At 39.8% G+C, this 144,179-nt stretch overlaps 2 protein-coding genes and 1 long non-coding RNA gene across 7 annotated transcripts; 2 read left to right on the plus strand and 1 right to left on the minus strand.

Annotated features, from left to right (window-relative positions):
- Positions 1-18,490: 18,490 nt before the first annotated feature.
- Positions 18,491-98,711, minus strand: LOC103698482 (ALBINO3-like protein 2, chloroplastic). Of its 4 annotated transcripts, none has more exons than XR_005508941.1 (14): positions 98,013-98,711; positions 96,760-96,866; positions 92,456-92,583; positions 91,187-91,258; positions 69,915-70,016; positions 65,130-65,189; positions 64,934-64,999; positions 44,258-44,305; positions 19,941-20,105; positions 19,792-19,847; positions 19,562-19,679; positions 19,354-19,415; positions 19,168-19,277; positions 18,491-19,039 (listed from the first exon to the last, which is right to left on the minus strand). XR_005508941.1 is itself a non-coding variant. In XM_039120089.1 (14 exons), the coding sequence occupies exons 1-14, from the start codon at positions 98,477-98,479 to the stop codon at positions 18,931-18,933; spliced, it is 1,677 nt and encodes a 558-aa protein (XP_038976017.1). In that variant the 5' UTR covers positions 98,480-98,711; the 3' UTR covers positions 18,491-18,930. The 4 variants fall into 4 exon arrangements, 3 of the variants coding, with proteins under 3 accessions (XP_038976017.1, XP_038976019.1, XP_038976018.1); XM_039120089.1 differs by having other exon boundaries at positions 19,354-19,422; XM_039120091.1 differs by lacking the exon at positions 69,915-70,016 and having other exon boundaries at positions 19,354-19,422.
- A 3,835-nt stretch (positions 98,712-102,546) lies between these two features.
- Positions 102,547-103,673, plus strand: LOC120106961. Its single transcript, XR_005508942.1, has 2 exons — positions 102,547-102,706; positions 103,266-103,673. It is a non-coding gene; the product is annotated as an uncharacterized LOC120106961 (long non-coding RNA).
- Positions 103,674-115,881: 12,208 nt separating this feature from the next.
- On the plus strand, positions 115,882-117,765 carry LOC103703543. Of its 2 annotated transcripts, XM_039120092.1 has the most exons (4): positions 115,882-115,965; positions 116,127-116,422; positions 116,513-116,651; positions 117,440-117,765. In XM_039120092.1, exons 2-4 carry the CDS (start codon positions 116,301-116,303, stop codon positions 117,593-117,595), a joined length of 417 nt encoding a protein of 138 aa, XP_038976020.1. In that variant the 5' UTR covers positions 115,882-115,965; positions 116,127-116,300; the 3' UTR covers positions 117,596-117,765. The 2 variants fall into 2 exon arrangements, with proteins under 2 accessions (XP_038976020.1, XP_008778998.2); XM_008780776.3 differs by lacking the exon at positions 115,882-115,965 and having other exon boundaries at positions 116,091-116,422.
- Positions 117,766-144,179: the final 26,414 nt, after the last annotated feature.

Raw genomic sequence — 144,179 nt, forward strand, 5'->3', positions numbered from 1 at the left:
CATTTAATAATTCATCATAAGAGAATTCTTCTTGAAAATCATTTGAGGTAAGAGTAGATTCAGATTTTACCTTGTCTTCTTGTGCCATAAAGCACGAGTTAGTTACCTCTTGTAGTTCCTTGGAGCTAATATCATTATTGTTGCTCCTAACTTTTAATTTCTTGCTTGACTCTTTCTTGGTCAAGGCTTTCTTTCTTTTTATCTCTTTCTTCCTTTCTTCTACCTTCCTCTTCTTCTTTGTCTTTAGGAAGCTTTTGAATCTTTCTTCCTGATTTAGAGTGTTTTCTGCATGCTCAATGTTAGTCTTGCAATTATCCTCAAGTAAACTAACATGGGGTTCTTCGGAAATATCATAAGTTGCTTCAAGAGTATCCCATATTTGTTTGGCAGATGAACATATACAAATTTGGTTGAAAATATTTTTATTAAAAGCACAGTAGAGAAGGTTCATAGCCTTAGCATTTAGTTCAGCCAAATTTTTATCGAACATACTTTCAATTAATTTCGTGGGTGTGTGTAGGCCATTTGTTATGACATTCCATAACTCATAGTTTTGTGATTGAGTAAAAATTTTCATTCTAGCTTTCCATTGAATATAGTTAGATCCATCAAACAGTGGAGGTCTGTTTGTGGAAAGTCCCTCAGCAAGTAATACGTTATGTGGGGTTGTCATGATCTTTGGCTCTAGTCGGTTAAGACTACAAATAATATTTGAGCACCTGCTCTGATACCACTTGCTGCCCAGTAGATACAAGCCAAGAGGGGGGGTGAATTGGGTCTTTTTAAACTTTTAGACTACTTCTAAAACTTTTCAATTAATTATGCTAAGTTATATAGATGCACAGTGAAATTTAAACTTAGCAACAGTTTGATGTATAGAATGTGACTAGATTGAATATGCTTGCAACTAAAGGATGCGCGGATAAAAGTTAAGCAAGCAATTTATCTAAGTAAGTAAGTGAGTAAGTTAGACAATGACAAGAATCATTACAAACACAACAAACATATAGTGGTTCGGTGCACCCCAGCACCTACATCCACTCCCCAAGACCTCTTGGGAATTTCACTATAATCCTATAAATTACAGCCGGTTGTTTTACAAGCTCACAACCCAACTTGTTGTTTTGCGAGATAACAACGAACTCGGTCGGTTTTCACAGGCTCACCGACTAGAACCAACCGATTGTTTTCCCGGGTTCACAATCAAACCCAGTTGGTTTTCCCCACAGGCTCACCAACCACAACCTTACAACGATTGTTTTTCGGGTTCATAATCAACCCAGTTGGTTTTCCCAAAGGCTCACCAACCACAACCTAACACCGTTGGTTTTCCCTTTGGCTCACCAACTAACCTTAACCCCTTGATTCAATCCCTTGATTGAATCAAGTTACAAGATATTAAAACTAAGGTTTAAAGACTAATACAAGCTTCTCACTTAAGCAGATATAGCAAATATAAATAAGTAAGGTAAAGAGAAGAAGCCCTCAAACTAATTCGTAGATGGAGGAACTCGGCTTCTTCTTCACTTGACCCTCTTCTGATTTTGCACGAAGTAGAGGATCACCGAGGCAGCACACAGTTGAAGAGAAAGCTTTGGGATTCACTTGGATGCTCTTCTTTTCTCTATTTTGCTTTGAATGGCCCTTTTGTGCTTTAGGGAGATTTTCCTTGTAATCTCTTCTAAATCTCTTTCCTAAATGTTCTCTCCCACTTCCATACTGTCTCCCCTAGCTCTCCTCTTGATTTTATAGCTTTACATGTCGTGGAACCAGAAATCTAGCCGTTAGAGACAAAAATAGAGCCGTTGTCCACAGTCTGCAACTCCTGACAAAGTTTCTGTTGGGATCGGAGTCGACTCGCGCGATCTGGAGTCGACTCGACTGTAGCAGGAGTCGACTCATGCTTTTCTGGAGTCGGCTCGGCAACTGTTCCAGATTTGAATTAAAGTGGTCTTCTCGACTGGGAGTCGACTCAACTTAACCCGGAGTCGACTCGCCAAAATCTGGAGCTGACCTTGCACTTTTGGAGTCGGCTCATCCCAAGGAATCCATGGATGCATTTTTCAACTTTGCTTACTCGAGTCGACTCGGAAATTCTGGGAGTCGACTCGGTGCTCAGAGTCCGAACTCCCGAGCTTCTGTCTTTTGGCTCGTGCTGTCTCGGAGTCGACTCGAACTGTCTCGGAGTCGACTCGGCCCTCAGTATCCAAAAAACAGTCTTCTGTCTTTTGGGGTCGCGCTGCCTTGGAGTCGACTCGAACTGTCTTGGAGTCGACTCGCCTCTCAGGGACGAAAATGCCGTCTTCTGTCTTTGGGGTTGCGCTGCCTCGGAGTCGACTCGGATTTTGCGGGAGTCGACTCGGCTCTCAGTGTCTGAAATTGGCTCTCTGACTTTTTGCTTGTTTTCCTCTGGGAGTCGACTCTAGCTTCCTTTGGAGTCGACCTGCCAACCATCGGAGTCGACTCGAGTTCCTCAGGAGTCGACTCGGCTCTCAGGGTCCAAAATAGCTTCTCTGTGTTTCTGCCTTGTTACTCCCTGGAGTCGACTCGTACTATCCAGGAGTCGACTCGAGGACTATTCTTTTGGATTTTTCTTTGAATTTGCTCTTCCAACTTGAGTCCTTTGAACTTGAAACTTGGGTCAATAAATTGTAGCTTTCTTCCAACTTTTCTTGAGAGCTTTGGAGGCCTTCTTGTGTTCTTCCAACTTGCTATATTCCTTGCAAAATAACTATCTTTCTCCTTGCAACACAAACGTTAGTATTTATACTTCAAGATTTTGTGATCATCAAAATCAATCTTTAAATCAATCTTTGGGTCATCAGTTCGTTGGTGAGCCCGTAAAACCAACATAGATTTTTGGTGATCCCGGAAAATCAAAGTGTAAAGGTTTGTTGGTGAGCCCGCAAAACCAACGGAGTAGGTTTATTGGTGAACCCGTAAAACTAATTGTAAAGGTTCATTGGTGAGCCCGTAAAACCAACATAGGTTCGTTGGTGAGCCCGTAAAACCAACATAGGTTTTTGCTGATCCCGAAAAACCAAAGTGTAAAGGTTTTTGGATTGTGAGCCTGAAAAACAATCCAACTGTAATCCGCGGGATTATAGTGAATTCGTAAGGGATCGCTTGGGGAGTGGACGTAGGTGCTTGGGAGAGCACCGAACCACTATACTTCTTGTGTGTTTGTATTGTGCTTTGTTATATTTCACTAACTCATCAATTGACATAAGTAAGATAGTAAAAATTAAGAGAAACCAATTCACCCCCCCCCTCTTGGCTTGTCACCTTGGGCAACATAGTCACTGACGAGTGGATAGACATCCATGTGAATACTTTCTTTGGTCACACTCAATACCTTGTTCCCTAACAAATACTCGCGCAATCACTCCAGTGTCTTTACACCGTCGACTCGAGACTCGTCCATCTGACTAAGTGAACTATGCACTAATCTCATCGGATCGATCATCATCCCTCGTGATGGATCCATCAATTAGGAGCATTTAGAAATTAATCCCTAATGACACATACCTCAAATTCTCAACTTCTTGAGAATATGTGCCATCATCTATTAATTTCTTGGATGATTCATGGACACATAAAAACATGAATGAAAAATAAATTATCTAATCTTAATTATTGATAAGAGTCAAATTACAAATTTATGCCCCAGATTACAAATATACGTCAGCCACATTGGCTTCTAGGGCATACTTCTAACAATCTCCCACTTGCACTAAAGCTAATCAAACATGTATTTAAGTCCTATTTTCTCAAGATGGACTTCTAATTTTATCTGACTCAGCTGCTTAGTGAATGGGTCCGCCACATTGTCAGTGGAGTCTACTCTCTGCACCTCTATATACCTTTTTTCGAGGTAGTCGTGAATTAGATGAAATCGCCGCTCTATGTGCTTGGACTTCTAGGAAAACCTCGGCTCCTTAGCGTTGTTGTCATAGAAAAGGATTATGACATCTGATGATATGACTCCTAGTTTTTTGACAAACTTTTCTATGGTAGAATCTGCAATAATCGGTTGCTTGGAACTCTTCCAATTTACCGATCCTCCATTGCATAAGAATACATATCCTGATGTAGACTTTCTATCATCAGGATCAGTCATGAAGTCTGAATTAGTATATCCTTCTATCTTTAACTCTATGCCTCCCCCAAAGATCAAACACTTATCCTTAGTCCTTCTTAAGTACTTAAGGATATTTTTCATAGCTATCTAGTGCTCCTCAGCTGGATTCGACTGATATTTGCTCGTGATACTCACAGCTTGTGCTATATCAGGTCGAGTACATAGCAAGGCATACATGATGCTCCCTATTGCCGATGCATAAGGGATTCTGCTCATGCGCTGAATCTCTTCAGATGTTTTGGGGCACATCTTGTTGGAGAGATTTATCCCATGCCTTAGGAGTAACAATCCCCTCTTAGAATTTTCCATTCTAAACCTCTTTAGCACTTTCTCTAAGTACAATTTTTGTGACAGGCCTATCATCCTCTTAGATCTATCTCTATAGGCCTTAATCCTCAAAATATAAGATGCTTCACCTAGGTCTTGTTGGGAATTGTATCCTAAGAGTCAATCATCACTATGTTGATGATTGAATTTTGTAAATGAATTGATAAATTAATAAAGTGTTATTTGGCATTATTCATCATTTCATTGTACATCTTCAAATGAACTTTTATATGATGAAGTCCTTAGGACTTATTTTATGATAAAGGAGGATTTATCTTCAAGTCCTCAAAACTGTTCGCGATCAAATGATATGCTGTTACTAGGACTACAGCATTATCGAGATTAGGTCATTGTGTAACATATACATTGGTTGTCCTCTTAACCAAGGAGTGTGGGGACACTGATATGTCACACAGATGAAGTGTAGGAGTACATTTCACAGAACATAACCAATTCCGGAATACTCTTTTGACAAATTATCTTAAATAAAATTTGCATTAAAATAATTATTGAATTATTGGAGGATTAATTAGCAATTAGATTGCTAATGAACTCAATTTGATTGAGTAATTGGGCTTAGGTTGAGCCAAATTGAATAGGATTCAATTTGGGCTGCATCAGGGTTTGACCTAATTGGATTGGGTTCAACCCAAGTAGATTGAGCTTGACCCAATTGATGGGACATGACCCAATTGGATTGAGCTTGATCCAAATCAATTAGAAGACCTTATTTGATGAGGATTATGAGCCCAAATAATCAGAATTGGATAATGAGAAGAATTCCTAAATTTTAGAAACCCATCCTTATCCTTCTTGGGGAAGAATGACACCTTGATTTATTTCCAAGATTTTTCATGCCTATCCTATTTATTTTTGGCCAAAAATTAGCGTAAGAAGAGAAGAGGCGTTGGGCTATATTTTCTTTAAATTGGTGCCTCAAATCTTCCTAAAAAGATTTATATGAATTTCCTAATTTATAGGGATTGCATGGCGCATGAAATACGGTGGTTTGCAGTTGAACTTTGGATGCATGAATTCCTATCCTTTTGAGATCTAAAATGTACGAAATTTGGATATGTTTATCTCCTCTTAGCTGCCAAATCACCATAATTTTTTGGATATTTTATCAGCCAAATTAATTGGTTAAATTAGGTGTGAGGCGTGGGGGGGTCTTTTGGCTATAAAAGGCCCCCATGCCTAGGGTTCAATATACAATATTTAGAGATTTCAAAAAATTCTGAAAAAATTCTCTGAGGGACTCCATCCCTTCTTCTCCTTCTTCCTCACATCCATCCTCCATCTACTTGAAGAACAATCAAAGGTTGAGTGTTTAGAAGAAGAAAGCTTCAGCCATTGCAGCGTTCCTGAGCGAGTTAGCACTACCGCGAAAAACGATCTACCTAAGGCTTCGCATGGACAATCTATAGAGGCCGGGCATATGTGCGGCTGCAAAGAATGATTAAGGAGTCATCCAAGACCTTCGAAAAATTAGGTATGAGATTTGATCTCATTAAAGTTAAGATTATATCTTAAACATGGTTGCTGAAATTTCAGGATTGCTGAAATTTCAGAATTGTATGTTAGACATACAATCATTGTTTCATACTTTACATAAATATTTAAATCATAGTTCTTATTTTTATTGTAGAGATCTGATCTCTAGTATGCATTTTCCCGCAAGGGTTCCTTTCAATGGTATCAGGGCCAAGGTTTGTTGAATGTTTAAACTGTTTATGCTTAAAACAATTGCATTAATCTGAGCAGTTTAGTAATCTAATTAGATTAATCACCAGGCCATCCGATCATAAGAGAAAGAAGGGTTCGTTATCCTCTTTTTCCATTCGAAGGGATCTCCTATGGCGTGGCGTGTAAGGGTGCCACTGTGATTCATCCTTGAAGATGAATAAATCTGAAATCATTAACTTGTTTAGATTAGATCTAAATGAAATTTATGATTCATTTATTTTCTGATTTTGTATAACAAATCAAATCCGAAAACAAATGAATATGATGTATGTTGTTTAAGCTAATTCATATTAGTTTGTATATGTGATATATGAACATAAATCATCTAAGATTTAAACGTGAATTAAATCTGAAATAAACATGATTAATTGCAAATCTCAGATCTGAAAATAAGTTTTAAGAACTGAAACTTTGTAATTAATATGTAATTAAAAGAATATGCAATGATCTGAAATTTTCATAAGCTTACACTTAATTAAGAATTAAGTGATATGAAAACTTAGATCTAGAATTGTGAACTCAATTCAATGACATTACATAATTCTTGGGACATTTGGGTTAGCTCAAATCAAGTTCTTAAGATTGGGTTCGACCTAGGGTTAGAATCAAGCATGGTCTACTTAGAGTTAATTGATCAAATCTAATTAAGTAGTAACTAGATTAGGTCAAAGAAACTTTAGATCAAATACAATAGTTGTAGTTGATCAAATTCCATATCTTTGATTAGACCAAGATGTAACTTGATTGAGGCTCAAAGGTTGAGCCCGAGTCTTTTTTTGGATAAAGGTAAGTGTGTATATATCCAAATTGAAGAAATGACGTACAAATGCACAGGGGCATACCCTAGATATCAAAGGCTAGGAGGGCATATCCCTCTAGCCACAACAACTAACTACAAAGCTTGTAAGAACAAAATGACGAGAGTGTCAAAAGATATCATCAGAGAATCTCCACCAACTGTGAAGCCATCTATTAGCAGGAGATGAAATCACACCCCATGTGAGATTAATCCGAGTCACAATGCAAAAAGTAATCTCTCTCAGAAGAACACACTCATGTGTAGGGCCATCGCCATGCAAACGAGCATTACGTTTTCTTCAAATGTAGTAGACCGCAGCTGCCACCATAAGCTTTGTAGTTCGACCCTAGAGTGAACGACCATCCATGTGAGAAAGCCAAGAGATCGTATCCATCCATCTATGCGAGGCCCATGGAATATTACACTTGGCACAAAGAACGGACCAGATGCACTGAGAGAACGGGCACTCAAAAAAATAAATGATCCACATCCTCATGCCCACCCCCACACAAAACACATTGGGCGATCTGAATAATGCCAAAGTGTATAAGCTTAGCTTGAGTATACAAGGCATCCCGGATGGCTAACCAAAGAATAAAGGACATCCTTGGAATAGCTTGGCTATGCCAAACAAGCTTCCACCAGTCCACTCTACTATGACACGGGCGCAACGACTCCCAAACACCACAAATAGAGAAGGAACCTTTCGGAGCATCAATATACTGCAAGACATCCGGCCTTCTGCTATCTGGTCGAAATGAAGTAGGAGTACTACTAATGAGCTCAAGCCATGTAGGGGAGCGAGAGATAGGCCAGTGCCACTCCTGGCCGTCAATAATAGCCTCCACCTTAGCATTCTGCCCAAGGCCAGAATCATAGATAAACCTTTCCCCAAACACCTCAATAAGAGGACCAAAGGGATGCCAATGGTCAAACCAAAGTGAAATACTACTCTCATTGCCCACTCGATATCTCATCTTCTATCAGACAAGGATGCGAAGAATAAGAATCTTCTGCCAACTCTAAGAGCAATCCCTGGGGCATTTAAATGTGTGTTCATCATGTTCAATCTTCAGATTTAACCTCTTTGCCGTAGCTAGGTCCGCAAAGAAGTCAGTGGCACCCGTATCAATGAGTGCCTGGAAGGTGTGACCACCAATGCAGATAGGTGCATAGAGCAAACCTCGTGGCCCCTTGGCCTTCAGGGCATTGAGACTGAGTAAGCCCATCCTTTGGTCGGTCTCTTGCTTCTCCTCCACCGCCATAGATGCTATCTTGCCCCTCAATGGACAGTCCTTCACCTTGTGCGGTCCATTGCAAATATAGCATGAGATGGTGCCGGTACCTTGCGCCACCCCTTTGCCCTTCGCTTGGAAAGCCCCTCCACTCGAGGAGCCCGGATTCGAGCCTTTTGTACCTCCCTTGTGACCTGATTTCGCTCCTCAACGTTTGCCCTGTTTCGATGCTTGGGCTTTGGGAGCTATGGGTTGAGTCTTGAACTCGATGAGAGCCTCCACTTGATCTATCGCCTCATTCAAACTCTGGACTCCTCTTCGCTGCAATTCCATCTTGGCCCACGGTTTGAGTCCGTCAAGGAAAGTGAAGAGAGAGTCCTCGTTGCTGAGGCCTAGTACCTCCAACAATAATTCGCTGAACTCTTGCACATACTCACGCACATCGCCCTTTTGTGTGAGTCGCCGTAGTCGTGCTCGAGCATCATCCTTTGCAAATGCGGGGAAGAATTGCTTCCGAAGTTCAGTTTGGAACTGTGCCCAAGTAGTGATTGGAACAGCCCCTCGCTTCACATCGTCAGCCCGATGTTGCCACCAAAGCATCGCCACATCCCTCAGGAACATGGCCATCGTGCTCACCTTCATGGCTTCCACCCTTACGCCAGTGACCTGCAGGTATTGTTCCATGGCAAAAAGAAAGTTATCCACCTCCTTCGTGGACCGCCGTCCGCAAAACTCCTGTGGCTTGGGAACATCAAGCTTGTGCAGGGGGCGCGTAGCCTCTCTGTGACCTCCATTGTTAATGGGGAAGAGGATACGCCTGTGGTGGTACTCTCCTTTAAAAGGTCAACCACCTGATTTTGGAGAGCCTTCACCATGGTCTCCAACTCCTCGTTACGCCGCAGCACTTCCTTATAGCGCCGCTCCATGTCGAAGGAAATCTGGTTCAGCTGAGCGGCGATCTCATCTCGGAGGGTTGCGTCCCTACCCTCAAGGTCCTCCATCCGCCCTTCAACCTCAGCTATTTGGGCCTCACACCTCCATAATCCATGCAGGGGAGTAGTATTTCACTTTGGTTTGACCATTGGCATCCCCTTGGTCCTCTTATTGAGGTGTTTGGGGAAAGGTTTATCTATGATTCTGGCCTTGGGCAGAATGCCAAGGTGGAGGCTATTATTGATGGCCAGGAGTGGCACTGGCCTATCTCTCGCTCCCCTGCATGGCTTGAGCTCATTAGTAGTACTCCTACTTCATTCCAACCAGATAGCAGAAGGTCGGATGTCTTGCAGTGGATTGATGCTCCGAAGGGTTCCTTCTCTGTTCGTGGTGTTTGGGAGTCGTTGCGCTCGCATCATAGTAGAGTGGACTAGTGGAAGCTTGTTTGGCATAGCCAGGCTATTCCAAGGATGTCCTTTATTCTTTGGTTAGCCATCCGAGATGCCTTGTATACTCAAGCTAAGCTTATACACTTTGGCATTATTCAGATCGCCCAATGTGTTTTGTGTGGGGGTGGGCATGAGGATGTAGATCATTTATTTTTTGAGTGCCCGTTCTCTCAGTGCATCTGGTCCGTTCTTTGTGCCAAGTGTAATATTATGTGGGCCTCGCATAGATGGACGGATACGATCTCTTGGCTTTCTCACATGGATGGTCGTTCACTCTAGGGTCGAACTATACAAAGCTTATGGTGGCAGCTGCGGTCTACTACATTTGAAGAAAACGTAATGCTCGTTTGCATGGCGATGGCCCTACACATGAGTGTGTTCTTCTGAGAGAGATTACTTTTTGCATTGTGACTCGGATTAATCACACATAGGGTGTGATTTCATCTCCTGCTAATAGATGGCTTCACAGTTGGTGGAGATTCTCTGATGATATCTTTTGACACTCTCGTCATTTTGTTCTTACAAGCTTTGTAGTTAGTTGTTGTGGCTAGAGGGATATGCCCTCCTAGCCTTTGATATCTAGGGTATGCCCCTGTGCATTTGTACGTCATTTCTTCAATTTGGATATATACACACTTACCTTTATCCAAAAAAAGACTCGGGCTCAACCTCTGAGCCTCAATCAAGTTACATCTTGGTCTAATCAAAGATATGGAATTTGATCAACTACAACTATTGTATTTGATCTAAAGTTTCTTTGACCTAATCTAGTTACTACTTAATTAGATTTGATCAATTAACTCTAAGTAGACCATGCTTGATTCTAACCCTAGGTCGAACCCAATCTTAAGAACTTGATTTGAGCTAACCCAAATGTCCCAAGAATTATGTAATGTCATTGAATTGAGTTCACAATTCTAGATCTAAGTTTTCATATCACTTAATTCTTAATTAAGTGTAAGCTTATGAAAATTTCAGATCATTGCATATTCTTTTAATTACATATTAATTACAAAGTTTCAGTTCTTAAAACTTATTTTCGGATCTGAGATTTGCAATTAATCATGTTTATTTCAGATTTAATTCACGTTCTCTCAGTGCATCATAGTAGAGTGGACTAGTGGAAGCTTGTTTGGCATAGCCAGGCTATTCCAAGGATGTCCTTTATTCTTTGGTTAGCCATCCGAGATGCCTTGTATACTCAAGCTAAGCTTATACACTTTGGCATTATTCAGATCGCCCAATGTGTTTTGTGTGGGGGTGGGCATGAGGAGGTGGATCATTTATTTTTTGAGTGCCCGTTCTCTCAGCGCATTTGGTTCGTTCTTTGTGCCAAGTGTAATATTCCGTGGGCCTCGCGTAGATGGATGGATACGATCTCTTAGCTTTCTCACATGGATGGTCGTTCACTCTTGGGTCGAACTGTAAAGCTTATGGTGGCAGCTGCGGTCTGCTACATTTGGAGGGAACATAATGCTCGTTTGCTTGGCGATGGCCCTACATATGAGTGTATTCTTCTGAGAAAGATTACTTTTTTGTATTGTGACTCGGATTAATCTCACACAGGGTGTGATTCCATCTCCTGCTAATAGATGGCTTCACAGTTCGTGGGGATTCTCTGATAATATCTTTTGACGCTCTCGTCATTTTGTTCTTACAAGCTTTGTAGTTAGTTGTTGTGGCTAGAGGGGTATGCCCTCCTAGCTTTTGATTTTTGGGGTATGCCCCTATGCATTTGTACGTCATTTCTTCAATTTGGATATATATATACTTACCTTTATCAAAAAAAAAAACAACTCAAGAGGAGGGGTGGTACACATGCACCCAATAATTCGAGTTTTTCCCCATGGAAACCGAGTCATGTGAAGAAAGAGGAGAAACCAGCTGCAAAACCCAAATTCGAGCCAAAACAAGAGACAACCAACCATGGCACTCAAGGTAAATCTGACCCTTCCACTTCTCGAAACCGTGACATTAAGTGTTTTAAATGTCAAGGTGAATTCGAGCCCAAACAAAAGAGTCATGGCGATAAGGGGTAATGGAGAGATCGAAACCGACGATGAGTCCGATACCGACTCTATGCCACCATTGGAGGACGTGGATGATGAAGAATATGCGGATCAAGGTGAATTGTTGACGTCAAGAAGACTCCTAAGCTTGCAAGCAAAAGAAGTTGAAGAAGTGTAGCGGGAGAACATCTTTCATACTAGATGCTATGTCAAAGACAAGGTATATAGTATGATTGTTGATGGAGGAAGTTGTACTAATGTTGCAAGCACAACCTTGGTGGAGAAATTAGGACTGCCCATACTGAAACATCCTAGGCCGTACAAGTTACAATGGCAGAATGATAGTGGCGAGGTAAAGGTGAATAAGCATGTTTTGGTTTCATTCCGTATCGAAAAATATGAAGATGAAATTTTGTGTGATGTAGTTTCGATGCAAGCTGGACATTTACTATTAGGCCGACCGTGGCAATTCGATCGGAGAGTTAAGCATGATGGCTTCACCAACAAATACTCGTTCGTGCTCAACCAAAAACCCATCACTCTTGTACCGATGACACTGAAATAGGCTTATGACGATCAAGTGATGTTGCAAAAAGAGAGTGATCAAAAGAAAGAGAGTGAGCAAAAGAAAAAGAGTGAAAATCGGAGAGTGGCCGAGCAAAATGAGAGAGAAAAAGAAAATCAAAATTCAGCCATTGAGAGAAATTCAAAGAAAAAACAAAAGAATTTCTATGCAAAAGTGAGTGAGATTAAGCGAGCAATGTTTTCAAATCAGCCGATGATTGTACTTTTGTACAAAGAGGCATTTTTAAACACTAATGAACTTGACCCTGCTTTGCCCAGTTTTGTTGTTTCTCTTTTGCAGGAATTTGAGGATGTCTTTCTCGAGGAAACACCACATGGATTACCACCAATTCGAGGGATTGAACATCAAATTGACTTTGTTCCCGGTGCGACAATTCCAAACCGACCAGCCTATAGGAGCAATCTCGAGGAGACAAAGGAGCTTCAACGGCAGGTAAGTGAGTTGTTGGAGAAGGGGTACGTGAGGGAGAGCATGAGTCCGTGCGCCGTTCCAGTTTTACTTGTACCTAAGAAGGATGGGACATGGAGAATGTGCGTTGATTGCCGAGCCATCAACAACATAACGGTACAGTATCGTCATCCTATTCCTCGCTTAGATGACATGTTAGATGAGTTGCATGGTTCTTGTGTGCTCTCTAAGATTGATTTAAAGAGTGGTTATCATCAGATTAGAATGAAAGAAGGAGATGAATGGAAAACTGCTTTTAAAACAAAATATGGTTTGTATGAATGGTTACTTATGCCTTTTGGTTTGACTAATGCACCAGCACTTTTATGAGACTTATGAATCATGTTTTCCATATATTTATAGGCAGGTTTGTTGTTGTCTATTTTGATGATATACTCATTTATAGCAAAAACTTGGATGATCATGTCGTACATTTGAAATCGGTTTTAGATGTGCTTAGGAAAGAAAAGTTATTTGCTAACATGAAGAAGTGTACTTTTTGCACTGATAAGCTTGTATTTCTGGGATTTGTTGTTAGTGCACAAGGCTTACAGGTTGATGAAGAGAAGGTATGAGCAATCCAAGAGTGGCCGTGTCCCACAAGTGTAGGCAATGTTCGTAGTTTTCATGAACTTGCTAGTTTTTACCGGCGGTTTGTGAAGGACTTTGGTAGCATAGCTGCACCACTTACCGAAGTGATCAAGAAGAACGTTGGATTTAGATGGGGAGAAGAACAAGAGAAGGCATTTCAGCTAATCAAAGAGAAGCTAACCAACGCCCCCTTATTGTCTTTACCTAACTTTTCTAAAATGTTTGAGATTGAATGTGATGCTTCAGGTATTGGGATAGGCACAGTTCTTATGCAAGAGGGACGACCAATTGCTTACTTCAGCGAGAAATTAAGCGGGGCAGCTTTAAACTACCCGACTTATGACAAGGAGTTGTATGTATTGGTTCGAGCTTTGGAGACATGGCAGCACTACCTATAGCCTAAGGAGTTCGTGATTCACACCGATCATGAGTCCTTAAAACACTTGAAGGGCCAACAAAAGCTAAATAAAAGGCATGCTCGTTGGGTAGAGTTCATTGAGACGTTTCCATATGTCATCCGGTATAAGCAAGGTAAGGAGAATGTGGTCATCGATGCACTTTCTCGCAGGTATGCATTCTACACTTGATGCAAAATTGCTTGGATTTGAACACATTAAAAGTTTATACATTGATGACCATGAATTTTGTGAAGACTACCATGCTTGTGAGAAAAACGCTTGTGGTAAGTTCTTTAGACATGATGGGTTCTTGTTTCGAGAAAATAAATTATGTGTGCCTAACAACACTTTGAGGGATTTGTTAGTGCAGGAATCCCATGGAGGGGGATTAATGGGATATTTTGGAGTAGTTAAGACCTTAGCTGTTTTGCAGGAACACTTCTATTGGCCACACATGAAACGAGATGTTAAGCGGATTTGTGGTATATGTGTTACATGTAGGCAAGCTAAATCCAGAGTGCAGCCCAATGGTTTGTATACTCCTTTGCCCATTCCTAGTGAGCCTTGGATCGATATGTCAATGGACTTTGTGTTAGGATTACCTAGGACTAAACGTGGAAGAGATTCGATTTTTGTGGTTGTGGATAGCTTTCTAAGATGGCACACTTTATTCCATGCCACAAAACGGATGATGCTTCGCATGTTGCTGATTTGCTCTTTAGAAAGATTGTGAGATTACATGGCATGCCTAGAACCATTGTTTTGGATAGAGATGCTAAGTTCTTGAGCTACTTTTGGAAGACTTTGTGGTGTAAGCTAGGTACCAAGCTTTTGTTTTCTACTAATTGTCACCCACAAACTGATGGTCAAACCGAAGTAGTGAATAGGACTTTGTCTACTTTGTTGAGGGCTATGATTAAAAAGAACATCAAAACATGGGAGGATTGTTTGCCACACGTTGGGTTTGCTTATAATCGTGCTATTCATTCTGCTACTAAGTTTTCACCGTTTGAAATTGTTTATGGTTTTAATCCTTTGACTCCATTGGATTTATCTCCATTACCTGTTTTTGAGCGTGTTAATTTGGATAGAAAGAAAAAAAGCTGAATTTGTGAAGCAAATACATGAGAAGGCAAGGCTCAATATAGAGAGGAGAACAGAGCAATATGCAAAAAAAGCCAACAAAGGGCGACATAAGCTGATTTTTGAACCTGGAGATTGGGTTTGGTTGCATATGAGAAAAGAGAGATTTCTGGCGCAAAGACGTTCCAAACTGCTTCCAAGAGGGGATGGTCCTTTCCAAGTTCTAGAGCGCATCAATGACAACGCTTACAAGCTAGATTTGCCCGGTGAATACAATGTTAGTGCTACTTTCACTATTACTGATTTGAGTCCTTTTGATGTAGGTGATGATTTGAGGGCAAATCCTTTTCAAGAGGAGGGGAATGATGCAAATAATGGCATGACTACAAAGGAACCCGTTCAAGTTCCAACTGGGCCGGTTACAAGAGCACGAGCTAAAGTGTTCAAGGAGGCATTAAATGGGCTGGTTAAAGAAGTTTGGGCTCAAGCAAATTTATGGAGGTCCATTGAAGGTGATGAACATGTTCCACAAGGCTGGAATTCCATAATTTAAGCTGTGGAATAATCCGGAAGAAATCCTTATAGATTGCAGCACAATTAGCGTGTTATTGGGGCTTAGTTTCCATCCTTGGTTGCTTTCCCGTTTTGACTCATCAAGGAGAATAAGTGGCTGCAATTTTAAGCAACCTTTTCAAGACAGCTCATTTACTTTCCTTATTTGATATTTTAGGTTCATAATTTCGGTTTTGTAAGAAGAAAGGAATCAGAAAATTCCTTGTTTTCTTTTTAGTTGTTTAGGTGAATTTAAGGCAGCCTATTTTGGGGTTTTCTTTTTTTGCAGCTGCAAATTCGTGGACCTTTTGTATTTAAAAAGCCTTTGGCTTATTCGAAGGAGGCAGATCATATTTTTTCAAAAAATTGGTGAGTTTTTTTACTCTCTTTGGTTCTTTGAAGGACTGTTCAAACTTATCGAAATTTTCCGTGGCTCATCGACTTATCAAGCGGATTCCCACTACCGTTCGTGGCGTCTTTCTTTTACAAAGGTTCTTGTTTCGCATTAAACAACGGGTTGAGGTCAAATATACCAAGGTTCTTGTTTTTGTTGAAACAACGGGTCGAGGTCTCCCAACCAAACCGTGGGCGTTCTTGGGTTTCCCTATTGTTTGACAGGTCTCGTTATTCTTGACGGAGTTCGCATCAGCTCTTCTAGCGGAAGTGTGTTGAGGTCTTTAGCTTCTTGGATGGCTGTCACTTTAGCTTTCCATGTGTAAGGCAGAGAACAAAGAACTTTCCTGGCAATATCACTGTTAGAATAAGTTTTTTCAAGGCTTTTCAAGCCATTAATGATGCATGTGATGGTTTCAGATGGTTCCATTTTAAACAATTCATATTTATATACAAGTATGTTGATTTTAGATTCCTTCACTTGGTTGGTACTCTCATGGGTAACCTTAAGTCTATCCCATATTTTCTTAGCAGAAGTACAGGTGGAAACCCTATTGAATTCATTTGCATCTAAGGCACAATAAAGTACATTCATTGCCTTAACATTTAGTTGGGCCCTTTTTCTATCATTATCATCCCAATCTTTTTCAAGCTTGAGAATTGCAATATTATCTATAATGTGTGCGGAAATATGTGGTCCATTGAACAACGGTGGCCTATTGGTAGACTGCCCTTCACTTAGGGTAGATCTAAATTGAGTTGCCATTTAATCTTTTGCTCAAATAGATTGGATCAATAATCATTATTAAAGCACCTGCTCTGATACCACTTGTTGCCCAGAAGACAACCCAAGAGGGAGGGTGAATTGGGTTCTGTTTAAAATTAGATTCTTTAAATTTATCTATTGAGGATTATGAAAGCTTTCTTGATTTTAAACAAATGTTATTAAGTAATCTATAAGAAAGTAGTAAAGAAGTAAAGCTGGATAAACCACAACACAAATACAAGATTTTTAAAGTGGTTTGGAGCCAACCCTACTCCTACACCCACTCCTCAAGCTTTCCTTGGGAGTTCACTATAATCTTAAGATTACAGCTCGATTATTTTACAAGCTCACAACCCAAATTGTTGTTTTCATAGGATCACAATGAACCTGGTTGGCTTTGTTAGCATCACTCATATGCCATGAAAATTTCGAAATAATTTTCAGATTGCAGCGGAAAAACATATGCGGGATCCGTTCATCGCATGAACGTATTTTAAAACCTTTCATTTGTAGATAGATTAGAATTAAATTATTTTAAACCATTTTAAAATCATTAAGAAGATCAGATCTTCACCTTGTGCGGGTAGATGGTCTCCGCAAATCTAATTTACGTGGTATTTGATCAAAGCTCAGTGGAAGCCGCACACGCGTTCGGCCTCTACGGGTATCCACACGAAGTAATGAGTCGATCAAAGCCTTTGGATCTTCCCAGGGTGCTAGCTCCCTTGCAGAGAAGGCTATGGATGGCTGATATCCTCCCTTTCAATCAACTCTTGAATGCCTAAGGGAGGAGGAAGAAGAAGGATGGATCAAAGGAACAAGAACAAAGCCCTGCAGCCTTTTTCTTTTTCTTCCTTTTGGAACCAAGATGAAAAAGGAAGAGGGCGTCTTAGGCTTTTCTTTTTCTTCTCTTGATTGTGGCTCAAAGGAGGAAGATGGATGAGGGTGCTCACGGCTGGAATGAGGAGAAAAACATGAATAGTGGCCGAAATCCCACGCTCCTTTTGAAGTATTAAGGGATAAAGATGAGTTCTTATTTTTTAGGAACTCATTCTTATCCCTTTAGATGGCAACCAAGGAGGGGCGTAGCCCCCTCCTTTTCTTCTCATGCAAGTCCCAATTCTAGTAAACTTTGCCCAATTTATTTAACTTCCAATGTATAATTTAGAATTATAAAGATCATGAGGTTATAACATTTTCACCTGTGTTTGTTATAGAATTGTATCGGCCCACACAATAACTACCTTAACATCTAAAATCCTGCGGCGATTGAGCTCCTCAAGCTACTCCAGATCCACAAGCAACGCCCGGATCTTTGTGTTCCTGCTTTTGTTATTTCCTTCCCTTTAAATTGTTTCTAGAAAAATTAAGGTTTATGTTTCCTTTTCCCTTTCTTTGCTTGTCATAAGGCCAATTCTCAGAAGGCTACCAATTGGATTCACCAGATCACTGTGAACTTTTCATTCCATTGTTTGTATTCTGAAAATTACCTATTCCACAGAAGGTTATGTTATCACAACAAAGTCCTTGCGGCAGAAAACTTGGCAAAGAAGGTGATAAGAGGGGGGCGGGGCAAAGCCTTGGCCCCTGAGCTGTAGCAACAGAGAGAACTGATCACTTGATGCTTAGGTGTGAGTATGCAAAGAGATTATGGCACCTTCTACTATAGAAGCTCAATGTATCACAACCCCCTTCTCAATACCAAGAGCTCTGGAACAGATGGAGGGCAAAGAACATTGGGAAAACCCTGACACCAGCGCTTGAAAGTCTAGCTGCTGGAGCATCTGGAAAGAAAAGAATAGCAGGATTTTTAAGTTCCCAGTGAATTCGGCAAACGAGACTGCAAAACAAGCAGCGTCTTTTGTTCCAAAACTAGACTTCCATTGCCGATGGTGAAGAGCTCAGGTTGGTGGCCTCAACGCTGGACTACCTCCGCATATCCAATATCAACTAGCATTTGACCATGAAAAGACTCAACCACGCATTGTCTCCTCTAAGAAGGGTGGAAAAACGTTGGGCAAAAGCGAATATGGTATTTACGTTGGGGAAGTGCCTCTCTTCTTTCATATTATCTCCACAAAAAAAAAGTTATCTGTTGCAACATTCTGTTTGTAATCATGACAATGCATGTTAGGACATAATTGCAGTTAGCATCACTTGAAACAATACAGGATAGCCATCCAATGAGGACAGGCCCAACACATGAAACCATGTTGTATATACAGAAAGCAATCAAAAGAATAAATAAAACTTTCACACAATGGTTCATGAACAGCGATAGCTCAAATCTGCCGAGCAGCACCTTGATAGTTTGAACAGCTCCTTAACACCATCAATAATAATGATGCAGATACGCATGTTTGGCTCCTTTTCATGCCTTGTATGCAATAGCAAAATTGATCATAAATAGTCCCAATCCCCTTAGTATTGATACAAACCTCGAACAAGTATCTGTCAATGACTTCTGCAGATCACTCATGCCTCTTCACATTCTTTCACGTAACGATCAACTGCAGGATCATAGGCTGCAGCAACTCGCAGGTACTTAGAAGCTTCGGACTTCTCGCCTTCTTGAAATAGAGTGCTGCATGACAATATTTAGTAAGATAACCAGGCAACGATGGTCAATCAGATGAAACTAATTTAAGAGTCCAAAACATGAAATGCTAGCAGAAAGTACAAATACTATGTGAAAACTCTTCAGGTATCTACCTTCCTAACATCACCAATCCTCTATAGTAGCAGGCTTTGTCCATAGGGCCATCTGGCTCCTTCAACTCTGCTAGTCTTTTCAAGTGCTCGATCCCCATTGATTTATCTCCCTGCAAACACATGGCATCTCGTTGATCGGTAATGCATGTAGAGTGCATGAAACTCAAATGACACTGCTTGATTTACCTGCCATATATGTGAAACACCTGCCCCGAAATATGCAAGAACTCGAAGAGCATCCTCCTCCTCTTGAATCTATCAGCAAACAAGTTAGAGATTAGATGCCATGAGATGTTTTGTTTAAGATCCATGAACGGTAAGTACAGATTTTTATCAGCATTTTACATGAAAACTTAAGGGTATATTATGCAACAGCAACAGCAAATGAAGAGACCTTTGAGATTGCACGTTCAAAATGTTCAGCTGCTTCCAAAAATAATCCTTTAGAGCACAGAATTTGCCCCATTGCTATCCAAGCTCTCACCAGTTCAGGATTCTTGTCAGTTGCCATTCTGTCTACAAAGGCTCTATTAACTAGATATAATTCGGTAAAATCAGCACAAGAAAAATATTCACTCATTGCCCTGGGTAAAAAATTTAAATAAATTGATAAAGTTCTGTTACCGTAGCAATGGAAGAGCCTTATCTTGCTGGCCTGCTGCCAAGTTATCAAGAGCAAGCTATAAAAATCCAGAAAAATAATTATTATGTGGCAGAAACAGTAACAGCCCAACACCCAGAAGAAATATCTTTATTATATATTCTCTACTCACATCAAGCAATTTCTCAGGAGATGAAGTTTCTGCAGAGATTGCATGCTCCAATAGACCACTCTTCTCATGCAAAACATTCTCGCTAGAAATTTTATCCCTCATCTGAACCTTTTGTTCTGGCAATCCCAACTTCATCCGGATGTACGGATTTCTGAAGGATAATTGCTGCAACATTTAATGCTCAAAAAATGATAAGAGGGTCAACATAAAAAATCTAGATTGCATGGATTTTAGAATTCAAAACAAATACTCAATGAAAGGCTCAAAAACTATAAAAAGAGATTTTAACAAGGCCAAGATGAGAAGCAGAGATTAATATGCAAAGGAATCTGTTAATCAAAAGTTTTGTCCTGCCATGAGAATATAAATAACAAGACTAAATTACAAAATATAACAATGAACAATTGTTAATTTTTGGGAATTCCAATAATGCTTTATAGCATCTGCAGAGCTGAGATATGTCTCATTAACCAGGAATACTGGAATAGCTTCTCACATGGTCAGACAGCAAGCTTTTAAGAAAGCTTTGAAGATAATGCTAGTAGCTGAGGGGGCAATCATAAACTAGCTGAAGTCTTCCAGTACAATTACTTGAAAGGAAGATTTAGAGTAGCTTTAATAGCTACTTAATAAGTGAAGATCTGTTTCAAACCATAATGTAGCAGTTGATGAAACCAAATATAATATTTTATAGCCTGAACAAATGTTATCTAGATGTCAATTGTCCAAATTATCCACCCAGCATTGTCATGGGAATTAGCTGTTTTCTGAAATCTCTTACATCAATTATATCTACTATGAAGAAGAATGGTGTTGCCCAAGGTGACAAGCCAAGAGGGGGGGGGGGGGATGAATTGGTTTCTCTAAATTCTTTGCACTTTTAATTTAGTTAATCGATGAATGAGTGAAATTTAGAAACAATACACAATGCAAACACACAAGAAGTATAGTGGTTCGGTGCTCTCCTAAGCACCTACGTCCACTCCCCAAGCGACCCCTTAGGAATTCACTATAATCCCGCGGATTACAGTTGGATTGTTTTCCGGGCTCACAATCCAAAAACCTTTACACTTTGGTTTTCCGGGATCACCAAAAACCTATGTTGGTTTTACGGGCTCACCAACGAACCTTTACAATTGGTTTTACGGGCTCACCAACAAACCTAGACCGTTGGTTTTACGGGCTCACCAACAAACCTTTACAATGTGATTAAAAGGAAAAGAAAGTTGAAACTCCTATATGAGCAAATATAACAATTATAAGCTACAAAGAAGAGTTTAGAATATAGTTATCGCTTGATGAGACTTCTCTCTTCTTTGTCAAGAATGCTTCACTCTTCAAGGATGGATGGAGCCCTTAATGTCTCTTGGAATCTACTCAACCACTTTCTTTTGACTCTTTGAATGAAGCACTTGGATGAAGAAGATTAGGGCACTTGTCTCTCTAGTGTAAACTTTGATATTTTGCAAAAGGATATTTTCTCTGATGAATAGTGTTCCTTTAAATAGTTTTCCTCATCCATTGGACAACCCCCATTGGTCAGATTTCAAAAACTAGCCGTTACTTGCTGTTGGAAGGACAAAAAGTACTTCTGCAGAACTAGCCGTTATGCTTCTGCCCGTACTTGGGTCGACCCAATCTTTCCTAGGGTCGACTCAAACCACTGTTCATCAGACTTGGGGTCGACTCAACTTTCACTAGGGTCGACCCAACTTTCACTTGGGTCGACTCATGCAACATTGGGGTCGACCCTCTCAGGAAACACAGAACCTTGTATTTCAGCCTTCCTTCACTTGGGTCGACTCAAGGTTCAGTTGGGTCGACCCTCTCAGGGATTCCAGAGAACTGTTTTCTTGAGGCTTGAAGATGGGGTCGACTCAGCCTTTACTTGGTCGACCCAAGTACTGTTCATCCGTGCCATTTTTGCAGAAGTGTGCCAGATGGTTCCTTGATGTGCCGGAGTCGACTCATTCCATACTTTGCTGCAACTTAGGATTAGATTCATCCATATAATCAATGAAATATTCTTCAAGCAATTTTGAATATATGTCATGGTGGTGCTACATACTCTTAACAATGAAAATTACTATTATCCACTTAAGAGTACGTTTTACTTGAACCTTTGCCGAATTAGAATTTAGAATTCACTATCCCTTTTCTATCGCAAATTTTATCTCAATATTAATCATTGAAATACATCTTGATCTCATTCTACTAATGTACCGAGAGTGACGGACTTAGTAATGACATATCATATTACCTTGTAATATTCAATTAGATATTCCTTCAATGGTTGTGTTAATCATCAAAATACCACTATCATCCTCAATCTCCCCCTTTTTGATGATTACAAAATATTGAGTATGAGCAGATTGTTACTTAAGTTAAAATCCGTTTTTAGAAGAGCTCAAATTGCTGAATTTCAGCTTTTCAAGTTTGAGAGTGAAGTCTCCCCCTTTTTCATCCAAATATTGCCAATTTGAACTTTTTGATTTACTCCCCTTTCTTTTATATTTGGTTAAAGATGAAACTTCAAAAATTTGAGATAAAACAAGAGTTTCAGATTATGTATCGAGGTATGAGAAGTGCGTGCCAAATTCTGAAATTCGATTTCAATTTGAGACTTTAACCTTTTCATTGTTACATATTACTCCCCCTTAAGTGTATAATCTTTCCTATTATCATTTTCAATCTTGTTTATCAACTTATTTCTTTCCTTCTCCCCCTTTTTGTTATCATCAAATAGGTGCATGGCAATAGATAAGTAGACACAGTAAATAATAAACATTCAGATTTTACTGATCAAACATGGAACATTGTAGTATATTAACACCAAAAATACAATGTTTTTCAATCAAAGTGCAAAGTACATGATCAACACAAAATACATATGAGAACTAGATAAATCCTAGGCACTAATCAAGATGCTAACATCAGCCTAGGGGGTATCTAATGGCTGTGATCTAGTCCTCATCCTCCTAGCATAAGTAGCGAGGGGAGGTCGAGCCTGATAGGACTGAGTCTGGCATGGACCTCGCTGAGCTGGATGACTCTGTGCTGATACCTCTGACTCAGCTGCTTGGGGCACAGATTGACCATGAGCCTCTCTCTCTCTTCGTAATGCTCCTACCTGCTCTCTGAGATCGCTAATCTCAGCAGTCATGCTATCCATCCTGCTCCATATCCCATCAGAGAGAGTCCTCACTTGAGCTGATACAAGCTCAGTCATCCTACTCCAAAACTCCTCTATACATCCCGTAGGTGTGGATGACGAAGGTCCAGCCTCTGAAGGTGCTGTAGGATGATCCGCAGGCTCCACATCCTAAGGGATGGGGTCTCCAATCTCTGGTGCATCACCCTCTGGTGCATGTATCCCAGCTCCTGCACGCACCCACTGCCCGTTCACCTTCTCATAACCCATGCGAATAAGGGATCGTGCAGTGTACGTGTCAGTAAATAGTAGATGCCTGGAGATCTCTCCCTCTACTGATATGTCATGCTGTCGGAAGACCAGGATGAGTATCATACCATAGGGCAAGGAGACTCTCGAATTGCATATTGCCTTTCTCATTTGTCTGATCATCATAGCTGGGAGGTTCAGGGGAATGCCCTGAATAACATGCTCCATAACAACCAGATCTCGCTCAGATATGAGATCAAATCTCCCACTCTTCGGAAACAGTATCCGACCTATGAAGTTATGTAATAACCTCATCTCAGCTGATAGAGAGCTAGCTACTAGATTTTCTGAATAATCAAAATCCTCTCTCTCAAAAATCAACTGTAGAGCTCTCAACTTACTCTCTGATTTTTCCGGTGTAGCTCCTTCGCAGAGGGGAGATGAAGCAACTCACTCAAGCTTTCTTCTGAAACCCTAACCCTTACTCCTCGGACTTCAGATATAAGCCCTCCCATTCCAACTTTCAGGAAGGCATAGAACTCACGAACCAACCCAGGATAGATCACCACATCTAGGGAGCAAAGATACTCCCATACTTGCCTTCGGATCCAATCACCCAACCGGAATGCTTCTTGATCCAAGAACTCGGAGTGGATCCTTCTTCCCGTGGTAACCGGTCTCCCCGCATATTTTGCAAGTTGGACTGAAGGAGAGGGAGGAGGAGGCTCTACACGTGTCTCACCTTGTGGAGGCACTGTAGAAGACTCTAGCATTTCTTTCAACACGGGTTGTCCGTGAAACTCTCCCGGATCGCTTGGCTACGGCTCGCTTGGGTCCCATTCCTTCAAGATCTTGATCTAACGACTTGGGGAAACTTCCTTCTACTGTTTGGAGATGATTGGAAGAGATTGAAGAGTGGGAAATGGGTTTTAGGAAGAGGACAAGATGAAACAGTGCCCTAATGTCGCTCACGGATCCCCCTTTTAAAAGTGAGGTCCCGTCGTTGGGTCGACCCCAGATTTTTCTTGGGTCGACTCAACGTTGGGTCGACCCCATTCTGGTTTGGGTCGACCCTAGCTCAGAAAATTTTCTTTCTCCTTTTCTTTTTAAAATTCTTCCTTTCCTCCAATCCTTACAAATTCTTACTGGGACAATGATACATGAGTAAGAAATCTATAGATGACTAGTTTGACTAATGTTTCATAGGTTTTTCGAAATGGGAGGAGAGTATCATGAGACTACTTGCTCCTTCTTATATCTCCTCAATCAAAGGGATCACATATACCTAATTCCCTTCTAAGCATGCAAAACTTGTCTTCACTTAAAGGTTTTGTGAATATGTCAGCCAATTGTTTCTCGGTACACACATGCTCAATACATATATTTCCATTTTGAACATGATCTCTAATAAAATGATACATTATTTCAATATGTTTGGCTTTAGAGTGCTGAACTGGATTCTTGGTAAGGTTAATGGCACTAGTGTTATCACACTTTATAGGAATGTTATCTAGTTTAATTCCATAGTCCTCTAGTTGTTGCTTGAGCCAAAGTACTTGAGCACAGCAACTGCCGGCAGCTATATATTCGGCTTCAGCTGTTGACAATGCTACTGAATTCTGTTTTTTGCTAAACCAAGATACTAAGTTATTTCCTAAAAAATGACATGTTCCACTAGTGCTCTTCCTATCTAATTTGCAACCAGCAAAATCTGCATCAGAGTATGCAAGCAAATCTAGACAGGAGTCTCTTGAGTACCATAATCCTATGTTTGTAGTTCCTCTCAAATATCTAAGGAATCTTTTAACAGCACTTAGATGTGACTCCTTAGGATCTGATTGGTATCTGGCACAAATTCCCACACTAAACACTATGTCTGGCCTACTAGCAGTAAGGTAAAGCAAGGATCCAATTAAGCCTCTATAAAGCTTCATATCTATACTTTTCCCTTTTTCATCTTTGTCTAGTTTATCAGTGGGATTCATTGGGGTGCCTATTCCCTTGTGATTTTCATTCCCAAACTTCTTTAATATATCCTTTGTGTATTTAGTTTGATGAATGAAGATACCTTCCTTAGTTTGCTTGATTTGTAATCCGAGAAAGAAGTTTAGTTCTCCCATCATACTCATCTCGAATTCTCCTTGCATTAGATTAGCAAACTCTTTGCAAAGATTATCATTTGTGGCACCAAAGAATATGTCATCAACATATATTTGTACCACTAGCAGATTTTTATCTTTCATTTTGAGAAAAAGTATTTTATCTACATTTCTCTACTGAAATCATTATTCAGTAGAAATTTGCTTAGTCGATCATACCAAGCCCTAGGTGCTTGTTTTAATCCATATAATGCCTTATGTAATCTAAACACATGATTTGCAATTCATGATTCTCAAAACCAGGAGGTTGCTCTACATATACTTCTTCCTCTATAAAACCATTTAAGAAGGCACTTTTTACATCCATTTGATACAATTTGAAATCCATGAAACATGCAAAAGCTAGAAGTAATCTAATTGCTTCTAATCTAGCCACGGGAGCAAATGTTTCCTCAAAATCTATCCCTTCTTCTTGATTGTATCCCTTAGCTACAAGTCTAGCTTTATTTCTTATGACTACCCCATTTTCATCTAATTTATTTCTGAAGATCCATTTTGTTCCAATTACAGAGTTATGCTTTGGTCTTTCAGTTAATGTCCATACATTACTTCTTTTGAATTTATTTAATTCTTCTTGCATAGCATTTATCCAATTGGTATCTTTTTCTGCTTCTTCATAAGTCTTAGGTTCCAATTGTGAAACAAAAGCAAGATAATCATTTAAATTTCTAAGAGAGGATCGAGTTCTTACCCCTTGAGATGGATCACCAATGATTGTCTTTAGGGTGTCCATAAGCATACCTCCATTCCTTTGGCAAGTCTTGAGATTGTGGTGGCACGCAATCATTTTCCATCTCTTGATTTGGCACGTCATCAAGATTCAATTTTTCAAAGTCAATAATTCCTGCATCATCATCAAGAATATTTTCTCTCCTAGGAGACTCACTATCAGACTCATCAAAAATGATATTGACTCTTCAACTACAAGAGTTCTTTTGTTGAATACTCTGTATGCCCTGCTAGATGTAGAGTATCCTAAGATACTTTCATCTGACTTGGCATCAAATTTACTTAGATCCTCCTTGCCATTATTTAAAATGAAACAACTACATCCAAATACTTTAAGATATTTAGCAGTTGGCTTCTTATTCTTCCAAAGTTCATAAGGAGTTTTCTTGGTTATAGGTCGTATTAAAATCCGATTTAGAATATGGCAAGCAATACTTATAGCTTCAGCCCAAAAGTACTTTGGAAGACTTGACTCGCACAACATTGTGCGTGCCATTTCTGCCAAGGTCCTATTTTTCTTTTCAACAACCCCATTTTGTTGAGGCGTTCTAGGTGCTGAAAATTGATGTGAGATACCATTTTCATTACAAAATTCTTCAAAGTGTTGATTTTCAAATTTAGTTCCATGATCACTTCGAATTGCTATTAAGGTGAGCCTCTTTTCAGTTATGATATTCTTATAGTATTTCAAGAATGCTGAAAATACTTCATTCTTATGTGCAAGAAATGAAACCCATGTATATCTTGAAAAATCATCTACTATAACTAGTCCATACTTCTTCCCTTCTAGACTTACGGTTCTAGTGGGTCCAAATAGATCCATGTGTATGAGTTCAAAAGGCCTAATAGTTGATACCACATTCTTTGATTTGAAGGATGATTTTGTTTGCTTACCTAATGAGCATGGTCCACAGATTTTGTCCTTTTCAAAGATCAATTTTGGCACATCTTTTATTAATTCCTTCTTGACTAGTTTTGATATTAAGTCCATACTAGCATGTCCTAGTCTACGATGCCAAAGCCAACTTGTTTCATTTTTCTTTTCTTCATTAGTAATTAAACATAATCCATTTTTCTTGCCTAATTCATGAAGATCTACCATGTAAATATTTCTTTGCTTTTGCCCTACAAGTACGATGCTGTTATCTTTAGGATTTGTGATTATGCATACTGAGGCTTCAAATGTGACTTTAAAACCTTTATCACAAAATTGACTTATGCTAAGTAGGTTATGTTTCAAACCATTAACTAATAAGACATTTTCTATAAAGGTAGATGGAGTAATAAAAATTTTACCCTTTCCAATGATAAATCCTTTTCCATTGTCTCCATAGGTTATTACTCCACCCTTCTTAGATTCCAAGGTGACAAATTGTTCTACGTCACCTATCATGTGTCTTGAACAGCCGCTATCTAGATACCATCGTTTATCCACCTTGTTAGCTGCAAGACACCCCTACAATCAAGATCAAGAATAAGCTTTAGATACCCAAACTATGTTGGGTCCTTTAGGATTAGTACTTAATGTTCCTTTTGGAACCCAAACTTTCTTGGATTTAAGCTTATGGTTATTACTCAATTTGTTGTTGCTAGACTTTCTATAGTTACATTCATATGCTTTATGTCCTAATTTATTGCAGCAATGACAAGTTATATTTTCATTTTTGGCTTTCACAAATATGATCTTTAAGTATTTTTGTTTCCTATTTGTTTTATATCCTAATCCAGCTTTATCATATACGGCTTTTTGACTATCAAGAATCATATTTAATTTGGTTGAGCTAAGTGTAAACTTTGTTGGGGTATGTGGAGACCTTTGGTGATGAAGAGAATTGAAGGAAAATCAATTCTGCATAGTTTTCTGTCTGGCGAACTGTCGGAGTCGACTCGAGCTTCAGTCGAGTCGACTCGGGAACAGTCGAGTCGACTCGAGGTCTGTCGAGTCGACCCGAGAGGAGAAAGCCGCAAAAATCATGTTTCTGTCTGGACTGTCAGAGTCGACTCGAACTACAGTCGAGTCGACTCGGAGCATCGTCGAGTCGACTCGAGATACAGTGGAGTCGACTCGAGATCGTGCCAGTTAAACTGAAAGTTGTTCAGACGTGCCAGAGTCGACTCGGACTTCAGCCGAGTCGACTCGGGCTGGCGAAAAATCGTACGGACGATTTTCTTTTGGTGTTTTTGGTGGCGTTTCGACGGCTATGATCATCTGAAGGTCTTGAGACTATATATAGGACTTATGAGAGCCCTAGGGTAAGGTGATTGGCCGTATATTTGAGAGAGACTCTTGTTTGTGAGGCTAGGGTTCTAGAGAAGAAGAGGATTGGGATCCTACTTCTTGTGCAAAGGGAATTCTGTGTGAATCTCTTGTAGATCGATCGCTTGTGATCGTTCGGGTGTGTGCTATCTCTGTAATCAGTTCATCCTTATTGAGATTTGGAGCGGTGGAGGACGTAGGCTATTTGTAGCCGAACCTCGTTACATTTTTGTGTTTGCTTTGCTATTTTCTTCCTTCTTCTTCCTTTGATCTTTGATAATCCGTTGCGGTGCTCAAGTGTTTTACCCTACTGATACCACGGGGTAATCTTTTGCCCTTCGTAGGCGGAGCGAAGAGGTGATCCTTGAGTCCGGAGTCGAGGGAGCGAGAGAGTGCTTATCCGTTTGTATCTCTCTTGCTTGTCCGACGTCGGTGGCGGCGCTGGTGTGAGTGGGTTCCGGTGCGGGGCGCCGACAACAATTGGTATCAGAGCTATTGGTTATTCTGCAATGGCGGATGAAGGGAAGTTGCGAATTGAGAAGTTCAATGGCACGAACTTCGGGTTTTGGAAGATGCAAATAGAAGATTACCTTTACCAGAAGGATCTCTATTTACCTCTTGGAGGTAGAGCAAAGAAACCAGAGAAGATGTCCGATGAAGACTGGGAGGTCCTCGATCGGAAGACGCTCGGCACCATCAGATTGTCACTTGCATCCCAAGTGGCATTCAATATCAAAAACGAGAAGACGACGATGGAGTTGATGGCAACATTGTCGCGGATGTACGAGAAACCCTCAGCATCAAACAAGGTATTTCTCATGAAGAGGTTGTTTAATCTTCGTATGAAAAATGGCGGCAGCGTAGCAGAATACCTCAACGAGTTCAATGGACTCACGGCCCAGTTGGAGTCAGTGGAGATTAGTTTTGACGACGAGATTCGGGCATTGCTAATCCTCTCCGGATTGCCTGATAGCTGGGAGGGCCTGGTGATGGCGGTGAGCAACTCTTCGGCAACGGGGAAGTTGATTTTTGATGACGTTGTGGGAGTGCTTCTGAGTGAAGAAGCAAGAAGGAAATCTTCTGGAGCTACGGAGTCGTCTGGAAGTGCACTAAACACCTCTGACCGGGGAAGACAAAAGAAGGACGGTCGATTTCGAAGCGACTCGAAGTCGAGATCCAGCAGGTCTCGAGCACCTCAGAACAAGAGAGCGAAGTGCTGGAACTGCGGAAAGACGGGGCACTTTAGGAGGGATTGCAAATCTCCTAAAGGGAAGCAAGGCGACCACACCGAAGGAGTCAGCAAGGATCTGGCAAATCTTGCTGAAGACGGTGATATGGATGCCCTCGTTCTATCTTTGTCTACCTGTGACGAGTCTTGGGTGATAGACTCGGGCGCGTCTTTCCATGCTACATCCCAACGGAAGCTTCTTGGAGGATATGAGAAGGGAGACTTTGGCAAAGTCTACCTAGGGGATGGAGAGCCTTGCACCATACAAGGAAGGGGAAGTGCGGAAGTGAAGTTGGTTTCTGGATCTTCACTTGAGCTTGAGGACGTACGGCACGTACCTCAACTGCAGAGGAATCTGATTTCTGTTGGACAGTTGGCGAGCCAGGGGTACAAGGCTACTTTCACAGCTGATCAGTGGAAGATATCCAGAGGTTCGTTGACGGTGGCTAGTGGCAAGAAGGTTGGGACACTTTATGTCACCAACGGCACGGAGAACTCTATTGGAGTTGTTGCAGCAGATGTGGACACCAAGTTATGGCATTGTAGACTTGGGCACATGAGTTATCAGGGACTGGAGGTGATGCACCAGCTGGGAAAGCTGCAGGGTCTCAGGAGTGTTGAGATGGACTTCTGTGAGGATTGTGTTCTCGGAAAGCAGAAGCGTGTTTCATTCAACAAAGAAGGTAAACCTCGGAAGCAAGAAAAGCTAGATCTCGTGCACATGGACGTGTGGGGGCCTGCACCAGTTTCTTCCATTGGTGGATCTCAGTACTATGTTACTTTTATTGATGATGCTACCAGGAAGCTTTGGGTGTTCTTCTTGAAGCACAAGTCAGAGGTATTTGGGGTCTTCAGGAGATGGCAGGCAATGGTAGAACTCGAGACAGGAAAGAGGTTGAAATGCCTGAGATCGGACAACGGTGGTGAGTATTGTAGCAGGGAGTTTGAGGACTACTGTGCAGATGCTGGGATCGTCAGGCAAAGGACAGTTCCAGGAACACCACAACAAAATGGAGTTGCTGAAAGGATGAACAGAACAATTAATGAGCGTGCCAGGAGTATGAGGATACATGCTGGATTGCCACAGCAGTTTTGGGCGGAAGCAGTTAACACTGCTGCCTACTTGATCAACAGAGGGCCATCAAAGAAACTTGAATTTGGGATTCCTGAGGAAGCATGGACAGCGAAGAAGATTGATTTGGCGCACTTACGAGTATTCGGTTGTACCAGTTATGTCCATGTTGATTCCAGTCAAAGAAGCAAACTAGACGCCAAATCAAAGAAGTGTATTTTCGTTGGATACGGAGGTCAACAGTTTGGGTACCGGCTTTGGGATCCCGAACACAAGAAGATCATTCGTAGTAATGATGTGGTATTCAATGAGAAAATGCAGCAGAGCACTGAATCAGAAACAAAACCTGTTGAGCCGTGTTTTGTGGATCCTGAAGAGGAGTCTACAAATTCTGGTCAGAAGACTCAGTCAGAGCAAGAACCTGAAGCATTGGCACCCCCTCCACAACTAAGAAGGTCCACTCGTAGTACTCATGGGAAGCCTCCTCAAAGGTATGATGGGACTCTTAGTTATTTGCTGCTCACAGATAATGGCGAACCTGAATGCTTCACGGAGGCATTGGAGGTTGATACCAGGAAGGAGTGGGAGTTGGCCATGGATGATGAGATGAAGTCATTGGAGCAGAATCAAACGTGGGATTTGGTGGATCTGCCCAAGGGGAAGAAAGCACTGTCAAACAAATGGGTTTACAGGCTGAAGGAAGAGTAAGGCGGGAAGAAGCGATACAAGGCCAGGCTGGTTGTAAAAGGATTTCAGCAGAGAGCAGGTATCGACTTCACAGAGATCTTTTCTCCTGTAGTTAAGATGAGTACTATTCGAGCGGTGCTGAGCATGGTGGCAGTAGAGGATCTTCACTTAGAGCAGCTTGATGTGAAGACGGCCTTTCTCCACGGAGATCTCGATGAGGAGATATATATGCAGCAGCCGGAGGGATACATTGCAGCTGGCACGGATGACTTAGTCTGCAAACTAAAGAAAAGCCTCTATGGTTTCAAACAGGCACCCAGACAATGGTATCTCAAGTTCGATAGTTACATGCTTGAGATAGGATACAGGAGATGTCAGGAGGATCACTGTTGCTACTTCCGGGACTTCGGTACATCTTACATTATCTTGCTATTGTATGTTGATGACACGTTAGTTGCAGGAGCTAGCATGCATGAGATTGCAAAATTGAAGCTGAAGCTGTCAAGAAAATTTGCAATGAAGGATCTAGGAGCAGCAAAACAGATCCTTGGGATGCGGATCAGTAGAGATAGGTCTAAACATATCCTCAGACTATCTCAGGCGGAGTACATCAGCCGAGTACTCAGGAGATTCTGCATGGAGGGTGCCAAACCTGTTGGCACACCGCTGGGTGCCCATTTTAAGCTCTCAAAAGGGCAAAGTCCGAAGACGCGGGTGGAGGAGCTCAATATGTCAAAAATCCCGTATGCATCGGCAGTGGGGAGCTTGATGTACGCTATGGTGTGTACGAGACCAGACATTGCTCAAGCAGTGGGAGTTGTGAGTCGCTTCATGAGCTGCCCAGGTTTGGAGCATTGGCGCGCAGTCAAATGGATACTGAGGTATCTGAAAGGCACTGAGCACATGTCATTGTGCTATGGAGGTTCTGAGATCCGGTTACAGGGCTATGTGGACTCAGACATGGCAGGGGACTTGGACGGCAGGAGAAGCACGACAGGGTACTTGTTCACCTTGGGCAGTGGAGCCGTCAGTTGGATTTCCAGGTTGCAACCAGTTGTTGCATTGTCGACTACGGAGGCGGAGTATGTGGCAGCCACAGAGGCGTGCAAGGAACTAATATGGCTTCAAGGCTTGATGGAGTTTGGGAAGGAACAGAAAGATTGCATGTTATATTCAGATAGTCAAAGTGCAATTCATCTGGCAAAGAATTCAGCTTTCCATTCAAGGACGAAGCATATTGACATACGGTACCACTTCGTGAGGTCATTGCTCGAGCAGGGACTCGTCAAGTTGGAGAAGATTCATACAAGTCAGAATCCTGCAGATATGTTGACGAAGGTCGTCACGGTGGAGAAGCTGAGGAGTTGTTCAGCTTCTGCTGGTCTTCATGCTTGAAGACGTTGAGGCGGCATCGTACCTATTTCACTAGGATGATTTAGTTTCAGTGGGAGCACAGAGGAGAGCCAAGTAACATGAGGATATACCCAAGGTCTCCAAGTGGGAGATTGTTGGGGTATGTGGAGACCTTTGGTGATGAAGAGAATTGAAGGAAAATCAATTCTGCATAGTTTTCTGTCTGGCGGACTGTCGGAGTCGACTCGAGCTTCAGTCGAGTCGACTCGGGAACAGTCGAGTCGACTCGGGAACAGTCGAGTCGACTCGAGGTCTGTCGAGTCGACCCGAGAGGAGAAAGCCGCAAAAACCATATTTCTGTCTGGACTGTCAGAGTCGACTCGAACTACAGTCGAGTCGACTCGGAGCATCGTCGAGTCGACTCGAGATACAGTGGAGTCGACTCGAGATCGTGCCAGTTAAACTGGAAGTTGTTCAGACGTGCCAGAGTCGACTCGGACTTCAGCCGAGTCGACTCGGTCTCGCGAAAAATCGTACGGACGATTTTCTTTTGGTGTTTTTGGTGGCGTTTCGACGGCTATGATCATCTGAAGGTCTTGAGACTATATATAGGACTCATGAGAGCCCTAGGGTAAGGTGATTGGCCGTATATTTGAGAGAGACTCTTGTTTGTGAGGCTAGGGTTCTAGAGAAGAAGAGGATTGGGATCCTACTTCTTGTGCAAAGGGAATTCTGTGTGAATCTCTTGTAGATCGATCGCTTGTGATCGTTCGGGTGTGTACTATCTCTGTAATCAGTTCATCCTTATTGAGATTTGGAGCGGTGGAGGACGTAGGCTATTTGTAGCCGAACCTCGTTACATTTTTGTGTTTGCTTTGCTATTTTCTTCCTTCTTCTTCCTTTGATCTTTGATAATCCGTTGCGGTGCTCAAGTGTTTTACCCTACTGATACCACGGGGTAATCTTTTGCCCTTCGTAGGCGGAGCGAAGAGGTGATCCTTGAGTCCAGAGTCGAGGGAGCGAGAGAGTGCTTATCCGTTTGTATCTCTCTTGCTTGTCCGACGTCGGTGGCGGCGCTGGTGTGAGTGGGTTCCGGTGCGGGGCGCCGACAACAAACTTGTCTACTAAGGATTTGTATTTTTCAGCATCTTCTTTTAACTTGACATTTTCAGCAATTAGATTCTCGATTTCATTTGTGAATCTCCTACTTAATGTTTCATAGTTATTAGATAGTTTCAGCTTATCTTTGATAAGAGACTGATTTTCATCTTTTAGAACTTTATTTTTATTGATTACTTTTTTGTGTTCCTCCATGAGTTCTAAAAATGCATCATGTAATTCTTCAACAGTAAAATCACATTCAAGTTCAGAATCTACCTCATCGTCATTAGCCATATGGCAGATTTGGGCCGTCTCTTGTTGATCTTCCTCTTTCGAACTTGACGCCTCACTTTCACTCCATTCAGCCATGAAGTTCTTCTTCTTAAGTTTTCTTGCCATCCACTTCAATTCCGGACAATCTATCTTGAAATGCCCGGGCTTGTTACACTCATAATAAATTGATGTTTCCTTTTCCTTTTCTTTGTCCTTACCCTTTTTTTTGCTTGAGCTACCTTTGAAGAAGGGCTTCTTTTTATGAAATTTCTTCTTTCCTCTCATAAATTTTCTGAATTTTCTTCCAAGCATAGCCATTCCTTCTTCATCAAATTCCTCCTCATCATCAGATTCCTCCGATTCAGTTTCGTGTTTTGGAGTGGTAGTCTTTAATGCAATGGTCTTTCTTCTCTTGACCTCATCTTCTGAATTTTGCCTCATGGTCAACTCATGGATCATGAGTGATCCTAGAAGTTCCTTTAATTACAGTGTATTGAGGTCCTTTGCTTCCTGAATTGCTGTTACCTTGGCCTTCCAAACTCTTGGTAGAGATCTGAGAATTTTTTGCACCAGTTCGGAGTTAGTATAAGACTTTCCTAAACTCTTTAGCCCATTTATGATTTCCGTGAAACGAGTAAACATTTCAGTTATGGACTCAGTGGATTCCATTTTAAACAATTCATACTTATGTACTAATATGTTTATTTTTGACTCCTTAACTTGCTTAGTTCCTTCATGTGTGACCTCCAGTTTATCCCAAATTTCTTTCGCGGAGATGCATGTAGATATTCTATTGAATTCACTTACATCTAGTGAACAGTAAAGTACATTAATTGCTTTAGTGGTTCGGTGCTCTCCTAAGCCAAGAGGGGGGGTGAATTGGTTTCTCTAAATTCTTTACACTTTTAATTTAGTTAATCGATGAATGAGTGAAATTTAGAAACAATACACAATGCAAACACACAAGAAGTATAGTGGTTCGGTGCTCTCCTAAGCACCTACGTCCACTCCCCAAGCGACCCCTTGGGAATTCACTATAATCCCGCGGATTACAGTTGGATTGTTTTCCGGGCTCACAATCCAAAAACCTTTACACTTTGATTTTTCGGGATCACCAAGAACCTATGTTGGTTTTACGGGCTCACCAACGAACCTTTACAATTGGTTTTACGGGCACACCAACAAACCTAGACCGTTGGTTTTACGGGCTCACCAACAAACCTTTACAATGTGATTAAAAGGAAAAGAAAGTTGAAACTCCTAGATGAGCAAATATAACAATTATAAGCTACAAAGAAGAGTTTAGAATATAGTTATCGCTTGATGAGATTTCTCTCTTCTTTGTCAAGAATGCTTCACTCTTCAAGGGTGGATGGAGCTCTTAATGTCTCTTGGAATCTGCTCAACCACTTCCTTTTGACTCTTTGAATGAAGCACTTGGATGAAGAAGATTAGGGCACTTGTCTCTCTAGTGTAAACTTTGATATTTTGCAAAAGGATATTTTCTCTGATGAATAGTGTCCCTTTAAATAGTTTTCCTCATCCATTGGACAACCCCCATTGGTCAGATTTCAAAAACTAGCCGTTACTTGCTGTTGGAAGGACAAAAAGTACTTCTGCAGAACTAGCCGTTATGCTTCTGCCCGTGCTTGGGTCGACCCAATCTTTTCTGGAGTCGACTCAAACCACTGTTCATCAGACTTGGGGTCGACTCAACTTTCACTTGGGTCGACTCATGCAACATTGGGGTCGACCCTCTCAGGAAACACAGAACCTTGTATTTCAGCCTTCGTTCACTTGGGTCGACTCAACTCTTTTTGGGTCGACTCAAGGTTCAGTTGGGTCGACTCAAATTCCAATTGGGTCGACCCTCTCAGGGATTCCAGAGAACCGATTTTTGAATAACATAGCCTTTGGGTCGGCTCATGTTCAGTTGGAGTCGACTCAAGTTCCATTTGGGTCGACCCTCTTAGGGATTCGAAAGAACTATTTTCTTGAGGCTTGAAGATGGGGTCGACTCAGCCTTTACTTGGGTCGACCCAAGTACTGTTCATCCGTGCCATTTTTGCAGAAGTGTGCCAGATGGTTCCTTGATGTGCCGGGGTCGACTCATTCCACACTTTGCTGCAACTTAGGGTTAGATTCATCCATATAATCAATGAAATTTTCTTCAAGCAATTTTGAATATATGTCATGGTGGTGCTACATACTCTTAACAATGAAAATTACTATTGTCCACTTAAGAGTACGTTTTACTTGAACCTTTGCCGAATTAGAATTTAGAATTCACTATCCCTTTTCTATCGCAAATTTTATCTCAATATTAATCATTGAAATACATCTTGATCTCATTCTACTAATGTACCGAGAGTGACGGACTTAGTAATGATGTATCATATTACCTTGTAATATTCAATTAGATATTCCTTCAATGGTTGTGTTAATCTTCAAAATACCACTATCATCCTCAAATGGAGATATGGAATGATTAACAGACACATATTTAATAGAATTGAGTATGTTCTATCAAGTGCAAGCTGGTGCTGTAACTACCACATGTAGATCACTTGAAAGGTATACATCTACCATGAGTTCAACAATGTTGCATGCTGTAGAATCATGAATACCAAAAACGGCTGATATAGATGGAATGTTCCATTGCATTAAAAAGATTAAATAAAATGGGTAAACCAAATAACGTTGCTACAGAGATCAAAATATTATTACAGAAAAGGCTTCAGAGTTCTTTTGGAACAAACAATAAAATGAAGAAAAAAAAGAACATATAGGTATATGCCGACATGATACTTATATAGGAGAATTTATATTTGTGTAGAACGAAGCATGTAGAGACAGAAGAATATTAACATTTTTGGTGCAAATCGTAGAAATAGATTTGAAAAAAAAAAAAGCTCTCAATCGACAGAAATTATAGTCTGTCCCCCTATAAGGAATAGTGGTTATGAAGGATCATAAATCCTGAACAATGTAGTGCCAAAATAAACAATAAGAGCCCCTTTTTAAGAATTCATTCAACTGCTAGGATAACTATTGGATTATATCAGATCATTGGATGCAATTAACAGTCAAGATTTACTCCAATGAAATACTTTACTTGCTCTCCAAGTCTTTGAAAGATCCTAGAAATTCAACTTGCACTGAGGGTTTGTAGGAGCATCAACTTGTATTTCCTTTCTTTCTTTGATCGTTATTTGAAAAGGTTTTGAGAGTAGCAATAATATGTTGACTAGGAGTCCTTTTTGGAGTCAAACTATGTTGAATGAGTGAAGGGCAATAATACGTAAACAAGAGCATTTCTTGAAGCAGGAAAGCATTTTTCCTAATTGTTGTCATTTCTATAAATGAAAGTCTATGTAAAATGATGAATTTTGAAACATTATTTAAGTTATTTAGTTTGAAAGAAAACTTTTGGTCAGGCCTGCCCCTTTCTTCCTACTATCCTATCCCTTTTTGCTCTTATTGTTAGAAGTATGCCTTATAAGCCAATGTGGCTAACACATATTTATAATCTGGGGCATAAATTTGTAATTTGACTCTTATTGATTAATAAGATTGGGCAATTTGTTATTCATTCATGTTTGTATGTATCCATGAATCGTCCAAAAAATTAATAAGATGATGACACATATTCTCAAGAAGTTGAAAATTTGAGGCATGTGTCATTAGGGATTAATTTCTAAATGCTCCTGATCGATGGATCCATCACGAGGGCGGTGATCGATCCGCTGAGATTAGTGCATAGATCACTTACTCAAATGGATGAATCTCGAGTTCACAGTGTAGAGACACTAAAGTGATTGTGCAAGTACTTGTTAGAGAACAAGGTACTGAGCATGACCAAAGAAAGTAGTCACATGGATGTCTATTCACTCTTCAGTGACTACTTATGCTGCAGTTATATGACTGTTCCTTTGACCTGCGATGCCTCAACTATTCACTGTGAGGTTGCTGTAGTTTGACGAACATGTAAACTTGGGCCCTAGCTATTTGGGTCCTTTTGGTGCAGATTAGCAGCAGTAGGTTTATTTTGGAATAGGGTTGCATCTAGATGGGATCTATCGACCTTGATAGATTAGGAGTGATCTTATGTGATTTATGAGACTGAGCTCGATAAATTTCTGGCCAGGTATTTTTTAAAAAGAGTTTTTCATATCTCGAACTGGAAGTCGAATAAATTTAACATATAACGGACGATGGGGTTTGACGAGATATCCATAACCTCCGTCACGTCGGGATCCATGATAGAGGAACTATATCATATGTTAACTGCACCGAGAGGTTCAGATATTCTATTCTACTAGGTTGCCACCACATACTGCTAGGTGTCACTAGGAGATTGTGAGATTCGAAGGCATTCACTTGATGATCAGTGAACCTTAAGAGTAGAACTGAAATTGTTTCAGTCCACTAAAAGAAGTTTCGGTGATATTGAGATGGAATATGTCTCACTACCAACAGAAAAGAACCTACGGAATCACACGCATAGAGAATTTGATTAGTCAAACTATCGTAATTGTGATTTAGAATCACAATTGATGTAAATTATCAATATGTTGGTGATTGAATTAACCCACTAAGTGTTAGTGAGTTAATGGAAGAAGAATTAAGTGGAATTGATTGCAATTGGATTGCAATTGGGCTAATTTGATGAGCCAAATCAAATTGGGTTCGATCCAAATTGAGTTGAGCTCATAATTGGCTTAACCCTGATTAGATCAGGGTATATTCTTGAAATACGCCTTAAGTCATGTTCGCACCATGCAGATTTTAAAGTCCATATGGCATCGTAGGATGAAAATGCATTAAGTCGTGTTCACACCATGCGGACTCTAAAGTCCGCATGGCGTTGTAGGATGCATGGCGCCCCATCTAATTCTCCTAATGTGATTAGGAGTTAGCCTAATTAAGGGACAACTCCTAATGTGATTAGGACCCATCCAAGGCGCCATGAAAGAGGTTCAAGCCCAATGTGATTAGGCTCTAATCTCTTGATCCAAGGACACATGTCGTGCATTGATTTGAGGCGCCACCTAAGTGGATTCTAATCTACTTGATCATGGCGCCATGGACACTTGGCATTGATCCAAGGGTGGGCGGCAAGGGAGAGTTTATCTCTTGGTTTTGATAAGCCTTGAAAAACCCTAAGCCACCTATGATAAAAGGGGATTCATTGGAGGCGTGTGAGAGCAATTGATTGGAGTTTCTTCCTCCTCCATGCCTCCTCTCTCTCCCTCTCTTCTCCCACGGCAGCAAGGTGCCCTCCTTCCTCTTCCAAAGTTGCGCTGGAAGCGTGAGAAGAGAACCTAAGGGGAGAGCCCACACGCCCAAGGAAAGAAGGGTTCTTTCCTTTCCACGCCCAAACCTACTTCCTTCTCCATGGCAGCAAGAGGCCCTCTTCATCCTCTTCCTCCACAGCGGCAAGGAAGATCCACAGTGCAAAGCTTCCTCCTTCCTCCTCCATCGCGAGCAAGGTTGAAGAAGAAAGAGTTCTTCAAGAAGGTATGTTGTTGATCTTCTTCTAATCATTATTGATAGTCATTAGAGGTCTCTGTAAGGAGCTAGCACTCCGATGAGATCTGATCTCAGGTAGTCGAGTCCTCATGTGAATACCTATAGAAGCCGGACACTTGTGCGGCTCCAACAGGAACCTCCAAAGATCATCAAGCTGCGGTTTTTTTCCACCCGCACAAAGTTTGAAGATCGGATCTTCAAATCTTTGTTTCTGATTTTTATTTCAGTTTGTGATATTTAATCAACCTCCTACAGATCCTAATCTCTCCTCCCTCATGAGTTCAAAAATTTTCTGGATTTGAATCTAGAAAAATTTTTGAACTCTACGATCCGTGGCGCGTTTATAAGATGAACGATGTCCCGTGCAAAATTCCACTGTGATCATCGCATCGCACAGGGCGTATCTCAATACTTATACCCTCTCATATTATATCCTTCTTTAAATCCTTCCCTCACTACAGTTTATGATCATATTGTTATGATATGTTACGTCGCTGCTGCTTCCTTTACTCTGATTTTATTATAGAGAACATATTTATTGATTCAATGACTAACTTCTCTTTCCCATTCTCCTACATTCTTTTCCATAAATATTTGTTCTTCCTCAATAAATAATTTCAGATTTGCAAAATCAACCCAAGACACTTGAGATTCGTACAAGTTGACCAACAACCATGGCTTATCATTCAATCAACTCCTTTTCCTTAAATTCATTAAATACCTCACATATACCTGATATGGAATTTGTTTTAACCTTAAAATACAATTCCCAAAGTCACCTCTTTATCTTGTTTTTTGTAGTAGGATAGCAAGGTGTTTTGTCGACCCAAACCCTAGTTTCCTAACCGTTTAAGCTCATTTATTGAGATGCAAGCCTTCCCCAACTGGTCCTACATTTAGTAAAGCCGTTGGCTGGAAGCTGGAAGGTGACATAACGGGCATTATAGATGTAAGAAGCAGCTCAATCAGTGGAAGAAGTGAGGTCATATGCATTTCCATGATGCAATTCCTAACATGAGTTACAATTCCATAATTGGATACTTCATAATAATAGAAAATGGTTTAAATTAACACATGACTGACTTCATAAACTATTTCAGAAATAGACATGTTTGCATCTAAGTTTCTTTTTTCAAGAATAATGTTTTAGTTGATTCTTGCAACTAAATAAAAATTTGACATTATGGAACAATCAGGTGACTTTGTTAGCTGAACATGGAACGTTTGGAAGTTAGCTAAGACAATTTTGATTTTCAATTATGATAGCAGCCTTGTGAATGACTTGGTAATTCAATCGGGAATAAGTGGAGTAAAACCTTTATGGAAGGACATTAATATGGCCACCTAACCCTATGGAGGTTCTACTTGCCTTTGGTGTTGTGAATGATGTCCAGATTAGACTTTTGATGAGTTTACTCCAAGACAAATTTGATCGCCTTGCTAGCAATCTACCAACTTTGTGATACATGCATCGTTTTCCTGTCTTTCAGTCCTTTTTCTTTCATTTGTAACAAGGACATGTGTCATGCTGCATAATAGTCCACTTGTCCCAACTTATCTCTTAACCTGTCTATCCAGATAAAAGTATGCCATACCAGCCCGAACCGGATGGTACGGGGGTACTATACCATACCGATTTGGTACCAAGATCCAATATGGATGACGTACCGACACTCGGTATGTCAAAAAAATTCTGTACCATACCATACCGATACTATGCTAGTATGGCACCGGTATTGAGTCCGGTACCGAGACAGCAAATCTTGATCCAGATATATAAATTTCCAATGGCATCCCATGCATGCCCAACTTCTCCTTAAGCAAAATACCCAGGCGTGATTTATTTTTGAAATCACAACCTATCCCAGTTCTTTCCTAAAGTACAATGCTTAGAGATATGGCATGTCGGTGAAGTTGCCATGCATCCCATTTCTTAAACAAACTTCTCCAAACTTTCTAATGCATGTCCTATTTCCTTTATAACTAAAATCGTGAGGTGACTTTGAAGCAATGTGTCACACCTTACACATAACAAAAGCTCCCATCAGTTAAAGATGGCCAAGTCACATGCATCTTTGGCCCCCACTTTGATGGAGGATCAATTAGAGATGGCCTACAATGTGTTGGTAGACCTAGGGAAGAGATTAAACTAAGGTCTGAGATAAGAAATCTCCCGGCTGTCTTGTCACAGAAAACAGGATAGAAAAGGTGCTTTGAACATTGTATAACCGAAGGCCAAAGATTTTCTATTTTAGTTTTTCAGAGGTAGAGGCCATTGTATAACCTTGAGACATGTCAATTGGTGGTGGTCCATAGTAGTCCTAAAGCAGAAGTGCAGATCCAAGATTTCATATTTAAGTAAAAACAATAGTAAAGTGAGGTTCAGAAGAGCATGAAAGAGATTGAAGATTATAAAGAGAGATTAAAAAGAAAAAGGAGAGATAGAAAGAGAGAAAAGATGAGAAAGATGGAGGCGATAAAAGGGCCCAAACCTAGCCAATCAGAAATCACTCATTTATTCAACAATTTCATGTCCATCCACTACTGGCCAACCATAAGGCCTTCTTTATAGATTTTACATGACTTTCGAGTAAATTAGAACTCTTAATAGCCAAGTAACTAATTCTTAAAATATTTCCACAAAAAGAACAATTGGCATTGCATGACACTATATACAAATATATCTAAAATATTCAAAAATCAAAATCAAAATGATTTCACGACTTGTCCAACATATATCTAAGATAGGACTTCTTTACACCACTTAAAAATAACTCCAAAAACCATTCTAAAACGTATTTAAATAAAAGCACCAAAAATTTTTTAAAAAACCTGAATCAATTTTTTTAGTCCACACCATCCACTTCCACTGCGGGGATCTCATCCCCAAGGATTTCTTCACAATTTGCATCCACAAGCTCAATTATTGGATCTTCACAATTTGATGATGGAGACCAATCTGAAACTTTTTTGTAATCACTTCATAAATCAATTCTTTTTGCAACATTTGATCAATGACCATGAATCTAATAATCATCCAATTGATAGTTACCACTAATGAATCTACACAATCAGCAAAGAATGGATCTTCAAAGTGCTCTGATAAAATTATAGTACTGATAGGCGACCCATGCTTTCATGTATCAGAAATTTTTCCAAAATTGCATCTTTAAAAGCCAACACTTTCTTAACAGGTCCTCTAGGCACGGTTCATCTTCAATTGTAGCCTCTCGATATGAAAATTATCTGCTTATAGGACTTCCTTTGCACCAATCTTTGATCACAGGATCTTTATCCTTTGCAGCACTTTGGATTTGTGGTTGTTTACATAAATGGATTTGTCGGTTGCTTTGGAAGAATTTCTTCAGAAGCTTGCTGCTGATTGAGGGTTGGAGTTGATGAAACTACATTGATGCGCTGTCCAATAACTCCAATGACTTGAGTATAGCACTTACTTGCAACAAAGCTTTAATTGATGCAAGATCACCTTTGATAGATGTCATATCATCATGCATCTTCCCAGACACCTTATATTTGATATGCTAATTGAAAGCATCAGTCTTGAGACCTAACTCCTTACTTGATAACATGGTGATGAGGGGAAAGTAATGAAGATAGGAAGAAAAACAAGGAAAAGGAAGGAAGCAAAAAGTAGATATTACATACCTTTAGCTCTGAAACCAAATTGATGCACGGTCGCTTAGAGATGGCCTACAATATGTTGGTGGACCTAAGGAAGAAATAAAACTAGGATCTAAGCCAAGAAATCTCCTAGCTGTCCAAAGGTGCTTTGAATATTGTATAATTGAAGAAGGACAAAAAATTTCTGTTTCAGTTTTTTAGATAAGGTAGAGGTCCAAACAACAAGTTTCTAAGGAAAACTTCTAAATTGGCGGTGGTCCATAGTAAAGTGAGGTTTAGAAGAACAAGAGAGAGAATGGAGATAATAAAAGAGAGATTTAGAAAAAAAAAAGAAAAAAAAAAGAAAGAGAGGACGAAGATGTAGGGGACAAAAAGCCCCAAACCTGGCCAACTAGAAATTCTCATTCATTCAATAATTTCATGTACCATCCACTAGTGACCAGCCACAAACCCTTTTGCAGATTTTACATAACTTAATCAAGTAAACTAGGACTCTTAGGACTTCTTTGGTTCGTGGGAAAAGAAGGGGGGAAAGTGTGGTCAACAGAAAAAAGAAAAAAAAGCTCATATTTGGTTGGATATTTCAAATGAGAGAGATGGAAATGTAACTGACAACTGAAACAGAAAACAAATAACTTGATCCAAGATAACCTTTGGTCAAATAAATCAGTTAATGGATATTAACTAATATAATTTAAGATGAACTCCTACAAATGGCATAGCACTTACAGGCATCAATAAATGGAATAAAATTAAAAATGCAGAAAAAGAGAATGCCCCTCTGGCAATTTTTATTCAGCGTACTGTTATTCATACAATAAATTACTTGAAGAATGTGAACACCTATACCATCGCCAGCAGCAAAATAAAAATCTGTGACAAACCTGAACTAAAGTAAATGAGCTGTTAGTTACCCAATATACCAAACTCCCCTGAAAACAAAGAAAAGCATGTAAGAAATAGTACATATGAAATATGTGTTGATATATTCACACCCATATGCAAGTATATATTTCAAAGTAATTTTTATGGCTAATTTTGAATCAAGCAATGGAGTGAAAATTGTCTATTGATAACTAAAGTTAAATTTGAAAGGCTTTTTCTATTTTACAAAGTATTTAGATGGCTTATGACGATTCAAGAGATGGTTACAATTAGTTAAGATATTTATGTAAAGGAAGAGTTCCTTCTCACGAGAATAGAGAAGTACTAAAAGAAATCTTTTACAAAAATCTTTTAACCATGAATTTGGTCATGTGTGGAGATTTTGCTCCATAGGCATAATAAAATCCAGACTTGCTTTAACTCTCAACTTCTCTTAATCAAGTCAAAATCAATTCTCAGATTTAAAAAGTCAAAGTAGATATAATCTCCATTTACTATGACATTCTTTGGTGATTTCTCATCATTCATGAAGTACATTCTATCAAGCACAGTTACACCCAGCTTGAGCACTAAAATTTGCCCTGTTTATTGGATAATGCTAAAGAATGATTTTCACTGACAACTTTCTTGTTTTCTTGAATGGTTAGTGGATCTTGATTTGCATGTGTATTGAAAATTTGGCATCATTATACAGCTAAGATCATTATCATGGTTTGGAGTTTTGTCCAGAACAACGAATCAAAAGTGACATGTTTCAATTTTGATTATAATAGACTTGAGACTAGTTTCAGTTTAGAAGTTTCAAAAGACACCAAGTTATGGAGCACTATTAACTGCATGTGTGGGTATTTGAATTTTTTCTGTTGCATATCTCTAATTCCTTAAATCTTTGGAAGCAGTTTCTCTAGATTAAACTTGGTTTTTTGAGTTTTCAACAGACTTGAAAGCACAGCCATGTTGTTTGTCAAAGACTTTTAGATGAAAGGTCTCTCTTTTTGACATAGATCTAACTATCCTAGAGCTCAAACATCATAGGCATTCAGATTGTCACATGTTAAACTGACACGTAGCAAAGAAAATCTTATCTCACACAATAAACATAATTCTTTTAAGATTTTATTTAAAAAGTAGCATTTTGATTTTTGACAGTTTTAGTGCAAATTCATCGAAGCACAAAGGGAAATAGTTCTAATTTCTAAACAATACCCTAAAATGATGTCTATTTTATTTTCTTGAATTATTTCATACTTGCATTTTTTAATTTTCCTAATCTTTTTTAACAATTTTTGAACTTTTTAAGGTTAACTCATCTAGTTTGGCCAAAATAAAAAACAAAACCAATTTTTCAAATATTAATCACATTTAAGGTTCTGTATCTTTAGATTCTTTTCTGTACTTATTTCTACATCTAGGCCCCCATACTGCAACACAAGTTTTATCAACGTTGCTAGAATACCAATGCTCGATGACTGGATCAAAATACACTTTCTCATGTTCCCCCTCTCCCCCAAACTCCATACCAGATCCAAGCCTATAACTAGTAGATATCATGTTGTCACCATTGTGTAATTGTTCAACAAGGCCAACTGATTCATTATTTAGTTTCATTAGATGTATCCATGAAAATTTAGTAAAGCCATCCACAAAAAGTGTTCAAAACCTGCTGAACTCAATCAGATTGCCAGCTAGATCACAGGAGCATGGTACAACCGTGGGTTGATCAGTGGCTAGGGATATAACAATATTGCTTCACCTGCCCAGCGTGCATCGAGCCTTGCAAATCCTCTTCTTGCAGCTACTGTCGAGCCATAGTAACGACCTCTTCTCACCCTCGTCATCGCTTTCAAGCCATGGCAATGGATATCTCATCATCGCCATCAAGACCTCACGACCATATCTCTCCTATGACATCAACTTGAAAGCCCATGACCAGTGGGGTGGCAAAAGTCTGATCCACACTCCAAACAGAGCAGAAAAGAGGAGTTTCGATGTAGCGAGTGGCGAAACACGGTGGCTGCTAAGTGCAGATTGGCAGTGCACAGTAAATATAGGGCTCGAGCAAACCGCATCCCTAATAACTTTCCCTTCTCATATTTTTTATTAGTTTTTCTTTTTGTCCATATTGATTCAGCTTAGCCAGGTGCAAGCCAACTCATTTGAGTTGAATGGTTTAACTGTTTAACCCGGCGAGTCGAATAGATTATTTAAAATCGTGGGTCTTTAGGGAACCCAACAGGGTTTGGGTAATGGGTTACGCCGGTCAACCCACTACAGTCTCTAAACATTGTCCACAATAGTTATGCAAAAGCACTAGCCAAATGATTAAATCACAAGCATTTCCCATATAAGTCAATAAAAACAAATTAAAGTGGTGCAGTAGGTATACTTTTCAAACTAAAAGAACAAGAATCATTATGATGTTTTAAAACAATATGACTCGTTATTATGACTCTGACTACTAAACAAGTAATCTAGAATTGCTGGTAACTCTTATTAGATGATCAAGAGTAGTATGCCTGCAATATGCTAAAAGGTTTGATGGCAAAATTGATTATCAGCATCCTGCAGCCAACCTTCCAAGTTACTAAGCCCTCTAAGATTAGTAAATAAATTGCCTCCCAGTTCAACTCTTTGACAATAAAATGTATAAGAAAGAAGGTTATATTGCTTATGTGTCTTGAGTCTTGACGAAAGGAGTTCAGTATTCAGACTAGGTACACGCAAAACAAAGGATAAAGACATATGGAACCACATCTAATTTACTTGCCCTTAAGATTATTACATAGAACATTCTACAAGTCTAGTCCACCTTGTCTTGTGACAATACTTATGTCTGACCTTCCAGGACATATTAGTTATATGATAGCATCAGAATGGATGAACATTGAAGGAGGTGAAGATGATCTACCAAGTAGATAGCGTGATAAGAGGGATAAAAAAACACTAGATTATTCATCATGAAATCAAAAGAAGTAACCCTTTGAATGACTTGCCCATTAGTGATGATTATCCAATTTTGGTAAGGAAATAGTTGGCACACCTTTCCATATTTAACTTGAAGAGAGGCTCCAGAACTACCATCCTATCCATGTATAAAACCAACTCATCCATGATAAGTAATAGCTAATTCTAAAGCTTGAAGCTTGTATAATCCTCACTTGGAGCTGCATGTGCCAAGATAGCCTTCTCAACAAGAGAATACAAGTGGTCGTGACCACATCTTTCTGGTAGTTAATAAAAGGAAGTCAAAATCTAGCATGTTGTAGATCCAGACATGCATATATACTCATATCATGGGGAAAAAAACTAGCTAAAGGTCATAGAAACTTATGATCTCCATGTCCTTCTGAGTATCTTTCTGATTCTTTTTGCAAATAACTTGAAATTGGTTGGAAAACTTATGCTCCTCCCACATGCCTTTAAGAATAGTGGAATCATCAAACCAAGATTTGGTGAACCATGCCGAACCAGTTGGTTGGGGGCATACCGAACCGGACTAATTAATTACCTGCAAGGTTCAAGGCTCGAATCGAGACAATAACCTCCTCCCCCTCACGACACTTCAAAGTTCAAATCCTTGCCTCCCCTCTCTTCCCCTCCTCCCTCCTCCCCTGGCCCCTCTTTCTCTCTGTCAGTGTTTGCTTGAAGCCCTCATCACCGAATTCGGCCTCTCTCTCTTCTCGCTTAGCCCTTGAAGCCCATCAAAGCCCTCCTCTAGATCTGACCTCTCTCTCTCGTGCGAAAAAGCCTGTCGAAGCCCTCAAAGCACTCCTCCGGATCCAACCTCTCTCCCACATTGCAAAGCCAAACTCGTTGAAGCCCAACCAAATGAGTCCGCCCTCTCCCTCTCTCTCTTCCTTCCTCGCCTTCTCCCTCTCCCCCTCCCTCTCTCTATTTATGTATGTTCTGATATAGTATGATACAAACCCGTACTGTATCGGGTTCTAGCATGTCTTAATGGGCAGCGGAAGCTAGGAATTTTAAAAATTTCTTAATAAAGTCCCTATGCATGAAACCCTTTTAAGCCTAGATCATCTTAATTATTACAATCAAATGACATAATATAAATGCAGAATTAGTAGAGTACCTCAAACGCTAATCCAAAGCGTACAATCTCTACAAGGCGTCCAAGTGTCCGCCCTCCAATGGTGATCCACACGAAAACTTGATCAAGACTTTAGCTCCAAAGACTTTTGATCCTTAATGCAGAATTCTTCTAAAGAACTCAATTGGCTTGCTTTCTTTCCTCTCTAATTTTCTTTCACTTTTCTAAAATTACTACTAATATTTTTGTCCTAAAGAAGACCTTGTCTTGGCTTAAGACACCTTAGAAGCAATGCTAGAAAGAGACACTCTTGTAAGAAAGAAGAGATGAGGGAGAGAGTTGGATGAAAAATACAGTGGAATGATTTTCTTTTTATAGATGGTGTACGGATGCATGTCAAAAGGACACATCTCATCCACATGTCCCTTGATGAAGGGGTGTGATCATTCATGAAGAGCGCTTATCAAAAAAGGAAGGCGTATTTATGAAGAGGCGTGATTAAGATGAAGCGCTAGATAAGGCGCTTCATTCTTATCCAAACACCATGTGGTCCCCTCCCTTCTCACGCATGAAAAATAGGTGCCAACCTTGTCCATTGATCAAAATCCAATGATGATCCAATGGCTAGAAAAAATGGCACCATAAGAAGGGAGGAGAGAAGATGATGCAGTGGAGTGTAGTTTGGATAAGGCGTTTCATCCTTATCCAATTCAAGGGGCTCCACTTCATTTCCACCGTATTCCCTTCATGCTATGTGATGTTGACCAAGTCAACATCACAAGTCCATCACGCCTCAGCCATGAATCCCTCTTTTTAAAGCATTATCACATGATCTAAGGGCTAAGGATCAAGGCGCCATCATGAAGGGAATTAAGTGATCATCCAACGGCTCTAGGATGATCCAATGGTTCTCCTTCATGGTGCCATCCAATCATCCCATTATATCTTCATCCAATGGCTGATGAAGATCCAATGGTCATGATTAAAAGCCACATCTAACCCAATTCAATTGGGTTCAAACCAAATCACCATTATATCTTCAACCAACGGTAGATCAAGATCTACGGTCTAAATTGAATGATTTATCAAATCTAATCCAATTAGACTCAAAACAAGCCAATTAGGTCCCAACTCTTGGCTAACCTATATTAGAATACGATCTAATCAAATTAGATCAATTAAGAATCAGATTCGAATCCAATTCGAATCAGGAGCTAAGGGTTTGCAACACCTGCTAGGATGTTTATCTTGCAAACATGATCTAATCCAATTAGACCCTTGATAAGTTTTCTTGTGTGTGACCCATTGGGTTCCATACTTAGCCAGCAATAGGTGTGAGTGCGAGTTGACCCAACTTGATTAGAACTCTTCTAATCGATTTAGGTCCAAACTACGCGATCCCGAACTTAACAATTAGAATCCTTTCTAATTGGTGATCGAAAACTCTTTAATTCGATCAAACCTATAAGACAAGATTGACGTCTAGCAATGTATCATGTCTATCCGAAAAATATGGAATTTGGTGGAAATACTAAAAATACCCTTCAGTGGCAAGTTACCGTGCAATTCAATCCTTCAATCAAACTACATCCCGAATATGTATATGAGTATGAATGTATGTCAAACTCAATTTCATATTCATATTTCTCTGAATCTTCTAATGATAATTCGAATCATGAAATATTAGAAACTCTTTCTAATTTTCATCTTGCTTTGATCAAAGACTCCCTGAATTATCATATGATTAGAATAAATAGGATGCTATCTTCTCTTACTAGAAGTAATTGATTACTTGTTGATCTACTCATAATCTTCGTACACAATTCACCATATCCAGAAGACCCCGTACACAACTTAAAGTTATGAATGAGTGTGAACCAAAACATGGGTTCATGTGCACAAGATACCATGGTGATCTCAGGTCAAAGGATCAGTTGCACAACTCCCACTAAGAGAATCATCTTTTGACATGTAAGACTTCATAAGATTTCTCTTCGTAGGTCAATTCAGTGAACTCATTCTTCTAATGAGCACCCATATCCTTGTATTAGTGTCTCCACACAAGTGATTGTGAGATCAATCACCCTCTGCATCGAGCATACATAAAACGTGCCAGTCTTTTTGGTAGCATTGATCCCCGACTCAATGTACCAACGACTGGAAATATTTAAGATTAGGGTTTTAGGATTTTAGGTCTCACTAGTATGATCTCATCATAGCCCTAAAACCATTTTCCTAATCTAAGGTGTTCATCACAAATATAATAAACAGCGTATGATGAAACATAATGCCTTTATTCATAATTAAATGTCATGTATATGATTTAGACAAATCAAAAGAAAAATCCTTCGCAATACATATTGCGATTGGCTTGTAGGGCATCTATTCTTTCAATCTTCCACTTGCACTAAAGCCAATCGCCTTTATATTTTATCCCCATGCAATTGAGATGACGATCGAACTGCTGCTGGGAATATTTAAGATTAGGATTTTAGGATTTTAGGACTCACTAGTATGATCTCATCATAGCCCTAAAACCATTTTCCTAATCTAAGGGGTTCATCACAAATATAATAAACAGCGTATGATGAAACACAATGCCTTTATTCATAATTAAATGTCATGTACATGATTTGGACAAATCAAAAGAAAAATCCTTCGCAATACATATTGCGATTGGCTTGTAGGGCATCTATTCTTTTAATCTCCCACTTGCACTAAAGCCAATCGCCTTTATATTTTAGCCCCATACAATTGAGATGACGATCGAACTGCTGTTGTGGTAGAGCAGTTAGTGAACGGATCTGCTAAGTTGTTCTTTGTGTCTACTCGTTCAATGCTGTGGTGGAAGCATCTTAGAATGTGCTTGGATTTGTAATGAGACCTTGGTTCCTTTGCTTGAGCAACAGCTCCAGTGTTGTCACAATAAACTGGAACTGGTCCAGCAATCTCAAGAACTACTCCCAACTCAGAGATGAACTTCTTCATCCAGACAACTTCCTTAGCGGCTTCACTTACAGCGATGTATTCTGTCTCAGTAGTTGAGTTAGCTACAGTTTGCTGCTTGGAACTCTTTCAGCTCACTACACCACCATTTAGGGTAAAGACATATCCTGAAGTGGACTTGCTATCATCTGGGTCTGACTGAAAACTAGAATCAGAAAATTCTTCTAGTTTTAACACAGAACCTCCATAAACTAGAAAAATATCTTTAGTCCTTCTCAAATACTTAAGAATATTTTTCACAGCTATCCAATGATCCTCCCCTGGATCAGTCTGGAATCTGCTTGTTATGCCTAAGGCATAAGCAACATCAGACCTGGTACATAACATAGCATACATTATTGATCCTACTGCCTAAGCATAGGGAATAGAATTCATTCTATTCCTCTCTTCAGATGTCTTAGGAGACATCTTCTTAAAGAGACGTATGCCATGACTCATAGGCAAGTAACCTCTTTTACTTTCTTCCATGCTGAATCTTTTCAGCACATGATCTATGTACCTAGACTTGGACAAGCCTAGCATCTTTTTAGATCTATCCCTATAGATCTTTATACCAAGTATATAGGATGCTTCTCCCAAGTCTTTCATGGAAAAGCTTTTTGATAGCCAAGTTTTGACCGATTGTAACATTGGAATATCATTTCCAATGATTAGTATGTCATCTACATATAATATTAAGAAGACAATGACACTCCCACTAGTCTTCTTGTACACACATGGTTCATCCATATTTTTGATAAAACCAAACTCTTTGACTGTTGTATCAAAACGGATGTTCCAACTCCTTGATGCTTGTTTTAATCCATAAATGGATCTCTTAAGCTTGCATACTTGATTTGCTCTCCCTCTTGAGACAAATCCTTTTGGCTGTGTCATGTAAACCTCTTCCTCAAGATGACCATTAAGGAAGACGGTTTTGACATCCATCTGCCAGATTTTATAATCATAGTATGCAGCTATTGCAAGCAAAATCCGAATAGATTTGAACATAGCTACTAGTGAAAAAGTTTCATCATAATCAATTCCTTGTTTTTGCCTGAAACCTTTTGCCACCAATCTAGCCTTGTAGGTTTCTACTTGGCCATCTGCTCCAATCTTTTTCTTATATACCTATTTGCAACCTATGGATTTTACACCCTCTGGTGCATCAACCAAAGTCCATACTTGGTTGGTATACATAGAGTCTTTCGGATTTCATGGCTTCCAGCCATTTGTTAGAGTCGCTACTCATGACAGCTTCCGAATAGGTCAAAGGATCATCATTTCAATGATGTGGGCTTCATTATTCTCAATAATAAACCCATACCTCTTAGGTGTATTTCGCACTCTATCTGAACTTTGGAAAGGAGATGTGTGTTGTGGTTGTACCTTATCAATGGGTACATCTGGTTGAGGAATATCTTATGTATCTATTTGTAAGTCTTGAACTTCTTCAAGTTCAATTCTTCTATCCTTGCACTTTTCAAAGAAAAACTCTTTCTCCATGAAAGTGGCATGCCTTCCTAAAAAAACTTTTGTTCGGTAGGATGATGGAAGATGTATCATATACTACCTTTAGGATAACCTACAAAAATACATTTATCTGATCTAGCACTTAGCTTGTATCGAAAATTTCTTTTGACATAAGCTTGACAGCCCCATATCTTAAGATACTTAAGATTTGGCTTCTTACCTCTCCATATCTCATATGGAGTGCTAGGTACAGACTTAGAAGGTACCCTGTTTAATATTAGTGCAGCAGTCTCTAGGGCAAAATCCCAGAATGAAATAGGAATGTAAAGCACATCATGGACCGTACTATATCTAATAAAGTATGATTCCTCCGTTCGGCTACACCATTTAATTGTGGCGTATAAGGAGGTATCCATTCAGAGAGAATACCCTTTTCCTTAAGATGATTTAAAAACTCACTAGAAAGGTATTCATCTCCTCGATCAGATCGAAGGATTTTAATACACTTTTCAGTTTGTTTTTCAACCATACTTTGATACTCTTTAAATTTATCAAAGGCTTCGGATTTATGTTTCATAAAATACACATATCCGAACCTTGATAAATCATCCGTGAATGTGATAAAGAGTATCCACCTCTAGCTGGAGTTGTCATAGGACCACATACATCTGTATGTATAAGTCCTAATAACTCACTTGCCCTTTCTCCATGTCCAGTGAATGGAGACTTGGTCATTTTTTCCATAAGATAAGATTCACAAGTTCCTAATGATTCAAAATCATAAGGATCAAAGAACTTTTCTTTGTATAATTTGTTAATCCTTGATTCACTTATGTGACCAAGTCGGCAATGCCAAAGGAGGGTATTATTCACTTTCTCTCTTTCTTTTATTGCTTTTATCAATATGAAAGACATTGTCATTAAGTAATAAAATTAGAAGACCATTTTCCATAATGCCATTGCAAAGATGTTTATTAGAAAAATAAATAGAGCAACCATTGCCCTTTCCATTAATTTCAAAACCTTTCTTTAATAACAAAGGAATGAAAATTACATTTCTAATAATTTTGGGCATATAATAACAATTTTCTAATTGCAGGAGCTCTCCCGAAGGTAACTCCAAGTTGTAGGTTCCAACAACTTCAGCCTGGATGGACTCTCCTCCAGCGCCATAAAGCTCGAAGTCACCTTTCTTCAAAATTTTAATTTTCTGTAGTTCATGCAAAGATTTGCAAATGTGAAAACCACAGCCAGTATCCAATACCCATGAATTTGAATTTGAAGAACTTAATGACAAGTTGGCATGTAACATAAACATACCTTTCGATGCAACTCTTGCATCGGTCTTCATACTTGCAAGAAAACTCTTGCAATTTCTCTTCCAGTGGCCTTCCTTGCCGCAGTGGAAACAAGTACTTGTTCCGGAGATTTTCTTTCCTTCTTCTTGATCTTGCTACTTTTAGGGTTCAACCTTTTCTTAAAACCCTCATTGTCTGATTTCTTCCTTAAACCCTTATCACCAAGAAGGATCGGACCCTTTTCCTTCTTGATATGGATCTCAGCTGTCTTTAATATATTTAACAGCTCAGGCAGGGAGGCGTTCGGCTTATTCATGTGAAAATTCACTACAAACTGAGAGAATGAATCAGGTAGTGATTGCAGGATCAAATCCTGATTGAGCTCACTGTCCATAGCAAAACCTAATTAACTTAATCTGGTGATTAAGTCTATAACCAGTAGACAATGGTTTTGCACGGATGTCCCTTCATTCATCCTTGCACAGAATAACTGCTTAGATATCTCATATCTAGCAGTTCTACTCTGCTCTCCATATAGCTCCTTTAAATTAAGAAGTATAGAGAGAGTATCCATGCTATCATACTGCCTTTGTAATTCATTTGACATAGAGGCCAGCATGATACATTTGACAGTCAAACTATCATTCTTCCACATCTTATGTGTGGCAACCTCCTCTTCAGTAGCATTATCCACTATATCTCTAAGATGAGGGGTTTCAAGTATATAGAAAATTTTCTCCTGAGCGAGTACAATTTTCAGATTCCTCAACCAGTCCACATAGTTAGGACCGATCAACTTATTGACATCTAAGATGCCTCTTAGTGATAGTGAAGATGTCATTTAATATAGAATTAATTGTACATAAGCAAAGAACAAAACTAACATAAGCAAACCAATAATGATGGCATATATACAATTAGACAATGACTTTATCTAATTGTTACTCCCACTATTTTTATCGAATATCATAGCCCTCTCCTATGATAAACGAGAAAACCTAATTTTTCTTAGTAGGGTTGAGATCCTAATTCTTCATAAAAGCCTTGTGGTTATACAACAAACCCTTATGAGTTCAAAAGTAGGAAACTCTTTTCAATTGCATCTCATGCAATTCCCAACTTTATCCTATCCTCTTAAAATACTTATTGCTTTATGTTAGCACAACAAATAATAATGTTTTAGTTAAGTCAAACCCTTCATTTCCATATAGTCATATTCGAATAATATTGCCCTTGTGGTTGCACAACAAAGCAATATATTAAAATATACCATAAGCATTTTAATGCACCAAGACAATATAAAATCAGTCCCCATAGTAAGCCTCGTGTTAGCACAACAAACTAGTATGGATCTTAACATAATAATGTCCAGGCATGAAGGAAGGCTATCAATAGTGTTATATCAACATTAAGCTTATCCATAATAGGCAATCAAACAATTGGCCAGGTAAGCAGGTGGGAGGCTCCCCTTACTCAGAAAGTAAGGTCCTAATTAAAGAACCACCTTTAGTGCTTTCCTTAGACACTAATTAGATCAATTGTTCTAAAATGGGTTAGCCCAAAGTTTTTCAACACTATGACTTAATATAATTTTTATTGAGGGCTTACTAGTCTCTAGCACATTCTTTAATTGTAACATATGTTTAACATGTCTAAAATAAACTATCATGCATCATGGCTATCTCATAGCATGTACAAATCATAAGTAAATGATTGAATCAATTAATATGCTTCAACATATCTTTATATGGAAAATTTCATATCATGACATTTTATTACATATCACATCATATATCAATCATACATTTCAGCATTTCACTAAGCATATGACATTACTATCTCATAGTAAATTAATAATCATACATCATGCATAATTATTTGATTGAACCAATTAAGGACGGCTCTGATACCACTGTAGGGTTCTAGCATGTCTTAATAGGCAGTGGAAGCTAGGAATTCTAAAAATTTCTTAATAAAGTCCCTATGCATGAAACCCTTTTAAGCCTAGATCACCTTAATGATTACAATCAAATGACATAATATAAATGCAGAATTAGTAGAGTACCTCAAACGCTAATCCAAAGTGTACAATCTCCACGAGGCGTCCAAGTGTCCGCCCTCCAATGGTGATCCACACGAAAAGTTGATCAAGACTTTAGCTCTAAAGACTTTTGATCCTTAATGCAGAATTCTTCTAAAGAACTCAATTGGCTTGCTTTCTTTCCTCTCTAATTTTCTTTCACTTTCTAAAATTACTTCTGATATTTTTGTCCTAAAGAAGACCTCCTTGTCTTAGCTTAGGACACCTTAGAAGCAATGCTAGAAAGAGACACTCTTGTAAGAAAGAAGAGATGAGGGAGAGAGAGAGTTGGATGAAAAATACGGTGGAATGATTTTCTTTTTATAGATGGCTTACGGATGCATGTCAAAAGGACACATCTCATCCACATGTCCCTTGATGAAGGGGTGTGATCATTCATGAAGAGCGCTTATCAAAAAAAGGAAGGCGTATTCATGAAGAGGCGTGATTAAGATGAAGCGCTAGATAAGGCGCTTCATTCTTATCCAAACGCCATGTGGTCCCCTCCCTTCTCACGCATGAAAAATAGGTGCCAACCTTGTCCATTGATCAAAATCCAATGATCATCCAATGGCTAAAAAAAATGGCGTCATAAGAAAGGAGGAGAGAAGGTGATGCGGTGGAGTGTAGTTTGGATAAGGCGTTTCATCCTTATCCAATTCAAGGGGCGCCACTTCATTTCCACCGTATTCCCTTCACGCAATGTGATGTTGACCAAGTCAACATCACAAGTCCATCATGCCTCAGCCATGATCCCTCTTTTTAAAGCATTATCACATGATCTAAGGGCTAAGGATCAAGGCGCCATCATGAAGGGAATTAAGTGATCATCCAACGGCTCTAGGATGATCCAATGGTTCTCCTTCATGGCGCCATCCAATCATCCCATTATATCTTCATCCAATGGTTGATGAAGATCCAATGGTCATGATTAAAAGCCACATCTAACCTAATCCAATTGGGTTCAAACCAAATCACCATTATGTCTTCATCCAACGGTAGATCAAGATCTAACGGTCTAAATTGAATGATTTATCAAATCTAATCCAATTAGACTCAAAACAAGCCAATTAGATCCCAACTCTTAGCTAACCTATATTATAACATGATCTAATCAAATTAGATCAATTAAGAATCAGATTCGAAATCAGATTCGAATCAGGAGCTAAGAGTTTGCAACACCTGCTAGGATATCTATTTTGCAAACATGATCTAATCCAATTAAACCTTGATAAACATGATCTAATCCAATTAAACCTTGATAAACATGATCTAATCGAATTAAACTCTTTAATTCGATCAAACCTATAAGACAAGATTGACATCTAGCAACGTGTCATGTCTAACCGAAAATATGGAATTTGGTGGAAATACCAAAAATACCCTTCAATGGCAAGTTACCGTGCAATTCAATCCTTCAATCAAACTACATCTTGAATATGTATATGAGTGAATGTATGTCAAACTCAATTTCATATTCATATTTCTCTTAATCTTCTAATGATAATTTGAATCATGAAATATTAGAAACTCTTTCTAATTTTCATCTTGCTTTGATCAAAGACTCCCTGAATTATCATATGATTAGAATAAATGGGATGCTATCTTCTCTTACTAGAAGTAATTGATTCCTTGTTGATCTACTCATAATCTTCGTACACAATTCACCATATCCAGAAGATCCCGTACACAACTTAAAGTTATGAATGAGTGTGAACCAAAACATGGGTTCATGTGCACAAGATACCAATGGTGATCTCAGGTCAAAGGATCAGTTGCACAACTCCCACTAAGAGAATCATCTTTTGACATGTAAGACTTCATAAGATTTCTCTTCATAGGTCAATTCAATGAACTCATTCTTCTAATGAGCACCCAAATCTTTGTATTAGTGTCTCCACACAAGTGATTGTGAGATCAATCATCCTCTGCATCGAGCATACATAAGACGTGCCAGTCTTTCTGGTAGCATTGATCCCCGACTCAATGTACCAACGACTGGGAATATTTAAGATTAGGATTTTAGGATTTTAGGTAGCCTTAAAACCATTTTCCTAATCTAAGGGGTTCATCACAAATATAATAAGCAGCGTATGATGAAACACAATGCCTTTATTCATAATTAAATATCATGTACATGATTTGGACAAATCAAAAGAAAAATCCTTCGCAATACATATTGCGATTGGCTTGTAGGGCATCTATTCTTTCATACTGTACCGAACCGATAGCTGGCTGGTACAGGCCCCAATACTGGTCGAGCAGACCTTGCATTGAAGTGTCCCCACATAATGATTTGCTCTTTCTTGATAGACTAGCTTCCTTTATAACAACCAAGAATCCATGCTAATATCAAAGAAATCAACCTGCTATAATCCTTGAATCCATTGAGAAGGGAAAACATGACACAACACAAGTGTCATTAGCTTCACGCTGATCATATCTTGGATCCCTTCCATCTAATTCAACTAAACCACTATCAATATACCTCACTTTCATCTTGCCTGAGAAGGACAGATGCCAACTTATGACCATGTCTTTGCAGTAATTAATATATGGTAGCCAAAATCTAGCATGCCATAGATCTTGACACACATATACCAATATCCTAGATAAAACATTGGCTAGATTTTAGAAAAGCTTATGATCTCTGCATGCTTCTGAGCATCTTTCAGATTCCTTTTGCAAAATAAGTTGAAATTGGTAGGAAAAAGCTAAGCTGCTCCCACATGCCTCTGAGAACAGTGTAATTATCAGACTATCTGCACACAATGATTTATTATCTCTTGATAGAGAAACTACCTCTATAACAGCCAAGAACTAGTTGTTCATTTCAAAGAAAGTAACCTGCTACTAACCATGAAATCCATTGAGAAGGGAAACCATGAGAAGAGACAGGTGTCGTCAGATTCAAATTGATCATATCTTGGGTCCCTTTGATATAGTTCAACTAGACTTATCAACATACCTCATTTTCATCTTGCCTGAGATCCATGTCAAGTAGGTTAGCATGTTCAACAGTTCATCCGCAATTTAATGCCTAGATATTCACTTTGATTTTGAGGTTCCAGAGATGAAACCTTCATGTCCTCAAATGACATTAAAGAATAGAACATAACTCCAGATAGTTTGTTGGAGAAGTTGAAAAAAAAATGAAGGACAATAATAGTCACCAAAACCAACATATGCAACAACGGATCCTATAATAGTCACAAAATACACATCCACAAGGAAATGTGTAGCCAAGGGATGTTTTAAGGGTTGTCCCAACAAAAAAAAGAAAAAGTATAACATATCATCTGAAATTATATTAAGATTTTGTAAACTGTCCCCCATTATTAGTGAATCCAAATTATGGCAGTAATGGAAGGCCTTTGTGATGTGCATCTAGGTCTTTAGTTAAACCTGAAACTCCAGAAAAATGTGAGTATCCAAGGTTTGATATAAACATGCCATGGGCAAAAGAATTTTTTCATGATATACATCCTAAAGGCAATCAACCAACAAGCACCATAGTTCTCTTCATAAGACCAAAAAGTGAAAAACTGTTCTCTTTTTCATCAAGAGTTATAAGATTACAATAAAAAGGACAGAAAAGGATTATCAAAGGGATACAAAGGGATACAGAGGGGTGACAGTAACAGCATGGCTCCTTGCAAAAAGATCGTGATATGAGAATTTTCTCTTTTCATATGAAAACCTGAAGGAGGCTCCACCATGATAGCTCAAGACCACCATGGAGGCACAATAAGAAGGAAGTTGTCAAGGGAGTTCACTTCTTCTGTACCAGTCAGATGCCACAAGCATGGAAGACAACATTTGCAACTCTCATCGCTAAGATCTCAAACCCTACTGAACGTGGTCATTATAGACCAATCAGTCTCTCTAATACAGTCTATAAGTGGTGCCAAGTTGTTGGCATGAGGTTAAGCAATGTCCTAGGAGCTCTGATCTGTGAAAACCAAGTAGGCTTCATGATGGTCAGCAGATAGCTGCTCATTTTATCATGAAATTGATAGACACTAGAAGAGTTGTGGCCTTGAAATTGGATATGGAGAGTATAGAGTGTATTGGATATTTTATCTCAATGCTGTCAGCGAAAAATTCCTAAATCCTTATCAATGAAAGAATGGGTAGCAGGGTATATCAAATATCCATTATTTTCTATTCTTATGAACAGAACACCCTCACCTTCATTCCAGTCAATGGATGGCCTGCATAGGGTGCCCATTGTCCCCTTATTTTTTCTTAGCTGTTGACTTCCTCTCAACTATGTTAAATTGAGCTCTGGGGGGAGGCTCTTTGCATGGGTTCCGTATAGGGAGACTTGAGCACCATATCTCTCATCTTCTTTTTGTAGATTATTGCTTAACTCTGTCAAGAGCAACAATCAGGGAATGTCGGAAGCTGAATAGAGTTTTGGCTGTTTACTGCAAGGTGTCCAGCTGGAGAATCAACCTGTCAAAGTTGAAAGTTTTGTTTAGTCCTAGAATGAAGAACAACAGTGCTGATTGCTGATAGGTTGGCCATGGAACTTGGTGTGCAAAAGACAGCTACTTTGGGGCACTACTTGGGAGTCATTATAACTGGGAAGAAACCAAGTCACTAAGATTTCAACCAATTCCAATCAGCTCTTATGGGAAATTGGATGCCTGGAAGTGGAGGTGTCTATTCTTTGCTGGTCAGGCATGCTTGCGAAAATCTGTGATTGTGCGTGCCGCAACCCATCTCCTATCCAACAGTGTCATACCTATGGGTATAATCCAATGGCTAGGCAAGTTTTGCAAATCTTTTCTTTGGGGGCATACAATTGATAAGCATGCTAGCATTTAGTTTCATAGGAAGTTGTATGCAGGCCAAAGAATGTTGAGGATTAGGAATTTCTAGCTTACACCTACTGTCTACAGCTCTTATGACAAGACCAACAATGAAATTGATTCTTGATCCTCAGAATATTTGGAATCAAGTTGTGAGAAGTAAATACTCTTTCAGTGAGTCTTGGTTACAAGGTCCACCATCTCGGTACCGGACCCTATACCGGTACCACACTAGCACAGAGTCGGTATAGTATGAAACGGAGTTTTTGTTGGCATACCAAGTATCGGTATGCCATCCGTACCGGATATTGATACCGAACTAGTACGGTACGGTACACTTCGTACTGTCTAGTTCAGGTCGGTACGGCGTACCATACGTCGCTGTCTTGTAATCCCTCTTGCTAACTCATCAGGTTTGCAAAAAGATATTTTGGCATTGCAGTTCTATAATCGTTGATAAATTACCATTAGGTGGTTGGTTGAGGGGACTAGACCAACATTTTTGGATTGATGTTTCATCCAATGGTAGCCAAACCAACTACTTTCAACATTCATAGCCCTCTTGTTCTGAAGCTGGTCGGTTAAAGTCAAGTCCTTAAGAGAAATAGAAAATGAATAATGAAATGTCTTATATCAATTTTTTACTGCTGACTATATATTAACTAGATAGAAATTTCCCAACTCACATTGTGTCAGGCGGAGGGTTTCAAGAAGACTATTGCCACTGCAAGGTCCTATAAAGTCTCGCCCCATAAAACAGGCCTCCATAATACTCATTAGAATTGTCATTGGATTTGGAAACTTTATGGTTCATCATAGAATCTAGGGTTTCCTATAGAAGGTTTCCCGGTATGGCATTCTTTCGGTGGATGATCCGGAAATTAGAGGACTTGGGCAAGGAACATGTATCAGATGTAGCCTCAACAGAGAAACCCTTCAATGTGCTCCGCTCTCCTGTCCTCATGCTATGGCAGGGCGGAATATTTGCTTATGGAATATCTGTTTTGCATATCGCCAATGAATAGAGACAATATTCATTGGGGTACTTATTGGATTTCCTTGTTCATCAGAGGTCAACTGCTATTAAAATTTGGGAATAGTAACGTGTTGTGATTTCCTACACCATGTGGTGACTATGGAATCAGAGAAATAGCACCATATGTCAAGGATTACAGCAAGGTCCTATCTCTATTTTCTGGACTATCTTGAGGCTTGCTGAGTATCAATCTCAATTCCAACCTCTATAAAATGACCTGAGCCATCTAGCCACCTAGGGCACCAACCATTGTCCTCAAAACCAAATTATCCAATGGCTACCTCCACAACCTGGATAAAAGTTATTTTTGATGGGTGATAAGGAAAGATACTATCAGGGTGGCTTTGTCGTTAGAGATTATCATTATCAGGGTCAAGCAGTAGCAGCCGGTGCAATACCTCTACAGTCTAGATCTATTCCCACGGTCGAACAATTGTCTACTTGGGTATGCGGTATGCCTGACTCTAGCTTGAAGGAGACTCCTCCATGGTCATCTCCTTGACTCATACTAGGCTAGCAAATTGTGCGCATCCTTACATCCATAACCTGTTCACTCTGGGTGCAAATCTGAGTGGCTGGAAGGCAGCTCATATACGTCAAGAATGTAACCGAGTTGCAAACTTGCTGCTTATGCTTGTTCCATTACCAAGATAGCATGTGGTTTGATTATGCCCCTAGATTCATTGTTGATGCAGTGCGGCTAATACTTGTGGTGTCTCATTTCCTAGGCATCGAGTTTTTCTTGATGGGCTTGGCCACAGTTATTACACCTGGACCACAGACCAACTTAGTCAAGGAGCTGGGTCACCATGCCGCTGGTCCGATCACCGAGTCAATTGGTCAAACAGGGTTTATATTAAAATATATTAAGAATTTCTAAAAAATAGATATAATGTGAGAAACATATACATATATAATTATTGATAAATATTTTAAATACTATACTTTAGATCATAAGGATCTATATGCAACACTACTCTCTAATTGCAGCATAATAAAATAATTATGAATCATTTAGTTTAGTTATAACAAAAAAGCACATAAAGTAGGAAAATATGTAGAACTATTTGATATCTTTCAATTATTTTAAATAGTAATATTTTGAACTGATATAAAGATTAGAATAAATATATATATTTTTCTTTTTCTACAAACAAGAGAACAATTTGACTATTAAAATGCTACACTCAAGGTATGTTGTACTGGCCCGAACTAGGCGGTATGGGGCGTATCGTACCATACTAGTTCAATTTCGGTATGCAGTATAGGTAGCGTACCGACACTCGATACGCTAAAAAAATTCTGTACTATACCGTACCAACATTATGCTAGCATAGCACCAGTACAGGGTCCAGTACTGAGACGGCAAACTTTGGCTACACCTTCTTGAAGAAACTTCATTCAGTAATGACCTAATAAATCATCACTATAAAACAATTATGAAATGTTTGTTAGTGGGTGGAAAGGTGGTTGCATAAGGTGGTTAGGGGTTCAATTCACTGAATAATACAAACCGGCTGGTTTGTCGGTCTCCTGGAAACCTAGCAGGTTTGATCCAATTGTAACCGGGTTAGATGCAGAACCTATGCCACTACAAACCTGGACTGAATAGGGTGCTAGATCATTGGCTTTTCAGTCCCACGAAACGGTCCGATCTAGGTCAAATACTACGACTTGGCCCATCTTTGTCAACAGAAGAAAAGGGAGCACACCATTTGTAGCTGCCAATCATAGTTCCCAGGGAAACCATATCTATTATTATTTCTATGAAATTAGATACAGATGGAAAACACCCTGGAAGAACATAAAAGACAATGGGATGTTGTCTAGCACACAGTCGAACTGCTGTAAATGAATTAAATTGTAAAAATAATTCTTAGACCTATATATTGATCTGATTTTACTCTTTATAGTAAAATGGGCAAAAAAGAGCAACTGGAGGATGAGAAGAAGAAAAAGGAGAGCATGAGAGAAAGAAGACTAGAGATTAGAGAGAAATCACGGCAAAAAGAAGAGAAGATAGAAATTTTAAAATGTAATGGAGCGGGGTGGGGGAAGAACTTCAATCTATTCAATATTCATCATGAAATCTGATTGTAGCTAGACACCTTATGAGTGTATTATATATGACTCCTTTATTAACCAGGATGATTCTGCAGACTTCCTTGACACTTCCCTCAAAAAAAAAAATAATGGCTTTCCTAAAATAGCAAAATTCATAACTGCAAAGGATCCCAATACCAAAAAATTCCTTTCAGATCACAATCCTAATGAATTTAAAACTCTCCCAATCCAAGCTAAACCCAAAGTAGGACCTTTGAATGATATTCCCACTAGAAATAGGCCCACAATTGAGTATGAAAATCCCAAAAACATAAACAATCCTAGATTTCTTCCAAGAAACTTAAGTACAAAACTTATAATACTCAATAAAAAGCAAAGTTAACTGAAAGTAAAAATAAAAAATCAAATAAACCTACTTACACCATGACCTAAGTGATTTCTCGAGTATTACAATTTACATGCATGTTTTTTGAAGATTTGTGTGCTGTTGCATAATGGATATTTTTCACCAGTTATGCCTTGCTGTGTTCACAACTTCACATACTACTTCCCACATCCGCACCTTGACGGCAACTATCTTCCACAATGTATTGAGTCTATTGACTTCTTTTTGTTATGTTAAAACTCAAAAGACAAACAGCTAATTATATAAAAAGGCATCCTGCATTAATGATTTAACATTATAATAATGCAAGCTCCCCATCTAGATGAAATGAAGCTGGCATCACACATCAAAGGTACATAACTGAAAAAATATTCACTAGTTTTGTCATGAATTTCAGAAATCCACATCTTGACCATTTAATAACAAAACATTTTTGAAAGGAATACTATATAGAGATTAAAAAAAAAGCATCTCACCAATAGAGTAACTAACCTGAGGAATGTGAAATCCAATAAGAAGTAAAGGGATGGCGAGAATATCCAGATATAATTTGTAGTACTGCCAGAGAAGTTACACCTTCTTTATAACTTAAAACACAATAAAAGGATACAGAAAATAAAGACAAAATATCTGGATCAATACAATCACAATGATACATAATTAAGAAGGTCATATTTTGCCAACTCACTTTTACCAGTAGGCCTAAAATTCCACGATAGTTCTCAAACTTAAATGTCTGGAAAGAAATCTGAGAAAAACAACAAATCAAGATCAGTTATACCCTATGTAATGCTTGTCAAAAGCTCAGCAAAGTATAAAGCTATAATCCATTATATATACACCACATTACTGGAGAAGAAGGGCACATGCAAATACAAAAAATGTCATGATTGAAGATATACATCACAAGTGTGTCCATCAGTATCTAACATACAAATGATATAAAGGTGTACAATCTAGCAGCTGGTATACATGCATCAGATGAGAAGGCAGAGATATTATAATGAAATGAAGCCAGGAAAACACATGAAGATAGCTAGGCATCAGATTCTGATTATATCAGAAACTTAAAGTTACATCTGAAATCAGCAGCTAAGCAATCATCTATTATGGCAGAAGATGAAGCACTAACTTATACATTACATGCATGCTAGTGGATGGATGGCTGTGAGCCTGTCATCCAATCGAGTTAAAGAAAATTTTTATTATTTTTTTGAAACAATAAATGCATTGTCACTTTTCTTGGTGCACTCCTCTTGTTTCTCTTTGCTACAGGAAGAAATACACGAATCAAGAGGGCTGTCTATATCAGAACAGAAGGGAAATAAAATGGACACATCAAGGTGGATGTAGGCATAGAAAATAAGGGTGTTGATCAGCCATCCTCAAAGCCATGCAATGACACAAGCCTTACGCATTACATTATAGAAAGACTGATTACACATCTAGATCTAGTTATAAAGAAGACTATTTATTTATGCTAAGAAGAGCATCAATCAGATAAATATATCAAAAACTGTTTGCAACAAGAAAGCTAACAAAGATTTGTGAATAACACAAAAACAAGCCATGCACCAAACTTCAAGATAAAACATTTTATTAGGTAGATTATGCACTAAATTGAAACTTCTCAACCTTTCAAGGGCTTTAAAAAGGAATGAGGCATGCAAAAGCAATGGTTTTGATTTGCATATCTGAAAAAATGGCACTTAGATGCCTCATCTAAAGCCTCTATTATGTAGACAAAATAGATAAAGCAAGGGATACAAAAGAAGTTAATAATATATTAGTGAGACAAATCATTAAGTTTCAACCACCCTATGCAAGGGAAAAGTCGTTTAAACCTCAGTAGCCACTAACCAGGGTCTTCTAATGTGGCTGGTGCACAAACTCCAGTATTTTGCTCTGGTTCCTGGACCTGCTTCTAAGATCATCTAATGTTACAATCAAAGTTTGTCATCTTGGTACTAAACCCCGTATCGGTACAATCTTATTACAATGTCCGTATGGTACGAGACTGTGTACCAGTACAGTACATCCAATATGGTACGGTATGCCAAGTACGATATGGTACACCCAATATGGCAAACTTTGGATGCAACAACTATATGCTGAGTTTAAACTTCATTATTTTATATGTTGCTTTGTCATCTAAGTCAATGTAACACACTTTTCTAAAATCACACACCTAAATGATTTATAAGAAAGAAAATACTAACCTCAAACAAGAGGATCTTGAGCATTTAATTAAACGACACCAGGGCATGCTTCCTAGGTACTCTTACATCTAATTTTGCAAAGAACAACCTATGCCACTTCTATAACCACTCCTAATCCAGCCGACCAAGATTAACTATATAGAGCATATAATAATAAATATTTAATTCTAATTATTATGAAATGGGGTAGTCAAATTTTCCACAGATGGATCAAAGATGTTTTGGTATATATTTACACACAGATCACATTCACTATCATTACCCATTATGATGTTACAGACACCATAACATCAAAAAGTAGCCTTGATTTATAAAAATATGATATTACTATTTGATAACCGTAAACCCCTACCCAGCAAGTCTGACCCTGACCAATCTACATCAATTTTCTGCCTCCTTTGCAACTTGTTCCTATGTTAGTTAAATTTTGGAATTCGTCTCCAAGGTTGGTCTTCTTTGGTAACCGCTAGCCAACTTAATGCCAAGGTTCCACCCTTTCATCTGAGCTAAGGTGGTTTTTGCCATCAATATAAGACAAAAGCATAGATTTAAGCGTCATTGGCTAGTGCCATAGCATTTCCTGCTGTGTTGAAATAAAAAGTTATCCAAGAAATGTGTTTAAAATTCTTTTTATTAAAAAAGCTGGAAAAGGATTTAATGCATGTTGTGCCGACCCATGTTGTGCTGACCCATGCTGATGCTGGCATGGGCTGGCACATGAAACCTCGGACAACAATCTTATTTCCCTGTTACAACATTCAGAAAAACAAATGTTTTAAACTCCCAATGAAGTCGCGCATAGGCCTTGATGCATAAGGTGGAAGCCTCATGGATTTCCCAGAAACATAGTCACAGGTTCACAATCAAGGAATACTTCAGCTAAAAAGAGCAATATAAGATTATTTATATATTTATAAATTTATTCATGCAAAGCACCAGCAGTAATGCAAGGCCATTAAATTGTGATAAGTGATTGTTGAATGATAGATAATCTGCAAATAAATAGTAAGAATTGCATAAACTGAATAATTCTTAATTAATTTGATTGCTTGGCAGTAATGAGTTATAGGAGAAACAAGTGGCCAAGGAAATAATAATTCAAGAATCCCATAGTTATTCAGAAGAATATTGCTACTACATCATAAAATGTTTATGATCAAAAAAACTAAGATAAATAATTTGAAAACAAGCAAGAACGGTGTGGATGCTGCATTTGGACTTTGCTATGAACTAGAAAAATAAAAATCTTTCATACAATAAATGTACTAATGGTTTTAGGGATCCAAATCATCTTTATGATTAGCATATAATGAATATGTTATTTAGGATGGTTTTAGGGATCCAAATCATCTTTATGATTAGCATATAATAAATATGTTATTTAGAGGGCAATCGGGCCGGGTCAAACTAAATACAAGTCGGGTAGGATACAGGATAGTCTCTATGTTAACCCAAACCGGACTTGTTCATTAAACAAGTCAAAAATCTAAACCCGAACCTCTCCATTTTATCAAACAAGTAACCTAACCCAACCTACAATGGGTTGAAGCAAGTTAAACAGGTTAAACAAGTTAAACATTGCCACCCCTCTTCTTATTACACTTCGGATTGGAATTTGAATACCTATTTATGCATGCGCGCATGGATGTTAATGAAGTATAAGACTGAAATATCGTGTGCCCATGGCCAACCCTTAGTTGCCAGAATCGTGAGCGAGAGCAAGTGCAAGTGTGGGTATAGGGAAGTGAATCCTTTTCAAAACAGTTTTAATGATGAAGCACTTAGGAAGCAGATGTGGGTTCGATATTTGGGAATTATTAGAAGTGGGTACAGTGCATTAAACTATATAGAAGATTCTGGCTACCAAGGGCCAATTGGCTTGGCAGTGGCACACCATGTTCTATGTTTTTCCAAGCATTTTTGCAATGTGGAACACACTAGCACAGCAACCTGAGAGAATAGCATGCAGCTGATGCCACGCTAAGGCCACATGCTAACAAGGCGTGAGCTCGGTATGTATTTGTTATGTCGTGCCATGCCAATCGGCAAATAAATTCATGATATATGCGTACTCTTTCTTTATATTGTCTATCAAGATAATCAAAGCCTGACATGCCTCCCATTATGCATAAGTTAAGGAGTATGGTGTGCAGCTCATGCAGGCCTCACTTATAAAAGTGTTAAACATGAGAAGTTGTCAGGCACCTTTAACAGCACGCCGCCCAACTCAATACCCCCCACCTCCCTGATAAAAGCATCAAAAAGCCTTCTTAAACAATGCTTTGTAATATATAGATTAATCTTTCATTTATGACATACAAGACCAATATGTATCCAATTAATTTTCAAACATGATTGACCAATTGAACTAACCAACCTTTCTTAAAGGAATAATCAGAACAACTAGATCAAAATAGTAAAATACTTGAGCAACTATCCTTTGTGGAAAGAAAGGCATTAGAGTACAGAAAAGCAGACAGCTATTGCAATAGTCTAAATTTTAAAATATGAAATCTTCATTTCCTTTGAGGACCCGAAACAATATAGTACATTTTTGAATCATATAACACAATTTAAAGGCACCTTGAACAATGTCAATAACCATTAAGGCTGTAAATCAGCCAAGTTGACCCGTGACCCAAGCCGATACATTTTGGAGGACCCGTGGGGTCGGGTCGGGTCGGGTCCTAAAATTAAACTCATTCTCTTTTCTAGGTCGGGTCTGGGTTTACTGAATTCAGACCCGACCCAACCCAACCCATTCTATTTGAAATTTGGATAATTTTGAATTTCCAATCCTACGACCCGCCCCGACCCAACCCGAATCTATAAAATTATTTAGGCCCGCGGAGGTGCAAATAATTTCTGAAGCCATGGATGGCTTGACCCGAACTAAACCCGAGTCGGACCCAAATTTTGAGGTTGGATCCGAGTTATACATGGACCCGACCCGACTCGGACCTGAATGACCCGCTGGGTCAAAAATTGTAGCGGTGGACCTGACCAAATCCGATCCAATTTTTTATTGGGTTGGGTTTGGATCCAAAATTAGGACCCAAACAAAGAACCGGGTTGAGTCGAGGTCACTCATCACCAGACCCGACCCATTTGCACCCCTACTAACCATACTTATTTCTCGAATAGTTAAGATGATAGGCCAAAATAACATACAGAGCATGATATGCTTAATGAGAATGGAAAAACAGCACAAATCAAAAGATCTTGAGAAAAGAGAAGTGAATATGAATAAGTACCTGAACATTAATATAATGCAAGCCTGCAATCAGGATAGGAAAGATAGGACCTAAAATACCGTGTGGGAAATCAGTCAAATTTTGGAACCACAGTGTGCCACCCTGAATAAATATTTGTTAGAAACTCTACACACAAGATAAAGGGAAGGTGGAGAAAACACTGCTTCACAAGCCCGAACAAAAACTTTGTGAATTTCAAAAAAAAACAGTAAAGAAATCTGAACATCTCGGTATGCAATTAGGAAAATTAGTAAATCATTTATTTTGAATCCTGGAGTGCAAAACACCAGGCCATGATACATCAAACATATGTAATTCTTCATTCCTTAAAATTCTCAAATAAATCCATTCAAATCACGTTTAACACTGTGGCCGGGATAGAGACCAATCTAGGAAAAAATAGCACGAACATGATAATATTTAGCAGATATTTCAAAGGAACAGAAGAAAAAAATTGCTTTTGGAGTCATAAATAAAGTAGAATGCATAATCAAAATAAAGTTACTGCATCTTTGAGATATCCAACCTACCAAGAAAATCTATGATAATAAATTTGTATATGGTCAAGTACAAGCCAATTTCCAAAATATCATATCGTTGCAAAACAAAGATAAAACTTTTATTACATATGTGATCTTCCGAATCTGCATATTTTTTTGTACTCCACCCACATGATGCTTGTTATTTCCATTCCCACAGAAAGACAAGCCAATTAGGATTTCCCATAGGCTCATAGCACTAATCATTGTTGCAGCATCAAATATGTCACATTTTCCATGGTGGCTTGCATCATACTGTTTCATTGCTGTTTGTAGTATATACATGTAAAATGAGCAGATATCATTTTTGTTCAAAATGACTTCACCATTTTTTTGTCTAGGGCATTTTAAAAGACCGCTGAAACAAAAGTTCACTATGTTAATCTTCTAAGCAAATTGCATTTTCATTTTTGTTTTGAATCTTCTCAAATGTCATCTTGCATACCTGACTGCTAGACATGGTCTGTTTAACCCAGACTCCTGAGTCAGAGTTTGCAAATAAAAACAAGTCCACTTACAATATGTCTTTCTTACCATAAGTTTAATGAGTTTTGGGTGTCATTTGACAAATAAACATGACAACTTAACTCTTGTGACCATACCAGGACTTTTGCTAGCTACAGCAGCCATAACAAGAAGCATTACTAGCATCATCAATCAACTGATCATTTTGATGAATGTGCTTTTCCTCTATGCTGCATTCCATTTTCTCCTTATTTAGAAGTGTGCTGGGTGCTTCTGCAATTACTCGATCTTCTATGACAGTCAGACTGAATATATGATTACATAATCAACTGCAAGATTTGGCACACTAATTATACCTGAAACTTACCTATGAAAATAATTCAACTGATGGCGGACCACTGCAAGGAGGAGAGGGAAGGAGGAGAAGAAGAGAAAGAGAGGAGGAGGAAGAAGAAGAGAAGAAGAGAAAGAGTGGAGGAAGAAGAAAAAGAAAGAAGGCTAGGGTTTATTCAATCATTCAACTCCTAATTCATGAGAGAGGTGGCCTTTATATAGGCCCTATATCAGGTCAAACAATTGACAACATACCAAAATTGGACCCTCAATCAACTGACTAAGTCAACCAACTGATTACATACCAAAATCGATCCAATCACTCGACCCAATTACACGACTTAACAGCTAACCCAATTGACTTGACTAAAATAAAAGCAACTAACCAAACTGACTCGACCAATAACAAAAGCAACTAACCAAATTGACTCGACTAATAATAAAAGCAACTAATTGACTCCATCATCTGAATGAGGAGCTCTGTTGTCCCCATCAACTCCTTCTAGATGGGAAAAACTCGACCACGTCGAGTGTAGGCCGGGCCGGAAAATTTCTGCAGGCACGATGAAGGTGGGGCTGTTGGGACCGAAGTTGACGAAGAAAAAGGTGAACGCATACATGACAATGAAGCTGATGTGGTTGCCTGGCGTGGTCCAGTGGTCAAGGGGATGGCGAGTTGGGCCTGTGTAAAGTCGGGGCGCATGGGCTTGGGCCTGTAAACGGGCTTTGAAGTGATGGGCGGGCTTGTTGAGGCCCGCGGGTAGAAGGGGTGGGGTAGTTGGGCCCGAAGGACCTGCGGCCTAATGGGTCCAAGGGCCTTGGTGGGCCGCTAGTCAGAAAGAGGTGGGGAAGGAAGGAGACGGGCCTAAGAAACAAATCAGACCCGTGAGAAAGGTGGGGAAGGGCTGCAGTGTGAAGGAGGTTTTGGGGAAAAATGGAGAAGAGGGAGAGGTTGGGGGAGGGGCTGCGGTGTGAAAGAAAGGGAGGGGGGGTATGCGGCGGCCGCCAGCGTCAGCTGTCGGGCGGCGATGGAGGGAGGTGAGCGGCGGCGTCAAAGGATGGCAGCATCGGAGGATGGCGGAAACGGCGGCAAGACCTTTAACGAGAGCGGCGGCGGCGGAGAAGGCGGTAAACGAAGGGAGGCGGGGCGAAGAAGGCGACGGCGGGGACTTTGGGCGACGGTCGACGGAGGAGCTTGGAGTCGACTGGGGACGGAGGACAACTTCAAGGATAATAGAGGAGGACACGGGACTCGGCGGTTACGAAAGACGGCGTGGCGGAGCGGCAAGGCCGGTGACGCGGTGAAGGCAGACGACGACGCATGGGGAACCACGGCCGGAGGAACACGATGAACAAGTATTTCTCTTTTTTTTCCTCTTTTTCTCTTTTTTTTCTTTTTTTTTAAACTCATATCCAATAGAGTCGGGTTAGCGGGCACGATCTGCTCCGGTAACTCGTTACAGACCCGTGACTGTGCACCGTCTTCTTCGTGGGTGGGTTGAGGCTGTTACCGTGTTTTTCGAGCTTGGAAAGACCAGTGGCGGAGGTGCGCGGGACTTCTCCGAATCCGGCGTGCGGCGTCGTGCAGGGGCGACAGCGGCGTGCGGCGGACTCCCCATGGGAGGGACTCCTCTCCGGACTGGACGCGCAACCGTGGGTGTTGCTCTGTGGCCCGCAGCGACAAGACGGCCTGTCACGGGCTCCAGCCAGTGGCGGCTTCCGGCGGCAAATCACAAACGGCGAGCGACGGTGAAGGCGGCTGCGGTTGAAGGGGGCTGATGAAGTGGGGGCTGGTGGGCTAGAAGGGGATAGGTGGAGAGAGTGTTTGGGGGTGACGTCGCGGGTCAAGCACAGGTCAGCTGTGGGCGGCACGGACGAGCTGGCAACACTGCTAGCGTTGTGCGGGGGGTGAGCACGGCCACGAGAGTGACGGGTGGTGGGGAGGAGCAGCTGCAGGGGTTTTTCCCTTTTTCCTGGTGAAAACCAAGAGGGAGGGAGAAAGGCACGAGGCGAGAGGGGAGGGGCTTGTTAAGCCTTTGCTTTTCTGTTGAAAACCGAGAGAGAGAAGAGAAAAGAACTGGATCGGGGCTTTGGCAACAGGGGCAAAGTCAGCCTGCTATGATACCAAGCTGATGGCGGACCACTGCAGGAAAGAGAGGAGGAAGAAGAAGAGAAAGAGAGGAGGAAGAAGAAGAGAAGAGAGAAAGAGAGGAGGAAGAAGAAAGGAGGCTAGGGTTTATTCAATCATTCAACTCCTAATTCATAAGAGGGATGGCCTTTATATAGGCCTTACATCAGGTCAAACAATTGACGACATATCAAAATTGGACCCTCAATCAATTGACTAAGTCAACCGATTGATTACATACCAAAATCGATCCAATCACTCGACCCAATTACACGATTTAACAGCTAACCCAATTGACTTACTAAAACAAAAGCAACTAACCAAACTGACTCGACCAATAACAAAAACAACTAACCAAATTGACTCGACCAATAATAAAAACAACTAATTGACTCCATCATCTGAATGAGGGGCTCTGATGTCCCCATCATCAACCCTTTATAGTCAAATTTTGGTAAATTAGAAATTATACCAATGATAAAGTAGCATTACTTAACTTTGTTTATTTTGTGGCATTACATTATTGTACAAAGCAAGTGAGAAAGTAAACAAAAGCAGATTAGCTAAGAAACAGCCTCCAGGTAACTACAGCCTCGCAGTCCATATAGCCAACTGAAACACCATTAAGAAAACTCTTTTTTCTATAGATTATGAGGATCAGTTGACAATGAAAATTTGGAACTGATGGAATAATGATTCTGTCAGCAGATGCTACTTTCCAAAAAAAACATCCTATGCAAAATCATGATATAAATGAAAAATCTGCAATTCTATGGATTTCATACAAAGTCAAGCAACAATTAAAGAAGAACGATTTTTGTCATTTCACTATAAACGTAATTCATAAACAAGATATATGATAGCACACCTGAAAGCCTTATGAATGCAAACATAATGGAAGATGAATCACTATAAAGCCATTATACGCATTCTGGAATACAATATCATTAATGAAGTAATAGTTCAATGTATTGTTGGGTACTAAAACAAATTATTGTAAAAAGAAAAGAATCCATCAGAGTAGTTATAATGTTCATTAAACATCTAGTTCCATGTTTGATTCTTTGTGTTTAAAAGGACCACTAAGGAGCTAGATGGTAAAAAAATTATACAAAAAATACAATAAACCATTTATATAAAAGTACTAACATATTAATAAACTATTAAAAAAAAAATGAAATACCTAGTTGAATTTATTTAGTGATTAGTTGCAACTTTGCTATCAACTGTAGGCGTAGATGTTGGGAATTGTATCCTAAATGTTAATCGTCAGAATGTTGATGATTGAATTTTGTAAATGAATTGACAAATTAATAAAGTGTTATTTGGCATTATTCATCATTTCATCTTCAAATGAACTCTTATATGATGAAGTCCTTAGAACTTATGTTATGATAAAGAAGGATTTATCTTTGAGCCTTTAAACTGGTTCGCGACCAAATGATATGTTGTTACTGGGACGACAGCATTATCGAGATTAGGTCGTTGTGTGACATATACGTTGGTTGTCCTCTTAACCAAGGAGTGTGGAGACACTAGTATGGCCACACAGGTGAAGTGTAGGAGTACATTTCACTGAACGTGACCAATTCCGAAACGCTCTACTGTCGAGAGATGTTCCGAGTGGATATGGATATAAGTTTGGCCCTCTGACCTGAGAGCGCAACCTGTGACTAGCAATCTGTTGCCCAAGGTGACAAGCCAAGAGGAGGGTGAATTGGTTTTTCTAAATTTTTTTCAATCCTTGAATTAAATCAATTGATGAGTAAGTGGTTTAGTTAATATTAATTAAGTACGTGTAGTTGAAGTTAGAACAATACTCAATACAAACACACAAGTATAGTGGTTCGATGCTCTCCTAAGCACCTACGTCCACTCCCCAAGCGTCCCCTTAGGAATTCACTATAATCCGCGGATTACAGTTAGATTGTTTTCCGGGCTCACAATCCAAAAACCTTTACACTTTGGTTTTCCGGGATCACCAAAAATCTATGTTGGTTTTGCGGGCCTCACCAACAAACCTTCAACCGTTGATTTTACGGGCTCACCAACAACCTTACAAAGTAATAAAGAAGAAAGAGTTTGAAACTCCTAGAAGAGCAAATATAACAATTTTACACTAATAGAAGAGATAAGAAAATAGTTATCGCTTTGAGGATGCTCTTCTCTTCTTTGCCAAGGTTCCTTCACTTCACAATGGTTTGGTAGAGCTGTTGAATGCACACTTAGATTACTCAACCACCTCCTTTTTGAGACTTAAATGGAGAACCTTAAAGAAGGATGCTAGGGCTTGCTTTTTCTTGAATGAACCTTGATTACTTGGCAAAAGATGATTCCTCTGATGAATAGTGTCACTTTAAATACTTGCCCATCTCTATTGGTCACTCCCCATTGGCTAGATTTGGAAAAACTATCCGTTACTAACCATTGGAAGGTCAAAAAGCACTTCTGCAGAACTAGCCGTTATGCCCTTGCCCGTGTTGGGGTCGACCCAAACTTTTCTTGGGTCGACTCAACTTACTGTTCATCAGACTTGGGGCCGACTCAACTTCCTCTGGGGTCGACCCAACTTTCTCTAGGGTCGACCCCTGCTACAGTGGGGTTGGCCTTCTCAAGAACGAGAGAACCTTGTATTTTCGACTGTTTTCACTGGGGTCGACTCAAGCTTTCTTGCGGTTGACCCATGCTACAGTGGGGTCGACGCAAGTTCCATTGAGGTCGACCTTCTCAGAAATTCCAAAGACATGATTTTGAACACATATCCTTGGGGTCGACTCATGTTCAGTTGGGGTCGACTCAAGTGTTCCTGGGGTCGGCTCAATCCACACTTTCCTGCATCTTAAGGTTAGACTAATTCATATAATCAATGAAACATATTTTCAAACAATTTTGAGTGTATGCACGATAGAGCTACATACCCTTAACAATGAAAATCATTGTTTTACCCTTAAGAGTATATTTCACTTAAAACTTTGCTGAATTAGAATTAAGAGTTCTCTATCCCTTTTCTACTACAAATTTTATCTCGTTGTTAATCATTGGAAGACGTCTTGATCTCATTCTCTTAATATATCATGAATGTATCGAGGGTGTCGTATTCATTAGTGATGTATCACGTTAAACTATATTATTAATTGATATTCCCTCAATGATTGTGTTAATCATCGAAATAACACTATCAATCTTCAATCTTACCCTTTTTGATGATTATAAAACATTGAGCATGAGCAGATTGACACTTATATTAAAATTAGAAGTTTTGTTTTAGAAAGAGCTCAAGTTGCTGAATTTCAGCTTTTCAAATTTGAAAGTGAAGACTCCCCCTCTTTCATCCAAATATTGTCAATTTGAACTTTTGATTTTTTTTATCCCTTTCTTTTGTATTTTATTAAAGATGAAACTTCAAAAATTTAAGATAAAGCAAGAGTTTCAGGTTATGTATCAAGGCATGAGAAGTATGTGCCAAATTCAGAAATTTTGATTGAAAATTCAAATTTTTTTGTTTTTGAAAATTTTCATTATTACATTTACATATTGCTCCCCCTTAAGTGAATATAATCTCATCCTATTTAATTTCCAAACTTATTTCTCCTCCTATATCGCACACTTCTTTCTTTTCTTACTTCTTCCCCTTTTTGTTATCATCAAAAGAATGTATAGCAATAGATAAGTAGAAGCAATAAATGATAAAATCCAAATTTCATTGATCAAAATGAAACTTGTAGTACACTAATGCCAAAAGTACAATGTTCTTCAATTAAGGTGCCAAAGTACATCAACAAAGTAAAATGCATATGAGAACTAAATAAATCCTAGGCACTAATTATGATGGATTCCTGTAGTGCTATCATCAGGCCTAGGAGGAATCTAAGAGCTGTGATCTAGTCCTCATCCTCCTAGCATAATTGGCGAGGAAAGGTCTGGCCTGATGGGACTGAGTCTGTCGTGGACCTCGGTGAGCTGGGTGACTCTATGCCGAAACCTCTGACTCAGCTGCTTGGAGCACAGATGGACCATGAGCCTCTCTCTCTAAGGTTGTCACCTGGTCTCTAAGGCTTCTAATCTCAGCAGTCATACTGTCCATCCTGCGCATCATGCCTATCAGAGAGGAGTTCTCACCTGAGCTGACACAAGCTCAGTCATCCTACTTCCAAAACTCCTCTGTACATCCCGTAGGTGTGGATGACGAAGGTCCAGCCTCTGAAGATGCTGTAGGATGATCCGCAGGTATCTCAGACTCAGGGATAGAGTCTCCAAATCTATGGTACATCATCCTCCGGTGCATGTATCCCTGCACCTCCACTGCACCCACAGACCGTCCACTTCTCAAAACCCATTGCGAACTAAGGATCGTACAGTGTAGGTGTCGGTAAATAGCAGATGCCTGGATAATCTCTCCTCCACACATATGTCATGCTGCTGAATATCAGGGTAAGTATCATACCGTAGGGCAAAGAAACTCTCGATTTGCATATAGCCTCTCGCATCTGCCTGATCATCATAGCTGGAAGATTCAGGGAAATACCCTGAATGACATGCTCCATAATTACCATGTCTCGCTCAGATATGTGATCAAATCTCCCACTCTTCAGGAACAATATCCGACCTATGAAGTTGTGCAATAACCTCATCTCAGCTGATAGAGAGCTAGCTACTAAGTTTTCTGAATAGTCAAAGTCATCTCTCTCAAAAATTATCTGTAGAGCCCTCAACTTGTTCTCTGGCCTTTCTGGTGTGGCTCCTTCGTAGGGGAGATGAAGCAACTCACTTAGGCTGTTCTTCTGAAACACGAACCCGTACTTCTCGACCTCAGACACAAGCCCTCCCGGACCGACTTTTAGAAAGGCATAGAACTCACGAACTAAGCCCAGATAGGTCCACTAAATCTAGGGAGCAAAGAAGATACTCCCATTCTTGTCTTCGAATTCAATCACCCATCCGAAACCCTCTTAATCCAAAAATTCAAAATGGATTTTTCTCCCCGTGGTTACCGGTCTTCCCGCATATTTAGCAAGTTGAACTGAAGAGGAAAGGAGGTGGAGGAGGCTCTACACGTGTCTCACCTTGTGGAGGCACTGTAGAAGATTCTCTAGCATGCTTTTCTACGATGGTTGGCCGTGAGACTCTCCCGGATCTCTTAGCAACGGCTCGCTTGGTCCCATTTTACCAAGTGCTTTCTTAGATCTTGATCTAACGGCTTAGGTGTTAGATGTATGCCCTAGAAGCCAATTTTGGCTGACAGATTATTAATTCTGGGACATAAATTTGTACTTGACTTTATTGAATAAATGAAAGGCATCTTTTCATTCATATTGTTATTGTGTCTATGAATCGTCCAAGGAATTAATAAGATGATGATGCATATTCTCAAGAGTTGAGAATTTGAGCCATGTATCATTAGTGATTAATTTCTAAACGCTCCTGATCGATGGATCATGCACGCGGGACGGTGATCGATCCGATGAGATCAGTGCACACATTACTTTTTCTATGGATGGACGAGACTCGAGTCCACGGTGTGGAAACACTCGAAGTAATAGTGCAGGGTGCTTGTTAGAGAACAAGGGTACTGAGCGTGACCAAGACAAGAAGTCACTTGGATATCTATCCACTCGTCAGTGACTTGCTTGATGTTGCAGTAATGTGACTGATCCTTTGACCCTGCGGTGCTCGGCCACTCACAGTAAGGTTATTGTAGTTTGACTGCACACATGCATGGTCTCTAGCCATATGGGTCCATGCAGTGTAGATTGCTGCAGTAGGTTCACTGTAGAGTAGGGTATGCACCTATAAGGAATCTATCGACCTTGATAGATAAGGAGAGATCCTATGTGATTTATAAGACTGAGTTCGTAAGACTTCGGCCGGGGCAGTATGCCACAGTGGAGAAAGAGTTTTCCACTCTCGAATTTAAGTCGAATAAATCTTCACATACGACAGACGATGGGGTTTGACGAGTTGTCCATGACCTCCGTCCTGTAGGAATCCACGATAGTAGGATTGTATCACATATTAACTGCACCTAGAGGTTCATCATTCTATTCTGCTGGTAGCCACTACATGCTGCTAGGTGTCATTGGTGGATGGTGAGGCTCATAGGGAATATCTCGATGATCGATAAACCCTAATGAGTTGACGTTGGAATCATTCCAACCCATTGAAAGGAGTTTCAATGATATTGAGATAGAGATCACAATATATCTCACTACTAGTCAGAATAGAACCTATTGGGGTCACACACACTAGAAGTATTGACCGATCGATGGTTGAAATGTGATTATGAATTACGAGTTAATCAATTCGATTGATAATCAGTTGAAGAAGGAACAATGGAATTAATTAAATGGACTTAAACACAAATTCTACTTCGAGTAGGATTCCTAGAGTCCTAATTGGATTAGGACTGGAAATCCTAATTTGGAGTAGGACTGGGATTCCTACTTGGAGTAGGATTCCTACCAATCCTAATTAGATTAGGAGTTTTGAAATTAAATTTTGAATTCCTACTTAGAGTAGGATTCCCAGAGTCCTAATCGGATTAGGACTCTGGATTCAAATTAGAGTCCTAATTGGATTAGAAACTAAAATTAAATAAGTCCTAATTGGATTAGGGTTCTTAAGACCTAATTAATTATTAATCTCATGAATCAACATGACTTCTAATTGGGTTAGGATTGAAGAGTTCAAATTGAGTCATGGTTCATTCAAGTTCTAATTGGATTAGACTAACATAGATTGAACCCGATTGATTCATGATTTGGGTTAAACCCTAATTGGATTAGGACTAAACCAAATAGGGCATCTAATCCTCCTTAGGAGGCGGCTCACACCCCTCCTCCTTTTCTTCCTTGTGCGGCAACACAAGAGGGGTCGGCGCCCCTCTTGGGTAAAACATCAAGGGCTCCTAATTTGTAGGAGCCCTAGATGCCTTTAAAAAGGGGAAGAGGGGCGGCACCCCTAGGGCATTTGGAAGCCCTCCTTTGTTTTCAATCCGTGGCCTTCCCTCCTCCCCTTCTTCTGTTTCAGCCCGCAAGCGGATGGCGAGAGAACGAAGGTGGTGTTGGGCGGCTCCCCTTCCTCCAACCCTTCCTTCTTCCAACGCAGGAAAAAGATAAAGCTGCAAAGCTTGGTGATCTTCTTCCTTGGTTGTTCCATCTTCTTCCTCCTCCCTCTAGCATTCAAGAGTTGAAAGAAAGGGAGGTGATCAGCCATCAAAACATATCTCTGCAAGGGAGCTAGCACCCCGGGGAGATTGGAGCGTCAGGATTGGTCCTCTGCTTCGTGTGGATACCCGTAGAGGCCGGACACTTGAACGGCTTCAAGCGAACCTTCTTCCAAAACCACGATCATCAAGTTGCGGTGATCACCTACCTGCACAAAGGCGAAGATCTGATCTCCTAATAGTTTAAAAGTTTTTAATCCTTTATCTAACTACGAACGGTTTTTGAACAACGTTCATGTGAATGAACGGTTGATCCCGCGCATGCCTCTTCCGCTGCCATCTGAATTTTTTTTAATTTTCTGCGGTATGGGCGGGTTCTAACATTAGGGAAGCAATCTAGCATTGTTTGAAGTTGATTGAAAGGGATTGGAGAGTGCAAAATAGGATTTTAGGAAGAGGACAAAGGGAAAGACATGCCCTAAAATGGCTCACGGGTCCCCCTTTTTAAAAACGGGGGTCCCGCCGTTGGGTCGACCCCAGATTTTTTCTGGTGTCGAACTCAACGGAAGGGTCGACCCCATTCTGGCTCGGGTCGGCCCCAGTTCAGGTTTTTTTTTTTTAATTCTTCCTTTTTCCTGATCCTTATCAAATCTTTATAGGATATTGATATATGAGTAAGGAGTCTATAAATGAATAATTTTACTAACGTTTCATTGGTTTTTCAAAATGGAAAGAGAGTATCATGAGACAACATGTTTCTTTCATTTGCTTTCAATCAAAGGGATCACATATGGCTAATTCCCTTCTAAGCATGCAGAATCTATCTTCACTTAAAGGTTTGTGAATATGTCAGTTAAATTGTTTCTCGTACATACATGCTCAATACATACATTCCCATTTTGCACATGATCTCTAGTGAAATAATACCTTATTTCAATATGCTTGGCCTTAGAGTGCTGAACCGGATTTTTGGTAAGGTTAATGGCACTAGTGTTATCACACTTTATAAGAATGTTGTCTAGTTTGATTCCATAATCCTCTAGTTGTTGCTGAGCCATAGTTCTTGAACACAACTCCCGACAGCTATATATTCGACCTCAACCGTTGACAATGCTACTGAATTCTGCTTTTTGCTAAACCATGATACTAAGTTATTCCCTAAGAATTGACATGTTCCACTAGTGCTCTTCCTATCTAATTTGCATCCAGCAAAATCTGCATCAGAATATGCAAGCAAGTCTAGACAAGAGTCTCTAGAGTACCATAATCCTATATTTATGGTTCCTCTCAAATATCTAAGGATTCTTTTGACAACACTTAGATGTGACTCATTAGGATCTGATTGGTATCTAGCACATATTCCCATACTAAAATACTATGTCTGGCCTACTAGCAGTGAGGTAAAACAAAGATCCAATTAAGCCTCTATAAAGCTTCATATCTACACTTTTTCCTTTTCATCTTTGTCTAGTTTACTAGTTGGGTTCATTGGGGTGCCTAATTCCCTTGTGATTTTTATTTCCAAACTTCTTTAATATTTTCTTTGTGTACTTAGTTTGATGAATAAAGATGCCTTCCTTAGTTTGCTTGATTTGCAATCCGAAAAAAAATTTAGTTTCCCCATCAACTCATCTCGAATTCTCCTTACATTAATTCAGCCAAATTCTTTGCAAAGACTATCATTAGTGGCACCGAAAATTATGTCATCTACATATATTTGTACTACTAGCAAATTTTTGTCTTTTCTCTTGAGAAAAGTGTTTATCTACATTTCCTCGACTGAAATTATTATTTAACAGAAATTTGCTTAGTCGATCATACCATGCCCTAGGTGCTTGTTTCAATCCATATAGTGCTTTATGTAATCTAAATACATGATCAGGGAATTCATGATTCTCAAAACTAGGGGGTTGCTCTACATATACTTCTTCTATATAACCATTTAAGAAGGTACTTTTTACATCCATTTGATATAATTTGAAATCCATGAAGCATGCAAAAGCTAGAAGTAATCTAATAGCTTCTAATCTAGCCACGGAAGCAAATATTTCTTCAAAATCTATCCCTTTTTCTTGATTGTATCCCTTAGCTACAAGTATAGCTTTATTTCTTATAACTACCCCATTTTCATCTAATTTATTTCTAAAAACCTATTTTATTCTAATTACAGAATTATGCTTTGGTCTCTCAGTTAATGTCCATACATTGCTTTTTTTTAAATTGATTTAATTCTTTTTGCATAGCATTAATCCAATTTATGTCATTCTCAGCTTCTTCATAAGTCTTAGGTTCTATTGTGAAACAAAAGCAAGATAGTCATTTAAATTTCTAAGAGAAGATCGAGTTCTTACCCCTTGAGATGGATCACCAATAATTAAGTCTTTAGGGTGTCCATGTGCGTACCTCCATTCCCTTGGCAAGTCATGAGATTGTGGTGGCACACGATCATCTTCCTTTTCTTGATTTGGCACGTCATTAAGATTCAATTTTTCAAACTCAATAATTCCTGCATCATCAAAAATACTCTCTCCTAGGAGACCTCCCTATCAGACTCATCAAAAATAATATTAATTGACTCTTCAACTACAAGAGTTCTTTTGTTGAATATTCTGTATGCCCCGCTAGAAGTAGAGTATCCTAAGAAGATATCTTCATTTGACTTGGCATCAAATTTACTTAGATCCTCCTTGCCATTGTTTAAAATAAAACATCTACACCCAAATACTCTAAAATATTTAGCAGTTGATTTCTTATTCTTCCAAAGTTCATAAGGAGTTCTTTTTGTTATAGGACGTATTAAAACACGATTTAAAATATGGCAAGCAGTATTTATGGCTTCAGCCCAAAAGTACTTTGGAAGATTTGACTCACACAACATCGTGCGTGCCATTTCTACCAATGTCCTATTTTTTCTTTCAACAACCCCATTTTGTTGAGGCGTTCTAGGTGCTGAAAATTAATGAAAAATACCATTTTTATTACAGAATTCTTCAAAGTGTTGATTTTCAAATTTAGTTCCATGATCACTTCGAATTGCAATTAAGGTAAGCTTCTTTTCAGTTATGATATTTTTATAATATTTCAAAAATGCTGAAAATGCTTCATTCTTATGTGCAAGAAATGAAACCCATGTATATCTTGAAAAATCATCTACTATAACTAGTCCATATTTTTTCTCTCCTAGACTTGCAGTTCTAGTAGGCCCAAATAGATCTATGTGTATGAGTTCAAAAGGCCTATTGGTTAATACTACATTCTTTGATTTGAAAGATGATTTTGTTTGCCTTCCTAATGAGCATGGTCCACAGATTGTCTTTTTCAAAAATCAATTTTGACACATCTTTTATCAAATCCTTTTTTGACTAGTTTTGATATTAAGTCCATACTAGCATGTCCTAGTCTACGGTGCCAAAGCCAACTTGTTTCACTTTCTTTTCTTCATTAGTGATTAAGCATAATCCATTTTTCTTGCCTAAATCATGAAGATCTACCATATAAATATTTCCATGCCTATGTCCCATAAGTACAATGTTATTATCTTTAGGATCTGTGATTATGCATACTGAGGCTTCAAATGTGACTTTAAGACCTTTATCACAAAATTGACTTATGCTAAGTAAGTTATGTTTCAGATCATTAACTAATAAAACATTTTCTATAAAAGTGGATGGAGTAATATAAACTTTACCCTTTCTAATGATAAGTCATTTTCCATTGTCTCCATAGGTTACCACTCCACCCTCCTTAGATTCCAAAGTGACAAATTGTTCTATGTCACCTGTCATGTATCTTGAACAGCCGCTATCTAGATACCATCGTCTATCCCTCTTATTAGCTGTAAGACACTCCTGCAATCAAAATCAAGAATGTACTTTAGGTACCCAAACTCATGTTGGGTCCTTTAGTGTTAGTACTTGAGGTTCCTTTTGGAACCCAAATTTTTTTGGATTTTAGCTTACTCTTATCACTCAATTTAGACTTTCTAAAATTACATTCATATGCTTTGTGTCCTACTTTATTGCAGCAATGACAAGTTATATTTTCATTTTTGGCTTTCACAAATATGTTCTTTAAGTATTTTTGCTTCCTATTTGTTTTATATCCTAATCCAGCTTTATCATATACAGCTTTTTGACTATCAAGAATCATATTTAATTTAGTTAAGCTAAGTGTAAACTTGTCCACTAAGAATTTCTATTTTTCTGCATCTTCTTTTAGCTTGAAATTTTCGGTAATTAGACTTTTAGTTTCATTAGTGAACTTCCTACTTAATGTTTCATAGTCATTAGATAGTTTCAGCTTTTCTTTGATAAAAGATTGATTTTCATCTTTTAAAATTTTATTTTTATTGATTAGCTTTTTGTGTTCTTCCATGAGTTCTAAAAATGCATCATGTAACTCTTCTACTGTAAAATCACATTCAAGTTCAAAATCTATCTCATCGTCGTTGGCCATGTAGCAGATTTGAGCCGTCTCTTGTTGATCTTCCTCTTCCGAACTTGACTCCTCACTTTCACTCCATTCAGCCATGAGGTTCCTCTTTTTAAGTTTTCTTGCCATCTATTTCAATTCCGGGCAATCTATCTTGAAATGCCCAGGCTTGTTACACTCATAGCAAATTGGCATTTCCTTTTCTTTTTCTGTCCTTTCCCTTTTCCTTGCTCGAGCTACCTTTGAGGAAGGGCTTCCTTTTATGAAATTTCTTCTTCCCTCTCATAAATTTTCTGAATTTTCTTGCGAGCATAGCCATTCCTTCATCATATTCCTCCTCATCATCAGACTCTTCTGATTCAATTTTCTGTTTTGGAGTCGTAGACTTCAAGGCAATGATCTTCTTTTTCTTGACCTCCTCTTCTGAATTTTGCTTCATGGTCAACTCATAGGTCATGAGTGATCCTAGAAGTTCTTCCTATTGTAGTGTATTGAGGTCTTTTGCTTCTTGGATTGCAGTTACCTTGGCCTCCCAGACTTTTGGTAGTGACTTAAAAATTTTTCGCACTAGTTCAGAGTTAGTATAAGACTTTACTAAGCTCTTTAGTCCATTTATGATTTCCGTGAATCGAATGAACATTTCAGTTATGGACTCTGTGGATTCCATTTTAAACAATTCATACCTATGTACTAATATATTTATTTTTGACTATTTAACTTGATTAGTTCCCTTATGTATGACCTCTAGTTTATCCCAAATTTTTTCGCGGAGATGCATGTAGATATTTTATTAAATTCACTTACATCTAGTGAGCAGTAAAGTACATCAATTGCTTTAACATTTAGTTGTGCTAGTCTTCTATCACTCTCATTCCAATCCATTTCTAGTTTAGGAATGATTGTGCCCTCCATACTAATTATGGGTGTGTGTGGTCCTCTAGTTATAATATTCCACAAGTCATAATCTAGAGCTTGAATGAATATCCTCATCCTAGCTTTCCAATATGTATAATTAGTGCCATTAAACAGAAAAGGTCTATTTGTAGATTGCCCCTCGCTCATAGAACATTCTACTTGGGTTCTCATGATCTTTGACTCTTGATCGTAAGATCAATAAATACTATGAAAGCACCTAGCTCTGATACCACTTGTTGCCCCAAGGTGACAAGCCAACAGGAGGGTGAATTAGTTTTTCTAAATTTTTTCAATCCTTGAATTAAATCAATTGATGAGTGAGTGATTTAGTTCATATTAATTGAGTGCGTGTAGTGAAGTTAAAACAATACACAACACAAACACACAAGAAGTATAGTGGTTCGGTGCTCTCCTAAGCACCTACGTCCACTCCCCAAACGTCCTCTTGGGAATTCACTATAATCCCGCGGATTATAGTTGGATTGTTTTCCGGGCTCACAATCCAAAAAATCTTTAAACTTTGGTTTTCCGGGATCACCAAAAACCTATGTTGGTTTTACCGGCTCAACAACAAACCTTCACCGTTGATTTTACGGGCTCACCAACAAACCTTACAAAGTAATAAAGAAGAAAGAGTTTGAAACTCCTAGAAGAGCAAATATAACAATTTTACACTAATAGAAGAGATGAGAAAATAGTTATCGTTTTGAGGATGCTCTTCTCTTCTTTGCCAAGGTTCCTTCACTTCACAATGGTTTGGTGGAACTGTTGAATGCACACTCAGATTACTCAACCACCTCCTTTTTGAGACTTAAATTGAGAACATTGAAGAAGGATGCTAGGGCTTGCTTTTTCTTGAATGAACTTTGATTTCTTGGCAAAAGATGATTCCTCTAATGAATAGTGTCACTTTAAAATACTTGCCCACCTCTATTGGTCACTTCTCATTGGTTAGATTTGAAAAAACTATCCGTTACTAGCCGTTGGGAGGTCCAAAAGCACTTCTACAGAACTAGCCGTTATGCCCTTGCCCGTGCTGAGGTCGACCCAAACTTTTCTGAGGTCGACTCAACTTACTGTTCATCAGACTTGAGGTCGACTCAACTTTCTCTGGGGTCGACCCAACTTTCTCTGGGGTCGCCCCTGCTACAGTGGGGTCGGCCTTCTCAGAAACTACAGAACCTTGTATTTTCGACTGTCTTCACTGGGTCGACTCAAGCTTTCTTGGGGTCGACCCATGCTACAGTGGGGTCGACTCAAGTTCCATTGGGGTCGACCCTCTCAGGGATTCTAGAGATATGGTTTTGAACACATATCCTTGGGGTCGACTCATATTCAGTTGGGGTCGGCTCAAGTGTTCCTTGGGGTCGGCTCTAGCTGGGGTTGGCTCAAGGAATCTTGGGATCGGCTCTAGCTGGGGTTGGCTCAAGGAATCTTGGGGTGCCATTTTTGCAGGGGTGTACCAGATCGTTCAATGGTGTGCCAGGGCCGACTCCACATAGCTTGGGGTCGACTCAATCCATACTTTCCTGCATCTTAAAGTTAGACTAATTCATATAATCAATGAAACATATTTTCAAACAATTTTGAGTGTATGCCACAATAGAGCTACATACCCTTAACAATGAAAATCACTGTTTTGCCCTTAAGAGTATATTTCACTTAAAACTTTGCTGAATTAGAATTAAGAATTCTCTATCCCTTTTCTACTACAAATTTTATCTCGTTGTTAATCATTGGAAGACGTATTGATCTCATTCTCTTAATATATCATGAATGTATCGAGGGTGTCGTATTCATTAGTGATGTATCACGTTAAACTGTATTATTAATTTAATATTCCCTCAATGGTTGTGTTAATCATCGAAATAACACTATCATCCTCACAAGCAACTCACTGTACTTTGGTACCGGACTATCTGGATTTCTAATTCAGTGACGGAAGGTCACTGGGTGCAGTCAAGTACTTGCGTAGTCAGTTGTGAGTCAAAATGGAATTGACCCCTCCTGGAAACAAGAGATAATGTCTTGTGATTAATTTAACAAATCCTTGGCCAGGGTAATCCCAGTGAGGAGTCACGGGATATCTAAAGTTAATCACATAATGAATGTACTAATTATAGGGTTGACAGTGAGCTCTAAGTCATCCAGGCATTAAGAGTCAAAAGGATTAAATTATACAGTAACCATAGTTCAGGATTCCCGAATATTTGCTTCGTATATATTCGGCCTATCCGGACGTTAGGTACCATTGCTAGATGGTCATATCGATTAATGTAGGAAGTCGTTCCTATATTACCGGTTTAGGTTTGAACATATGAGGTCACACGCATAGAAGATTCCTGATTGATCAAGAAGGCTGATGAATGATTAAGAATCATTCAGGGGTAATTTGGTTAATTTGATTGGCAAATTATCATATAAAATAATTAAAGTAATTATCGGAGGATTAATTAGTAATTAGATTGCTAATGAACTCAATTGGATTGAGTAATTAGACTAAGGATGAGCCAAATTGAATTAGATTCAATTCTGGGCTCAATCAGGGTTTTTTTTTGACCTTATTGGATTAGGTCTGAACAAGAGGACTTAGGTTGACCAAATTAAATTAGATTAAATTTGTGCTTAATTAAGGATTGACCTAATTGAATTAGGTTCAACCCAATGTAATTGGACAATCCTAATTATTAGGATTTAATTAAATTAAAATGGGTTTGATCTGAAACTGTTCGGATCTTGAAATCCACTTGTCACATATCCATGCATGGCGCTATAAATTGATTTTTAGTATGATTAAAAATTAATCTAATTTATTTAATGGTGCCATAGGACACTTGGCAACATCAGGGACCTCTTTCATCATCAGATAGGGTGACATGGAGAGAAATTCATGAAAAAAATTGGATAAGATCAAATTCTCTCTTCATGGCATATATCATCCTTATCTTTATCTCACTTCTAATTAAGGTTGAATTTCAAATTTAATCACCACAAAATCACCACGTGACCCTCTAATCTGATTGGGGGCATGGGAATTTCGAAATTGATAGAGGGAAGTGGCAACATGATGAATGGTTTAGATTAGATCAAGCTTCATCATGTAATGGCGCATGAACTTGAATTTTGAATTCAAAATTCAAAACCCCACAAAATCCTCCCCAAATATGGGATGGTTGGCATGAAGTTAGAGGGGATAGCAACATTAAAAGGACCTCTATCAGCTGGTGGTCGAATTCAAGGAAAAAAGAGAGAAAAAGAAGGAAAAAAAGAAGAAAGAAAAGAGAGGAACCCTAGTTCATGCATGGAAAAATTCTGCATTCAATCTAGCCGACTTCTTCCTCCTCTAAGTCCATCACGCCATTAGGTTTAGGGGTCCCTGATAAGAGTCTTTAGTTCAGATCTAAGTCCTCCTTAATCCCTCTAAACCTTTCCTCCAAGTTCTTCCAAGAAGGCGGATCAAAAGTTGATAGCGTTGGGAAGATCAAATTTCAGCCTCAAGAAATTCTGCGCAAGCTAGCACTTCCGCAGGATTGGATCTCTTCAGGAACTTCGCGTGTACTTCTCGTAGAGGCCATTCATGTGCGTGGCCGCGAAGTCAAGGATCAGATCCACAACTTTCATCCATCATAAAAGGTATTAATCTAGCATTAATCATTTATTATGGTGTCAAGATCTAGGTCCGATTCCCGAGGTTTTACCCTCTTTTGGGGCTCCTCACGGAGATATCTTCAGAATCCATTCGATGGATATTCGGAGATTAATTGGAATAAAGTTCTTAAATTTCAGATTTAATAGTTAATCATGCATGAAAGTTTTAGCATAATTGTTGGCATAATCCTATGTGTTCTTAAGGTGCTGATTTCTAGATTTGATCTTGTAAGCATGCATGAATTAAATTGTTAGATTCGTTTTTTCCGCTGCGTTTTTGAAACTTAAAAAGAACTACGTATGGCTTGATTCCCCTTATGAAGGGGTACGTAGGCAACCCGATTAGGTTCAGCCATGGTTTTCACCAAAAAAAAAAATTCAGCATGCCTAACACCGAAGAACCTAGGATTCACTTTCAGTAGAAACATGGACGCCAAATATCATTTGGCATAAACATACCAGCATAATAATGACAGTGGTCAAAATAATAGAAGAAAAGATTGAATATTGTCTGCCAGTAGCACACCAGCCTGGCACTCACATGGTTTGCTTCATGCTATGCCATTTTATTCTGCTGTTTGGCAGACACTGGGCAAGCACAGCCAGTATCATGTCAGTGCCACATGCCCACAAGACACTGGCATATACATAGCCATCCTGTGTCGATCAGCACTTAAATTCAAAAGCAGCAAGGGTTTTAACTGTGATAATTGAAAATAAAATGATAAATGAGATAAGCTCCAGATGAGGCCACAAAGAGAATTGAAGTAAATGAGGCCAAAAAGAAAATTTTCTTTCAGCGATGAAGGATTACACTAATACTGCTTATTGTGAGAACAAACATGAAGATTGGATGGTGGAAAAAGGTTCACTTTTCTGTAATCTTTGCATACCCAAGTGCATCTTTATGGAACATGTTCTAGGTACCACAATGCCTTAAAAAGAAGCTACATGTAGCATTACAAACTACAAACACAATTTAATTTTTAGATTAAGTTAGCTAATATAAATGATATATCATTTTGATTATTTAACTTAGGTACAATGTATTGAGCATTGCACATGCAATTTAAAAAAAAAGGGAAAAGAAGAATGCCAGATAACCATTGAAGCACCTAAGCAGATTAAATGGCTATTAAGTGTTTGAGCAAAGTTCAACAGCCAACCAAACTAAAAGGCCATATGACATTTGTGTAGGAAAGGCTTAAGTGGTTTAGCACCATATAGCCATTTAAGCAGCCAACTAAGCACTTAATGGTTGTTTTTTATAAACATTTGAATGACTGTCTATCCTAAAAACATTATTCCCTTTTATCTATTTGTTCATAAGTGTAACATGTGAATACAATGTCACAATGTAGAATGCCATCTATTCTTTCTCGCAAGGACAATAAGTCAAACATGATCCATAGTCGAGTAAGATAGCACAAGAATGGTTTATTATGAAGAGTAAAACAATTTCTGTCTTAAATTCAATATCTAACATTGCACTTAAGTCAGCCAACTCTAATGTTGGTTGCCTTCCTCATGAGAGGTTCAGATCATAAAAGCATGATCCAAATTGAATAATGTCCAGGCAATTTTACTACTATAATGCAAGGTCTTGATAGCTGAAAATATATAAGTCTCAATTGCATTTTATTGTCCTTACACTATCAAGCCCAGGGTGACTATCCAGACACATCCTCCGAATGCTAGTCATCCACAATAAAAAACTAGGGACCTGTAAAGCAATGAGAAAAAAGAAAAGTCATGTTATCACAACAAAACCAATAAATTTGGTTAAGTTTTAACAAAAGAATGCACTGAAAAATTTTCCGTTTCTTTTTATAAATTCGGATTCATGCTTTACAATAAATATCTTTTGCTATAAATTTTCCCTTTCTTTGAGTATAATGTAAGTGTTAATCCACCGATTTTTTTTATAAAATTTTAGTTTTCCAATTTGTTCAGTTAGTAAAAAATTTAGCAATTTTAACGACATGAAACAAATTTCTAATAGTTTAAAAACATTCTATGACAAATTAGGAAAGAGAAGAACTGAAGAAGAGATGATTGTCACAAATCATAACAAAGGGTAACATACAAAAGATCGATAACCTAATACAACAACAACAGTATTCTAACTCATAATAACTACAAATTATGCTACACATATAGGACTGTCTGCAAAACATAAATTCAAAATTTCAAATCCTATGATTTAAGACCATTACAGTACAAATTTCCAGAGGATACACTAAAAAAGCATGCTTGAAGCCATAATCGCATACTGTAGCCTATGGCTTTCAGTAGTTCCATGTCATACTTTACAATTCGCCGTACCGAACCGGTACGGTACGGTATGCTCGGTATCGTCCGGTTCGGTACGGTATAGCATACCATGCTTTACATACAAAATGATGCTAGGCACAATTCAGTAAGAAACTTAGCAGAGAATATTGAGGAATTTCATTAACTTTGGATATGGGATCAACATCAGCTAAGAAATAGAGAAAAGGTGAAACTGTAAAATTCTTAATTAAGTATACACAATTTAATATGCCTTTTTCATACTTTTATGATTTAATTAGAAAATAGAAACACCTTAATACAGCATCAAATGTTGAGAAATTCCCAAAACATTTACTACTTCAAGTCTAGCGGGTTACTTCACTAGCATTTTAATTTATATTATTTGTCACTACATTTAATGTCTAGTTTATTACATATGGAAATAAGTAGAATTATGACATTGGCCAATAATGGTATGCGGTACCGGTAGGTGGCGTACCGACACTCAATATGCATAGCGTACCGCGTACCGTACCGACATTCGATATGCCTATGCTAGTACGGCCCGAAATGGGGTCTGATACCGGTAAGGCAACCTTAGCCAATATTATGATTGAAGTATATATTACTATGTTCTGAGCTTTACCTGGACAGTAAAGAATGCAAAGTTCCACAAAAATGAGGGGCACCCAAGCTCCCGTCTTTTCTTTTGAAATAGCAGAAAATGGTCTTGAAAACTCCTTCCTGATAGGGGTGGTGGAAATGGAGGAGGCACTGATAAAGACAAAAAGACAAGCAGACAACAATTATCTAGTTGTATCAGAATTGTGCAATAATAGCATGAGCTAAAGAAAAACTAATAAACAATAATATAGTATATTATAATACTTAAGCTGAGTTTAGTATCACAACCTCAACGTTTGATTATCCAGGTCAATCTAGACATAAACCAAAACCAAATGGAGGAGATGCTTAAATAAGTGCAATGTATAAAATGAATCGATTGTCCAAATATAGTAGCAGCTGCTAAAATAAATAGAAGTCATATACACGATGTTTGCTGATGTTGTTTGCATTGCTGTATTATGTATGTAAACATATTAGTTACTCAAGAATTCATGAAGCATAAAAACATGTCCGATGAGTGGTCGGGGCTCTTGTTATTATATATAGTGCAGAATAATCAAGTTTTTTGAGTGTATACCTTCCTAAATATGTGAAATTGCATGAATACCCACACAAAGTTTTTATTTGCATGTATAGCCTCATAAATTGCTTGTTTTGCAAGTATAACCTTCTCTTTTTTTGTTTCTTTGTATATGTACCCATGCCATCTAATACTGTTAAAAAATGAACACTTAAAAATTGAAAGACTGAAATACCCTTAATAGGTAAACATGCAAAAAAAGTATATATGTAAATAATCATGAGGGTAATCAAACAATTTTGCATATTTAGACAGATATACACTCAAAAAACTAGAAAGAAAGAAACAAGCATAAGTCAACAAAAGCCGCTGGCCTTCTGTTGCGAGTCTCTCCCACCCCATTTGCAAATCTGACCGGGTCACAAATAACGTGCAATAGCGCCAATGCTCCGTGATTTTTGTCCCATAGGGGTAGGACTGAGATTTGACACCATATTAATTCGCAAGACACCGAACACTGCTTACTGACACCACCAACCACTTTTCCTCTCATGGTTACTTTCATGTGTGCTCTTGTGCTCCAAACAATCCTACTGGAGCGGACACCAGTGCCAGATTGTCCGTCACTCGGGTCTACAGTCGCCGCAGGAGGATAGTTCAACCAGTTTCATTGTGGTTGGAGTGATTTTATTTTATTTGGGCTTATTAGGATATTTTGTTATTTGATAACCTTTAGGGCTTATTTTGGTATTTCGTTATTTTGAGGATCTTTTGTGAGATTAGTTTCTTTTTAGGGGGGTCTTTGCATTTTCTGGGTCTTATAAATATATGAACCATATATCGTATGGGATATGCTATGAATTAAATTTCTGGTTCCTTTCTTTAGCCTTGGTGTGAAACCCTGAGCTAGGGCTAGGCGAAAGCCTAATTCTCCTTCCCTCCTCTCTCTTTCTTCTCTCTTCCTCCTTTCCCTTTCCTGCTGTCCGGCATTGGTATTAGAGCTCGGCAACAAAAATTTTTTGGGCTGCGATGGGCCTTGACCTTCACGTGGGGGCTCAGACTTCCCGCAAAGAAAAGGGAGGCGTCTTCTCCAACGTTGGTTTTCCCTATTTATTCTTCCACGCCGAAGTCTACAAACAGAGCCCCTCCCAATCTATCCTTTCTCACTTTCAAAATCGATCCTCGCCCTTCTTGTTCTTCTCGATCAATGCCCTAGAATAGAAAGCGATCTGTTTCCTCTCTTCCCCTCCTTTCCTCTATCCTCGTCTTCCTTATGTATCCCACTCTTTCTCGGCCAAAACCCCCCCTTCCCCCGTTTGTTCCTTTCTTCCAGCGGTGCACGAGAAGAAAAGGGGAAAGCCTTCTCTCCCCCCTAAGACAGGCAACGACCGGACATGAGAGGAGGAAAGGCCGTGCACCTCTTCGCGGCACTTCCCGTGTTCCCCAGGATCTTGCGGTGGCTCCTTATTCGAGGCAGATATGAAAGTCCGATAAGGTAAGTTGGGAAGTCGGTCAGGAAATTCGTCTTCGCAGCCAATGTCTTTAAAATAATAAAATCCTAATCTGCCTTCTTATTCTGGGAATCCCTTAAAACTGACGGAGAAAAGGAAAAAGGGAAACCCCCCACCCCCCCACCCCCATCGCCACTGCCTTTCGTCGGATCCGAAGAGAGGAGCACCGCTGTCCGCAAGCGCCCATCGCCGCCCGTCGTCCCGCGCCCAACCGTCGCCACGCTCCTGGCACCGCAAAAGAAGGCATAACCACTAGCAACAAGCCACAAAGAAGATAAACAGTAACGAGTACGTAACGAGTTATCGGGTCAGACCTGTTAACCCGAATTCTTTTGGTTTGATTTAAAAAAGGGCCGCACGTGACCCTTAAGTCACGCACGTGCCACCCTATTCATCGTCTTCCATCCTCTCTTCTTTGTGGCTGCTCTTCCCGATGCCTTCGGAGCACCGGCAATCTCGAGCCCGGAGGAATGATCTCCGCGCAGAGGAAGCCGGAGGACCGGCTTTAGGAGGTTGGGAACCGGCTCACCTCCCCTCTGTCTGGTTATCATAGACCACGACTTCCAACAAAGACCTTTATACCAATAAGTTGGCACGATACTATCGATATCATACCATGTCGTCGCAAAACTGGCACTAGTATAGGTGTAGGGATGCCAAAGCTATCCATACCAATATGTACTAGCCAGCCAGTTCATATGAACGGTATTGTATCGACCATACCAATCAGTAATGATGGTCTTTCATTCTTTTTGATACTGTCTATTTTAGTATCGTATGCATGTTGTACAAGTACATAGTTCAAGGTTGGTCGTACCGATATCGATAGGCATACCAGTTGCCTACCGGACCGATATGGTTCCGGCTCAGACCAGTTTGAATCAGTACCGAATCGGCCAATAGATGCGGAAAAAATTCCACGGAAGAGCGCGACCCCGCGCTGCCCAGAGCGCGCGTACCGGTGCAAACCAGTCTGGTTCGCACCGACACCAGGTTTGTACTGCTCAGTTCCAACCCCTTTGCGGCAGGAACTATTTTTCACGCTTGAAATGGACCGGTCCGGTACGAACTAGTTCAGCATACCATAATATGGTTCGTACCACTATTTGAAACCTTAGTTTCCAGATTTAGCTCATAAAATACATAAAATATTTATGGTCTTATTCTCAAATGACCAGCAAAAGCATAAACATCAAATCCTAAAGATGGTGAATATTACATTAAGCAAACAAGCAGAACATTCTAGTCCGTGAAGAGTAGATTCCTATTTTCTTTGCACGACTAGCAATGAGATACATGCAATGCACATTGCAAAAGAAAAATAAATATAAACACTCAGATTATATCATATAAACTTTTAAAGAGAATAATGAGATTTTTCTCATTTTTTTTGTATTTGGAGAGCGATTAGAATCCAATTTACACCTTTCTTTCTCATTTTAGAAGCTAGGTCTTTGATTACCTAACATTTTTAGAAATAGTCAAATTTATTTAAATAGGAATTATTTATGTATTGTAAGAGATGTAGAAAGGCATTTTAGAAAAACTGATAGACAAAATCAGAATAGAATATATGCTTATCCTTCTACCTAAATTTTGCAAATTCATACTCTGTTCTAAAAGATGGTATCACTTTTTATATAATTATCTTTTTGGAACTCAAGAGTTTTGTCATCATCGAAAAAAGAGAGATTGTTGACCCTAAAAGGTTGATTTTGATGATACAAAACAATTGAGTTAGAGATAACTAATCTCTTTGCCTTGAGTTGCCAACTACAAATTGCATTCATATTTTTTAAGTCATGCTTTAACCTTGAAGTATCAAGAAGCTTACACACATTCACCATCATCTATTTGTTATATCAACGTTTTCAATTTTGAACAGCCATAGCCACATGACCATTTTGAACTAGTATTTAAACTCATCCACTGTGCTAAATTCAGACTAGCAATCAATTAAGGTCAATGTAAGTTCATTAATAAGTCTTCACTAAAGGCATGTTATTTAAAATAAATAAGGTAAGAATCAGAAAATTGTATAATTCAAGAATTGCTTTAGAAGCACCAATAGGGATTCCTCACTGTTTCTCAATTACATTACATAGAAAAGAATATGATATTTAGTTGTAAACAACAAATTTACATGCATGTGAACTACTAAGTGAAACATATAATGATATAGTGCATCAATATAAAAGACGACTAACAAGTTACTTACAACCCTAATTTTAGTCTAAACTACGGAATGAAAAAAAAATATTATGAGATTAAGGCACAGAAAAGATCTCTTACATTTTGGGAATAATTTTGCAATTTCTCCAGCCTTCTTAAGTTGCAAAATAAGCACAGGAAGTAGGGACACCCTCAGGGCCAACGTAGATGTGGAGATTATTAACCACCTGCAATGGTGTCTATATAGTCAGATGACTATGAATTATACATTTTACTGCAAGACGAACATGCGAGCCACTGCAGTTTAATGATGAAGATTGATTGATAGTAATTTAAATGAATATCAAAGAACCACACAAAAGATTACAAGCAAACATAATAGAAAGATTATAGGTCACATGAAAAAGAGAAGTTTCATTCATTGAAATGCTATCAGATAAATTACTTATCAACAAGCAACATTGACTTACGGATACAGAAAATTCTTCAGTCAATACACAAATTGTCGCTATGAATAAACAGAATTCTTCCGCGACTACAGAAATTTTCACCCATATAAAGCATGGAGTTTATGTAGAAATGAAGTTATCTATGAGTAGCCTATGAGACAAAAAAAATATGTGAAACAACAAGCAAGACTCCATAGAATAGGAGGGTAGCCAATTAAGAAAGCCTTAAGATATGATAACATCATATAACATAGAAGGCTGAGGTGTTTTGAGTTCAAACTACGAAATATAGCAGTATAAAGTAGCGATTGCACTGAATAAGAATAAAGCAGTTGAATAATGATGGAGATGATAGATATGTGTAACAAAAACATTCAGCAGCTCAGATGAGGAGAGAAGTTCAAATTCATATAGAAAAGTTCTAATTGCAAGACAGAATATATGCATGTATATCTAATTGTCTATGTAAATGGAGAATTTAATCTTTCGGCAATCAATGGAAAAGTAGGATCCATAGAACCTAAAACAACCAAGATAGCATACTCATTCCTAGCCATGGTATCAAGTTCTCATCAATGCACATTAGTAGACAACAAATCAAATTTGAGCTGACGGACCATTCCACTATTTTTGTTAACACTATTAGAAACCTTCAGACAATATACAAACTGAAAATATGAAAATATAAAACAATTCGCTTCCCACGCTAATCTTTCTCCACACTTCCGACAATTCCAACGAACTATAGAGACAATGTCAAGAATTGGCGTGGAGGAAGTCCTATAATTGAAGATTAGCTGGCATATATAACATATCTTCTGTTTTCCAAACAATTTAACTAATTCAAAGCCCAAATAGCACAAGGATTGCCCATCGAGAAAACCCATCGAGCTCCCTTAAGACTTGGATTTTCGGAATGCTTACCAGGGAAGACCAGTGAGATCATGGTACCCATCAAGCAGAGTAATCACAGAGAGGACTGGATAATACCACACGCTCTCTTCAACCGTTTCCTCCATCATCCCCGAGCCATCCGACCCGAGACTCGAGATCCCTGCTCCAGTTTCGGAGCCATCCGCAGGGCTGAACTCCAGTCCCTCTTTGGAGTTCCCAATGAGGCTGTCACCTCCGGCACCGCTGCCGGAGGCGGATCCACCGATGTCATCTGATGTGCCGCCGGTCCAGGCGTGCCATGAGAAGGAGCGGGAGGGGATTTTAGCGTAGAAAGATTGGATTTTGGGATTGGAGGAGGTTGAAGAGTGTGTGGCGTGGTCGGAATAGGAGAAGGGGCTATGGTTTTGGTGGGGGTTGGAGCGATGGAAGGGCGGAGGGACAGGAGGGAAGAGGCGGCGACGGCGGAGATGGCGGAGGAGTCGGGTCGCCAGAACCATGAGGTTGGAATGGGCTTCGTTGGGTTTCTTCGCTTTTCTTGTTGCTGGGGCTTCTCGTTTATGGATGGCTGACGGTGCCCACAAATGGATGGGCCCGAGGGCCTTGACGGGCCGCGTGTCAGAAAAGGTGGGGGGAGGAAGGAGACGGGCCTGAGAAACAAATCAGGCCGTGAGAAAGGTGGGGAAGGGCTGCAGTGTGAAGGGGGTTTTGGGTAAAAATGGAGAAGAGGGAGAGGTTGGGGGAGGGGCTGCGGTGTGAAAGAACGCGGGGGGGGGGGGGGGGGGGGGGGGGGGTATGCGGCGGCCGCCGGCGTCAGCCGTTGGGCGGCGACGGAGGGAGGTGAGCGGCGGCGTCGGTGCGAGGCGGGGTGGCGGCGAGACCTTTGACGGGAGCGGCGGCGTCGGACGAGGCGGCAGCCGAAGGGAGACGGGGCGTAGAAGGCGACGGCGGGGACTTTGGGCGGCGGCCGACGGAGGAGACGGAGGAGCTCGGAGTCGACTAGGAAAGACGGACGACGACGCAGGGGAACCACGGCCGGAGGAAGACGATGAACAGGTATTTCTCCTTTTTTTTCCTTTTTTTTTAAACTCAGATCCAATAGGGTCGGGTTAGCGGGCACGATCCGCTCCGGTAACCCGTTACGGACCCGTGACTGTGCACCGCCTTCTTCGTGGGTGGGTTGAGGCTGTTACCGCGGTTGCCGAGCTTGGGAAGACAGGTGGCGGAGGCGCGCGGGACTTTTTCTTCTCCGAATCCGGCGTGCGGCGTCGTGCAGTGGCGACGGCGGCGTGCGGTGGACTCCCCGTGGGAGGGACTCCTCTCCGGACTGGACGCGCAGCCGCGGGCGGTGCTCTGTGGCCCGCGGCGACGGGGCGGCCGGTCACGGGCTCCGGCCGTTGGCGGCTTCCGGCGGCGAATCACGGACGGCGAGCGGCGGTGAAGGCGGCCGCGGTTGAAGGGGGTTGATGAAGTGGGGGCTGGCGGGCTAGAAGGGGATAGGTGGAGAGAGGGTTTGGGGGGTGGCGTCGCGGGTCCGGCACAAGTCGGCTGTGGGCGGCGCGGGCGGCGCGGGCGAGCCAGCGGCGCTGCCGGCGTTGTGCGCGGGGGTGAGGGCGGCCACGGGGGTGACGGGTGGTGGGGAGGAGCAGCCGCAGGGGTTTTCACCTTCTTCCTTGGTGAAAACCGAGAGAGAGAGGGAGTAAGGCACGAGGCGATAGGGGAGGAGCTTGGTAAGCCTTTGCTTTTCTGTTGAAAATCGAGAGAGAGAGAGAGAGAGAGAGGAGAGGATAACTCGATCGGGCCTTTGGCAACCGGGGAGCCGACCAACTTTGATACCAAGTTGATGGCGGATCACTGTAGGTAAAAAAGAAAAAAAAAAAAAAAAAAAAAAAAAGAGAAAGAGAGAAAGAGAAAAAAAAAGAAAAAAAAGAAGGAAGAAGAAAAAGAAAGGAGGCTAGAGTTTATTCAATCATTAAACTCCTAATTCATGAAAAGAGTGGCATTTATATAGGCCTTACATCGGCTCAAACAATTGACGACATAGCAAAGTTGGACCCTCAATCAATTGACTAAGGTCCTATTTGGTGGAGCTGTTGTTTGGAAGTAGAGCTGTTGGAAGTAGAGCTGTATGAAGTTGAGCTTTTACAAAAAGCTGTTTGCTGTTTGGTAACTATATTTCTAAAGTGTTGTGGTACTTTAATATGTGTTTGGTAAACAAACTCAAAAAATACTTTTGTATGATAAAATTACCATAAAGGATATTGCATAGTATTATACGATAGAACATAATAAAACATAACATATATTAATACATAATATACGATATAGTATAATATTACTGTAATGTAAAATAATATTATTATAATATAGTAATATGACATTATATAGCATAGCATAATAGTAATATAATTATTAGAGTATATTTATTTTTCATAATATAATATTAGAGTATATTATAATATAATATAATTATTTAACATAACATATTAATATATTATGATATAATATATTATAATATTATATTTATAGTATAATACAATAATAAAAGTATAAAATATTATAATTATTAGTATAAAATAATTTTCCCTAATATAATATACTATAAAATTATTTAACATAACATATTAATGTATTATGATATAATGTAATATAATATTATATTTATAGTGTAATATAACAATAAATGTATAAAAATATTATAATTATTAGTGTAAATTAATTGTTCACCCTTCTAATGACCATTTATCTCTTTATTTAACTATTTACAATGGTGATAAGTTCACTATCATAAAGATCAGATTATTTGCCACTCACTCATTATTTTTCTTTTTATTTATTTATTTATCTATTTATACGTTCATTCGTATATATATTTATTTATGCATTAATTTATTTATTTATTATTTTATTCATTGAAATATATTTATTTATTATCTTATTTATTTGTTCATTCATTCACTCATTCATATACATATTTATTTATACATTTATTTATTTATTTGTTCTTTTCTTTTCTTTTTTTTTCTTTTTTTCTTTTTTTCTTTCCTTTTCTTCTTTTTTTTTCTTTTTCTTTTCTTTTTTCTTCTCTTCTTCTCCTTCCTTCCTCTCCCCCCTTCTTCTTTCTTCTCCTCCCGCGTGGCCGGCGGCGCTGGAAGGGGGCCAGGCTGCGGCAGCCACGGAAGGAGACCCGGGAGGGCGCCCGATGGAAGGGAGCCAAGGCGGCTCGCCTGCCACCACTGCCGGCGAACATTGCCGCCCCACAGCTCCACTGCCATGGGGGCTTCGCTACGGTTGGGAAGCCACAGTCCCGTGGCTAGGAAGCCGCAGTCCCGCGGCTGGGACGCTGCAGCCGGGCTCGGCGGAAGGGAGCCGAAGTGGCTCGCGCCACAGCTCCCCGATCCCGTGGTTGGGACGCCGCGGTCCCACGGCGGGCGGAGGCCCGACCACGCCACGGCCGAGCCCGGCCGCTCCACGGGCCGGCGCGACCTGCGGAGGGGTGGCCGGCCATAGGTGGTTGATCGGTTCTTTCAATTTTAAAAATAAACCACGCAATAGCACGTATCCTGTAGGATAGTGATTACGGGTGTCGGTCCACAGGGATTGAAGAATAAGTTATTTTTCTTTTAAAAATAAATCAAGAAGAAGGATTTGCTGACTTGATTTAACTAAATTAAACTATGAGTATGAATTAGAATTTATCAGAGTAAATGGATCTAGGATTTGGAATCCACCACATAGCAATACATCAGGGACTGTGTTCTTAATTTTTGTCTTTTGGAGAGGCATACAATTTGGCTACAAGCCTTTTAAAATAAAAACATAAAGAGTTTTAGGAAGATCCATCTTCGGTATAGCATGAAATGTCTACCTAAGTATGCTAATCTAGGGTGCAGCACACATCATTTTCCTAGGCATGGATCATCTTAGACTACTTTAGCAAACATGAATAGTAAATGGCATGCTCAAGGTTTAAACATCATAAAAGAAATATTTCATTCTAGATAAGAATTTAAACAAGCTCCAAAATAATAAAAAAAAAAGTAAGAACTACAATGCCTTGATACATTGCAAGGGCTTAGAGATGATCACGGGCCTTCTGGCCCGCCCAGCCCGCCCGGCCCGGCCCGAAATTTTTCGGACTTGGGCATTGAAAAAGGGCCCATTGGTTGGGCCTGGGCAGGAAAAGCGGCCCGACCAAAAAAATCGGGCCGGGCCTGGAAACGTTAAAAATAGCCCGGTTCGGCCCGGCCCGACTATAAAATCCTGTTATAAATTATAATATATTAAAAAAATTTAACAAAAACCCTAACCTTTGGGCTTTCCCTTCCCTTCCCTTCCCTTCCCCTCCCTCGCTGAGACTGAGAGCCGCCGCCGCCCCCCCTCCCTCGCTGAGAGCCGCCGCCGCCCTCCCTCGCTGAGAGCCGCTGCCACACCCCCCCTCCCTCGCTGAGACTGAGAGCCGCCGCCGCCGGCCCCCCCTCCCTCGCTGAGACTGAGAGCCGCCGCCGCCCCCCCCCTCCCTCGCCCCCCTCCCTCGCTGAGAGCCGCCACCGCCCTCCCTCGCTGAGAGCCGCCGCCGCCCCCGCCCCCCCTTTTCCCTCGCTGAGAGCCTGATAGCCGCCTCCTCTCGATGTCGTCGCCTCTTCAACGACCGGCCGGCGGCTCTTCGCGTCCTTCTCCCCCGGACGGCAACCTCCGCGGCTCCGGTCACCGACTCACAGTCACCGGTAAGAGTTTTCTCCTCCTCCTCCTCCTCTTCGAGCTCGATCCCGGTAGATTTTGCCCAAGCTCGGAGAGAGAAAGAGAGAGAGAGAGAGGTGGGGGGGCAGCGAGAGAGCTCGGAGCAGTGGGAGAGTGGGGAGTGGGGACAGTGGTTTTGTTTTGGGTGGAGACGGGAGACAGAGAAAGAGAGGAGGGATCTTTCATCCCTTCTCTTTTTTGGTTTTGGTCTTGGTTTTCCTTCCCTCACAATCACAGTGCTCCAGTAACCCAGTTCGAGCTGGGCCATCAGGAAGAAAGATCGGGGGATTGGAGATGGACTTCTTGGAGGGTGGAGATTCTCTGAATTTTCTCCTCTTCAGTTTCTTCTCCCCTGATTTTTTTTTTTCCGGTTGGATGGTGCTTATTTGTATTATGATAATTCTTATGAACTGAATTTTTTTATAATTAGTTGTATAATTTTTTTGATAGGCTAACAATTGTAGTCATTTAGATATTCTATTAATAACTCTAATAATTATTCATGTTCAATCAACAATTGCTAATGTTTCAATTTTGTGTTTGTAGGTTTTGAGAGTTAGAAGATGCAAGGATGTTCTACAGTTTTCTATTATGAAAGTGGCTTCAAGAATTATGAACTTTTATGAACTTTTGAATGCACAAAGATGCATGTTTGTTATAATGTTAATGGGACAATGTAATTTGTATTTTGTCTAAGTTTGCAGTTTTTATTATTGGGTTGTAATTTTCAGCTGGACAACAGTGTTTCATACATTTTATTTTCTTTCTATTGGCTTGAAGCTGCAAATTTTTTCTTTTTTAATGTTTGTAGATATATCCAAATTCCAAAGTTTGAAACCACCACCAACACTATCTATTTAAAATAGGCTAGTTATATCCTTAACATTAACCAATTAACCAATTTAGAGAGCCATTAAGCTGTTGGGCCATTTTTGCCCATTTCTAGATTCCAAAAAAAAAAAAAAAAATCGGGCCTGTCGGGTCGGGCCTGTCGGGTCGGGGCCTGTCGGGCTGGTCGGGTCGGGCCTGTCGGGTCGGGCCTAGGACCAGATTTATAAGGTTGGGTCAGGCCTGGATAAAAATTTAAGCCCGACAGTCGGGCCGGGCCGGGTCTGGGCATAGCCATCGGGCCTAATTTCTGCTGTAGAGCCCGGCCCGAGCCCGGCCCGGCCCGGGTTTTGATCACCTCTACTAGGGCTTCATCCAGCCCTAGATTGGACGTTTAGCCGAGCATGGCTTCCGGACGACCTCCCATCTTCAAGTGAAAGTCTTCCGCTCCCATTCGGCTCCCTCTATTCCCAAAATATCCAAAATACTCTCTCTCCCCCCTCCTTTCTTTTTAATTTTTTAATTTCTTTTCTCTGGTTCTCGGCTCTCTTCTTCTCTTCACCGAAACAGGGTCTCCCCTGTTTCTTTCGAACCGAGCTTCCTCCTTCTTCCCTGCCGATGCCTTCTTCATATAGACCCTCTCACTCGGTGATGGATCCCTTGGGAGCATGCTGGTGGGGATGCAAATCCGGGATACTTGATGGGAGGAGCCGCGGGATCAACGTGATGGCTGGCTCCGGATGCATCGCGGGAGAAATGGATGCGGGATCGTCGGACGCCTTATAAGGAAGGATGGTTGACTCCGAGAGCGGGTGGGACGCGATGCTGGGAGGAGCGAAAGAAGAAGGTGGCTGGATTCATGGCTCCAGATGCTTCATGGAAGGCTGGGACGTTGGATGCGACTGATAGCGAGCTAATCGTGAATCTCGGCTGCTGGGAGGTGGAACGTGCTGATGGCGGAGGAGCTGGATCTGGCTGCGTCAAGGGCGGAAGAAGAGGCGGAGGATCTGGATCTGGCTGCACCGCGTGGGACTCGTGGCTGGAATGGGAGGGAGAACGCGAATCTCGGCCGTGATGCACTACGGGGAAGAAGATGAACAGTGGAGTTTTTATCTTTTATTTTTTTTTTTGTAACACTGTTCATATGAACAGTGTTTTCACGGAACACTGTTCATATGAACAGTGAATCTAGTAATTTTTCTTGAAATTATTGTGGATATTTAACTATTATTTTTTTTGTTTTTAAAATTATAAATTTTATATGAAGGCAGGTAAGAAATTGGTTGGGAATTGGCTTTGGATTTGAGGTGGGTCATGATTGTTGATTTGCTTGAACTTGTTCTCGAGCCCAATGTCATTTAAATTTAATTCTTGCTAAATTGCTTCAGACCGGACTCGACAAGACTAAAAACAGGATCGTGACTTAATAAAAAGGGTTAATCAAACCTTTTTCTCCATACAAAAATAATTATCTAATCAGGACCAAAACCTATTTAATCATAGCTTTAGCTTGGTTACAACTCCATCAGGTTACTAAACCAGGTCAACACAACCTTGTGGAGTGATTGATAATACCCCAATTTGATTTTGATGAGACCAAAGCATTTGAGTATATTTTGTGTTATACTAATGAATTCAATCTAGTATCTCAGGCAAAAATTATGAGAATCTTCTTTTGAGTGCATGTGAAAATCAGCTTAAGTCAAAGGCTGAAACTCGAGTCGACTCCAAGTGTTTCAGATGTTCTGGCATAGGCTCGAGTCGACTCCGGCACACTGCGAGTCGACTCTGACTGAGAAGAGAAAGCAGGACCAGAAAAGAGGAATCTCAGACCCTGTCACCGAGCCGACTCCAACGGTTTCGAGTCGACTCCGATGCTTACCGAGTCGACTTCCGACAGTTCCGAGTCTACTCCAAGGAGTAACAGACAGAAAGACAGAGAAGTGGTTTCTGGACCCTGTTACCGAGTCGACTTCAGAAAAATTCGAGTCGACTCCAACGTTTGGGGAGTCGACTCCTAAACAAGCAAGAGTCGACTCTCAGAGGAAAGCAAGACTAAAAGTCAGAGAACCAACTTCGGGCTCTGAGAGCCGAGTCGACTCCGAGGCAGTTCAACTCCAAAGATAGAAGATCAGTTTTTGGGTTCTGAGAGCCGAGTCGACTCCAAGATGATCCGAGTCGACTCGAGAAAGAAATGCAGAAAAATAGATCTCTGGAATCCTAAGAACGAGTCGTCTCCAGAGGGCCGAGTCATCTTTGGATACTGGCAAGTCGACTCCAGGTTTGGCCGAGTCGACTCCAGAACGGGACAGCACTTTAATTCAAATCCTGAACAGTGGGCGAGTCATCTCCAGTGAAGCATGAGTCGACTCCAGCAACAGCCGAGTCGACTCCAGATCGAGCGAGTCGACTCCGATCCCAACGAACACATTGTCAGGAGTTGCAGATTGTGTAGAACGGCCACAAATTGGTGTCTAACGGCTAGTTTTCAAAGTGGACTGCTTAAATAGCCAGAGTGAACAGTAGTAGACGTCAAGGGAGATATTTCATTCAAAGAAAAAGTGATTTCTACCTACCAAAGGCTCTCAAGAGAGTAAATACAAGAGAAAGAAGGAAGAAGCGCATTGAACTCCATCCTACAAACTCTTTCCTTCGCATTCAAGGCTCTCCTTCTGACATCAAGTCTTTAGCGCATTCAAAGAGGAGACTCTGAATTCGAGAAGCCCCTTCTTCCACTTCCAAAATCTGTTTGAGGGCTTCTAACTCCACTCTTTTCATATTGTTTAATATTTGCTTATTAAGAAGCTTTCCGTGTAACTTTCCCAAACTATTTTCTTACTTGATTCAATCAGGGGATTGAATCAAGGGTTGTAAGGTTTGTTGGTGAGCCGAGGGTAAAACCAACGGTGTAAGGGTTCGATTGTGATCCCGAGAAAACAATCAGGTGGTTCTAGTCCGTGAGCCTGTGAAAACCAACCGAGTTCATTGTGATCTCGTAAAACAACAAGTTGGGTTGTGAGCTTGTAAAACAACCGGCTGTAATCCAAGGGATTATAGTGAACTCCCAAGTGAAGCTTGGAGAGTGGACGTAGTAGCAAGGGTTAGCTCCGAACCACTATAAAACTGCTTGTGTTTGTGTTGGTTGCTGCTTTGTCTCTTACACTCTCTCTACTCATTCACTGCATTTAATTGCTTAACCTGAATACTTGAAATAGAATTGGTTAACCATTAAACATAGTTTTTAATTGGTCGAAATTTAAATCATAACCCAATTCACCCCCCCCTCTTGGGTCGTCTTCTTGGGCAACAAGTGGTATCAGAGCGGAAACTCTTATATTAAAAGAGTAAAAGATCAAAATGACAACCCCATTTGGATCTTCTCTTATTGAGGGGCAATCCACCCATAGACCTCCATTCTTCAATGGAACCGACTACACCTATTGGAAGGCTAGGATGAGGATATTTATCCAAGCTTAAGACTATGAGATTTAGAGCACCATAGTTAATGGACCATACATTCCTTCGATTTTTGTAGATGATATTACTATACCCAAACTTGAAAAAGATTGGGATGACGATGATAAAAGGAAGGCACAACTAAATGCCAAAGCAATGAATATGTTTTATTGTGCCTTAGACCGTAATGAATTCAATAGAGTCTCTACTTGCAATTCTGCAAAAGAGATATGGGACAGACTTGAAGTGACCCACGAGGGCACGAATCAAGTCAAGGAATCTAAAATAAACATGCTAGTTCATAAGTATGAACTATTTAAAATGAATTCTAATGAAACTATCACTTGCATGTTTACTAGATTTACTAATATTGTCAATGGTCTAAAAAGTCTTGGCAAAAGTTATGCTAACAGTGACCTTGTCAGGAAAATTCTTGATCTTTGCCAAGGTCATGGGAAGCCAAGGTAACGGCAATCCAAGAAGCCAAGAACTTGAACAAGCTGCCACTCGAGGAGCTTCTTGGATCCCTTATGACGCATGAGCTCACGATGAAACAACACAGCGAAGAAGAATCCTCTCATAAGAAAAAGGTAATAGCCTCAATCTACTTCTTCTAACAAAGATCCATCTTGCAGTAGCAGCAGCGAAGAAGAAGACAATGAGGGAGATGATGAAGAGGCTCTTCTCGTGAGAAAGTTCCGAAGATTCATCAACCGGAAGAAGTCCATTCATCAGAAGAGAGGTTCCTCAAGTTCCTACAACAAGGATAAAGATAAGGAAAGGGAGAGTGAGGGAATTGGATGCTATGATTGTAAGAAGCCGAGATATTTCAGAGTCGACTGTCCCTTGCTGAAGAAAGGCAGCAGATACAAGAAAAAGAAAGCTCTTGTCTCCACTTTGACGGACTCCGATTCATCATCATCATCATCGGATGAGGAACAAGAGGAAAAAGCCAACTTCTGTTTTATAGCAAATGAAAATGAAGTAACATCTGAAACGCATTTAGATTTTACCTTTGATGAATTGTATGATGCTTTTAATGAACTAATGGATGAATATAAGACAATAAATCTTAAGAATAAAGAACTAAAGCTAACTAATCAATCTCACTTCCATAAGTACGATAAATTAATTAAGGACAAGAATTTTATCATTAAAGAAAATTTAGAACTTAAAACAAGCAACCAAATGTTAATTCAAAAAACTAATACCTTAATTAAAGATAACGAAAAACTAACTAAGGAAATTTCAGAACTTAAAAACGGTAAACAAACTATAAAAGATAATCTCACAAAAGACTTAAACATACTAAAAACAGAAAAACAGAAGCTAACAAAAGAACTTGAAAAATACAAACCTATTGTAGAAAAGTTTACATATAGTTCTGAAAAATTGGAAATGATACTTAATAATCAACGAGCTGTGTTTAATAGAGCTGGTTTAGGGTATAAACCTAAGAATAAGCAAAAGCTCCTTAAAAACTTTTTTGTGAAAGTAGGGGAAAGTAAAACTAAGAATATAACCTGTTTTTGCTGTGGAAAAGTAGGACATAAAGCTAATGTGTGTGACCATAGGAAAGTAGAAGCTAAAAGAAAAATTAAAAAGGTTTGGATTCCAAAAGGAACCAACATTTCTAACCTTGAAGGACACAAGAAAACTTGGGTACCTAAAATTGTATGATTTTCTTGTGTAGGAGTGTCTTGCAGCCAAAGTCGACAAAAACTATTGGTATTTGGATAGTGGCTGCTCAAGACACATGACAGGTGACAAGGAGCAATTTTTCACCCTAGAGCCTAAAAAGGGAGGTGCTGTGACTTTTGGAGATGATAATCAAAGTCACATCGTTGGCATAGGTAAAGTACAAATCACCTCTTCAACCTTCATTGATAATGTACGATTTGTAGATGGTCTTAAGCATAACTTACTTAGCGTTAGTCAATTATGTGATAGAGGTTTTGATGTTCTGTTCAAGCCATCTCTATGCATCATAACCAACTCAATTGACAATAGCTTGGTATTCAAAGGAATAAGACGTGGCAACGTTTATGTAGTAGATCTTGAAGATCTAGCCAATAATAGCCGTTGCCTAGTAGCTAGTGATTCTAAAATCAATGATGTAAGTTGGTTATGGCACCGTAAATTAGGCCATGCAAGTATGGACACAATATCAAAATTAGTTAAAAGAGATTTTGTGATTGGGTTGCCAAAATTAAAATTTGAGAAAAATAAAATTTGTTAAGCATGTCAATATGGCAAACAATCTAGAAGCTCTTTCAAATCCATAAATTGTGTTTTTACTACTAGACCCCTAGAATTACTTCACATGGATCTTTTTGGACCAACTAGAACCACAAGCCTTGGTGGAAATAAGTATGGTCTTGTCATTGTAGATGATTTTTCTAGATACACACACTACAGGAAACTGGGCCTTTTCCGACGCTTTGTTCCCGACGCTAGGATGAAGCGTCGGGAAAAATTCCACCGCTCATACATTTGCCGACGCTTTCATTTAGCGTCGGCAATTCTTAGGAATAGACGACGCTTATTAGCGTCGTCGTATTTTCCGGCCTAATACGACACTTATAAGCGTCGCCGACGCCCTCTTAAAACCCAGCGGCCGAACCCGACCCCCATACTTGCCCTAGCTTCTCCCGAGCCCCCCATTCTCCTCTCCGGCGCTGCCCTATAGCCTTCGTCTTCCTCGTCTCCGGCGCTGCCTTAGCCCCCATCTTCCTCCTCTCTGGCGCGGACCGTCCGACTTCTACCTCCCTCCTCTCCGGTGTCGACTGACCGACCCCAAGGTAGTTTTCTCCTCCTCCCTCCTCTCATTTCGTCTCGCTTGTTCTCCTCCTTCTCCTCCTCCTGTTGTTCGGGTGTTCGTGGATTTTTCTCCTTCTTTAATTTGTTCGAGGTAGTCCCGATCGATCCAGGCCCGCCTCCGCCCCGCCTCCGCCCGAGGTATTTTCTAAAACTAGTCTGTCATATTTCTATTGCAATTTAAGGTTCTATAGCACTTCATGTGTCCCTTCTCTCTGATTACATCTTCGCCCGAGGTAGTCAAATGATACTGACTTTATTATATGGTATTACTGGTGGATGCTTCAATTTGCCTTTAGTTATGAGCACCATATTGATGTATCTGCATGCGTAATTTTTGCTTATAAACTTTCGATCTCAAGATGGTAAAAATTAATATTGAAATCTACCTCACATTCATGTTTAGCTGACTTTGGCATGTTTATGTGAACATATGATTTGATCTAGTCCATTTGCAGGGTTTCTACTATGATGCATTCTATGATGACTTGACCTTAAATGAGGAGTATTTTGATCAAATTAAATCTCGTGCAAGCAAAGCTGCTGCGGTATGATTTTTACCCCAATATTACTCCCAATTTCCATGTTGTGTCCAAAAACTTTTCATGCATTCTGATAGTGCTTGATCTTGTTACTTGTATATAGAGCGATCCCTATTTTCAATGCTTAATAATGGAAAGCTCTCTAGGAAGGGTCTGTGACAATTTTATTTGTCAGTTGTGATATTTCTAGAGGCATTCACATGCATTAGTTGATCATGTTTACATAAATAATCAAGGTAACATTGCACTAATGCATTAGATTATCCTTCGTGATAGCCTATAACTTCATGTTATAGGCTATCACGAAGGTGTAGTGTGAAACTTCGTAAATCATTTAGAAAGTATGTATCTTCACATAGTCTGCATCTTATTTTACGTAAATGATTACATTGAATTTCTGGTGTTTGAGAAGTTTCTCTTCCCCATTGTCCATGATGTTTCTGAAATCTTTATTTCTAACTAAAGTTGATATAGCTTATTGATTTTAAATGGTGCTTGGTTACATGAATACTGTTATGGTTTATATATCTTTATTTTATGTAAATGATTAAAATTCTCATAACTTTCTTATCTTTTCTAATACTTTATAGTCCGTGAATTCTGAAATATACATGCTTTGAGTGGCTGTTTTGACATCCAAATTTATCAGTGTTGAGTCATCATAATTTTAATTTATGTCAATGTATCAGCAGGGACACGATGCAGTAAATCCTAGACCAGCAGGTATAATAATTGATCATTGTGAACCTTTAGCTAATAGCCCTAGTGACTAGTGAGCCCTTGACCGATAGTTTCAATAGTTAGTTTCAGCAAACCTCTGACTAACGGGTACAATAATTGGTTACTGACCAGTTGCTACAGAAATGATCGAGATAAGCGTTTCAAAGTTCTCTGGTTTCTGTTTGCAGCTAAGAGAAAGGCTGAGGCAGCGAGGATCAGGCAGAAGTATTCAGATAGGGTTCCGGTGAATATTATTGATTTTCCTGAGTTTTTTTCCCGTAATTTCTTTGTTTAATTTGCGATGCTTGTATTTCTGGTTTGGTTCCATCAGCAAGTTTATGTTAATCGAAAGGACCTGAAATTTTGTTATCTGTTATCCTGGAGAAATGTTTTTTGTTGAATAGAATTGATTTATCTTCTAGTTCATAAGGTTGGAACCTGAAAGATTGTGGGTTTTTGCTTTAGAATTGATTTCCATCAGCTCATTTAATGGGGCATTTGTACTTGTACCCTTACTAAGTTGCTAAGCCTTTGTTCTGTATGAGCTGGAAAAATAATCACAGTTCCCAATGACTTATAGCTGGATGGTCCATATAAAGTTTTGTTCCTGCTTTTTGCTTTCCCTTTGAGTGTCGGTCTACCTTCGCTATATGGATTGTTTGGTTTCCTAGTTTATTGTTAATTATTTCTTTTCTTCCTGTATTTTTCTTATTATTCGACAACATAGTAGATTTTATGTATACAATGCTAATGCTTTTATATAAGTGGCACTGCTTATGCATTGGGTGAATTGAGAAATATGACCCTACGGTGAATAATGGGAACTGTAACAGTTCTAGGTCAACTTGGGAGCTTGGATCATTTTTTTCTCCGCGTTTTAAAATTTATACTTTCACCTGGCATGATGGTACCCACAAAGGTATCATATGTGATTTTACTAGCCGCTTGTTTTGCTAGTTACCTTTTATATGCGAAGCAATTCAGTTTCTTATTCATGATTGCTGACCACAAATTTGGATGTATTAAGCAACAATCCTTTATGCAGGTCAGCCTTTTGCATATTCCACATAATTAAGCAACTGCAGAGCTCTTAATGCTAAGTGCTTGCAGAGCTCTTTGTTGAATTTAGAGGATCTTCTTGTGCAGCTATGAAGTGACAATTTTAGTACTCTTAATGCTGTAGTTTGTACTAGATTATGCTCCAGTGGGGTCATATATATTTTTTTTTGTTGTATTTTTTTATTCCACCTTTTTTTTTAAAGATGGTTGTCTTTTTTACTTTGGGGTCAGGGGCTTGTAGACAATAACCTCGGTGGTCTAGGGGTTGATAGTTGTTTATATGCAAGAACTGTAACATAGATGCGATTGCCTTTTGCTCCTGTTCCTTTAAAGGAATTTTGACTTTAAGCTAGCTTTTTGTTGAGCTGATTATCAGGAGCCTGTCACCCAACTAAAGATTACAGAATCAAGGAATAAATTTCATTAGATGGAAACTGATGAAAAAGAACCTAAATATAGGTAGTTTTTTTTTGTTATTTGATACCCCATTTTAATTGCTTGAGGATCCTCCTTTAAATTACTTGCAGGCTCCTAACTTTTTTTATGAGGCTTGAACTACCTCCATGCAGGGATTTTAGGTGATCTCTTTTTGAATCTCAGCTCGATAAGTGGCCTGTTTTAAAAGATGACCGTAAGTGACAGATGGGAGGCCAACGGGCCATGTAGCATAGTATGTGCTGCCCACTTGCATTTACATATATCCTTCATCTTGAATACAGATATCGTTTCTGTATGCTCTCCAACTGTGGTGTCAATTAATTGAGCTTGGTGGTCTCTTTCAGAGCAAAAAGAACATCTATAATGTAGCATGTCGTATCCAATTTGAGTCATTCTTTTCAAGTCTAACAACCAAAAGTTGATGTCATTCTTTTCAAGTCTTACAACCATGCAGTAATATGTTTATGACCATGAAAGCATTAAAATTTCTAGCAAGATGATGATGCCTCCATGGCAATGGAACTTTATTTAGTATAAATTTATCATTTAACCAAATATTGATTCTTTTTTGTGCATACCAGGTAACAATATGCCCCGAGGGAGACGATTTAGAGATGTGGAGTTCCAGCATTCTCAGGTGGGATCTACTTCTGATCAGTCCCTACAGTCCCAGCAGCTATGTGAGCATCAGCAGCACGAGTCAGGATCTCAGCGCGAGCCTCCTGCTGATTGCCCGGAGGATGAGCTCCGGATCCAGGATAATTCGATTTAAAGTTTATATTTTACGTTCATATTTGTCTTCAACTTTTTAAGACATATTTTATTTAATTTTAATAGATGGACAAGGGACGGTGAGGACGAGACGGGGACCCACTCAAGCAAAGGATGTGTGGAAGCTTCCTCCGGGTGAGAAGATCATCATCCGATGCAACGAATTGGGGCAGCCCATCAATAGAGCTGGAAGTCTACTATCAAGCTTTTTAGGATCGGTTGCACGCAAGGGTCAGCTGTGTCCACTCAACTATACGAAGTGGAATGACATGCTTCCTTCGTATAAGGTTGAGCTTCTTAGACTTATACAGGTAATGAATTTATTTTATTCTTTTTAATTCGACACCTCCTGTATATTAATTTGCTTAGTATCATAATTTTATTTTAGATGTTTAATATTATTATAACATTCTGAATCTTGTTGTAGGGTAAGTTTGTACTCCCTCCAGAGAGCCATGATTGGGTGCTAAAGTCCCTCAATCGCAAATGGAAAGAATATAAAGCAAAATTGAAGACGGACTTCAAGCGCGAAGGTATGACAGAGGAGGAGGTTGCTCGTGTGACTCCTCCTGATGTATACTCTCAGCAGTGGAGGGAGCTTGTTCATTACTGGTTTTCTGAAAGAGGACAGGTCACGTATTATGTTTCAATATCTTCTATTATCTTTATTATTAATATAGATTGCAAATATATACATTGAATCATATTATACGGTGTGCTTTTATTTTGGCAGACATATTCTAATATTGGTAGAGCTGCACGAGCATCTCAAGCAGTTCCTCATACTTCAGGCTCGAAGAGTTATGCGAGACGTAGAAATGAATTCGTAAGTTCTTTTGAAACTATTTGAAACTCTACTAACATATAGCACGTATCATGATATATAGTTTGCCCATATACTTTCCGTATGTGTAGATAGTAGAGCATGGAAGGGAGCCTGGTGAGGTAGAGTTTTATAAGATGACCCACACTCACCGAGATGGCAGCTTTGTCCGGGACGAGTCGAGAGATATAGTTGTATGTATTATGTATTCATTTTTTATTTTATCATAATTTTTTAATTAATTTTACTTCTTTTAAATTATTAATGTGACTGTTTGTTTTCTTGAGAGAGATATAGGAAAGAGCTACAAATCTTATTTCAGAGCGCATCGGGGAGTCATCATCATCCGATGAGGCCAGTCGCGTCGAGGCTTAGGTCTATGCCGAATTGATGAGCCCAGAACGTTATGGTCACGTGAGGGGTTACGGTATCGGAGTTACCCCCACTCAGCTATCTGCAGTGAGCCGATATACCCAAGATGCCAGACAAGGTACTAGCACTGCAGAGGTTTGTAGTTTGAAGACAGAGATGGCACAGATAAAGCAGTCATATGAGACAAGGATAGAGGAGATGAGGCAGAGTCATATGACTGATATGGCGGAGTTGAAGCAAAGCCAAGAGTTGAAGATATAATCTTTGCAGGACCAGCTTGACCATATTTCATCCTTTTTGCAGAGATTTGCTCCTCCGGTACATAACTAAATCTATTTGAATATTTTATGTAATTATAATGTATTCTTGTATGAGCGTGATGACTTTCGTATTTTTAGTTTCTAAAATATTTTTTTTTCTTGTAGGTTGATGATACTTCATCTACTCGTAGAGATGATGATGCCGACCCTTGATACATATTGTAGATTGTGTACTTAGGAATTTGACTTGTATGTTTTTAAAATTTTGGAGATTCCTTTGATTAATCTTGTATGATGATCATGAGATCTTTTTTGAGCAACATGATAAGTAGAATCTATCAAAACCTATGTGCCTTCTTCCGCTTCCCTTCATTGTTAGAATGGAATGCAACATCCATTCATTTGCTTTTCTAATTAATTGCTGTGAGTTCATTTTGAATCATATTTTATTCTATGAGCAGGTCACTTGACAGCTAGGAGTGATGTCTACAGCTTCGGGGTTGTCCTTCTTGAGCTCTTAACAGGACGCCGGTCTGTGGACAAGACTCGCCCGAGCAAGGAGCAGAGCTTGGTTGACTGGGCTCGCCCCAAGCTTAATGACAATATTGTAGAGATGATGATGCCGACCCTTGATACATATTGTAGATTGTGTACTTAGGAATTTGACTTGTATGTTTTTAGAATGTTTTTGAAGTACAATGTAATCAAATATGATAATATGAATGTAATCAAAGTTCTTGTTTGTGACTCGTATTTTGTTATATATGTGATTCAGTGTATTTGTTTCTATTGTTTTGTAAGAATTTAATGTACACAGAGTATTTAAAAATTATTGTCTTCACCTCCGATGTGCTATGAACTGATGTTTATGTACAATCCTTGATGCAATTTTGTGCTTCTACTGTTCTACTTCATGGCAGAAGTTTGAATGCTTGCTTGTTTGAGATTAACCATATCAGACTACCATTGGACCACGTAGACTTGCTTAATTTAGATATATGATTGTTTCCCTTCTTCGAATTATTATTAACTATAATTGTGTTTCATATTTTTTTATGCATGTTAGGATGGTTGATCATTCTCGTTCTTCATCACCAGGAAAATGTGCAAATCGATTGCTTTCGACATCTGGCTTGCCACTGCTAACAAGACAGATGAAGGTACTTAGCTTCTAAGGATACAACTTACTGGAAGCATTCTGATACTACAAACTATTAGGGTTAAACAGGCGTTCAAACTGAATAAACAAATATTTCTGATTCAACTTAATTTTGGTGTTTGTAGAGACTGGAACTGAGTGCTGTCTGGGCACTTCTTGCAGCATTTAAAGATCCACTTTCAATTCCTCATAATGGAGCTTTTACAGACTTTGAAGGAGCTTTTGTAAAGGGTGTTGATTCTCTTTCATGGATGGCCAACAACACCAGCAAACTTTTTCCTTTACACAGTGACATGCCTCAGTGTTGGACTTTTTTAATGTTATAGGTGTTTTCTAATGGAAATTTTCATGTTCACAGCAGAAAAAGTAAAGGAGGACTTGCTTAACGATGTAGAATTTGCTCTTGGACTGTCTAAGGGATCACTTCAGTGTCCATTTTATACACGAGTCCAATTATGGTCTGCTTCATTCTTTTCTCACAGTTGTTCATGGAATCTTTATATAAGATTGCTAAGGATTTATTGATATTCTATGCTTGGTTCTCTTAGGGGTGCTGCTCTTCCAACCAACACTCCAGGGATTCCTTGTATCTTCGATCCACATGGGCGGGCAGGAATTTGTGGTGACTGGCTACTTGGGTCTAGTGTGGAAGTTGCAGCTATTAGTGGATTGTCTCTTGCAAATCATGTAAGTGACATTTCTTTTTATTCTACAATGGTTCAAAATGCATAGTTTATGTGGATTGGATCATTAAAAAGCTGCTGTACTTAATTTAGGTAATGCTTCTACCGGAATCCAAGTTGGGTCATTTAATTCAATGGCTTTTTAATAAAAATGGTGTGATATTATTATATTTCATTTATCTAGAATAAGACATCATCTGATGATTTGATATGCAGTTGAGAAAGGCATGTTCATAATTTAATGATTATTACATCTAGAGTACTGATCTTACCTGTGTTAAAATCTTCAGTTGTGGGAAGACCATATTTCATTTCTTTGTTTATTTAAAAGATAAATAGATTTATTTCCAAAAGAAAGGATAAACAGATTTAGAAGTTTTTCTTGTCAGTGATGAAGAAAAGAAAAGGTGAAAAACTACTCCAACATGAACTACGGTGGAGCCAACGATATCACACCCATGACCATGACTTGTGCAGCTGCACTGCATTGTGATTAATAACAGTCTACAACATATTACTTGTGTTTGACACTCAGCAGCCCCCCTACATTCAAAAAAAAGAAAAGACAAATCAGAAGTCAACCTCATAGGAGTCAAACCTCACTAGCAAGCAATAGCAACTAGGTTATTGGCCTAGTAGCCTTTTTTTTTTTTTTACTTGCAATTTACACCAAAAAAAAAAAAAAGAACAGTGCTTGGTTGTAAATATAGGGGAAACAGGTCATATTTCTCAAATCCAGGCGAAATGTTGTTTATAGCTGATGTGCTTGATGGTTTTTCGTCTGCCATGCAGATTGCAGATTATTTCCAAGGTGGTGGAGCTCAGCCTGATGACTTTGCGGTTGGGTTGCATAATGAGTTTCATGCAGTTGCTGGTCATGATATTGGTCAGTTTCCTGGTTTGAATTCTGAAAAGCAAGTGCTTGAACCTCAGACATGGACGGTCTGATCAAAGAGATACGTTAAGGTCTTCCTCGTCAGTGAAGTCCATAGCCTCTCAGACCATCCAAATTCCATTTTGATCTATGGATGTAACGAAAGGTCAAAAAGCAGATCAAACTATGTCGCCCTGGTGATTTTCACATTAAGAAATGACAGTAAAATACATTTTCTGTGATACTAAATGATCTGACGAGATATATTGGCTGGCACCTTGAAGTGGCTATCTATGACATTTCAGTAAATCTCTTAAATGTGAGAGAGCGATTGGAATTTAAAGTCTCTCTCTCTCACACACAGATTAACAGATACTCATGACATCCATAAGCTTTGATGGAGAAATGGATAATGATCTTAATAGATGATTTAAAGCGCAGGACGAATGGTTTGACAATGGTACCTCCATCTTACTTCTAAGCAAGACAATAGCTGATAGTATGATATTTAACGACGCTTTTAAGCGTCGGCTTAAAACCATAGTAACCAACCCTTCTCGCCGACGCTTATAAGCGTCGGAGTCTGATAAAAGGAATGATGCTTAAAAGCGTCGGAAAAAGCAACAGGAACGTAAACTGGCACGCCTTTAACGACGCTTTTAAGCGTCGGCCTAAAACCATAGTAACCAACACTTCTCGCCGACGCTTATAAGCGTCGGAGTCCGATAAAAGGAACGACGCTTAAAAGCGTCGGCATAGACCAACGACGCTTTTTTGACGCGTCGGGTTAAACCCGACCCACGCCCACCTGCCCGACGTCTGACCCACGCTTTGCGAAGCGTGGGCTGGGAATTCGCCGACGCTTATAAGCGTCGGTAGAGACAAAAACAAGCACCGGGAGTTATTCCTTCTTTTGTAGTGACATGGGTCATGTTCCTAGCTCATAAGGATGAAGCATTTTCAGCATTTAAGAAATTTCATAAGGTAGTAACTAATCTAAGAAATGCTTCAGTTATAGCTATTAGGAGTGACCATGGAACAGAATTTGAGAATCACCTATTTGACGAATTCTGTAGTAAAAAGGAGATAACTCATAATTTCTCTGCACCTAGGGCTCCTCAACAAAAGGGAGTTGTGGAAAGAAAGAATAGAACCTTAGAGAAAATGGCTAGGACCATGTTATGTGAAAGTGACCTCCCTAAGTATTTTTGGGGAGAAGCCATTAACACATCATGTCATATATTAAATAGAGTTTTATTGAGACCAATTATAAAGAAAACACCTTATGAACTTTGGAGAGATAGAAAGCCCAAAGTAAAATACTTTCATGTTTTTGGGTGTAGGTATTTCATTCATAATAATGGCAAAGATAACTTAGGTAAGTTTGATTCTAAATCTGATGAAGGTATCTTTTTGGGATATTCTACATCAAGTAAAGCTTATAGAGTCTTTAACAAAAGAACCCTTGTAATTGAAGAGTCTATACATGTTGTTTTTGATGATACTAATGATATCTCTACTAGCAAGAGAGTGGCTCTTGATGATGATGCAGGAATACTTGAGAAAAGGATAGATGAGATGACATTACAAGAGGATGAACCGAAGCAAATTGAAGAAACTTCAACAAGCCAAGAGGTAATTGTTGATCATGGGCTTACTAAGGCTTGGAGGTATGCTTATGGTCACCCTAAAGAATTAATTTTAGATGATCCATCTCAACCTGTTAGAACTAGAACATCTCTTAGGAACTTAAATAATCATCTAGCATTTGTCTCACACTTTGAACCTAAAAATATAGGAGAAGCTGAAAATGATATAAATTGGATAAATGCTATGCAAGAAGAGCTAAACCAATTCACTAGAAACAAAGTATGAAACTTAGTTGAACGACCCACTGAATACTCAATAATAGGAACTAAATGGATATATAAAAATAAACTTGATGAAAATGGAATCGTGATTAGGAACAAGGCTAGACTAGTAGCAAAGGGCTATAATCAAGAAGAAGGTATAGACTTTGATGAGACTTTTGCTCCTATAGCTAGACTTGAAGCAATTAGATTGTTACTAGTATTTGCATGCTCTAAAAACTTCAAACTATTTCAAATTGATGTAAAAAGTGCCTTTTTGAATGGGTATATTAATGAGGAGGTATATGTAGAACAACCTCCTGGTTTTGAAAATCATCAATACCCCAATCATGTTTATAAACTAAACAAAGCACTTTATGGTCTGAAACAAGCTCCTAGAGCATGGTATGAAAGACTTAGCAAATTTTTATTAGGCCATGAATTCTCTAGAGGGAATGTTGATACAACACTGTTTTTAAAGAAGAAAAACAAAGATATGTGAGTAGTACAGATTTATATAGATGATATTATTTTCGGTGCTACTAACAATCGCCTCTGCGAAGAATTTGCTGACTTAATGCAGAGTGAATTTGAAATGAGCATGATGGAAGAGCTGAACTATTTCCTCGGGCTCCAAATCAAACAATCTAAAGAAGGCATCTTCATCAATCAAGCAAAATATATCAAGGAGATGCTTAAGAAGTTTGATATGGATGGAAACAAGCCAATCAGCACACCCATGAGTTCATCATGCAAACTAGACAAAGATGAATCAGGTAAATCAGTAGATCAAAAGATGTATAAAGGTATGATAGGATCTTTATTATATCTTACAGCAAGTAGACCTGATATCATGTTTAGTGTATGCATGTATACTAGATATCAATCTAATCCTAAGGAATCACACCTAATTGCAGTTAAGAGAATTTTTAAATATCTCATAGGAACAAAAAACATAGGTCTATGGTACTCTAAAGAATCAAGCATAAACTTAATAGGGTACACTGATTCAGACTTCGCTGGTTGTAAACTTGATAGAAAAAGCACCAGCGGGTCATGTTAATTTTTAGGAGAAAACTTAATCTCTTGGTTTAGCAAGAAACAAAACTCGGTTGCACTATCTACAGCTGAAGCCGAATATGTTGCTGCCGGGAGTTGTTGTGCTCAAATTTTATGGATCAAGCAACAACTTGAAGATTATGGCATTATACAAAATAGGATTTCCATAAATTGTGATAATACAAGTGCCATAAATCTAACTAAAAATCCAATTCAACACTCAAGAACTAAACATATAGAGATAAGACATCACTTCATAAGAGATCATGTGTTAAATGGTGATGTAATGCTTGAGTTTGTTTGCACTGATGATCAACTCGCTGATATCTTCACAAAGCCCTTGAGTGAAGATCGATTTTGCATTCTTAGAAGAGGATTAGGAGTGATTGATCCATTCGTGTAATACTCCCCTCTAAATGAGTGATTTTGATGATTAGCCTATGCTAGATATAGGACTTCTTATCTATGGTCATCAAATCAGATCTTAAATCTCACATATTTCCATAACCCTCTCCTTTGGCACGGTAATAACAAGCCTTTTTTGATTATGTGCCAGAGTTGGAGTCGACTCAAATAAATTTCAGAGTCGGCTCATAGGCGAGTCGACTCGCGCATATTTAGGAGTCGACTCGAGGTCGAGTCGACTCGCGACTTACCGGAGTCGACTCGAGTTCGGAAATTCGATTTTTTTTTAACTCTAATCGAAACGTTTATTCCTCATTTCTATTCTCGACCCCCACTGTTCCAAAACCTTAGAGTCATCTCCGACCTCGTCTCCGACCTATTCTAGGCTCTCTCCCTCGAGTTTTCTTCCATTTCCCTTGTCCATTCCTCCGTTTCTAGGTCAAGATGCCTAGGAAAGCCGTTGTCCCAAGCCGGAAGAGACCTCTCTTCGCGAGCGGCGCCGAGCGATGGTCAAAGGCACGGAATGAACCCGTGAGGCCACCACCTCCGGTTCCTTCCCCGCCTAGGCCGGTTCCCTCGTGTCCGTGCGCCGGGAGGGCAATCTCCACCAGGAGGAAAGTCGACTTTGACTTCCTCTCCCGGGAAGGGTTCACCCTAGAGCATCGTCTCAGGGCTCAAGGGTTAGAGTTGTTCTGTTCCTTAGACCTCCCTACTTACCCGGAGTTAGTTAGGGAATTCTATGGGACAGTAGCCCGAGGTAGTGGTGGTATCCAGGAAACCGTAGCGAGTGTCCCTGTATTCATCTCGGAGGACTTCATTGCTCGAGTCCTCCATCTCTTCCGAGAAGGGATCTTTCCCACTCACCCCCATGATAGGACTGAGGCCCTTACGGCCGTGTTAGAGAGTCCCCCTCAGTCTCCTATAGAGGAAGTGTTTGCAAATCAGCTCTCAGCTGAAATGCGGCTCCTCCTGAGTATCATTTCTAGGACTCTTTTTCCCAAAACTGGCCGATTTGACTTTATCTCTGAGAGGGACCCAGCCTTGATGTTCCACATACTCCAAGACACTCCTATCAACTTTCCTAAACTCATCTACAAGTATATCTGTGAACCCCTAGATAAACCTAGGTTGAGTCTCCCATATGGTATGCTATTCACTCTTATCTTTAGGAAGTTAGGGGTCCCTATTCCTGAGGGGGAACCCTCTCGCTCACTGCGTCACACAGATCGCATGGGTGAGGGGACTCTCCATCGTATAGGTTTCCATAGAGTTGAGGGAGTATGGGTTAGGAGACCATCTACATCCACACCTTCTGACCCTACCACTCATCACTCACCCAGTCCTGATCATGATCAGGATCATGACATAGCTCCTCCCACTTTTCCTTCCACTTCTGGTCCTTCATTCCCATCCACATCAGCCAGACCCTCGACTGCACCATCTTTTCAGCAGCAGCCTCTAGAGGTTCGAATATCTTCTGAGCAGCTCCGAGAGTTCCGACAGGAGATAGTGAGGGAGCTGAGGGATGACCTGCTGAGGGAGCTCCGAGGTCCTCAGACTGCTCCCTCCACCGAGGTAGTCCCCTCCTTGGCAGCCGTGACAGAGATGACTGCACACCTGAAGGAGGAAATATCCAATGTACGAAGCCTAGTTCAAGCTCAATACTGGAACATGAGTGACGTCAAGGACGACACGAGAAAGATGCGAGACAGCATCCGACATGAGCTAGGCAGTCAGAGTCAGAGTGCAGAGCGGCTAGCCAATGCATTGATCTCCAAGTTAGACACCCGCCAGGAGAGTGTGACCGAGCTTACCTCGATCCAGACTAGGGCCACCTCGGAGATCATAGCTCAGCTAGGGAATGTTTCAGAGGGGCTCAGCTTGGTCTTGAAACACACAAGACTAGGTTCAGGAACTTCATCCTCCAAGAAACCATAGTGTAGCTTTGTTTTTACCTTTTGATGTATTTGTCTCTACACTTGTATGATGTATTTACAATTGTACTCAAATTAGCATCAATACAATGAGTAGACATTTCTTTTTCAAGACTGTGCACTTGAATTCTTATACTTGTATGCCTTCTGCCTTTTTGCTATGATGACAAAAAGGGGAAAAAAATATGATGTAAAAATATGAATCACTAAAAAGAATCTGAAAATGTGATGTAAAAATGAATCACTAAAAAGCACAATATCCTTAAAAAGAGCAATTTGTTCTTAGTAGATTTGATACCTCGAGGCTAATTATCCCTCTGTTGAGGCTCTTCAAAGAGTAATCTCCAGAATCCATTCAAGGAATATTCGGAGATTAGTTGAATCATACTCAAAAACAAATTGTCAGATTTTCCCTCTAAAAGTAAAGAGTTAAGCTTAAAAAGCTTCAAAACATTAGAACAAAATTCAAAAAATCTAAACAAATTTGAATGCATATGTTGAGGGGCAGAATCTGAAGTCTTAAGAAAGCAATTCATTAAACACATATAAGCCAAACAATTGATTGCATAATATAAAGGCTTATATAATTCCAAATGAAAGGGAGAGCCTTAACTTTAGGATTTATTGATCCATACCTTTCAATTTTTGGATAAATTAAATGACCAGAAATTTGAATTCATTTCAAAATTTTACTATGAATCATCTTTTTAGATGGGCATTTCTCTCATCAAATGCTCAATGTTTTGTCATCATCAAAAAGGGGAAGATTGTGGAGTGATTGATAATACCCCAATTTGATTTTGATGAGACCAAAGCATTTGAGTATATTTTGTGTTATACTAATGAATTCAATCTAGTATCTTAGGCAAAAATTATGAGAATCTTCTTTTGAGTGCATGTGGAAATCAGCTTAAGTCAAAGGCTGAAACTCGAGTCGACTCTGGAGGATTACGAGTCGACTCCAAGTGTTTTAGATGTTCTGGCACAGGCTCGAGTCGACTCCGGCACACTGCGAGTCGACTCCGACTGAGAATAGACAGCAGGATAGAAAGAGGAATCTCAGATCCTGTCACCGAGTCGACTCCAACGGTTTCGAGTCGACTCCGATGCTTACTGAGTCGACTCCCGACAGTTCCGAGTTGACTCCAAGGAGTAACAGACAGAAAGACAGAGAAGTGGTTTCTGGACCCTGTTACCGAGTCGACTCCAAAAGAATTCGAGTCGACTCCAACGTTTGGGGAGTCGACTCCTAAACAAGCAAGAGTCGACTCTCAGAGGAAAGCAAGACTAAAAGTCAGAGAACCAACTTCGGGCTCTGAGAGCCGAGTCGACTCCAAGACAATCCGAGTCGACTCCAAGACAGTTCAACTCCAAAGACAGAAGATCAGTTTTTGGGTTCTGAGAGCCGAGTCGACTCCAAGATGATCCGAGTCGACTCGAGAAAGAAATGCAGAAAAATAGATATCTGAAATCCTGAGAACGAGTCGTCTCCAGAAGGCCGAGTCATCTCCGGATACTGGCGAGTCGACTCCAGGTTTGGCCGAGTCGACCCCAGAACGGGACAGCACTTTAATTCAAATCCTGAACAGTGGGCGAGTCGTCTCCAGTGAAGCATGAGTCGACTCCAGCAACAGCCGAGTCGACTCCAGATCGAGCGAGTCGACTCCGATCCCAATGGACACATTGTCAGGAGTTGCAGATTGTGCAGAACAGCCACAAATTGGTGTCTAACGGCTAGTTTTCAAAGTGGACTGCTTAAATAGCTAGAGTGAACAGTAGTAGACATCAAGGAAGATATTCCATTCAAAGAAAAAGTGATTTCTACCTACCAAAGGCTCTCAAGAGAGTAAATATAAGAGAAAGAAGGAAGAAGCGCATTGAACTCCATCATACAAACTCTTTCCTTCGCATTCAAGGCTCTCCTTCTGACATCAAGTCTTTAGCGCATTCAAAGAGGAGACTCTGAATTCGAGAAGCCCCTTCTTCCACTTCCAAAATCTGTTTGAGGGCTTCTAACTCCACTCTTTTCATATTGTTTAATATTTGCTTATTAAGAAGCTTTTCGTGTAACTTTTCCAAACTATTTTCTTACTTGATTCAATCAAGGGATTGAATCAAGGGTTGTAAGGTTTGTTGGTGAGCCGAGGGTAAAACCAATGGTGTAAGGGTTCAATTGTGATCCCGAGAAAATAATTGGATGGTTCTAGTCGGTGAGCCTGTGAAAACCGACCGAGTTCATTGTGATCTCGTAAAACAATAAGTTGGGTTGTGAGCTTGTAAAACAACCGGCTGTAATCCAAGGGATTATAGTGAACTCCCAAGTGAAGCTTGGGGAGTGGACGTAGGAGCAAGGGTTAGCTCCGAACCACTATAAAACTGCTTGTGTTTGTGTTGGTTGCTGCTTTGTCTCTTACACTCTCTCTACTCATTCACTGTATTTAATTGCTTAACTTGAATACTTGAAATAGAATTGGTTAACCATTAAACATAGTTTTTAATTGGTCAAAATTTAAGTCATAACCCAATTCACCCCCCCCCCCCTCTTGGGTCGTCTTCTTGGGCAACAAACCTCCTCCTTATATGTTTTCATGAAAGATCGCAACCAGGAGAGAGACAAGTTCAGAGTCTGTTTTAAGAAAAAAAATTATTTACTTCTTACCATATTTTAATTTTATTTCAATGATTATTCAATTTCATGGTAAAATATGTATTTATCAGTTTAAGAACATTGATAAGTGCTATGGAAAGATAACTAAATTATAGATTATTAAACACTTATCAGTGGTGGCCGGCGTGGTGGCTGCCACCGTGGGCAACCACGGGCTGCCTCCCAAAACAAAGAAAAAAAAAGGAACGGGGGGCAGCGGCGTTGAGAAGAAGGAGAAGATAGAGAGGGAGAGAGAGAGGGAAGGGTGAGAGAGGAAGAGTAGGTGGGATGGAGGATTTTGAAAGGAAAAAGGATCTTTTAAATAAGGGTATTTTGGTCAAAAAAATAGCTTCCTGACAGAGCTAAAAACAGCATTTTCGGAAAGCTCCAAAATGGAGTTTCTCTTGAAAAGCTGTTTTCAGCTTTTTGGAAAAGCTAAAACAGCTTTCCAAAATTTTTACCAAACATCCTTTTTCATCCAAAAGTACTTTTGGAGGGACAGAAACTGCCTTTTGGCCCTCTAAAAGCTACCCCAAACAAGGCCTAAGTTAACCGATTGATTACATACCAAAATCGATCCAATCACTCAACCCAATTACACGACTTAATAGATAACCTAATTGACTTGACTAAAACAAAAGTAACTAACCAAACTGACTCGACCAATAACAAAAGCAACTAACCAAATTGACTCGACCAATAATAAAAGCAATTAATTAACTCCCTCATCTGAATGAGGGGCTCTGATGTCCCCATCATCAACCCTTTATAGTCAAATTTTGGTAAATTAGAAATTATACCAATAATAAAGTAGCATTACTTAACTTTGTTTATTTTGTGGCATTACATTATTGTACAAACCAAGTGAGAAAGTAAACAAAAGTAGATTAACTAAGAAACAGCCTTTAGGTAATTACAACCTCGCAGTCCATATCGCCAACTAAAACACCACTAAGAAAACTCTTTTTTCTATAGATTATGAGGATCAATTGACAATGAAAATTTGGAACTGATGGAATAATGATTCAGTCAGCAGGTCCTACTTTTCAAAAAGAACATCCTATGCAAAATCATGATATAAATGAAAAATCTGTAATTCTATGGATTTCGTACAAAGTCAAGCAACTAATGCAACCTGAAGATTTTATATCTACAGATGAGTATAAAGTGTGCAAGCTTCAAAAATCCATTTATGATTAAAGCAAGCTTCACGGAGTTGGAACATACGATTTGATAAGGTGATCAAATCATATGGCTTCATTAAGAATGAAGAGGAACCTTGCATTTATAAATGGGCAAATGGTTCAGTTATTATATTTCTTGTTTTGTATGTGGATGACATTCTTCTAATCGGAAATGACATTCCTGCATTACAAGGAATAATGGTTTGGCTATCATCTCAATTTGCTATAAAGGATTTGGGAGAAGCATCTTACATTCTAGGGATGAAGATCTATAGAGATAGATCTGAAAGATTGCTTAGATTATCCCAATCCACATACATTGATACTATAGTGAAGAGGTTCAGTATGATTAATTCCAAGAAAGGCTATCTTCTGATGGGCCATTGAATTAACCTCTCTAAAAGGGATTGTCCGACAACCCCTCAAGAAAGAGATAGTATGGATAGAATTCCATATGCTTCGGCAGTGGGATTTGTAATGTATGCCATAACATGTACTAGACCAGATGTGGCATACTCGCTAGGAGTAGTGAGCAGATACCAGTCTGATCCAGGTAGCAACCACTGGAAGGTTGTAAAAACCATCCTTAAGTATTTGAGAAATACTAAGGACTAGTGGTTTGTCTATGGTGATTCTGACTTGAAACTTGAAGGTTATACTGATTTCAGTTTCCAGTCAGATAGAGATGATAGCAAGAGCGTGTCGGGTTATATCTTTACTCTTAAGGGTGGTGCTATCTGTTGGAAGAGTTCTAAGCAGCACAGAGTGGCAGATTCTACAAAAAATTGATACAAAAGAAAATATGGCTGACTCATGCACCAAAGTCTTCAGCATCAAAGAGTTCAACAAATACAAGTCGAAGATGGGTATTAGATACTGTGCCGATTGGCTTTAGGCTAAGTGGGAGTTGTTGAAAATTATATCCTAAATATCAATCGTCAGCATGTTGATGATTGAATTTTGTAAATGAATTGACAAATTAATAAAGTGGTATTTGGCATTATTCATCATTGTACATCTTCAAATGAACTCTTATATGATGAAGTCCTTAGGACTTATTTTATGATAAAGGAGGATTTATCTTCAAGTCCTTAAAACTGTTTGCGATCAAATGATATGCTGTTATCAGGACGACAGCATTATCGAGATTAGGTCGTTGTGTGACATATACGTTGGTTGTCCTCTTAACCAAGGAGTATGGAGACACTGGTATGCCACACAGGTGAAGTGTAGGAGTACATTTCACTGAACATGACCAATTATGGAACGCTCTACTGTCAATAGATGTTCCGAGTGGATATGGGTATAAGTTTGGCCCTTTGATCTGAGATCGCAACCTGTGACTAGCAAGCAACTTACTGTACTTTGGTACCGAACTATCTGAATTTCTAATTCAGTGACGGAAGGTCACTGGGTGCAGTCAAGTACCTGCGTAGTCAGTTGTGAGTCGAGATGGATTTGATCCCTCCTGAAAATAGGAGATAATATTTTTTAATTAATTTAGCAAAACCTTGGCCAAGATAATCCCAGTGAGGAGTCACGGGATATCTAAAGTTAATCACATAATGGATGTAGTAATTATAGGGTTGACAGTGAGCTCTAAGTCATCCTGGCATTAAAAGTCAAAGGGATTGAATTATACAGTAACTATAGTCCAGGATTCTAGAATATTTGCTTCGTATATATTCGGCCTATCCGGATGTTGGGTACCATTGCTAAATGGTCACATCGATTAGTATAGGAAGACGTTCCTATACTATCAGCTTAGGTTCAAACTTATGAGGTCACACACATAGAAGTTTCTAGGTTGATCAAATGGTTGATTGATGATTAAGAATCATTCAGGGATAATTTGGTCAATTCGATTGATAAATTATCCTAAGCAAAAGTTGCATTAAAATAATTATTGAATTGTTAAAGGATTAATTAACAATTAGATTGCTAATGAACTTAATTTGATTGAGTAATTGGGCTTAGGTTGAGCCAAATTGAATAGGATTCAATTTGGGTTGCATCAGGGTTTGATCTAATTGGATTGGGTTCAACGCAAGTAGATTGAGCTTGACCCAATTGATGAAACTTGATCCAATTGGATTGGGCTTTATCCAAATCAATTAGAAGACCTTATTTGATGAGGATTATGAGTCCAAATAATCAGAATTGGATAAGAAGAAGAATCCCTAAATTTTAGGAACCCATCCTTATCTTCTTGGAGAAGAATGATACCTTGATTTATCCCCAATATTTTTCAAACCTATCCTCTTTATTTTTGGCCAAAAATTAGCTTTAGAAGAGAGAAGGCATGGGGCTATATTTTCTATAAAAATGGTGCCTCAAATCTTCCTAAAAAGATTTAGATGAATTTCCTAATTTGTAGGGATTGCATGGCGCATAAAATAGGGTAGTCTGCGGCTGAACTTTGGATGCATGAATTCCTATCTTTTATGGATCCAAAATGTACGAAATTTGGATATATTTATCTCCTCTTAGCTACCAAACCACCAGAATTTTTTGGAGATTTTATCAGCCAAATTAGTTGGCTAAATTAGGTGTGGGGCGTGGGGGGGTCTTTTGGCTATAAAAGATCCCCATGCCTTGGGTTCAAAATATACCATATTTAGAGATTTCAAAAAATTATAAAAATTTTTTTTGAGGGCCTCCATCCCTTCTTCTCCTTCATCCTCATGTCCATCCTCCATCTTCTTGAAGCGATCACCTACATGGATGCAATGCAGAGGTATGACTCTGATGCATGGCTTGGGGCCATGCAATCCGAAATGAAATCCATGAAGGTCAATGATGTATGGACATTAGTTGACCCACCCGAAGGGATTAAACCCATAGGGTGTAAGTGGATTTTCAAAAGAAAACGGGGCGCAGATGGAAAGGTAGAGACCTATAAAGTCCGTCTGGTTGCCAAAGGATATCGTCAGCGTTGTGGTATTGACTATGACGAGACGTTTTTTCCTGTGGCAATGCTCAAACTCATTCGGATTATGCTTGCGATAGCAGCACACTTAGATTATAAAATCAGGCAAATGGATGTAAAGACCATTTTTCTAAATGGAGATTTAGAAGAGGAGGTGTATATGATGCAACCTGAAGGTTTTATATCTACAGATGAGTCTAAGGTGTGCAAGCTTCAAAAATCCATTTATGGATTAAAGCAAGTTTCATGGAGTTGGAACATATGATTTGATAAAGTGATCAAATCGTATGGCTTCATTAAGAATGAAGAGGAACCTTGCATTTATAAATGGGCAAATGGTTGAGTTATTAAATTTCTTGTTTTGTATGTGGATGACATTCTTCTAATCGAAAATGACATTTCTGCATTATAAGGAATAAAGGTTTGGCTATCATCTTATTTTGCCATGAAGGATTTGGAAGAAGCATCTTACATTCTATGGATGAAGATTTATAGAGATAGATCTTGAAGATTGCTTGGATTATCCCAATCCACATACATTGATACTATACTGAAGAGGTTCAGTATGATTAATTCCAAGAAAGGCTATCTTCCGATGGGCCATGGAATTAACCTCTCTAAGAGGGAATGTCCGACAACCCCTCAAGAAAGAGAGAGTATGGATAGAATTCTATATGCTTCGGCAGTGGGATCTATAATGTATGTCATGGCATGTTCTAGACCAGACGTGGAATACTCACTAGGAGTAGTGAGCAGATACTAGTCTGATCCAGGTAGCAACCACTGTAAGGTTGTAAAAACCATCTTTAAGTATTTGAGAAATACTAAAGACCAGTGGCTTATCTACGGTGATTCTGACTTAAAACTTGAGAGATATACCGATTCAAATTTTCAATCAGATCAAGATGATAGCAAGAGCGCGTCGGGATATATCTTTACTCTTAAGGATGGGGCCATCTGCTGAAAGAGTTCCAAGCAATATACAGTGGCAGATTCTACATGTGAAGCAGAATACATCGCAGCATCTGATGCCGCCAAGAAAGCTGTATGGTTGTGAAAGTTCATCATTGAGCTTGGAGTGACACCCTCCATTGATGGTCTAGTGACTGTATTTTGTGACAACACTGGAGCTATAGCTCAAGCAAGAGAACCCAAAGCACATCAGTGGACCAAGCATATTCTACGTTGCTACCACCTAGTTCGAGAGATCGTCGAACGAGGTGACATTGATCTTCAGAAGATTGATACAAAAGAAAATCTGGCTGATCTATTTACCAAAGTCCTCGGCATCAAAGAGTTCAACGAACACAAGTCGAAGATGGGTATTAGATACTGTGCCAATTGGCTTTAGGCTAAATGGGAGTTGTTGGGAATTGTATCCTAAATATCAATCGTCAGCATGTTGATGATTGAATTTTGTAAATGAATTGATAAATTAATAAAGTATTATTTGGCATTATTCATCATTTCATTGTACATCTTCAAATGAACTTTTATATGATGAAGTCCTTAGGACTTGTTTTATGATAAAGGAGGATTTATCTTCAAGTCCTTAAAACTGTTCGCGATCAAATGATATGCTGTTACTAGGATGACAGCATTATCGAGATTAGGTCGTTGTGTGACATATGCGTTGGTTGTCCTCTTAACCAAGAAGTGTAGAGATACTGATATGTCACACAGGTAAAGTGTAGGAGTATATTTCACTGAACGTGACCAATTTCGAAATGCTCTACTGTCAAGAGATGTTCCGAGTGGATATAGGTATAAGTTTGGAGCTCTAACCTGAGACCGCAACCTGTGACTAGCAAGCAACTCACTGTACTTTGGTACTGTATTACCTGAATTTCTAATTCAGTGACGGAAGGTCACTGGGTACAGTCAAGTACTTGCGTAGTCAGTTGTGAGTCAAGATGGAATTGACCCTTTCTGGAAATAGAAGATAATGCCTTGTGTTCAATTTAGCAAAACCTTGGCCAGGATAATCCTTGTGAGGAGTCACAGAATTTCTAAAGTTGAATCACATCATGGATGCACTTATTACAGAGTTGACAGAACTCTGAAGTCATCCTGGCATTTAGGAGTCATAGAGATAAATTATACGGTAACCATAGTTCAAGAGTTCTTGAATGTTGCTTTGCAATCGGCCTATCCGGACGTCGGGTACCATTGCTAGATGGTCATTTCAATTAGTACAAGAAGTTGTTCTTGTGCTACCGGCTTAGGTTCAAACCTATGGGGTCACACGCATAGAAGTTTCTAGATTGATCAAATGGCTGATTGATGATTAAGAATCATTCAGGGATAATTTGGTCAATTTGATTGACAAATTATCCTAAGCAAAAGTTGCATTAAAATAATTATTGAATTATTGGAGGGTTAATTAGTAATTGGATTACTAATAAATTCAATTTGATTGAATTATTGACTTTAATTAAGCCAAATTGAATTAGATTCAATTTGGGCTAAATTAGGGTTTGACCTAATTCGATCGGGTTCGACCCAAGCCGATTGGGCATAACCTAATTGATCGAACTTGACCCAATTGGATCGAAATTGACTCAAGTCAGTTAAGAGTCCTTATTTGATGAGGATTAAGAGTCCAAATAATTAGAATTTATTATGGAGAAGAATTCCTAAAATTTAGGACCCTAGCTTTATTTCTTGGAGAAGAAAGACATCTCATCCTTATCCCTAAAAGCAGTGGTGCCTATCCTCTTTATTTTTGGCTAATTTTTGGCATGAGGAAAGAGGAGGCGTGGGGCTATTTTTCAGAAAAATATGGCACCTCAAATCTGTTGGTTCACCCCGCAGCGGCGCGACGATCGTGGCGGAATCCGCATGTCAGGCCCAGTGCATCGCATACGCCGAAATAGGATCGGGTGGATTTCAAAAGGGTTCTGAATCATTCGCCGGAACAGAATCGGGTGGATTTCAAAAGGGTTCTGAATCGTTCTGATTCAGAAAATTTTTGAAATCCACCCGATCCTGTTCCGGCGTATGCGATGCACCGGGCCCGGCATGCGGATTCTGCCGCGATCGTCGCGCCGCTGCGGGGTGAACCAACAGTGGTATCAGAGCCATGGTTTTGGGGATCCAATTAAGATAATAATTAATTGATTATAAATTAGTTTTGATTTTTTAATTATTATGCATGCTGAAAAATTCTGCGTGCTGAAATTTCGTGATGCTGAAATTTTCAGCATGCTGATTTTGTTAGATCGATCATGCGATGTGTGGAGTGATTGATTAAAACCCCGTTTGATTTTGATGAGCTCAAAGCATTTGAGTATATCGTGTGATTACTAATGAATTCAATTGAGTGTTTCAGTGAAAATCCTGCTCAGTGTCTCTAGACTTGGTTCATAACCTTTTGGATAAGTTAAGAACTCTGCATGAACCAATGTCTGAGATTCGAGTCGACTCCCGAGTTTCACGAGTCGACTCCAAGCGTATCAAGGTCACTGGCACGAGCTCGAGTCGACTCCTAATCAGTATGAGTCGACTCCGACTGAAAACAGACAGAAGGATAAAAGAGCAGTTTTTCAGATCTTAGATTCGAGTCGACTCCAGTGGAACGCGAGTCGACTCCCAGCGGTACACAAAGAAAAAGTCAGAGAGCGTTTTATGGACTCTGAGATTCGAGTCGACTCCCGCAGTACGCGAGTCGACTCCAAGACTGTGCGACCATCGACAGACAGAAAACCATGTTACTGCCTCTGAGATTCGAGTCGACTCCCAGACAGCTCGAGTCGACTCCAAGACAAGCTTCACGTCAAAAGGCAGAAGACCAACTTTCGGAAACTGAGAGCCGAGTCGACTCCAAGGAAGTTCGAGTCGACTCCAAAACTGGATGAGCCAAAAGTCAGAGAATCGGGAGTTCGGGCTCTGAGATTCGAGTCGACTCCCAGACAGCTCGAGTCGACTCCAAGACAAGCTTCACGTCAAAAGGCAGAAGACCAACTTTCGGAAACTGAGAGCCGAGTCGACTCCAAGAAAGTTCGAGTCGACTCCAAGACTGGATGAGCCAAAAGTCAGAGAATCGGGAGTTCGGGCTCTGAGATTCGAGTCGACTCCCAAGATAGACGAGTCGACTCGAGTGGACAAAATTCAAATTTGGGTCCACGGACTTCAGAGGATGAGCAGACTCCAAAATTGCCAGGTCAGCGCCAGAAGTTGGCGAGTCGACTCCGGGTCAAGACGAGTCGACTCCCAGTCAAGACGGCAACTTTAATTCAAACTTGGAACAGTTGCCGAGTCGACTCCGGAAAAGCTCGAGTCGACTCCTGCTACAGCCGAGTCGATTCCTGATCGCGCGAGTCGACTCCAACCCACCAACGGTCACATTGTCAGGCTGCGCAGAGTGTGCAGAACGGCCAGAAAAAGTAGAGTAACGGCTAGTTTCCGTGGGGGTTGGCTTAAATAGCCACAGAAGACTGTAGCAAGATAGAGAATACACATTCCACTCCAAGCATTCGAGTTTTCAAGCTTTGCAAGTGCTCTTAAACGAGAAAAAGGGGAGATCTGCATTTACTGCTCCACCAACATCTTCCCAGCATTCAAAGCTTCCTCCTCCTGCTTTCAAGTCGACCACTCTTTCAAGAGGAGACCGGAGTTCCAGAAGCCACACCTCTTCACCATCTTAAAAGCGTTTGAGGGCTTCTAACTCCTTTACGATTATATTGTTTTAAATCTGCTTTTTGAGAAGCTATTTTCTGTTTTCTTCCATCTCGTGTATTTACTTGATTCAATCAGGGGATTGAATCAAGGGGTTCAAGGTTGGTTGGTGAGCCGGTTTTAAAACCAACGTGTGTAAGGGTTTGATTGTGAGCCTGGGAAAACAATCGGTGACGGTTCTAGTCGGTGAGCCTGGAAGAACCGACCGAGTTCGTTGTGAGCTCGTAAAACAACAAGTTTGGTTGTGAGCTTGCAAAACAACCGGCTGTAATCCAAAGGGGGTTATAGTGAATTCCCAAGAGAAACTTGGGGAGTGGACGTAGGAGCAAGGGATAGCTCCGAACCACTATAAAACTTGTGTTTGTGATTGATTGTCTCTCCCTCTTCTCATTTCATATTACTCACAGCACATAGTAATTAATTAAATAACTTGCAATAGTTTTTAATTAATCATCCATAACGTTTTAAATTATCTAAATTATTTTAAAACCCAATTCACCCCCCCCTCTTGGGTTGTCTATCTGGGCAACAAGTGGTATCAGAGCCAAAAACTCTTCCACTCAAGAGTTAAAAGATCAAAATGACAACCCCATTTGGATCTTCTCACATTGAGGGTCAGTCCACCCAAAGACCCCCTTTCTTCAATGGATCTGACTACTCATATTGGAAGACTAGGATGAGAATATTCATCCAATCCCAAGACTATGAGATGTGGACCATTGTAGTAAATGGCCCATACATCCCGTCCATATATATAGATGGTGTCAAGGTACCCAAACTAGAAAAGGATTGGGATGAACATGACATGAGGAAGGCACAACTAAACTCTAAGGCTATGAACGTGTTTTATTGTGCCTTAGACCGAAATGAATTCAATAGGGTCTCTACTTGCAACTCTGCAAAAGAGATCTGGGATAGGCTTGAAGTGACCCATGAGGGCACAAATCAAGTTAAAGAATCCAAAATTAATATATTGGTTCATAAGTATGAACTATTTAAAATGGATTCTAATGAGACAATCACTAGTATGTTCACTAGGTTTACTGACATTGTCAATGGCCTAAAAAGCCTTGGCAAGAGTTATACTAACAGTGATCTTGTCAGGAAAATCCTTCGGTGTCTACCAAGGTCTTGGGAAGCTAAAGTGACGGCGATCCAAGAAGCTAAAGACTTGAACAAGCTTCCACTTGAAGAGCTCCTTGGATCCCTGATGACTCACGAGCTCACCATGAAACAACACAACGAGGAAGAGTCTTCCCATAAGAAAAAGGTAATAGCTTTAAAATCTACTTCTTCTAACAAGGACTTATCTTGCAGCAGCAGCAGTGAAGAAGAAGAAGATGAGGAAGATGGTGGTGAGGCTCTTCTTGTGCGCAAATTCAAGAAATTCATCAACCACAAGAAGTCTTATCATCAAAGGAGAGGGCCCTCAAATTTCTACCGGAAGGACAAAGGTAAGGAAAGAGAAAACGAGGGGATTGGGTGTTACGAGTGCAAGAAGCCGGGTCACATAAGAGCTGAATGCCCCTTACTGAAGAAGGGGAGTAAGTACAAGAAGAAGAAAGCTCTTGTCACTACACTATCCGACTCCGACTCATCATCCTCCTCATCTGACGAGGAACAAGAAGAAAAGGCCAATTTCTGCTTCATGGCCAACGAAGACGAGGTAACTTCCGATACGCATTCCGATTTTTCTTTTGATGAACTTTATGATGCATTTAATGAACTGATGGTAGAATATAAGGCCATAAATCTTAAGAATAAAGAACTAAAATTAGCTAATCAATCATACTTACATAAATACGATAAATTAGTTAAGGATAAGGATTTAATCACCAAAGAAAATATAGAACTTAAAACAAGTAACCAACTATTAACTCAAAAGACTAACACCTTAACTAAAGAAAATGAAAAACTAACTAAGGAATTTTCAGAATTTAAAAAATGTAAACAAACCTTAGATAAGGATCTCACTAAAGAACTTAATGATCTAAAAGCCGAAAAACAAACAATAACCAAAGAACTTAACAAATATAAACCCATAGTTGAAAAATTCACATATAGCTCTGAAAATTAAACATGATACTAAATAGTCAACGTGCGGTATTTAATAAAGCGGGTTTAGGGTATAAACCAAGGAATAAGCAAAAACTTCTTAGTAACTTCTTTGTTAAAGCTGGGGAAACAAAAACTAAGAAAATAACCTGCTTTTGTTGTGGTACAATAGGTCATAAAGCAAATGTATGTAATTTTAGGAAAAGTAAAACTAAAAGAAAAATTAAAAGGGTATGGGTTCCAAAAGGAACCAACTTGACTAACCATGAAGGACCCAAGAAAACTTGGGTACCTAAGATGACATGATTTGCTTGTGTAGGAGTGTCTTGCAGCCAAGGTCAACAAAAATTGCTGGTATTTGGATAGTGGCTGCTCAAGGCACATGACGGGTGATAAAGATCAATTTTTCACCCTTGAAGCTAAGAAGGGAGGTGCTGTGACTTTTGGAGACAACAACCAAGGTCACATCATTGGTATTGGTAAAGTTCAAATCACCCCTTCTACTTTTATAGATAATGTTAGATATGTTGATGGTCTTAAGCATAACTTGTTAAGCATTAGTCAATTATGTGATAAAGGATATGATGTTATGTTTAAACCATCACTATGCATTATAACAAATCCTAATGATCATAGCTTAGTTTTTAAAGGGATTAGACATGGAAATGTATATGTGGTAGACCTAGAAGATCTAGCAAAACATAACCAATGTTTAGTTGTTAATGAAACTAAAGAAAGTGATGCTAGTTGGTTATGGCACCGTAAGTTAGGTCATGCAAGCATGGACACAATAACTAAACTTGTTAAAAGAGATTCCGTGATAGGTTTGCCAAAATTAAAATTTGAAAAGAACAAAATTTGTGAAGCATGTCAATTTGGCAAACAATCTAGGAACTCATTTAAATCTATAAAATGTGTCTCTACCTCTAGGCCATTAGAACTATTACATATGGACTTATTTGGTCCAACTAGAATAACAAGCCTAGGTGGAAATAAATATGGTCTAGTTATAGTAGATGATTACTCTAGGTACACATGGGTCATGTTTCTAGCGCATAAGGATCAAGCATTTTCTATGTTTAAGAAGTTCCATAAGGAAGTAACAAATGCTAGAGAATCCTCAGTTATAGCTATTAGAAGTGACCATGGTACCGAATTCGAAAATCAATTATTTGATGAATTTTGTAGTAAAAAGGGGATAACCCATAATTTCTCAGCACCTAGGACACCACAACAAAATGGAGTTGTGGAAAGGAAAAATAGAACACTAGAGGAAATGGCTAGAACGATGTTATGTGAAAGTAACCTCCCTAAGTACTTTTGGGGAGAAGCCATTAATACTTCTTGCCATATATTAAATAGAGTTCTATTAAGACCCATCATAAAGAAAACACCATATGAACTGTGGAAAAACAGAAAACCAAAGGTTAACTATTTTCATGTTTTTGGATGTAGGTGTTTTGTACATAATAATGGGAAAGATAATCTAGGGAAATTTGATCCTAAATCTGATGAAGGAATATTCTTAGGTTATTCTACAACTAGTAAAGCCTATAGAGTCTTTAATAAAAGAACCCTAGTTATAGAAGAATCTATACATGTAGTTTTTGATGACTCTAGTGACATCTCATCTAGTAAGAAGGTTAATTTTGATGATGATATTGAAATACTTGAAGAAAAGATAGATGAGATGGGATTACAAGATGATCAAAAGTTGATTGAAGGAGAATCATCAAACCAAGAGCCTATAGCGGATCATGGGTTAACAAAAGCTTGGAGGTATGCTCATGGGCATCCTAAGGAACTAATTCTAGATGATCCATCACAACCGGTTAGGACTAGAGCATCCCTTAGGAATTTGAATAATCATCTAGCCTTTGTTTCACACTTTGAGCCCAAACATATAGAAGAAGCCGAAAATGATGTAAATTGGATAAATGCAATGCAAGAAGAACTAAACCAATTTACTAGAAACAAAGTGTGGGAACTAGTAGAGAGACCTTCTGAATATCCAATTATAGGTACAAAATGGATATATAAAAATAAGCTAGATGAAAATGGAATTGTTATAAGGAATAAGGCTAGACTAGTAGCAAAGGGTTATAATCAAGAAGAAGGTATAGACTTTGATGAAACCTTTGCTCCCGTAGCTAGACTTGAGGCTATTAGACTATTATTAGCATATGCATGCTCTAAGGATTTCAAACTATTTCAAATGGATGTAAAGAGTGCATTTTTAAATGGGTATATTAATGAGGAGGTGTATGTAGAACAACCTCCTGGTTTTGAAAACCATCAATACCCTAATCATGTGTATAAACTAAACAAAGCACTTTATGGGTTAAAACAAGCACCTAGAGCATGGTATGAGAGACTTAGTAAATTCCTATTAGAACATGAATTCTCTAGGGGAAATGTAGACACAACATTATTTCTGAAAAAGCAAAATAAGGATATGTTATTAGTACAGATTTATGTTGATGATATCATTTTTGGTGCTACTAACAATCGCCTCTGCGAAGAGTTTGCTGATTTGATGCAGAGTGAGTTTGAGATGAGCATGATGGGAGAGCTGAACTACTTCCTCGGGCTTCAAATCAAATAATCTGAAGAAGGCATCTTCATCAATCAAGCAAAATATATCAAGGAGATGCTCAAGAAGTTTGATATGGAGGGAAACAAATCAATCAGCACCCCCATGAGCTCATCATGTAAGTTAGACCAAGATGAATCAGGTAAATCCGTCGATCAAAAACTTTATAGAGGTATGATAGGTTCTTTACTGTATCTTACTGCAAGTAGACCTGATATTATGTTTAGTGTGTGCATGTGTGCTAGATATCAGGCTAATCCTAAAGAATCACACCTAGCTGCAGTTAAAAGAATCTTTAAATACTTAATAGGAACTAAGAACATAGGACTGTGGTACTCTAAAGAATCTAGTCTAAACTTAATAGGGTACACAGATTCAGACTTCGCTGGATGTAAACTTGATAGAAAAAGTACCAGCGGGTCTTGTCAATTTCTAGGAGAAAACCTAATCTCATGGTTTAGCAAGAAACAAAACTCGGTTGCATTATCCACTGCAGAAGCTGAATATGTTGCAGCCGGGAGTTGCTGTGCACAAATCTTATGGATTAAACAACAATTAGAAGATTATGGCATTAAACAAGATGCAATCCCCATTAATTGTGATAACACAAGTGCCATAAATCTAACTAAAAATCCAATTCAACACTCAAGAACTAAACACATTGAGATAAGACATCACTTCATAAGAGATCATGTATTGAATGGTGATGTGTCACTCCACTTTGTGTGTACTGATAATCAATTAGCAGATATTTTCACAAAACCCCTAAGTGAAGAGAGGTTTAGTGTGCTTAGAAGGGGATTAGGAGTGATTGATCCATCCTAGTGGGAGTTTCCACTAGATTAATTGATTTTGATGAGGTTAAAATAGAGTTTCTATTCAATGATCATCAAATCAGTCCTTAATTAGGTGATTTTCCCTCATTTGGCACGGCTATAGCATGATTTTTAAATACGTGCCAAGGTTAGAGACGACTCGAGTAAGGTTCAGAGCCGGCTCCTAAGGGGGAGTCGACTCGCGCATTTGCGGGAGTCGACTCGCAAAGTTGGCAGCAAAGGAGGAGTCGACTCGCGCATATTCTGGAGTCGACTCGAGGTCGAGTCGACTCGAGACTCAGGGGAGTCGACTCGCAGTCGGGATCCGACTTTTTAACCCTAGGTTTGTCGTTTCGCAAACACTTTTCCTCAAGCCGCCACTGTTCACAAAGCCCTAGAGCCGACTCCTAGGTCATCCCCGATCGTCTCTTAGGCCTTCTCCCGTCGATTCTTCGCCGGACATTGAGTTTCCGTCCGTTCCTAGGTCATTTCCGGTCCGTCCCGAGCCTCCTCTGTCCGTCCTTCATCGTCCTCAAGGTATTTTCTTCCCGTTTAGGTCAAGATGCCTCGTAAGGCCGTCGTTAGGAAGAGGTCCCGTCCCGCGGCCGTTCCCGAGCGGCGCTCCAAGGCGCGGCATGATCCCGCGAGGCAACCACCTCCGGATCGTTCCCCGCCTAGGGTGGTTCATGTTAGACCATTGGCCGGGAAGGCCGTTTCCACCGGGAGGTATGTCGATTTCGACTTCCTCTCCCGGGAAGGATTCACCATAGGCGATAGGCTTAGAGCCCAGGGTCTAGAGTACTTCCTCACCTTGGACCTTCCCACCTATCCTGGCCTAGTTCAAGAGTTCTACAGTACCGTCCATCGGGGAGATGGAGGTATTGAGGGCACCGTATTAGGTGTCCCATTACGTGTCACGGAGGATCTCATTGCCCATATCCTCCACCTTCCATTAGTAGGGGTAGCTCCTGCACATCCTGAGGATAGATTTGAGGCCCTTACGATCGTCTTAGGGCAGCCACCTCAGTCCCCCCTAGATGAAGTATCTGCTAGCTCACTTCCTATTGAAGTGAGAATCCTTTTGAGCATTTTGTCCAGGTCCATCTTCCCTAAGACAGGGAGATTTGATTTTGTGAATGAGAGGGACCTAGCTATTATGTCTTACATTCTTCAGGACACCCCGGTCAACTTCCCCAAGCTCATTTATAGGTATATGTGTGAGCCCCTGGATAGACCTAGGCTCTCCCTCCCATACGGGATGATATTCACTCTCCTGTTCAGGCAGTACGAAATTTCCATTCCTGAGAGGGAACCCTCTCGTGCCTTGCGATGGACTGATCGCTTGGGTACGGGGACCATGCACAGGATGGAATTTCGGAAGAAAGACGGGATCTGGGTTAGGAAGTCCACTCTCACTGCTCAGACCACCAGACCATCACCCAGTCCTGAGCCAGATTTTGACTACCCAGACTCCCCAGACCATCCAGACCTTCCATCCACTCCTCCTGCTCCTACTACCTCTGCCGGACCTTCCTCCTCAGCTCCACCACCTATGGAGGTCCGTATTGATCCAGAGCAGCTCCGGGAGCTGCGGCAGGAGATCGTCCGAGATTTGAGAGACGAGCTGCTCCGGGAGCTCCGAGGTTCCGTGCCAGCTCCCACTCCTGCACCCACTCCTGCTCCCACTCCATCCTCTGCATTGGTGCCATCCTTGACCGCCGTAACAGACATGACGGCTAAAGTGCGGGAAGAGATATATAATATGAGGGATTTGATGCAGGCCCAGTTCCGCAACATGAGTAAGATCACGAGCACCACTCGACAGTTTCGAGAGGAGATAGGCCGTGACATGCACACCACCACCGAGGGGGCCGAGCGCTTGTCGAATGTACTCATCGACAAGCTGGATGCACTTCAGACCTCGGTGACTGGGCTTCAGACGTCGGTGACCGAGCTTTCCACTACGCACAGCAGAGCCACCACGTCTATCATCACACAGCTTGGCCATGTGACAGAGGCAGTCGCCCTCCTCATGGAGCAGAGCCGATTGAGAGGAGGAGTCACATCCTCGAGAGGTGGAGATGCATCCTCGAGAGGAGGAGCCACATCCTCGAGAGGAGGAGCTACATCCTCCAGAGGAGGAGATGTATCCTCGAGAGGTGGAGCCACATCCTCGAGGAGGTCATAGATGATTTTGAGTGGTGTTTTGTCTTCTTTTGTATTGTTCTTGCTTTACTTATAGTATGCTCAAATGTATTCATCTTCATATCAATACAATGAGTAGACATCTTATCTTCATTTCTGTGCCAATTGACTGTGCCATTTGATGTTTGATTGTGCCATTTGTGCCATTGATTGTGTGTGAGTGCTTCCTTTTTGATATGATGACAAAAAGGGGGAGAAATATGTATAAAATATGTAAAAAGGGGAGAAATATGGATAAAATATGTAAAAGAACTCTTAAAAACACACACAAATTTGTTCTCAGTGGATTCGGTACCTCGAGGCTCATTATCTGTCTTTTGGAGCTCCTAATGGAGTAATCTCCAGAATCTATTCAAGGAATATTCGGAGATTAGCTGAATCGTACTCAAGAACAAATTGACAGATTTTCCCTCTAAAAACAAAAATTCAGTTCAAAAATTTCAAAGCATTAAAAGGAAATTCAGAAAATCAAAACTAGTTGAATGCATATGTTGAGGGGGAGAATCTGAATTTTAATCAAGATAAATCATTAATAACATATAAGCCAAACAATTGATTGCATAATATGAAGGCTTATATAATTCCAAATGAAAGGGGGAGCTTTAACTCCGAAATTTAAATGTTTCACACCTTTCAAACTTGGATAAATTAAATTTTTCAGACATTTGAATTCATTTATGGATTTTATTTCATTACTTATTGAGCAATTCATTTTACATATACTCAAAGTTTTGTCATCATCAAAAAGGGGGAGATTGTGGAGTGATTGATTAAAACCCCGTTTGATTTTGATGAGCTCAAAGCATTTGAGTATATCGTGTGATTACTAATGAATTCAATTGAGTGTTTCAGTGAAAATCCTGCTCAGTGTCTCTAGACTTGGTTCATAACCTTTTGGATAAGTTAAGAACTCTGCATGAACCAATGTCTGAGATTCGAGTCGACTCCCGAGTTTCACGAGTCGACTCCAAGCGTATCAAGGTCACTGGCACGAGCTCGAGTCGACTCCTAATCAGTATGAGTCGACTCCGACTGAAAACAGACAGAAGGATAAAAGAGCAGTTTTTCAGATCTTAGATTCGAGTCGACTCCAGTGGAACGCGAGTCGACTCCCAGCGGTACACAAAGAAAAAGTCAGAGAGCGTTTTATGGACTCTGAGATTCGAGTCGACTCCCGCAGTACGCGAGTCGACTCCAAGACTGTGCGACCATCGACAGACAGAAAACCATGTTACTGCCTCTGAGATTCGAGTCGACTCCCAGACAGCTCGAGTCGACTCCAAGACAAGCTTCACGTCAAAAGGCAGAAGACCAACTTTCGGAAACTGAGAGCCGAGTCGACTCCAAGAAAGTTCGAGTCGACTCCAAAACTGGATGAGCCAAAAGTCAGAGAATCGGGAGTTCGGGCTCTGAGATTCGAGTCGACTCCCAGACAGCTCGAGTCGACTCCAAGACAAGCTTCACGTCAAAAGGCAGAAGACCAACTTTCGGAAACTGAGAGCCGAGTCGACTCCAAGAAAGTTCGAGTCGACTCCAAGACTGGATGAGCCAAAAGTCAGAGAATCGGGAGTTCGGGCTCTGAGATTCGAGTCGACTCCCAAGATAGACGAGTCGACTCGAGTGGACAAAATTCAAATTTGGGTCCACGGACTTCAGAGGATGAGCAGACTCCAAAATTGCCAGGTCAGCGCCAGAAGTTGGCGAGTCGACTCCGGGTCAAGACGAGTCGACTCCCAGTCAAGACGGCAACTTTAATTCAAACTTGGAACAGTTGCCGAGTCGACTCCGGAAAAGCTCGAGTCGACTCCTGCTACAGCCGAGTCGATTCCTGATCGCGCGAGTCGACTCCAACCCACCAACGGTCACATTGTCAGGCTGCGCAGAGTGTGCAGAACGGCCAGAAAAAGTAGAGTAACGGCTAGTTTCCGTGGGGGTTGGCTTAAATAGCCACAGAAGACTGTAGCAAGATAGAGAATACACATTCCACTCCAAGCATTCGAGTTTTCAAGCTTTGCAAGTGCTCTTAAACGAGAAAAAGGGGAGATCTGCATTTACTGCTCCACCAACATCTTCCCAGCATTCAAAGCTTCCTCCTCCTGCTTTCAAGTCGACCACTCTTTCAAGAGGAGACCGGAGTTCCAGAAGCCACACCTCTTCACCATCTTAAAAGCGTTTGAGGGCTTCTAACTCCTTTACGATTATATTGTTTTAAATCTGCTTTTTGAGAAGCTATTTTCTGTTTTCTTCCATCTCGTGTATTTACTTGATTCAATCAGGGGATTGAATCAAGGGGTTCAAGGTTGGT

The sequence above is a fragment of the Phoenix dactylifera genome, unplaced genomic scaffold (genome assembly GCF_009389715.1).
Source record: "Phoenix dactylifera cultivar Barhee BC4 unplaced genomic scaffold, palm_55x_up_171113_PBpolish2nd_filt_p 000708F, whole genome shotgun sequence".
NCBI classification, from domain to species: domain Eukaryota; kingdom Viridiplantae; phylum Streptophyta; class Magnoliopsida; order Arecales; family Arecaceae; genus Phoenix; species Phoenix dactylifera.

Coding starts and splice junctions, on each gene's coding strand:
- LOC103698482 (XM_039120089.1), bottom strand. CDS start 98,479: ATGGTTCTGGCGACCCGACTCCTCCGCCATCTCCGCCGTCGCCGCCTC. Junction 92,584..96,759: donor TGCAAAATTATTCCCAAAAT/GTAAGAGATCTT, acceptor TGTCTTTATCAG/TGCCTCCTCCATTTCCACCA. Junction 70,017..91,186: donor GTCACCCTGGGCTTGATAGT/GTAAGGACAATA, acceptor ATATTTATTCAG/GGTGGCACACTGTGGTTCCA.
- LOC103703543 (XM_039120092.1), top strand. CDS start 116,301: ATGGAAATTTTCATGTTCACAGCAGAAAAAGTAAAGGAGGACTTGCTT. Junction 116,423..116,512: donor TATACACGAGTCCAATTATG/GTCTGCTTCATT, acceptor TGGTTCTCTTAG/GGGTGCTGCTCTTCCAACCA. Junction 116,652..117,439: donor GATTGTCTCTTGCAAATCAT/GTAAGTGACATT, acceptor TCTGCCATGCAG/ATTGCAGATTATTTCCAAGG.